Source organism: Lepus europaeus, chromosome 4 (assembly GCF_033115175.1).
Source record: "Lepus europaeus isolate LE1 chromosome 4, mLepTim1.pri, whole genome shotgun sequence".
Lineage (NCBI taxonomy): Eukaryota > Metazoa > Chordata > Mammalia > Lagomorpha > Leporidae > Lepus > Lepus europaeus.
The window spans coordinates 87,414,218-87,558,396 of record NC_084830.1 but is presented as its reverse complement, the minus strand read 5'-3'; the positions used below and the strand labels follow the sequence as shown (position 1 = coordinate 87,558,396).

Genomic DNA, 144,179 nt, shown 5'->3' with positions numbered 1-144,179 from the left:
GGAAAGGCGTCCAGGTTCTTCCCTCAAAGACTTCAGGGCACTTTCTGCTCTTAGTCGGCAGCACGACTGTGAAGATGCCTCACCCTCTGGTACGGAACAGGGTATGTATCAGGACATGGGACAACAGATATCAGAGCGGACGGCCCGTTTAATCCAATTTTTTATCAAAAGGGACCCAGGAACCCTGACTGCTGGCGGGAAGGGCTTTTCCTGGGGCAGCGCGGAAGGCGGCGTGCACAGGGGAGGTCCCCTTCCGCTGGCGGGGTGCGCACGGGGCTCCCGCCTGGGCTGCGCGGCGGCAGCGGCTTTCCCCAGACTCCAGCGAGTCGCGCGGCTGCTGCGGCGGCAAAGCAGCGCGGCCGCCGTGGCCGCCACCCCTGCGCGGCGCTCGGCTCCGCGACGCCTCGCGGCTCGGAGGTCCGTGCGCGCCTGCTGGCACGGCGGCTCCTCGGCCTCGGGCTGCCGGGAAGCACGTGGAAGGCGCCGCCCTCCTCCCACAGCCGGCCCCGGCCGCGCTGCTGCTGCGTACACAGCGGCTTTCCAGGTCCACTCGGGGTCCTCACGTCATCTTCCAGAAGACCTCTTCCAAAGGCCAAGGGCCGGAACGGGCCTCCCAGCCGCGCACAGGGCCCTGCGGCGGCGGCGGCCACGTGTGCGCGTGCGCGCCGGGCGACAGCGGCGCCACGCCGGGGGCTGCTGCGGAGAGCTCCGGTTACGACCCAGATTCTCCCCCAGGAAGGTGGAGGAATGCGGTGCCGCGCGAGGGCGAGCCGGACGGCTAGTTACTAGTGCGGATCCGGGCTCGGGGCTCACTTTTGCCTCTTGGAGAACGAAAAGGGAAGATATGGAACGCTTGGCTTCACTAGGGATCCTAATACCAGGACTGTGGAGTCCACCTTGGAAAAACATGTCATTGAAAGAAAATGCTCTTGCCCAAGTGGAATTGTACGACTCCTGTGTTTCTGAAATAAGATTGTTTTCAACGTCGTCCTTAGCAGTATGACGTGGGCTTGCTGCCATGCCCGGGCAGTGCACAGAGAGCTCGTCTGTGGTCTGCGTTAACAGGGTTGGGGGCAGATGGGTGTGGGTGCCACTGGGCTCTGCGCAGGAAGTCATCTGCGCACGCTACCTGCTGCCTCTGTGCGTTCGCACAGCACTGGGAGTTCGTGTTTTCACTCTGTAAGATACGTAAATATAGTTTTGCTTCTCTTCTAAACACCGTTTAACTGGACAGAATTTTAAGACAAACGTGTCTTTCAAACTGGTTTTAGACACCTTTGAATTTATTGATATCTTGGGATTTTTCTGGTTCTTGAGACCATAAAATGCTCATGGATATTTGAAAATGTGTCTGACTGAAATTTGGCTGTATTGAATGACCTTGTCCAGTTTAACCGTCGCAACTCAGGGGATCAGTCTGTTGGCATCCTCCTTTACGCCAGCAAGTGCTTTCTAACTATGTCTACAGTATTTACTAAAATCTGTATTTTTTTCACCGATAAATGAGTCAAAAATAATAGCATGTTTGGATGAAGGATTCAAAAGTAACATGGTCTGGGCCGGCGCCCTGGCTCACTTGGTTAATCCTCCACCTGCGACGCCGGCATCCCATATGGGCGCCAGGTTCTAGTCCGGGTTGCTCCTCTTCCAGGCCAGCTCTCTGCTGTGGCCCGGGAGTGCAGTGGAGGATGGCCCAAGTGCTTGGGTCCTGCACCCGCATGGGAGACCAGGAGAAGCACCTGGCTTCTGGCTTCGGATTGGCGCAGCTCTGGCCGTGGTGGCAATTTTAGGGGGTGAACCAATGGAAGGAAGACCTTTCTCTCTGCCTCTCTCTCTCACTGTCTAACTCTGTCAAATAAAAAAAAATTAATAAAAAAAGTAACATGGTCTATTCAGCTCACCATCTTTATTCAACTTAACGCAATACAGCAGGTTATCCTAGAGTCATAATGGACCGTGGAATTCAGCCATTTCGCCCATGTATTCTGGAAAGGTGGCATTAACATTTCAGCATTAAGTTGGCAAATTCAGTTAATTCTCTTAAGCCTTTACTCTAATTGATTTTAGCTGACAGAACTGGAAATTTATGCTTTTTTTTCTGTTTAGAAAGCGTGGATTCTTACTGATATTACTAATTCAGTTCTAACATTGTGGCTCCAAATTAAACCATTTTGATTTTATTGCCCCTCCCCCCATAGCTTATATTTAAAAATTCCCCAAACAAAATTAATTAATTATTTGTCATCTGACAAAATTAGTAAAATATATGTGCAGTTATTTTCCTTCTCATACATACTATTTGCATTTAAGGATGTGTAGTCAAACTATTGTAGAATCATTAATAAGAACTCATTCTGTGGAGGCTTCATATTACCTACATCATGTATTATTAATCTGGTTTCCATTCTGAGAGATTAGCAGTATAACTAGCTAGCAGTTTTCTTAGAGGGAAGAAGTTTTCAGTTAAGAGGTTTATTCTTTTGTGATACTCAAAGCCTGGAGGATGGTAGAAAACTGTCCTCAAAGTCTATCTTATGAGATTGACCAGAGAGACGGGGAACGAAGGGAAAATCAAGCAACTTAATTTTTCAGATTCTTTATGAAAATTTCATTTAACCTTTACCTTTTGGTCTGTGTGTACTGAGGAAGTGCAGTAGTACATGCATAGGATTCATATGCACTAGCTCTGGAAGGGCAACCCAATTTTGAATTTTGCTATTCAATTTCTGGTAGTATTAGAATCTACATATTTCATCTATTCATTAGAATTTAATTTAGTAAATATTAAAATATTAAATTTTCAAAGTATCTTCTATTTTATCTTCCTTTTATAATATATATATAATTTTCCCACCAGTATTACCAAAGTTTACAATGTATAAATCCAAATTACTCTCTAAATTGATTTGATCAGAATCCAGTGCCAAATCTTTATTTTCCCTATCTCTATAGAATATATATGTATATTACACTACTTCAAAACATTCATGGAAAATGGAATTTTCAAAGTTTTTTTTGGTGCAAAAATTGTGAGATTCATGTATATTTGGGGGGTCTTCAAGAAATTCATGGGCAATGTGTATTATTGTGGAAAAACTATGCATGAATTTCAAATTTTTTTACTAGAATGAACTTACCTTTTGATTCCATTTCCACAATGTTTCATGAAGTAAAAATGTATCTTATTGATGCCTCTTGTTTCACTAAGATTTTTTGTTTTGAAGTATCAACAATGCCTTTCTCACCTGTGCTTCTGTCATCTGGCTCTATTTATAGCTTTACTTCGTCTATTCTGAAATAGTAACCTATTCTGCCTTGATAGAAAATATTCTAGTTATTTCTAGGGTGTGCCTTCTTAATGGCTTTCAGATCCTAGTGTTAATACTTTGAGGTTAATCCTATTTGAGATTAAGAAGCACTCTAATCTCAAATGAGATTAAGAGGCACTTTAGAGCAAAACTCCTGGCATCTCTGGCTGGCATCTTTGCAAGCGAGACGTCAGGAGACACGTTGGAACTCCACACAAGGTGAGTTTCAGCAACTCTTGAGAGGCAGAGGTGGAAGAGGAACCCAATTATGAGATGGTCGTTAGCTCTTGTTAAGGTGGAGAGTCTGAAATACAGTCTTAGTGCATCATGCCCGGGCAGGAAATGGAGAGAGAACCTTGTGGAGGGCTTCTCCTCAGTGTCCTTGAGGCTTTGGCCATTTTCTCAGCAGCTTGTGTCAGAACTTCACCTTTCCATGTATCCCATGAATCAATCTGATTGGCATGGTGATTCCCCTCGTTTTTGTTTAGATGTTCAGGGTGTTGTTCTTGATCCATAAATGGGAAATTAAAATTTGGTATCATCCCTTGCATTCTCATTGCAAATTTTGCAGACTATTCCCTCTAACTTTCCAGCACAGATGGGTGAACACTGGAAATGCCCTCCTACATTTAGATACAATGGTGCCCATGGTGGATGTTAACATTATAAGGAGGGGATAAAATTCAGTTTAGACAAAAAGATTTAATTTCAGATTCCTATGTGAGACTAGAGTCTTCTGTACTAAACAGAGTTGAATCTAAATGTAGCAACCCAGCACAGCTAAGGGATAGTCAGGAACAGAAGTCAAAAGGAAGACAAGACATTAAGCTCAAACTCTTTCTGCAGCTCTTTTGCTGAGCTCAGTTACCTGTTGCTCCATTCTCTTGGAATTCCTTGCCAAATTCTGTGGAAATAAAGATCATTATTTCAGACTTTCAGACTCTGTTTTGTGCTGCTAATCTGTACCCAGAAAGAAGAAATAAAGAAATGTGCTTGTAACATCCACCAGTGGCTGAACTCTCCAGTCTTCCAGGAATCTTCAAGTTTTATTTACTGTTGTAATGTTCTTTTTTGTGGAACACACATAGGGAACTTAACCACTTCAGCAGCCCATTTACTGGGCAACCCAGAACAGTTCTGGGTATGACTCCTCTGTGTGTACAGGGTGGGAAGGGGCATCTGTGTCCTGGAGGAGAAGTGTGTGCTCCTGAGAAGGATGCGTAGAATCTTCATCAAACCACGGATGTGAGTCCCAGCTCAGGCCACCAGCAGATACTTACTAAGCCATTCCCCTTTATTCGTATGCATGGATTTCAAAACTATCTCTCACCCAAATAAACTCGTCTTTTAATGCTCTTTATCCATGAACTTTCTGAAGTCCCCTCATATTCACAGAAATGGTTTGATTTAGGCTTTTGTATTTATTAGATCACAACAGTGTAATTTTTAACTATTCATAGGACAATTAGCTGGAGGCTGATTTGGAGTTTATTTTCCACAGGTATATCCCAATGATTTACCAGTTTCCAAAACAGAACAATGTGCTCCCTTCTACAATTTAGTATAATCTCATACAACCCAGCTCTTGTCCACAGGAGCGTCTAATTATATTAACAGTTGTTACTAATAACTTGACTTCATATTGGCCCTCACATACAGCCCAACTCTACAATTTTTCCCAGATGACCCCCCAGGAGATAACAGTCATTTTGTAACCTGTATCGTTTTTCCACCAAAAGGTACAGAACGAAGTTAGCAGTACAATAGCAAGACTGTTGAACCAGGTAAAGCAGAACTGTGACTCCAGGTTTGAAGTGCAGCAGGTGTAAGAGGAAACAGGGTCAGGTTTCCTTTGAGAAGATATGAAATTGCTAAAGGCATCATTTTGATGACTTCAGGCTTCAGGTTGTATTGTCTCTTGTTTAATTCTGTTTCCTGTGCTTTAACTTACACTTTCCTACTCCTTGGTTTATTTTTTGCATAACTGGTCTACATCCTGTTCTCCATGTTTGTATCACCTCAAATCAATGTGTTATTAGTTCAATGGGCAATTATAAGATTTGGATGGGGCCGGCGCTGCAGCTCAGTAGGCTAATCCTCCACCTTGCGGCGCCGGCACACCAGGTTCTAGTCCCGGTCGGGGCACCGATCCTGTCCCGGTTGCCCCTCTTCCAGGCCAGCTCTCTGCTGTGGCCTGGGAGTGCAGTGGAGGATGGCCCAAGTGATTGGGCCCTGCACCCCATGGGAGACCAGGAGAAGCACCTGGCTCCTGCCATCGGTACTGAGCGGTGCGCTGGCCGCAGCACGCCTACTGTGGCGGCCATTGGAGGGTGAACCAACGGCAAAAGGAAGACCTTTCTCTCTGTCTGCCTCTACTGTCCACTCTGCCTGTCAAAAAAAAAAAAAAAAAAAAAGATTTGGATGTAGTTTAGGCCGTTAGTTTCAAGTTCCATTGTACTATATTTTGACAGCAAGCTAGGGCATATATACATCAAATTATTATTGATTATCAATGATGTTAACAGAGAGAAAGGGGATTGTATTTTTTTATAAAAAGATTTATTTACTTACTTTGAAAGTCAGAGTTACACAGAGAGAGGAGAGGCAGAGAGAAAGAGAGGTCTTCCATCCGCTGGTTCACTCCCCAATTGGCCGTAACGGCTGGAGCTTTGCTGATCCAAAGCCAGGAGCTTCCTCTGGGTTTCCCATGCAGGTGCAGAGGCCTGAGGGCTTGGGCCATCTTCTGCTTTCCCATGCCATAGCAGAGAGCTGGATCGGAAGTGGAGTATCTAGGTCTCAAACTGGTGTCCATATGGGAAGCCGGCACTGCAGGTGGCAACTTTACCCGCTATGCCACAGTGCTGGCCCCGGGGATTGTATTATCTTGACCTATGAGAGTTTACAAAACCTAGGAGAATTTAGGATAATCCTTAAAAAAAATTTTTTTCCCACTTATTTGAGAGGCAGAGAGACAGCACACTCCCATCTACTGGTTTACACCTCAAATGTCCTCAGTGGCTAGGACTGTGCCAGCCTGAAGCTGGGAGCCAGAAATTCAATCCAGGTCTCCCATGTGGGTGGCAGGAACCCAATTACTTTGGTCATCACTGCCGATTCCCAGGATCTGCATTAGCAGGAAGCTGGAGTCATGATCCATAGGTGGGTATTGAACCGAGGGACTCCAATATGGGATGCAGATATCTCGATTGATTTCACCACTAGACCAAACGCCCTTCCCTAAGATAAACTTTTGATGTGGAAACAAAATAAGGCATAGCATTGGCACAGCAGGAACAGCCTCATTCAGTTTAATCCCCAGCCAACCATTGTATTTGTTAGGATTCTTAGATTCGAAGAAGTTAAGCAAACTTAAGCAACAAGAAATTTACTGGAAAGATTTTGCAGGTTCACAGACTTAAGGGGAAACTGAAGAACCATGCTCAGAAGTGGGTGAGAAGCAAGATGTTTCTAGTGAACCAGGAAGCAGGAACCACTGTATTAGTCCAGGCAGAAAGGTGTGGCCAGGAGAGCCACACTGCACTGAATGTCTCTGGGCCACTTATTTTTTGTCTTAGAAAGAAGCTACCCATGGCCAAATCTGTTTACTTTTGGACCCCTTGGTTGTACCAGAATGGAGAAAAAGAGTACAGGGCTCTTTGGCCTCCCCTGTGAGAGGTAGGCCCTTGGATATACTGTTTCAACAAGAGCATGAACGGTTGAGAAGTAATTTCTCAAATGCAAATAAAAAACTGCACATTGTACAGTCAAAGGTGACAAATGTCTTCTATATTCACCAGGGGATTTTTTTCTGGCAAAGATTAGGGCAACAGGCAGAGTGAAGGCCTAGACTACCCTAGAGTATCATACGTATTCATGAACTCAGCTATGATGCCTTTCAGTCCTACGGGACCCTTGTATTATTTGGGTTGGGGTAAGGGATTCCAGAGACTCAAGTTTTGCACGATCTAGTAACATTCCCCTCCAAAACATGCTCTGCATCCATTCAATGATGTTTTTCTTCCTCAGGATCATCATAAATCAATTCTGATGCTGTTTTGGGGAAAGGGAAAGCTATCACAGGGTAATTCACCAGGCCTGTCTGGCCCACCTGGAGTGTTGGCATAATACAGTCATTTTGGATACTGAATTTTTCCGTACATTCCAGGGGTGAAAGGAGCTCTTTTCATTTATTATTATTATTATTTTTGGACAGGCAGAGTGGACAGTGCGCGAGAGAGACAGAGAGAAAGGTCTTCCTTTGCTGTTGGTTCACCCTCCAATGGCCGCTGCGGCCGGTGCACCGCGCTGATCTGAAGGCAGGAGCCAGGTGCTTCTCCTGGTCTCCCATGGGGTGCAGGGCCCAAGCACTTGGGCCATCCTCCACTGCACTCCCGGGCCACAGCAGAGAGCTGGCCTGGAAGAGGGGCAACCGGGATAGAATCTGGCACCCTAACTGGGACTAGAACCCGGTGTGCCGGCACCGCAGGCGGAGGATTAGCCTATTGAGCCATGTCGCCGGCTCTTTTCATTTATTTGAATCTCCAAACTGGCTAATAATCATATTCTCTTTCTCTTCTCCATAATGATTGTTTCAGTTAGTTTCAGTTGCAGGAATTTTCCACAGCAGTGCGGTCGTAATGAGTAAAGCTGCCACCTGCAGCACCGACATCCCATACGGACACTGGTTTGAGTCCCAATTGCTCTACTTCCAGTCCAGCTCTCTGCTAATGTGCCTGGGAAGACAACTGAAGATAGCCCAACATGGGAGACCTGCACACACATGGGAGACCCAGAATAAGATCCTGACTGCTGACATTGGATCAACCCAACTCTGGCCATTGCAGCCATTTGGGGAGTGAACCAGTGGATAGAAGACCTATCTCTACCTCTCCCTGTCCCTCTCCCTGTCTCTCTGTAACTCTGCCTTTCAAATAAATACATAAATCTTGAATAAAACTTTTAAAAAATTAAAAAAAGAAACAATGCCTCTATTTAGGTGCATGCTTCCTTGAGGGTGATGTGAATGCAGAACAAATCAGAACGATTACATGGTGAGAGATGGAGACTTTTTTTTTTTTTTTTTGGACAGGCAGAGTGGACAGTGAGAGAGAGAGACAGACAGACAGAAAGGTCTTCCTTCCGTTGGTTCACCCCCCCAAATGGCTGCTACAGCCTGTGCTGTGCTAATCCAAAGCCAGGAGCCAGGTGCTTCCTCCTGGTCTCCCTTGCGGGTGCAGGGCCCAAGCACTTGGGCCATCCTCCACTGCACTCCCGGGCCACTTAAATCCGTCTATGGTATCTCATCTAAAGAGAATTTCCTTTTAGGGACATCAACAATCATTTGGAGCTAGCATCACAACAGTAAATGACTACAGTTTTTTCACCTAAAGATTGAGAACAAGGCAAGTATGTTCATTCTCAGCCCTTATACCAACATTATGTAAGTCCTAGGTACTGCAAAATAAGGCAAGAAAAAGAAAAAGAAGCACACAGATTGGAAAGCAGAAAGTAAAAATATTTCAGTTCTTAGACAAAATGATCATGTCTGTAAACAATCCTGAGAAATCTACAAAAAAAAAAAATCTTGGAATAACAAATGAATCTATCCAGGTGTCAGGGTAGGTCAATATATGAGCAATCAAATTTACAACAGCATCAAAATCAAGCAATAGGGATTAGTTTGGCATAATATGCATGCTGACCTAAATAACTGAAGAGATTTACCTTGTTCATTGATTAGAAAATTAAATACTAAGATGTTGTTATTACTTGTCTTTTTATACAGATTCAATGCGGTACTAATCAAATTCCCAGCAGTTGTTTCTAGAAACAGACGATCTGTTTTATCTAAGGAAACGTAAAGGGTCTAGAATAGCCAATATAACTTTGAAAGAGAATGACAAAGTTGGACAACTAATATTATTTAAGACTTATTATAAAGCAAAGTGATCCTGACAGTGTAGAACTGCTGTAAGGATGGACATACAGATTAAGGGAACATAAAAATCAGCTCAGAAAAAGATATCCATATGATTATTTGATTTTTTTTGACAAAGTAGACAATTCAAAGATGAAAAAGTAAATTTAAAAAAAACCCACATTTATTTAATTTGTTCAAAAGGCAGACAGAGAGAAATCCCCCATCCCTAGTGCTCACAACAACTGGGCCTGGGCCAGGCCACACCAGAAACTGGGAGCTCTATCTGGATCTCCTAAGTGGGTGGCAGGCACCCAAATACTTGAACCATTACCTGCTGCCTCCAAGGGGTGCACTGACTGGATTAGAAGTTGAGCTGAGAGTTGAACCAGGCACTCTAATATGGGATGCAGAAATTCCAAGCAGTATATATATTTTTCAAGACTTATGTATTTATTTGAAAGGCAGAGTTACAGAGAGAGGAAAAGGTCTTCCATCTGCTAGTTTACTCCCCAAATGGCCACAAAGGCCAAAGTTGGGCCAACTGGAAGCCAGAAGCCAGGAGTTTCCTCCAGGTCTCCCATGCATGTACAGGGGCCCAAGGACTTGGGTCATCCTCCACTGCTTTCCCAGATTATAGCAGAGAGTGGGATCGGAAGTGGAGCAGCTGGGACTTGAACCGGCGCCCATATGGGATGTTGGCACTGCAGGCAGTGGATTTACCCACTACGCCACAGCTTTGGCCCCCCAGACAGCATCTTAAGTGGTGTGTAAACACCTGCCCCGAGGATGTCTCTTGAAAATGATACTGAAACTACTGAACAGCCACATGGAAAAAAAAATAACTTTGACCCTTTTATTAACCATCCACAAAATCAAATAAAAACTCACTCATTGACTTCAACATACACACTAAAACTATAAAATTTTCCTAAGAAAAACAGGATAAAATCTTCACAGTTTTAGGATAGGCAATGACCTCTGGGATTGGACTTGTCAGGAATCAATTCCAAAGATGTCACTAAAAAATTAAAAAGTAAGAAACAACGTGAAAAAAGACATTTGCAATACATAGTTTGATATCCCTTTAGCTGCAGGAGGTGAATGTCTCTACATATGCAAATGAGGAGGCCCTCTGGTCTTCACATTTAGCTTATTGCTGATCACTTCCAGATTTTCTTCATCTTTTGTCACAGTCTACTGCATTTAGCAATAGCAACCCAATTCCACTATTTAGTTTCTATTTCCCCTATAGTTCTCCAGTGCCTGACAGGATACCTGGAACTATCTTGTCCCAGGTCATCACAGGTGACAGTGTTGATAATTGCTCTGCTACATTGTCCCAGAATGCCTCTGTGCTCCATCTTTTAGCAAGGTCCTCACCATTGGCATTGAGGGCTGACACAGCCCCAGTGGACCATCTCACCACTGGCACAACTGCAGCAGGCTGAATTCCCTCAGAAACAGTTGTGTGGAGAGGATTCTGCAGGGCGTTGACTGGGGAGTGTTGTTGAGATGACACTGTGGAAGGGAAGAGAGGAAAGAAAGGAGGATTGGGCAGACAAGGAAGTTTGGCTGTGAAGCAGTCTTACTCAAGGCCTCTACTGACCCCGTGGAGTGCACTGGAGATGGGATGGCCCTTCCGAAGTGTCCTGAGCTGAGGCCAGGGGAGTGGGAATTTGCTTACTTACGCTGACTTGTCTTTGAACGAGGACTGCCCCTGCAGAAGGAGGTGTGATGTTGGGCAAGGCAGCCCTTCTCTGCTGAAGCTCTCTAAGGAGGCTGATTGCAGGGCAGTGCCTGCCAGCAGGACCCCAGGATCTAGGAAAGAAGTGCTGAGTCTGGGAAAGAGGTCTGGGCAGTGTACTACAGTGTCCCCAGACACCCTGTGTGACACATGTTCTTTCATCCTGGTATCGAGTCATCTCGCCAGGTCTTCTGGAAGCAGAGGGATTCGTGGGCAGCTTTTGGCTGCTGAGTCTCTGAATTCTGATCCTTCATCCATCCAAAGCATTATGGGGGTCCATAGAGTCTTTATAACTAAGCACGTGTCTTGAAGACACTAATTCATTGTATGAAGTTTTTGTCTTCTATCCTTTAACATGTATATTTCCATCATAATTTTTTTCCAGGAGTGGGATGTGTGGGACATATGGTAGGTCTATATCCAGATTTTTGAAGTATCCCCATATTGTCTTCCATAGTGGCTTTACCTGTTTGCATTCCCACCAACAGTGGATCAGGGTACCTTTTTCCTTACATCTTCACCACCATTTGCTGTTTGTTGATTTCTATATGAAAGCCATTCTAACTGGGGTGAGGTTTTGATTTGCATTGTGGTTTTGATTTGCATCTTCCTGAAGACTAGTGATCCTGAACATTTTTTCATGTGTCTGTTGGCCATTTGGATTTCCTCTTTTGAAAAATATCTGTTTAAGTTCTTTACCCATCTTTTAACTGGGTTGTTTTGTTGTTGTAAAGTTTCTCTATCCCTTTATAGATTCTGGTTATTAATCCTTTATCAGTTAATTTGCAAATAATATCTCCCATTCTTTTGGTTGCCTCTTCACTTTCCTGTTTCTTTTGCAGTACAGAAACTTCTCAACTTGATGTAATCCCAGTTGTTAAATTTGGTTTTGACTGCCTGTGCCTCTGGGGTCTTTTCCAAGAATTATTTGCCTGTGCCAATGTCTTGCAGGATTTTCCCCAATGTTCTCTAATAATTTGATGGTGTCGGGTTGTAGATTTAGATCTTTAATCCATATTGAGTGGATTTTCATGTAAGGTGTAAGGTGTAAGTGTAAGGTGTAAGGTGTAAGGTGGGGGTCTTGCTTCATATTTCTGCATGTGGAAATCCAATTCTTCCAGCATCATTTGTTGAAGAGACTGTCCTTGCTCCAAGGATTGGTTTTAGCTCCTTGGTCAAATATAAGTTGGTTGTAGATGATTGCATTGATTTCTGAAGTTTCTATTCTCTTCCATTGGTCTATCCATCTGTTTTTGTACCAGTACTAGGCTGTTTTGATTTTAACTGCCTTGTAGTATGTCTTGATATCTGGTATTGTGATGCCTCTGGCTTTGTTTTTGTTGTATAAGATTGCTTTAGCTATTTGAGATCTCTTGTGTTTCCATATGAATTTCAAGATCATTTTTTCTATATCTGAGAAGAATGTCTGGTATTTTGATTGGTATCACATTGAATCTGTAAATTGCTTTCAGAAGAATGGAGATTTTGATGATATTGATTCTTCCCATCCATGAACATGGAAGATTTTTCCATTTTTTTGTATCTTATTCCATTTGTTTTTTTAATGTTTTGTAACTCTCATCATAGAGATCTTTGACATCCTTGGTTAAATTTATTTCAAGGTATTTGCTATTTTTGGTGGCTATTGTGAATGGAATTGATCTTAGAAGTTCATTTCAGCCATGGCATTGTCTGTGTATACAAAGTCTGTTGCTTTTTGTGTGTTGATTTTATATCCTGCTACTTTACTAAAATCTTCTGTGAGTTCTAATAGTCTCTTGGTGGAATCTTTTGGATCCCCTACATATAGAATCACGTCATCTGCAAATAGGGGTAGTTTTACTTCTTCTTTCCCAATTTGTATCTGTTTGATTTCTTTTTCTTGCCTAGGCTGTTTTCTAATTTCCTCTTATTGTTTTTTGATTGACTATATAATATCCTGTGCTTTGTCTTCTAAGTTGGCTATTCTTTCTTCTGCTTCACTGATTCTGTTGTTAAGGCTTTAACTACATTTTTTATTTGTTCTGTTGAATTCTTCATTTCATTTTGATTTCTCTTTAAAATCTCAATTTCGTGGGAGAAATTTTCTTTCATGTCTTGTACTGATTTCAGTAGTTCATGCATTCACTTCTGACTACTTCTATGTAATCTTATGATCAATTTTTAGAATTCCATTTCTTGCATTTCTTCCATCTCATCATCTTCACAATCTAGTATTGGAGTGTTGTATTCTTTTGGGGGTGTCATGTTGTCTTCCTTCTTCTTGTTTCTTGAATTGGTGTGTTTACTATTAGGCATTTGTGGAGATACTCACTGGTTTCTTTGTTTTTTTCTGCTGTGGCGGCTTTTATCTTTGTACTATTCCTCTGTAGATAAGGGGAGTATCTGCTTTCAGTGAATATCTAGAGCCTTGTAGTGTGTGTGGCCAAGGAGCTCTTCAGTTTTCCAGGGTGAAGGGAGTGGCTAAGGTGACACATCAGGTTTGGCACGGTAAACTTCCTCCTTTTTTTTTTTTTTTTTTATCATAAAGGAGGTTTGTTCTGCTCAGCTGATCTCCTTTCCACAAGAGACCAGTGTCTGATCTCTAGCCCCAGTGGGTATAATATTTGTCCACTCTGCCCCAAGGACCACACAAAGGATCTGTGCAGTCCTCAGTGTAAGCTCATTCCACAGCAGTGTCCCTCACCAGGTGACCAGGAAGCCTTGAGCATGTGGAGTCTCCCATGGAGATTGCCCAAAGTCCCAGCCACATCATGAGTTCTCCCACACAGCCTCAGTGTTTTCATAGTCCAGGCACACAAGCCTCCTACAATCATGAGCACCCAGTCCCCTGTTAGTTCTTTCCACCAGAGTCAGGAGTCTCTGTTCTGCTGGTTGCTGGCACAGCTGTTACTTTGTGTCTAAAATGGCACCTGCTCTATTGGCTTATTACAGGACACCATTGTAAGGTGATTATGGAGAGAGAAATGTGTCCCTCCTTTTTTTTCTCCTCTAGTTTGGCAGGTATACTACCCCCAAGCTGGGTTCCCTCTAGGCTGTTCAGGCAGCTTTGTCACCAGTGGCTTGGGCTGCTGCAGTCTGGTCTCACCTCACTCTCCAACGCTGGTGTGTAGGCTCTAGCTGCTGTGGTCCTGAGTTGTGGTCGTCTATGACCTCCATGTAGGTCCACCATGTCCCTCTAATTTTGGTAGAGTTTCCTTTGCCATTTTCTCCCCGACACTGCACTGTCTCCACTTTTTGTAAACTATCTTCTCCTAGACTAGAGCAGTAAGCTCCCTCCTTACTCCACCATCTTGGAAACTCTCTAAAGATTTATTTTATTTTATTTTTTAAGATTTACTTATTTTTTTTTTAACAGGCAGAGTGGACAGTGAGAGAGAGAGAGAAAGACAGAGAAAGGTCTTCCTTTTCCGTTGGTTCACCCCTCAATGGCCGCTGCGGCCGGTGCACTGTGCTGATCTGAAGCCAGGAGCCAGGTGCTTCTCCTGGTCTCCCATGCAGGTGCAGGGCCCAAGGACTTGGGCCATCCTCCACTGCCTTCCCGGGCCACAGCAGAGAGCTGGCCTGTAAGAGGAGCAACCGGGACAGAATCCGGCACCCCGACCAGGACTAGAACCTGGGGTGCCGGCGCCACAGGCGGAAGATTAGCCTATTGAGCCCTGGCGCCAGCCCGATTGACTTATTTTTTTTGAAAGGCAGAGTTACAGAGAGGGCGAGGAGGGTTGGGGGGGGGCGGTCTTTCATCTGCCGGTTCACTCTCCAAGTGCCTGCAATGGCCACGGCTATGCCAGTCTGAAGCCAGGAATCAGGGTGCAGGGTGCAGGAGCCCAAGGACTTGGGCTATCTTTCACTGCTTTTCCCAGGTGCATTAGCAGGGAAACTGAAAGTGGAGCAGCTGGGCATGAATAGGTGCCCATATGGGATGCTGGTGCTGCAGATGGTGGCTTAACCTGCTTTTCCACAGCGCCAGCCTCAAGATTTATTTTATTTATTTGAAAGCAGAGGTACACAGAGAGAGGAAGAGGCAGAGAGAGAGAGAGAGAGAGAGAGAGAGAAAGAAAGAATCTTCCATCCACTGGTTCACTCCCCAAATGACTGCAGTGGCCAGAGCTGGGCCAGGCCAGAATCAGGAGCCAGGAGCTTCTTCCTGGTCTCCCACGTGGGTTCAGGGGCCCAAGCACTTGAGCCATTCTCTGCTATTTTCCCAGATGCATTAATGAGGAGCTGGACCAGAAATGGAGCAGCCAGGACTCTAACCGTTCCCCATATGGGGTGCTGTCCTAGGAGGTGACAGTTTTACATGCTAGGCCACAAAGCTGGGCCCCATGATATATTTTTTTTAAAGATTTACTTATTTATTTGAAAGGCAGAGCTACAGGGAGGCAGAGAGAGAGAAAGAAAGCTCTTCCATCCACTGGTTCACTTCCCAAATGGCTGCAATGGCCAAATCTGGGCCAATCTTATGCCAGGAGCCAGGAGATTCTTCCGGGTCTCCCATGCAGGTGCAGGGGCACAAGGTCTTGGACCATATTCTTCTTTTCCAGGCCATAGCAGAGAGCTGGGTTGGAAGTGGAGCAGCTGAGACTCTAACTGGTGCCCATATGGGATTCCGGTACTGCAGGCGGTGGCTTTACCAGCTATGCCACAGTGCCAGCCCCCGTGATTTACTTTTAAATATACAAAAAGGTTGACTTGAAATTTGAGGTGGTCTTAAGAATAACAATGAACAGAATTCCAAATTGTTTTTAAAGATTTATTTATTTATTTGAAGGGCAGTGATAGAGAGAGGGAAAGAGATATAGCCCAGGTTAGTCCAGGTAGAAGCCAAGAGCCAGGAACTTCATCCTGGCCTCCCACCCAAGTTAAAAAAAACTCAAGGACTTGGGCCAATTATCTGGTGCTTTCCCAGGTGCATCAGCAAGGAGATGGATTGGAAGTAGAGCAGGAGGGACTCAAACCAGCACTCCGATATGGGATGCCAGTGTCACAAGTGGTGACTTAATCTGCAGCCCAGAACTCCAAAATTTTGCAATAGATGAACTGCTGTTCATAGAGGTTTACATTTATAAAAAATTATATTGCTCTAATAAGATTGGCAAAGTAACTTTATTGTGTACATTTTCAATTGAAAATACAACTAATAATTGAAAAATAAAAATAAAATGCAGCATAATAAAACACATATGTTTCTCACTTAAATGTACTAGATGCATATATATATTTTAAGGAAAGAAACAAGAAAGGAAAATGGTTTATATTTAGGTGCAGACTGGCTGCCTAGACAAAATAAAAAGGACCTTAAATGTCATAAAACTTCCAGTTTTCTATGACTTATATCTGTATGGTTGGACTGTCTTTGCTATGGAAATGATTTTGTTATGTCTGCATATTTTAAGCTTTACTGGTAATTTACATGATGGAATAAAGACTGGATACAAATCATTGGTCCTCTTATATTAAGAAAATGGATAATTTATTGCAAGATTTTCTTACCACAGAAATGCTTCAACCTATAGATTTTAACTTTATAAAACATTGGTTATATTGCCCAACATTTTCTGGATAGGATATTAACAATATATTATTTTGACAAAATTTTTTTAAAAATTTATTTATTTATTTGAGAGAGAGACAGAGTGATCTTCCATCTGCTGGTTCACTCCCTAAATGGCTGCAAAAGCTGGGGCTGGAACAGGCCAAAGCCAGGAACCTTGAGTTCTATCTGGGCTCCCATGTGGGTGGCAGGAGCCTAAGTACTTGGGCTATCCTCTGCTGTTCTCCCAGAGACATTAGCAGGAAGCTGGATCAGAAGTGGAACAGCCAGAACTCGACCCAGTACTTCGATATGGGATGCCAGCACTGCAGGGAGCAGCTTAGCCTGCTGTGCCACAATGCCAGCCACCAAATGAAATCCTAAACATGGCTTTTCAACAGGATTTAAAAGGTGGCTATCCCAAGAGAAATTTACTATTTAAAGGCAATTGCAAGAGATTCAGAAAGGATTATTTCTCAATTATTTTTCTTAAAGATTTATTGACTTATTTATCTGGAAGTGGGGGAAGGAGAGGGAGAGAGAGAGAGGAGAGAGAGAGAGAGAGAGAAAGAGAGAGAGAGAGAGAGAGAGGGAGAAAATGAATATGAATCTTCTTTCTACTAGTTCACTGTAATAGCCATGTCTGGACCAGGATAAAGCCAGGAGTCAGAAATTCCTTCTAGGTCTTGGATCTCCCATATAGGTATCAGGGCCCAAGCACTTAAGCCATCTTTTAGTGCTTTCTCTTGCACATTGGTGAGGAGCTGGATCGGATATGGAACAGCTGGGACTTGGCATTCTGATGGGGGGCTGCTGGCGTTGCAAGTGGTGGTATAATCTGCACTGCACCACTCCCTCCTCACTTGGTTTCATCACACAAAGGCTATGATGCTATGAACACACAGCAGGGCATACTCCCCCAGCCATCTCTGTCCCCATCGTAGTGTCTTGGACCCTTTGGTCTAAAATGGGAAGGGAATTCTGTGGAACCCTCAGAGCACTGTCTTGCGGAGTGTGAACTCCAAATTTAACCCCATTTACCTTTATTATCCATGTCCTTCCACATGGATATTGGCTTTGAGAGGTTCTGCAGGAATTGTTCTCAACTGAGATGGGGAAGGAGAAATCACATTCACCCGATTAGAACAATGAGACTCCTGACTTAGGATTCTTGGCTCTTTAAGGGCCGTTCCTATCACTTCCCAGATGTGTGAGGCTATATGTCAGCGTGGAATGCTCCTATTGTAAATACCAGAACTTCTCACTCACGCTCTTTGGCTGAAGCAGTCAAAGCAATTAATTATTTCTCGTAACAGGAAATACACCAGTCAGTGGTCAGAGCTGTCGATGCTTGATGTCCTTTGAGTGTGCACTTCATGGATGGAAGGTGTCTATGCAGCTTTGGGCAGTATGTCTATATCCAGGGCAGGCAATTGGAAGGTACTGGAAGAACTAGTTTTCCCAGGAACAGCCCAGCAGATTATCCTATGTCTCTCTAATGTGGTGAGGTTCTCTAATTACCATTATCTGTAGGGTAGCAGGGAAAAAAAAAAAAGCTTTTTCAGCTCCTGGGCAAGCAAGCGGATCAGACATGAGTGTGTGGTAATGCAGCACACAGAGCCTGCTTTTGGTGCATTTTCAAGAGTGTACCCACAGCGGATGGCTTTCATGTCTGCACGCAGGGATGTCAAAAACAAGTACAAAGTGGTGACAGCATCAGCAGAGAAACCAAGTATGGCTCACATGCCCATGAGGGCATCCCTGAGACGTGACATTTGAACTGAGAACCCTAGTAAATAGGGAAGACTGGTGAGAGTGCTTTGGGCTGAGCAAATGGGTCTGTGAAGACTCGTACAAGAGGCAGAACATGTCGGTGCCGGGGCCTGACTGAAGAACTCTGTTAGACAAAATTGAAACAGCTGGAGAGAGATGGTGTAGCTGAGACTGAGGACGAGGTAGAGACAGGATTGTGGAGAATCTTTCAGGCCATTTCAAGGAATATGCAGTCATTAAAAAGCTGAGGCTATTAAAAGCCAAAAATTAAGTCCCATGTGAAAAGATTTTAGTGCTGAGCCAGGAATTGTATTCCTTACACTAGTGTCCTCTTATCTGTGGTTTCATGTTCTGTGGTTTCATTTACCCAGAATCAACCAGGGTTCAAAAATATTAAATGGAAAGTTTCAGAAATAAGCAATAGAAAAGTTTTAAATTACAGACCCTTATTAGTAGTGTGATGAAGTCTCATGCCATCCTGCTCTGTCCAGCAGACAGAGGGTTTATTTTCAAAGTTTATTCACTGTTTCACTCCCCAGATGACCATAATGGCCTTGGCGGGGCCAGGTTGAAGCCAGGAGTCAGAACTCCATCTGGATCTCCTACACGGGTGGCAGGTACATTTCCCAGTTGCATGATCAGGGATCTGGATCAGAAGTGGAGCATCAGTGACTGAAATGGTATTCTGATATGGGATGCCAGCATTGTAAGCAGCGGTTAAACTCACTGTGTCATAATGCTTGTGCCTAAACTTAATTTTTTTAATTTCAAAATTTATTTTGTTATTTGAAAAGTAGAGAAAAACAGAAACAGAGACAGAGACAGAAACAGAGAGACAGAGAGAAAGAGTTCCCATGTGATGGTTCATTCCCCAAATGTCCACAATGGCCAGAGCCAGGCCATGTCTGAAGCCAGGAGTGGGGAACTTAATACAGATCTCCCAGGAGAATGGCAGGAGCTCATTTACTTGAGCCATCACCATTGTCTCCATGGTTCTGCATTAGCAGGAAGCAAAATTTAGGAGATGGAGTTGGGAATCAAACCCAGGCACTCCTGATTGTGTGACACAGTGGTCTCAACTTTTAGGCCAGAGACCCACTTCAAATTTATCTTTTAATTCCATTTTCCTTGAACTTTTTGGAGTGCCCTGGTATTTAGTGCTCTGTTCTATTCACAGTTGCAGGCATCCACTGGTGGTCTTGGAACATATTCCAAATGAATAGAGGGGGCTAGTACAGAGTCTCAGCATGAGGTCTGGGGAGGTAAAAGGAGGTAGATCTTCTAAGCCAAAAGACCATGAAGTCCCAGTCCCAGAGAAAGACAGTAGAGCTCAACATGGTGTTGGCTGGTTGGAGAATCTGCTTATGGCTCTGTTAGCAGTAGATGTGAGGGAAATATCTGCCCTGGATTTGAGGTGGCTGCTTTGAGAATTTGGTGCCTACCTGCCTCAGGACAGCCCTGAGTGGGGACAAACTATCAGCCAGGGCCACTCCAGTGTTACAGGCTGGTGCCAACTTAGGACCCATCAGCATTACCTTCAGGAATGGGTGAAGTCATTGAAGCACCATCAAATTTGCATTTTTAAAAAGAGTCTTTTGGTGTAGTTGGGGAATGAATTGAGTGCAATAAAGTCTAGAGGAAGGAAGCCAATGGGAAAGTCATTCTAGGAACCCCAAACTGGCTCTGACAGCTGGAACCCCCACTCAGGGTTGATAGGACCCATAAGCACTTCCAGAGGCTTGCAATCATTTCAGAGCTTTGTCATGCTAGGTCCCACTGGGAGAGCATGGAGATGATGATGGATGTAAATTCTGACATCCCAGGGTTTACCTTAAAACATGGAGTCAGACTTCACACTGAAGAAACACATCAGCACATGGGACAAGCAAAAGGCCTGGAACGAGGTGACAAATAATGCTGAGACAAGCAGCTCAGTGAAAGCCGGGAGACGGGATGGCAGGTCTGATTTTGGAGACCTTTGGATTCCAAGACCCTGACTGATGGGGGATGGGGTGGTTCCCACCAAGTGCAAACTGGAGCCAGGACCTGAGATTTCTGGATTGGTTTGTGCCAGATGGGTCAAGAAAGAGGAAAATTCCTGGGAGGAGGTGGAAAGGAAGGGAGGATGTGGATCCAGGAAGGAAGGTCTGAAACATTGTCCCTATGTTATTTGTGGGTTTCAGGGATTACAAAAGGTGGTACTGTATAAGGGTATATCTGTATAAATGGTCATATTATTTTGCTAGCATTTTGGTTGGCAAATCAGCCCACAGTTTCTTTCTTTCAGGATATCACCATCATGGATGAGAGTTCTCTCATTCCAATATGAATAAAATCTTTTGATTTTGTTATAAAAGATTTGCCAGGGTGTGTTGTACTCTTGGTTCATGAAGTATTTGTGTGTCAATCAATGGTTTTCAAACTTTTGGTGCTCAGGATCTCATTCCATATGTAAAAAAAAAAAAGATTGATATGTGTGGGTTAAACTCATATTTGTCCTATTAGAAATTAAAACTGGGCCGGCGCTGTGGCTTAACAGGCTAATCCTCCGCCTTGCGGCACCGGCACACCGGGTTCTAGTCCTGGTTGGGGCGCCGGATTCTATCCCGGTTGCCCCTCTTCCAGGCCAGCTCTCTGCTATGGCCCGGGAAGGCAGTGGAGGATGGTCCAAGTGCTTGGGCCCTGCACCCGCATGGGAGACCAGGAGAAGTACCTGGCTCCTGGCTTCGGATCAGTGAGATGCGCCGGCCACAGCGGCCATTGGAGGGTGAACCAACGGCAAAAAGGAAGACCTTTCTCTCTGTCTCTCTCCCTCACTGTCCACTCTGCATGTCAAAAAAAAAAAAAAAGAAAGAAATTAAAACTGAAAAAATAAAAAAAATTGCATGCAGCTGCTTCTTGATTTACAATGCAGTTATGTTCCAATAAACCCATCGTAAATTGAAAATATCACAAGTGGATACACTCAATCTACCAACCACTGCAGCTCAGCAGCACAGAGCACTGTAGCTGGTCAATTGCTCCCCTTGTGCCCATGCTGATGGGAGCTGAACTCAGTGCCGCTGCCCAGCATCATCAGAGAGGACTGGATTATAAAGCACCAGGCCACGAGCAGACCCAAATTCAATATTCTAAGTACAGTTTCTACTAAAGGTGTCAGCTTTGTGCCATAAAAACTGTGTTTGGGAGAAAGACTCTTCAGCCAAAGTATCATTCTTATCACATCACAGGGTGAATACTACCAGTCTGATTGATCACTGTTAATGTTGACCTTGATCACCGGGCAGAGGAAACGTTCATCAGATCTCGCCACAGTGAAGATGCTTTTCCCTCCTTTCTGTATTGTGTAATCTCTTCCCAACTCCACATGAGGTCTCATGGTATTGATAGCTTGACATTTTTCATGATGGGAATCAGGAAGTGCTATAATCTAGGGCTTTCTTTCCCCCCTTGGAAGCCAGTAATTACACATCAGCATACCACTGTTACTACCAGCCAAGCAAAAAATAAAGCCACAAGCCAATAAATAAAATGTTTCCAGCTATTCTAGTAACCCCTCCATGTACCCCATCACAGCTCTCTCACTGCAAAAGTAACCACTACCCTGATTTTTATAGTAATCATTTTCATGTGTGTGTAATTAAATGGCTTTATCACCCATGTGTCAATCCCTAGATAATATGGATAAACTTATTTTCATTTTGATGTGTATTGAGCCTTTAATCAACTGACTCCCTCTCTATCCCTTAATTTTCCATAGAATTTATCTGTTGAAGCCTGTGGACCGTGTTATCTGTGGACTTTCCTCAGTTTGGATTTTACTGATTGATATCCATGGTGTAGTTCAACATGTTCTTTTGTTCTCCATTATTCACCACATCATTCTACCTAACAATAGTAGAATAGACTTTTTTTTTTTTTAAAAAGTAACCACAGGATATACCAAGAAAGATCATATCTGTAAAATAAACGCCAAGAATGGAAACTAAACAGTGTGCTCTCTCATCACAATGGGATTAAACTAGAAAAGAACATAAGATAACAAGAGAATCTCCAAACATTTGGCAACAAATTAAAATATTTAAAAACAATCCATGTGCCAAAGCTGAAATCTCAAAAGAAATTTTTTAAAAAATCATTGACCTAAAAATGAGAAGATAGCATATTAAAATTTGTGGGACAGTGCTAAAAATAAGAAATTTGAAACACTAAATTCTCACAGAACAGAAGATAAGTCTCAGATCAATAACCTATATTCCCATCTGAAGAAACTAGAAAAAGAAGGGCAATATAAACTCAAAGGAAGCTTCAAGGAGGAAACAGAACTCAGAAATCAATGAAATTGTATATGGAAATTCAGTGGGACAAAGCTATATCTTTGAAAATATCAACAAACCTGACAGGGCTCCTAGCAAGTCTTCCAAATACAAGATAAGACACAAGTTACAAAAATCAAGAATTAAGCAGGGAACATCATTACAGATCCTACAGGCAACCAAAAAATATAAGGTGATACTACAAACTCTATCCATATAAATTTGGCAAGTTAGATAAAATAGACCAATTCCTCAAAAAGCACAAACTATCACAATTCATCCAATACACCACATATAATTTGAATTACTCTATAAAGTAAGTATAGAGGAAATTTAATTCTTAAATTTAAGAACTCCTCTCCAAAAAATCTTGTTGAGGTCCAGACATTTTCACAGGAGAATTCTTCCAAAGGTTTAAAGAAAATTTGGCACAAATTCTACACAATCTATTCCAGAAAACAGAAGAGAAGGAAACACTCCTCAATTCAGAGCTAGTTATATCTTGAAATCAAAACCAAAGACAGTAGAAGAATAGCAAACTACAGACAAATATCCCTCATAAACATTTATACAAAAATTCTTTAAAAATATTAGCAAATGGAATTCAGAAACATACACTAAAGTTTATACCATGACCGAATGGTATTTATTCAAGGATGCAAAGATAGTTCAACATTTCAAAATCAAACAATGCAATTCACTAAATTAACAGCCTGAATAAGAAGTCATATCTGCATGTCATTCAGAGCAGAAAAAAGATGCACTTAAAAAATTCAACATCTATTCATGATAAACTCTTTAAAAACTGGGGACAAGGGAGAGTTTCCTTAAGTTCATATAGGGCATGTTGAAAAACCTACTTGTAAGAGTATACTTATTGTGTTTACAGAAGTTGGTAAAGGAATAAATCAAGGCCTTAACCAGCCAGATGGGATATAGTTGGCTCCCCACCTGGGAGACAGTGGTTTGAGACACCGCCCCATGCCAGCAGAGAGTACCTCGTCGCCCCATGTCAGTGGGAAGTAGCCCTAAAGACAGATTATCATCCCTCTACCCTCCTGGACTTTTGGGACTAATGTAACCCCATACAACTCTTGCTCTATAAAAAACAAAAAGGAAGAATGTTAGTAAAATGGCACAGTCTTATCTATGGCGCAATCTACACCCTGAACATCATCCTAGGCTCTAGCCCCTGCTACCATGGCTGGAATCCAGGTGACCACATGGCCCAACCACCAGTGTCAGCTCCACCCCCATCCTAATGGGATTCACTGCTCCTACTTCCCTGCCTGCCCCCCCAGGCAAAGTTTTAAGAGGACATGTTCCTGAACACATGGCTCTCTTTCTCTCTGTCTCTCTCTGTCAATCTCTCTCTGTCTCTTGATCTCTCTCTTACACACTCCTTCTCTCTCTTTTCCCTCTTCTCCCCTTCCCTTAAAAAAAAAGAGTATACTTATTGATAAAAGACTTGTGAGTCCCCTGTGACTGGGAATGAAGCAGGTTATCTGCTTTCATGACTCATTCACAAGAGTGTTAGGAGTTGTAGTCAATGTAATAAAGAAAAACAAAAAATCCTTAGATATCAGAAAGGAAAAACTGTTTCTATTTCTTAATGATGTCATTATCTATGCAAAAAATTAAAAATTAAAATGAAAAATAAACCCTGTGGCCCCACAATATAAGATAAACAAACAAAAATCAATTGTACTTCTGTATTCTAGCAATGAACATGTCCACACCAAAATTAAAAATATACTCATGCATCGTTAATAAAAAAAACCTCTGATGTGTAAATCATTAAAAAATGTACAGGATTTGTATGCTGAAAATTACAAAACACTGATTAAAGAAATAAAAGATCTAAGTAAATGGATAGACACACCATGTTTGTGGCTTAGTAGATTCAGCGTAGTAAAGATTTCAATTCTCTCCAAATTTATATTCAAATGTAACATGATTTCTATCTAATTTTAGAAAGAATTCTCTTATAGATATAGACAAGAGTGTTCCAAAATTCATGTGGAACTGCAATGAAATCAGAGGAGCTAAAGCAATTTTGCAAAAGGAGGAAATCTACTGAATTTCAAGACTGATTAAATGGTTATTGTAATTAAGGTCGTGTATATTGATGGAGGGATAAACACATAAATCAATGAAGCAAAATAGAGAACCTAGAAATATGCAAATTGCCCAACTGATATTTTTCTTTGAGATTTTATTTATTTATTTGAGAGAATAATTACAGAGAGAGAAGGAGAGGCAGAGAGAAAGGTCTTCCATTCACTGATTCACTCCCCAAATGGCCACAATGGCTGGAGCTGGGCCAATCCGAAGCCAGGAGCCAGGAGCTTCTACTGGGTCTTCTACACGGGTTAAGGGCCCAAGCACTTGGGCCATCTCCCACTGCCTTCTCCAGCCACCAGCAGAGAGTTGGATTGGAAGAGGAGCAGTCAGGACATGAACTAGCACCCATATAGGATGCCACCGCCACAGATGGAGGCTTAGCATGCTATGCCACAGTGCCTGTTCCCCCAATTGATCTTTGACGTAAATCCAAAAGCAATAACAACAGGAAAGACAATATTTTCACAAATGATTGCTGGAGCCATTGCTGGAGCCATTTTTGCCATAGGCAAAAATAAACAAACTAACAAAAGTAAAAACAAAACAAACCCTGTCCCTAAGTCTCACAGTTTTTACAAAAATTAATTTAAAACCAATCAAGGATTTAAATGTAAAATGTAAAATAATAGAGTTTCTAGGGAAAAACATAGGCAAATCTTCAAGAATGAAGTTATTTCTAAAAGTGCTTAGATTAGATACCAAAAGTATGACCATAAAAAGAAAAATTGATAAATCAGACTTCATAAATATTTTTTAAAAGATGTAGTTATCTATTTATTTGAAAGAATTACACAGAGAAGGAGAGGCAGAGAGAGAGAGAGGGGTCTTCCATTGGCTGGTTCACTCCCCAATTGGCCACAACAGCTGGAGCTGCGCTGACCCAAAGCCAGGAGCCAGGAGCTTCCTCTGGGTCTTCCCAAATGGGTTCATGGGCCCAAGGACTCGGGTCATCTTCTACTGCCTTCCCAGGCCATAGCAGAGAGCTGACTCGAAAATGGAGCAGCCAGGACTCAAACTGGCACCCATACGTGATGCTGGCACTGCAGGTGCTGGCTTTACCCGCCAAGCCACTTTGCTGGTCCCTGGACTTCATAAATATTTAAAACTTTTGCTCTAAAAAACCCTGTTAAGAGGATGAAAGCAGTGAAGTTGCTGGTTGGGATGTGCAAGTACCATATTGGAGCGCCTGCTTCCAATCCTAGTTCCTCTGCATCAGATCTAGCTCCCTGTTGGTGCATGCAGTGGGAGGCAGCTCATAGTGGCTCAAGTCCTGTCATCCCTGCCATCTACTTGGGAGACCCAGATGGAGGTCTTGTGTTTTGGCTTCAGCCTGAGCCAGCCCACCCTGTTTCAGGCATTTGGGGAGTGAACCAGCAGATGGAAGCTCTCCCTTTGTGTGTCTCTCTGTCTTTCAAATAAATACAAATTTTAAGAAGAGGACGAAAATACAAGTTACAAATTAGGAGAACATATTTGCAAACTACATTTCTAAAAAAGGGAACAGTATCTGAACTAGACCAAGAATTCTCAAAACTCAGCAATTGAAACGCCAAACAATGCAATTCAAAATTGACACAGTTTCCTTTCCATTGCTTTTTAAAGGCAGTTTGTGATTTCACAAGGAATATTTGGGATGATGTTTCTTGGTTTTCAAATATTTATGTATTTTGAAGGTCGTATTTTGAGTATTTTCCTAGTTTTTTAAAAGAGAATATAGCCCAGGCCGGCGCCGCGGCTCAATGGGCTAATCCTCCGCCTTGCGGCGCCGGCACACCGGGTTCTAGCCCCGGTCAGGGCGCCGGATTCTGTCCCGGTTGCCCCTCTTCCAGGCCAGCTCTCTGCTGTGGCCCGGGAGTGCAGTGGAGGATGGCCCAAGTGCTTGGGCCCTGCACCCGCATGGGAGACCAGGAGAAGCACCTGGCTCCTGCCTTCGGATCAGCGCGGTGCACTGGCCGCGGTGGCCATTGGAGGGTGAACCAACGGCAAAGGAAGACCTTTCTCTCTCTCTCTCTCTCACTGTCCACTCTGCCTGTCAAAAAAAAAAGTAAATAAAAATAAAACAAAACTAACTGCCACAAGTCCACCTTTGTCAATCTGTCACCCATGTGCATCTCCTTAAACTCTACTCCAAATAAAGATAAGAACAGGGTCACAATTCTCAACATAATACAGTTGTCCTGCATACAATCAGACATAGACTAGCCTCTTTCCCAGAAAAGGAAGTAAAATCCTACAGTAATGCTTCCTATTGTCCTTGATATTCTATAACTTAATCTCTTCCTTGATATTTCATGACTTAATGTAACTATGATTGAAATATTTAATAATATTTTGATCCCAGATATGACGTCCATATATCTTATGTTACAAGATAAGGGGATAACACAATGGTAACACTACACAAGTTTTAGAAAAGAATCTAGGACAAGATAGGCAAGATTCTCAGCTTGATGATGAACTTTTACATGCAACTCCAAAACCAAAATCCATGAAGGAAAAAAAACAAACAAATTGGATTTTAAAAATATTTTGTTCTTTTGTTGTTTATAATACTTTCTAATAGCAAGGGATGTGAAGAGAAATTTTTATTAAAATTGTTATATACTTGGCCAATAAGCATCATCATTTGTCTTTGGGAAATGAAAATGAAAACGACAACGAGACACAAGCTAAAATCTCCAAATTCTACAATATTGAAGAACTGTAAGAATGAGAAACAATAGGAACTGTCCTTCATTGTTCACTGGAATACAAAATTCTTCAGTCATTGTGGAGGATAGAATGGAAGTTCACTGACAGGTTGATCATAGACTCATCCTATGTCTGAGTCATCACACAGAATTTCTCTAGAAATCTAGAAAGATTACACAGAACAAAAGAACAACCCTTTGCTCATACTGTAGCAAAGGCCATAAACAAAACACCAAGGAAACACAGCCATAAAGACTGACAGACCTTTCCTAAGATTTGGCAGATTTCATAGCTTTTTCAGATGTAGGTATTATAAACCAAGGCAAATGAAATTCACTTTGCAAGTTTATTATGCTCCCAGGGGCAACTAAAATGCAGATAAAACCCAGCAGTCTTACTGACTTGAAAAAACAGACGGCAGAGTTTGGAGGAAAAGAAGCAGTTGGAAAGTGAGGGGAGGAAATCCCAGAAAGGAGAGAGCCATAGAACGGAAGCCAAATTCTGTGCAGAAACATTACCCAAATTTCTGACCGACTCCTGAAATGCCCGTATGTTGGGCAGTATCCAAGCAGCCAGATGTAGGCAAAGAGAACCTCTGAATCAGCGGTAGCCCACCATGGGGGAGACGGAAACAAACAGAAACAGCCCAGTCACAGCATTATTAGAAACGCAAAGAAACAGGAACACCTGCGGCCCAGACAAGAGAAGAGGTGATCCACCGAGTCTGGCCCTGAAAGTCACAGTGGCTAGAATGGGCAGAAAAAAATTCTGAAACTATGCTGAAAGAAATAATAGTAAACAAAGCGGAAATCTCAGTAGAGAAAGAAAAGTGATAAATAAGAACCAAATGAGGAGTCCAGAACTTAGATACACACCTGGAATAAAGCATTGCACTGGATAGTCAACTAGTTATGGAAAGCAGTCATACTAAATGCTGAGCAATGCTTGCAAAGTACTTGTATCCTCTGGGTGGTGTGGTGGTGTGAGTGCCAGATGGGGAGGTAAAATAGATCTTAGGTGAAGGATAGGATAGAGCAGGTTAGTAAGGAGGTGTTACTGTGGGAGAAATAGTGTTGGCTGCAAATAAAAGGCCAGTCATGTATGGCTGATGATAAATAAATGCAGGGAAGAGGGTTGTAGTCATCAGTGGAATGACAGCTTGAAAAATGACATCAAATTAAGGGGAAGAGGTAGAGTTACAAAAAACTATCAAACTTGCAAACACACACACACACAGTACAACAGAAACAACGCTTTAACAATAAACATTGAATAAAATAGAGGGATAAAATAAAACATAGTATAAATATGAATGAACTGAATTAACCCATTAAAAGACAAAGATGGTTCTATTAGGTGAAAAATTAAAAAACCAAAAGCTCTCTCTCTCTCTCTCTCTCTCTCACACACACACACACACACACACAGGGGAAGCAAAGGGAGGCCGCATATGAATGATGATGGTTTTTGACCATCAAGTTAGCAAGGCTAGAATAAATGGACAATGGACCTTAAGGGAACTTCCCCGGAGATGAAAAGCATCATAAGGGGTGGGCGTTTGTCTTGGCACTTTAGAAACATTCCCATATCGGAAGACCTGGGTCCAGTTGGGGACCCTGGCTTCTGATTCCAGCTTCCTGCTAATGCAGACACTGGGAGGTACTGCTGACGACTCATGTGGTTGGGTCCCAAGTACCCACGTGGGAGACCTGGATTGAGTTCCTAGAGAAGTGAATCACGGATGGATGCTGCATTTGTCCCCTTGATTCTCAAATAAAATAAAATAAAAACAAAAGCATTTTTTAATCTTTTATTTAATGAATATAAATTTCCAAAGTAGAGCTTATGGATTACAATGGCTTCCCCCTCCCCATAACTTCCCTCCCACCCGCAACCCTCCCCTTTCCCACTCGCTCTCCCCTTCCATTCACATCAAGATTCATTTTCAGTTCTCTTTATATATAGAAAATCAAAAACAAAAGCATTTAAGAACTGCAACCTGCAAATCGTATAGCAGCAAAAGTGAGAATGTATGGGAAATAGTTCATTTCCGGGCAAACCCTACTTCCCAAATCGATCCAAGAACAACTGGAGCATTTGAAGGTGGGAGTAGAGACGGGTGGGTAGGCAGGGACCGCCCAAAGGAAGGGGCCCTCGAATACCACACACTCTTAGGGGGCGACACCAGAATTCAACCCTCATGGCACGGGGAAAAAGATGTCTCCCAGTCTCTTGCAATCTCCCAGTCCCCTTTTCCTAAAACCAGAATAACTTTAAGTTCCAAAAGTTAACAGATTTAGTCAAAATGAAACTATGTGCCCATCTCGTGTATGAAAATGGAGTCCAAAGTTTAAACAAAGCACGAGCAAACTGAATCCAGGATGTTATCAACGACAAGCAGGGATTATTCTAATAGCACACTGTAAGATGAAAAACACTATCAAGAAACTCAAGGAGAAAACCCACACGGACACAGCCACAGATGCTGAAGAGGCATTGCCTACAAGTCAGCAGACAAAATTCTCAGAAAAGACGACCGCCTGCCCTGCTTGGAGGGGGTTCTGTGACAGGAGCGGGCGGAGGCGGACGCCACATCGACGCCGTCCGTCCCCTGCCTCGGCGAGGTCCTCTCCTTCGGCCCCGCCAGTCGGGACCTGGCCGCAGACCTGGCCATCCGGCCCGCCACAGGCCCAGCGCGGGCCGCGTCCTGGGTGCGGAGGCCGCGGCCGGGGGCAGCCGAGATCCGCGCTCCACGGAAGGGCGCGGCGAGCGGCGAAAACAGCACGCGGGCCGTCTCGGGAGCCCGGGAGCCGCCGGGCGCCGCACGCAGCCGTTCCGGGCCCAGCTCCGGCCGGCGGGGAAGGGCCGCGGGGACGCCCGCTCCGCCCCTGGCCCTGCCTCTGGCCACGCCCACGGCCCCGCGGTCCCGGGGGTCCCTGCGCGGGGCGCGGGCCCGACGCCCTGGGCGAGGCGGGTCCCGGCGCCGCCACCGCTAAGCAGTCGGGCCCGGCCGGCGGCGCCCGCTCGTCCCCGCCCTCCGCGCTCGTAAGCCCCGTTATTCTGTGTGCGCGCTATTTACAGAATATATGGTTCTTCAGGAAGCGATCGGTTTATAGGAGAAACACCTAGATTTACCCCACACTACGAAGATCAGCGAAAATCTTAAATATCTTAAATATCTGAACACTGAAGCTATTTGAGTTACCATCTGGAATGAGACACCGATGCCTATCACCAAGTTAATGTTCTCTTAGCGATTTTGGTAAATGTAATGACACAAGAACATGAAATTGCTTGTACGGACGCTAGAAAATATATAAAAGTATCTTTTTTTAATCGATGGTATGAATGCACATTTTAAAAAACCCAAGAGAATAGAGGGGAAAAAACACCCCGCAATTTGAATAATTATGCAAATTTGGTCAAGTAAATAGAACATAAATGTTCAAATAAGTCAACCACATTTTTATGTTGTAGCAATAAAAAAAATCTAGATGTGAAGTGGAAAAACAAACTTTAAATCATATAGGAAATGTTTTAACAAGACTGAGGGCCAATATTAAGATTCTCTGATATTAACAGACATAAAACAAAATCTTTAAAAAATGGAAAAATGAACCATGTTTTTCGATGTAAAGACTTACCTATATTATATAACTTCTTTTAATATGAACATCTAAATAAACTGCATTTTCCAATTAGAATCCAATTAGGAAAAACGACGTGGTTTTTGGGTCATTGACTAAAATATTGTTGAAGTTCTTAGGTTGAACAAATGTCTAAGAAGATAGCTAAGAAAACTATGAGCAAGAACAGAAGAGATGAGATTTGTCATGCTAGTATCAGAACCTACCCTAAAATCCCCTTAGGCAAACCGGTGTAGTATTGGTATACTGATAGGTAAATAGATCAGTGGCACAGAGCAGAGAATTTACAATTAGACTCTGGTTTCCTTAAAAAGTCAGTCTATGACCAGTGTGTAAGTTCATGGGGTTAGAGGGGAGGAGCAAATAGACTAATCAATTGGAGATGCCAGCACAATCATCTACTTTTATGGAGAAAAGTAAAAATTTTTGAGCATAAAAGCATGTATTGAAGTTTAAATATAAAAATTGAAGCAATCAAGATATTTTAAGAAAATACAGAAAGTGAGGGTGTTGCAGGTATTTTTCAACCAAGGAGTTCTATTCCTGGGACTTTATCTTAGATAATAAAACCTGAAAACCTAGAGCCATGAATGAAAATTTAATCATGGATGATTATATGAAAATTAAAAAGCTTCACAACGCTATCTATGTTATTTTTTCATAGCAAACTCATGGAAAAACAGTATCATTGAAAAAAATTATAAAGCAGATGACAAATGGTGATTTTTTAATATTATGCAAAGAAATCTTCAAACTGACCAAAACCAAAAAACTAAGGAAAATGATCAAAGGGCAAATAAATAGAGAAATAAAAGAGAAATCCACATGGCCACCAAGTATATGAAGAGATGTTCAAATTTACTAGTACATCAGGGAAATACAAAGGAAGATAATAATTGAACTATCTCTTCTTTTCCTTCCTTGAGACAGGCAGAAACTAAAAATAAATGTAATGCCTATTACTAGGCGGAGGTGGACGATGGTGTTTTTACACATTGCTATAGGAATGTGAAGTGTTTCAGATGGAAAGTATTACAGCAACTGAACTATAACATACTTGGAAACCAATCTGGCAAAATATCTTAAAATAAAACTTCAAATACCCTTCAACACAGGAATTCCACTTTTCAGAATTTATCCTATGGGATAAATTCAATTAATACGGACCCATGATTTGAAATGCTTACTAATGCATTGTTTACAGTGGAAACAAAAGGACTGCCCATCGCTAGCATTCTTAAATTACATTCAAATATGTTTGTGATCAATGATTAATGTTACTCATTATGTCTCATCGTCCTATACGTAGGATACCTATAACAACTTAAACTGAGTAATAAATATACCACTTATGGTAACTTTGAAATCCATATTGTTTTTAGAGTTATATTCTTTTAGAAAGGTAGTAGGTACATGATTAGAGTTTGAAATATTTTTAAATTCATTGTGAAAATGGCATAAATTTTACTACAAAAGTTACTTGTACTAAATATTCGAATGACCAAAAGATTACATCCGTAACTAATACATAAGAAGCACATTCATGAAGGTGTTTTCTACAACTAGATTGTCATTTTATTTTGAGAAATAATTCACAAATGTGTTGTTTTTCAAATTAGCAATGTTCAAAAATAGCTCTTCTGTAAATAGGACCCTGGGACAATGTGTATTGCATTGTAAAGTGTGGTGCACTACACTGTTGCCTGACAAGCTAATGTGTTCCTGTGTGCTAGTGAGTAAGGTAGTTATTTAAAGCCGTAGAGTGCACAATCACAGTTTTTTTTTTTTTTAAACCATCTGTTCAGTTGTTATGATTTGTTGGTACGCCTTCGAAACAGTGGATTCCACGCTATAGGCACCATGAGAGAAAACAGACTAAACGAGTTTCCTGTGATACCAGCAGCATGTATGAAAAAAAAGCAAGAGGGTCATATGATTACAGATTCGATTCAAATAACGTAGTAATTGTAAAATGGTAGATAATAAATGTGTCATTGTTGGGATGAACTGTAATACAGCGGAACCACTTGTTCGACAATGGAAGAAAGAAATGTGTACAAAGTGCCACAAGCAAAGGTACTGGGTACCTGTGACACGATTGGTTGTTTGATTTACGAAAATTCCACTTCTATTAGAGGGTGAAAAATGACCCTGGCCTTTGTTCAAATGAATGCATGGATAATTCACAAATTTGTGAACAAAGACAAGAAAGATCTCATAAATTTGCTGGATTTCAAAGGAGACACCCACTTAGCAGACCTAAACTGATGCAGAGAAAAACTTATAAGCTCTAGATTATGGTTTCTAGTTTATTTTATTGTACTCACTTCAATTTCATTGTAATTTTTGCATACCTGAGAACTTGGGACTTAATGTGTGACTTCATTATGTATAATCAGTAAGTTTTGGTGCATTGGGTTAATAATGTTTGCTTGGGAAAGTTTGCCTCATGCACTGGCATGGATGTAATGTCTGTGTTCCCTATCCCCCAAATTCATATGTGAAACACTAATCTAATCCCAATATGATAGTATTTGGAGGTGGGCAATTTGGGAGGCAATTAGATCAGCAGGGTGGAACCCTCAATGAATGGGATTAGCTCCTCTTAGAAGAAGGGGCCATTGAGCTATATGCTCTTTTCTCTACCATGTGAGGATGTAACAAGAAGCTGGAGTCTGTTACTCAGAACAGGGCTCTCACAAAAACCCAACTCTCCTGGCATCCAATATCAGATTTCTAGCCTCAAGGATCTTGAGAAATAAATTTATTGTTTATAAGCCACCCAGTCTACAGTATTTCATTATAGCAACAAGAACAGATTAGAGCATGCATTTATACATATAATGTACTTGTATATAGCTGAGAAGTTGCACCAGTTATATGACTTCCTCTTATGTCCCCAAATTCCTTGGATGTTTCAAGATGTTAATAATGAAGAAATTGAAAAAGTGCGATCCATCTAGAAAAATAAACACAGGTCAGTAGCAGTTTGGAGAATAAATGCATATAAAAATGCTCACCTTGCACAATCAGAAGTAAAGTAAAATGAGCACAAATCGGTGCTGCTATTTTGGAAGGTAGCCTGGCAATGTTTAAACAATTTAAGAGGATTTGGAGAATTCAAAATTCTGCCATGTCCACTCAGTTCTCTTACTATTTTTGGGGATTTTTTTTTGAAATCCAATACATGATCAATTTTTATGTCTCATGAATGTTTCAAAAATGCACAGTCAACATTCACAGGTTACTAATCTTCATGCGGGGCAATAGAAGTGACAGTTCCCAGTCAGTCATGTGATCATGAGGGGACACCAATCATACTCTGTAGTGTGCTGTGTTGCTAAGCTATGATGTTCAGTAGGTTGGGTGTATTCAACACTTTTTCCATTTAGAATAATTTCAGTTTAGGGTGGGTTTATTCAGATATAACCCTATTGTCAACTGAGGAGCACTTGCATTTTGGGAACATTATGACCAGGAGCAGGAAACCTGCTCCCACTGCCCCAGAACTCACTCAAACAGAAGGTAATTTCCATGACAAGGGAGAGTATGCCTTGTTCACTGCTGTATTCCCAGAACCTGTAATAATGCCTGGTGCATAACAGGTGCCCAATAAATGTTTGCGGACTGAATGAATGGATTCTGTTGGTCAGGATACTTGGGCAGGGAGTGCTGAGGCATACTTGCCATCAAACTCACTAACCCAAATCTGAATTACTGCTTTGACCCTAAACCTGCAGTTTGATCTAATGCCTAATGGGTAGCTGTTGTTGCCTCCTCCCACTTCTTCCTAACATAGAGAAACTGGCAATCTCTTCATATTTAAAAAGTTGAGCTTCTGGGGCTGGTGTTGTGGTGCAGCAGGTTAACCAATTCTTGTGATATTGGTGCTTGGAAGTCCTGGTTAACCTGCTTCCTATCTAGCTCCCAGCAAGTGCACCTGGGAAAGCAGCAGCAGATGGCCCAAGTACTTAGGCTGCTGCCACTCATGTGGAAGGCCAGGTTGAAGCTCCTTGTTCCCGCCTTCGGCCTGGCCCAAACTTAGCTGTATGATTATTTGGGATGTGAACCAGCAGATGAAAGATCTCTCTATCCCTCTCCCTCTCTCTCTGCCTTTCAAATAAATAAATCTTTTATTTTTTTCTTTTTTTTGTTAACTTTTATTTAATGAATATAAATTTCCAGTGTACAGCTTATGGATTACAATGGCTTCCCCCCCAATAACTTCCCTCCCACCCGCAACCCTCCCCTCTCCCGCTCCCTCTCCCCTTCCATTTGCATCAAGATTCATTTTCAATTCTCTTTATATACAGAAGATCAATTTAGTATAAAGATTTCAACAGTTTGCACCCACATAGAAACACAAAGTGAAACATACTGTTGGAGTACTAGTAATAGCATTAAATCACAATGTACAGCACATTAAGGACAGAGATCCCACATGAGGAGCAAGTGCACAGTGGCTCCGGTTGTTGACCCAACAAATTGACACTCTAGTTTATGGCGCCAGTAACCACCCTAGGCTGTCGTCATAAATTGCCAAGGCTATGGAAGCCTTCCAAGTTTGCCGACTCTGATCATATTTAGACAAGGTCATAAAAGACAGAGTGAGGATAGTAACCAATGATCCTAAGAGTGGCATTTACCAGGTTTGAACAATTATACAGCATTAAGTGGGGAAGAGGACCATCAGTACACACAGGTTGGGAGTAGAACCATTGGTGGTAGAGGTTATGATTACAAAGGAATGAGGCCCAAGTGTGCTAAACAGGGTCTAGAACAAAGGACAGAGTCATTATTAGAGGAGCTAAGAAAGGTGCTGTCTAAGCTACAATTAAGTTTTCTGATTGAGAGGCAAATAGAACCTGATAGAAGGGGCTTGATAATAATCTGGTGGGCTTTAGGCCTTGTAAGTTAAGAGGCCCAGACCTATCTATCTCTTCACATGGGGTATATCGTAAGGGAGGTGTGAACCTCCTAGGGGAAGGCACTCTGTTGACTTTCATTACTTGGCTGGCCTGGGAGGAGAGCTGGCCAGGTAAAGGCAGGGGGCATCTCTAACAAGAAATTTACAGTTCTGCCTGGAATGTTGCTGACCCTACTTGACTGTACCCTCAGCTGCAGTGGTCACTTTGGAAGTTGGGCTGAGTGAAGGGCTTTTCAGCTTAGAGCCAATACGATCTGTGGCTCTGACCTGGGCATCCTTCGACTCCAGGGCAGGTCCATTTCCAGTGATCCAACTCTTGGCAGAGCTGCCAGGGCTCTTCACAAGCTGACTTCTGCTGAAGCCCAGGCTTACCACATTGAAAGCCACTGCAGTGGACTGGCCTGTTGGGTCTCCTTGAGGGCAGATCACTGTACAGATCAGCCATTAATAGGCCTGCCACCCATTGCTTCTGATGCCTAGCTTTCTTTTCCTCCTGGTTTGTGTTAAAGCAGACCAGAGGATGCAAGTCACGGGAGTGCCCATGTCCCATCTCTAATCTTCAGTGGCCTGAACTACAAGTCTATAGTCACAGGCATGTTCTGTAGTAGTTTTTCTAAGGTAGACAATGCCCATGAGGAAAATTATATTCTCACTTTAAAACTTTCTTTCCCTTTGGTCTGAAAGGGAGGTTTTTTTCTACTTACTGCTTACTTCGCTGATGGCGAAGTGAATCTAGCTATGAGATTATTATTTAAGTTCTTATTTTGGCTATGCTATTACAGAAAAATGTTAGCCATCTCTTTTATAAGGTCTAAAGATTAAATTGTGCGTCCTACAGATTCCTTCATAATAGAATTAGTTTCCTACCTTGAAGAGAATAGAGAAATGAAAGAACAAGTTGGGCTTAGAATAGAGAAATGAGGGAGCAAGTCCTAGATCGCTTGCTGACAATAGCAATATCACATGAATACTTAGCAAACAGTTTCAACCATTAGATAACAACTTAAGAAAACATTTACCAGAAGGTCCAATGCCTTCTATAAATTTTAAGAATCATGTATTTGAAAACACCTCTTAAATATCTAACATGGTGTAGTTTGTTTAACCAGTAAACTTAAGCACAACCATATAAAATGTTTTTAGTTTCTTTCTACCAACAAGTTTAAAACATATGATACACAGATTCAGGTCACACAAATTAAAATGTATCTTTGATTGATTTTTAGCAGCTTAAATTTATGGACAATCTTATCTATAAGCCATTTAAAATAAAACTCTTAATAAAATTTCCCCATGTGGACATACAATATGTACACACATATAACATAGCATAATAGACCAATATAGCAATTTTAATAATAGCTTTTAAAATCTTTAACTCTTTTTGTCGATTGCCAATTGATTTGAATTGCTTTTTGTTTTTAGTAACCTCAGTTAACCATACTTTCTCTCAGTTGATACTGTTAATACATTATTGGCTTTATCTGTTTACAGAGCCATACCAATGTAATGAATACAATAGAAGTGGCTGGAAAAAGTCCATAGGAACCTATAGGAGGACAGCTAAACACAGAACCAACAACGCTTTAGTTTTATGAGCAGCAAATCATATATAACTATGGATGACAAAAGACTTTAAGTCACCATGTTTAAAATTATAAACTCATCAACCAACAAGAGGCACTTGCTTACTTCACAGTATTTTTGAAAGCACCTGTATGATTTTACAAGTATTTAACCCTTTAGGCCTCTGGGGCTTTCTCATTAAGATAACTATCATGTCTAGTAACACAAGAGCATTAGACTTTTTAATTCTCAAACATTTGTATTAATAGCATTTTCCATTATAGAGACTTAAAGTCTGGTACCACATCACATCTTGACAGTCCTTCTAATATAATCCAAATAGACTGATTAGTTGGTGTCTCTATAAGATGAGAGACATAGGTCCTTCCATTTTTTCAGTTGGGCCCAAACTGGAAAAACCAAAGTCCAAGATTTACTGGAAATTTTAGAGTCCAGATTGTTTGAAACTTTGATTTTTTGAATGTCTGTCAAGAATGCCAAGAAGGCTCAAAATCCAAAATATCTGGTTGAAATAAGATTCCTTAAAATCATGACATAACATAGACCAAATCTGATCATTGTTACAAGGTGATTATTCAAATCTTTGAAAATAAGCACATATTTAAATAACCCATAGCTCTTAATAAAAATTCAGCTGTTTTTGAACAATTAGAATTTAACAGACATCAAGAGAACATAAGAGATTACTTTAACACATTGCTTTAACAGAGCATCAGAGTTTAATTCTATGTCAAAGAGAAATTGAGCTTCCTGTGATCTTTTGCTGTGAGGTTTCCTTCCTTTACCTTCTTTCATATTGGTGACCATGTTTCTGTGTTTCTGTGTGTAACACATCTTTAAGTATCTTTTGCAGGGCAGGATGAGTGGCAACAAATTCTTTCAGTTTCTGTTTGCTATGAAAAGTCTTAATTTCACCTTCATTCACAAATGAGAGCTTTGCAGGATATAATATTCTGGGCTGGCAGTTTTTCTCTCTTAGTATCTGGGCTATGTCTCGCCATTCCCTTCTAGCTTGTAGGGTTTCTGATGAGAAGTCAGCTGTGAGTCTAATTGGAGATCCTCTGAGAGTAATCTGACCTTTCTCTCTTGCACATTTTAGGATCTTTTCTTTATGTTTCACTGTGGTGAGTTTGATTACAACATGTCGTGGTGAGGATCTCTTTTGGTCATGTTTATTAGGGGTTCTATAAGCTTCCTGTACTAAGATGCCTCTGTCCTTCTCCAAACCTGGGAAATTTTCTGCTAGTATCTCACTGAAAATGCCTTCTAATCCTTTCTCCCTCTCCATGCCTTCAGGAACTCCTAGAACCTGAATGTTGGGTTTTTTAATAGTATCCTGTAGATTCCCGACAATATTGTTTAGATTTCTAATTTCTTCTTCTTTTCTTTGGTTTGCCTGTTTCCTTTCCTGTTCTCTGTCTTCTAAGTCTGATATTCTCTCTTCTGCTTCGCCCATTCTGTTTTTAAGGCTCTCTAATGTGTTTTTCATTTGATCTATTGAATTTTTCATTTCAATATGATTTCTCGTCACTATCACAGTTTCTTTTTCCACTAGTTGTTTCATTTCATTTTGATTCCTCCTTAATATTTCATTTTCACGAGAGAGATTTTCTATCTTGTCCATTAAGGATTTCTGTAGTTCAAGAATTTGTTTTTGAGAACTTCTTAGTGCTCTTATCAATTTTTTGAGATCCACTTCTTGCATTTCTTCAATCTCATCATCTTCATAATCTTGAATTGGGGTGTCTTTTTCATTTGGGGGCGTCATAGTGTCTTCCTTGTTCTTGTTACCTCGGTTTTTGCGTTTGTTGTTTGGCATGTTGCAGATATTTGGTTTCTTCACTGTGGTGTTTTTTCTTGTTACACTATGGCTCTATATTAAGTGGACTGTCTGCTTTCGGTGGAGCCTTAGAGGCTTGAGATGAGTGTGGACTGAGAGCTGTGATTGGTTCCTCAGGGTTGAGGGTGTGTCAAAGATGACACTCCCAGGTTAGGTGTGGTAAATCTCTTTCTTTTTTTGATTCAAAAGGGAATTCTGCACAGCTGAACGTAATTGGTTGTAGTTAGCAGGCGAATGATATACCCACAGGAGCCAGAGATTGGAAGCTCTTTCCCAAGGACCACACAGGGAGTCTGTGCTGCCCTCAGTGTGGGCTCCAATTCTCCTGCAGTCTCCCACTGGGTTGCCAAGTTAGATCCTAATCTCCTGTTATTTCACCCCTCTCCCCAGAGTCAGGTTTTTCTGCTAGGCTCAGGGCTGGTGCAGACCTGAGGTCGCCCTGCTTATGACGTATGTCCAAAATGGCACCTGCTCTTTGTCTTGCTCGCCTTTGAGGGGTGAGTGGAGAGAGAGAAACTTGTGTCCGTATCGGTCACTTTTTTTTTCTCTCTCTCTCTCTTCTAGTTAACCTGGTGAACTTTTTCCCCACGGAGTTTCAAGCCTCGTTCCCTCTAGTCTCCTCTTTCTGCTTGCCCGCTGGTGTCTCGGGCTATTGAGGTTCGGCTCACCTCGTGTTCCAGCGCTGGTGTGTTGAGTCTGCCGCTGGTGTCCCGAACTTGGGCTCCCACGCTCTCCACGCAGGTCCACTGTGAATCACTAGTTCCAGAAGAGTTTCCTCTGCTGTTTCTTCCCCTACTCTTCCTTGACCCTGCAGTATCTCCACTTTTATTAACCTGTCTCTCCCCTGGACTAATAGTGTGCTCCCTTCCTATTCCACCATCTTGCCGCTCTACCTCAAATAAATAAATCTTTTAAAGAAAAATGCTGAGCTGCTCTTACTTTTGACCTCATTTACTCCCCAACCAAACTGGATTTTCCCACTTGAATCCCATAGCACTTTGTTATTTGGCTTCCAGTATATCTCCAGAGGTTTGAGGTCTTTTACACCTCCAATGCTCTGTGGGTGTATGTACCTGTGAGCATGTGTGTGCACGTGTATGTGTTTGAAAAGTTGACGTGTAAACCCTAAGCACTTATGATTACCAAATATCCTTTAGAAAACATTTATTTTATTCATTTAAAAGGCAGAGTTGAAAGGGGGGGGGAGACAGAGAGAGAGAGAGAGAGAGAGATCTTCTATCTGCTGGTTCATTCCCCCTATATTTGCAAGGAACTTCATCCGGGTCTCCCACATGGCCTAATCTGCTATGCCACAATGCTGGCCCCCAAATACTCTTTGGAGAACATTTTCATAACATTAGGATCTCTCTCTTTCAAAAACACATCCACTGGCAAGTTATCCATAATTTATATTGAACCGAGAGTTAGTAGCAATATTGTTCATCACTTCTGCTTCCTGGAGATGTCCATATTGATTCAAGTTTTGCTTCTCTGAGTTATTTATATATATATTTTTTAAATGAGAGCATACATTGAAACCTTCCATGTCAGAACTTACTGCTTGCTTGAGCACCTTTGTGGACAAGTCATTCAGCATTTCAGGTAGGTCTGATGACACTTCTCATTCTCTTTCATATTAGGTAGCTAGTACCTATGGATTTTTCTGCTTTACCCTCATAACGTGGAGCTAAAGACTCCATGCATAGAGCCTTTGAAATACCAAGTTATAAGAATTATAACTTGTAGTGAAAGCATTTGGAATGACTTAATTCTGGAAAAATAGTACACAGTGGTTGAAATTTGCTCACTTCAAGGCAGAAGGCTAGGAAAAAACGGACATTTCAAGAATGCTCATATAACCTTTGGTGCACGCACTTTTTTTTTTTTTTTTAATAAAACGAAGATAACCCAAGTGTGAAAATTGTTAAATTTCCTCTAACTTTCTAGGGTCAGTGCTTTTTAAAAAATGTGCCTAAATATTAAGATGGCTGAGTGTCTGAGGTAAGTGCTTTAGTTGACCTTCATCCAACAAATGTGTTCATCAGCTACATACTTAAAACTATGTGAATAGGCTTTTGCCCTCAGGTGCTTAGGCTCTATGCTATCCTGAGAATATAATAATCTGTAATTACCACTTAGTGGGTGAGACCAGAGGCAGCTGTGTTGAAGAGGTCATTAAGGAGGAGAGGTAAGATTTTGACGTACAGTTCATGAGCAGGAGGAAAAACTCCAACTATCCTGGGAGGATTCAGCACAGGCTCTGTTCAGGTAACTTTACTGAAAATTAGAGACAAAGGAAGAGGAGGAAATGAGCAGATGCTCTTAAGGAAGAAAATGTTCAGGGTCCTTCAGATCACTGACTTGAAGCTCTCTCAATAAAGCTGGCAAATAGTAATAGTAGTGGAATAATATGAATTTATGACAGAAAGTATAATAGCAAGTAGTGCTTTGCCACTGCCAAAGGTAATTTAACAGAGAAAACTGAGGGTGAGTTGAACTCGCCTGTTTGAAGTCTTCAAACCAAATGGTCTTCAACATGCTTAAAGGGTTTATATTTGTTACAGCCACCTATCACCATTAATTCTCAGATGGGAAAAGCTGATATGCCTTAAAATCTTTAATAGGACAGCAAGGCTTAGTTTATTGACCTACTTACACAATGAACATTCCTAGGGCATGAAAATCTGGTTATAGGAACCTGCTTAAGAAATGTCATCTGGTGTCTGTGAATGCTAATAACAGATCAATTATATGTTTATAGAAACAGCAGTTTATCAACATCACTCCCATGAGAATGCCCACTGCACTGGCCACCCTTTGAAAGGTGCCTTACGGAAGACCAAAGTTCTGTACTGACAAAATGGAATAAATCAAAAGGAAAACCTTTCCAAAAATTCTAATACCATAATGCACAAGACATCCATTTTACATGTTAGGAGCCTTTATACTTCTCGCTGTCTTCTACCCCAAAGCGCCCATGGCCTTGACTGAGGCATTATTATAAATGGATTATCTGCCCATTTGCAAAAAAGATTCAATATAGAAATGTCCATCTGTGCATTTATAATAAACACTGGCTTACATTTCATGTATGCTTTACAAGGTAAAGTTTACTCATTTACATTAAACAAGACTTGTTCATTAGAGCAAAACCATTTCATCTGCATTACTGGCAGCTGAAGATAACAGTACAGAAAAGGTGTTTTGAGAACTCCTTCCTGGATCATGGTCTCCATCAAGCACTGTGCCTTTTCCCAACTCCTTTTCTTCTTTAAAGCAAAATATGGGAGTTTATGTGCGCTACTGTGAACAACTTATCAGAGAGAAAAGTGTTTTCATTTCTCTCAGGGTAAAATCAGCTCCTCTAAAGAATGAACTAACTCTATTCATGAGGGTTCCCCAGGGAAGCAGAACAAATAGGATGCACACATAAATACACATACAGAGATCTGTTTTCAGGAATCGGCTCATGTGATCGTAAGGGCTGGCAAATCTGAATCTGCAAGGCAGGCCAGCAGGGTGGCACCCATGGATGAGTCCATGCTGCACCTGAATCCGAAGGCAGAGTTTTTTTCCTCCCGGGATCTGGTTCTTTTCTCTTAAAGCCTTCAACTGATTGGATGACGCCCGTCCGTGTTAGGGAGAGTCATCTGCTTTACTCAAAAGCTACGGATTTAAACGTTAGTCACATCTAAAAAATATGTGCATTGTGACATCAAGACTCGTGTTTTGACTAAAAATTGGGCACTGTGGCCTACTCAAGTTAACAGAAAAAATAAATCCCCACACCAGCTGAGAGTCAATATCTTTAGAAGAGAATGATTATTGATTACTACTTCTTTGTAGGATAGGATGCAGCTGAACTCAAGATATTCTGGATTTTTTTTTTTTTTTGGCTGAAATTGCCAGTATCTTACCATTTATTTGTTTTATTGACCAAAATTACCATTTTTTGATCAACAAAAAAATGGTAATTTAGTAGGGCTGAATGTAGTATTTGGGTGTTCCCCTCTAAGATGCTACTGCCATCTTCATTCAGATGCTTGATTAGGAAACAAACTTCTCTCTCTAAAGCTGACTTCTTTGGAACATCCCTAGGACTTAGCACAAACTAGTGCCCTTTTACTTACAAAATGTTTGTTGAATAGTCAGTTAAGGAATGGTGACAGCAAAACTCAAGCTATTGTCAGACTGAACTTTTTCCTCTTCTTAATGGTTTAAGCCATTAGTGTGGACTTTTAACACTAATGAAGAATTCTCCTAGCTACATTTTGTCTATGATGCAACAAGTAAACTTCATTTCTAATTTTCCATAAAGATTAGACCATAAATGAATTAACCCTAAGCATACTTTTTCCAGAGTAGAATACTCTGGGTACTATAAAAAAGCCAAAGCATTTTCCTTCTGTAAATTATAATTGATAGATTTCATTTGAATGAATTTAAATAAAAACATGTTTAGTGTTAATTCAAAGAATTAACACAGAAATACTTTAAGATTTGCTGGAATTAAGTGAAAAGAGGAAGGAATGGGCAACACTGAAATCTCTGTTGATTTTAATTACCCTTCCTCAAGTAGGAGAGCTAAAGGAAAAAGTCTGCAACAGTTGAGGCTGGGCCAGGTTCAAGCAAGGAGCATGGAACTCATTCTGAGACTCTTAACGTGGGTGGCAGGGCCCAAGTACTTGAAACATCATCACCACTTACCAGGGTGCACATTAGCAGGAAGCTAGAATTCCAAGCAGAGCGAGGACTGGAACCCAAGCATTTAGATAATGGGATGCAGGTGTCCCAAGTGGTGCCTTAACCCCTGGGGCAAACACCTGTCACCCACTGAAAACTTTTTTCATTTATTTGAAAGAGTGATAGAATATTCTTCCATCTGCTAGTTCACTCCCCAGTGCCCACAATAGCCAGGAATAGGCCACATCAAAGCCAGGAGCGAGAAACTACATCCAGGTGGCAGGAACCCAAGTATTTGGGACTTTACGTATTGCCTCCCAGGTACATTAACAGGAAACTGGATTGGAAGTGGAGGTGAACTCTTATCTCAGTCATCCCAAGGGGTGTGTCCCAAGTGGTGGCTCAACTTGCTATGCCACATGCACCCCACCCTAGGGCCCCCAGAGTGGAACTTCTAAAAGGACAATTTATAGTACTGAATATTAAATGCCAATTTTCTTCCATCTGGACAATAAACATTTCAATTGCTTTTTTTATTGAATTCTAAACTCACCTAGATTAAAGTTTTGATATCTTTTGACTTTTTAAAAATATTTCTGTTCTTCTGAAGAAACAAAAATGTTAAAACAAAAAATTCCTAGAACTTTACAATTCAACCAAAGTGCTGCCCTAGAGTCAGCTATTAGCATCTAACATTTATCACATGAGGAAATACTTATAATTAGAAGTGAAGAAAAAAAAAGTCATAAGCAAATAGAAAAGTATCATCTTTGACAATGTCAGGAAGATCTGCATTATCTAAAGCCATTCTATAATTTTATTCATATATTTTTGTGGAATTCACATATCTTTCTTACAGCAAACATAACACTGTAGGCGACAAGAAGCTGCAGTACTATTATTGTTTAATTAGCAGCACAGATTAATATTTTAAATGTGAGTATCTGGACAATAAATAGCCTGCTTCTTTGGATGTGAATGTTTCAAATGTAGTTACCACTGCAGCTTCATAATGTGATTGCTATTTTACAGAGCTTATACACACACACAAAAATATGATCTTTGTCTATATTTTATACAAATACAACAGTAGTTTGTGAATACATTTTAAGTACATGATATACATGATAAGCCACTTGATTTCCCAATATCACAGAATAGCGATTTTAAATGCAATAAAAATATACAAAATTCAGCCTGGAATGCAGATTTTTTTCTTTTCTATTTTGACTCAAAACTTTATCATTAGAACATTTTTATAGTACTAGTCCAAACACTTTTTCATTAGCTAAAAATACAATTTCAGCAGTCCAGCTTATGTTTAGGCATGACGAAATCCATCTCCTAATGGATTCCCAGTCTGTGTTAAATTCAAAGGGCTGTTAGTAACTTACAGCATGTTCTTCACTCCACACCCTATTGTAAAGCCCACTTTCCACTCTGAGTTACAGTCACCTTGTGGACAAAAGCTGGGTTTGTTCTGGTAACATTTGCACGTCCAAGATCTCCTTTTTGCAAGTGCACACAAATACATTGTGGTGGTGTAAGTTTGTTAATGACAAATGAAGTCACAGTATAAAAATATATTGTACACCTTTACACCTAATGCAGTCCTTTTTCTATGGATAAAAAAATACAACTGAATGAGACAGAGAGGTTTGTAGCACCATGGAGAGTTGTATCCCAAGTTACATTAGCAGCATGATCCAATGTAATATTGAAGGAGTGTTTCTGAGAAGATAAACATTCATTCTGGTTCATCTGTACCACGGAAGCTTATACAATGAAGTGTTTTACATGTTAGCAATAGTTCTGTGTCATTGCTAGAGCTAGATAACTTATCAAAAGACACTGCCTTCCATCCTCGAGGGTTGATGATGTTGCAGAAGGGCCTAACGGTGACCTAAGCGTGGCCTTACCGGTACTGGTAACATTACTTTGTCTTGTATGATCCCAGAGGAGTTCTCTACGGGCTTTTAGCACAAAACTACACACAACAACTTATGTAGGGCTAAATAATAAGAACAGAGCATCTGTGTTGTAGACATGGCTATTGACATAGTATGAGAAAAACAAGACAAATTCAACTTAGATGCTCATTTGTCAGAACAGTCTGCCATTGCTAATAACAAATATTCAGCGTTTGAAAGATCTCCTCCAACGTCACATGGATCTCAGTAGGCTAGAAGCAACTTGGGTGAACTGGTATTTTCTTTTAACTTACATACTGGGAAGACAGTGTGCTTTGAGACACGTAAACCTTGTAAAAAAATAAACCATTGTAAAACCTTATGAAAAGACACACACTGATTCTGTGCAATACAGCAAATTGATAAGAAAACACTGTAAAAATGTACCTGTTTAAAATACCATCTACCATTTTTGTACACAAAGCATTATATATCAAAGGCCTACATATATCTCATCTAATGGCACTTGAAACAAATTATAATAAGTCTTAAAATAAAAGGCATAACCTATAAGAAAGTTATCTGTAAAGATTTAGATTCATTTTGAAAGTGCTATATCTTGTAATATGTGTAGTATAGAGGTTGACCAAGCTCTATTTTTTAAAAAAATATTGGCCTATAATATGTGTATTGCTCACTAGATGCATGATCCTGAAAATATGTTCTCTATAACATTCATTATTAGCTTAATAAAGCAATCAGCTCTGGCTCATGTTTCAGTCAGTATATGGTTTTTAAAAACCGCTACTGTCCAAATTAACACAATATATCGCTATATCCCAACAATGACTAAGAAAAATAAAAGCACAAGCAACAAACAAGTAAAAAATACACAGCTTGAAAAGAAACACTAAGTGAAATTAAAAAAGATGCACCAATTGTGATGCATGATCAGCCAGCACACTGATGAACTTGGTAACAGGATTTTAAAGTGAAAGTTCCAACAGTGACAACAATAGATATTAGTACACATCAATGGATAATATTGCTTACAGTGCCAAGATCCTTCCACACCCACACTTCTGTGTTTGCTGACTCTTTACACACATGTGGAAGTCAAACTGAATGAGGTTCAATATCTTGTCTGAGGTCCAAATTCTGAACTAAGATATTTATTTAATGTGAATCCCTTTTTTTTTTAACCAAGCTAAGGCACCCAAAATATCAAGGATGATCTATTCTGGCCACTGGAGATTAAAAACAGCATTGGCAAAAACTATTTTTAATCCCATCCAGTTGATATTAAAAAAAAATTTTTTTTCCCTAGGGAAAACAAAAGAGCCAATTCTCTGTCTCATCCTTGTTAGAACATTGTGCAATTAAAATAAATGAGTCTGCCTCATGTTTAATAGAAATTCTCTCAAAAAGGATTTAGTGACCACTACGGTCAATTTTAAAAACAAATTAGCTGAATTCCCTCTTACTTTGAAATGTTATTCAAGTCTGTGGGGGCAGAAACAGCAAAGAGGAGTACAAAGTGAAAATTAGGACTCCACAATTTTAACACTATGCCCTGAAAGCTGTGCCTCCACATATGTGAATTCCACACAGGGAGAGAATCAGGTTGAAATACACACATCTAGATGTATGTATATATATGGTGCCATTCCCCGGTTCCAAAATGCTTTATTTAATAAATCCTGGTACTCCCTTTTATTGTGTTAAAAGCAAAATACAGCCTATGAAGGCCAATGTCTCAGTTTATTAATTTGATTTCTTCTTAAACACATTTTAGACTGAATAAAGTAGTGCTTCCACACTTGTGATCTGTGGTTTTTATTTAAAAATAGGTTTTTTATTTACTTGTGCTCTGTCACCACATTTTTTTTTCCTTTTTTATGGTGATTAAAGCAATATTGAACACTAATCATTCAACTAGAGATTTAAGTAAGCAATCTGTTTCATAGAAACTAAAGGAAGCAGTAAGGAAGCAGAGCGCAAAGCCTACTTTCAGAGCAAACATTCTCCTAACCAAAAGCTTAGGAGCGGTTTGAAAATTTTAAAAATGTATTTCCTTATTAACATATATAATTTTAATGCCTTTGGAACACACTTTTTTTTTAATAAAATGTAATTTTCCATAATAAAATTTAAATACATACGTATAAAAACTACTGCTCCTAGGATTAAAAAAAAAATAGGAGCATGATAAAATATCAGGAGCCAAAGCTCCTTCGGAGAGCAACTTTGATTCTATGAAGTGCGATAAATGTGTGTGTGTGTGTGTGTATAATATACATAGTGAAACCCCCATTTACATTATTACAATTTACATTCTCCACAAATTATACTACTCCCAAATATTTTAAATAATGTATTATAGTCAGTAATCTGCACTCATTTTTAGAAATTCTTGGTAAACATTTTTTTTTTTTTTTTTGCAATCTGCAGTGATAACTGGCCCTACGAAAGGGAAGGGATCTCCCATATTGGGCCAATGAGTGCTCAGAAATAGTTCTTCTTTTTTAAAAGAGAGATATACACTCTTCCATAAACTTCCCTCTTCCCCCCGACCCCAGCAGATGGGGTCCCCAAATAAGGTGTTAACAAGTGCTTAATAGATATGTTTCTTAGGTTGATGTCCCCATCGACCCTTAGAAAAATACAATAACTGGAACTTCGAGAAGATTGGTGGCTGTGTAACGTAAGGAAAGCCCACCATAACTATTTTATTCAGAGAAGACAATGCTGTTGATTGTTATTTTCACATTAATGAAGATAGTGCTTAGTTACTTAACTGTGTCCTCTATAAACTCAACCGACTTGCAACACTCCTCCCATTTCCTAGAGATGTGTAGAAGTGGGGCTTTACTGTATGTGTAAACACACACAGTGTACACACATACAGTGTACACACATATATATATATATATATTTATTTATTTTAGTCACTTAAAACCTTGTGGTAATTCCTCAAATGGTTTTCCACTAAGGCATTAAACTTCAAATTCTCCATCCGAAAACAGCAAGGAAAGGATTCACGCTGAAGGAGAAAGGTACGATGGGGAGAGGGCCACTGCTTTTGGCTCTCAATAGACCTGACGTAAGTGGTATGCATTTACTTTACTCCTAGAGTCCAAGTTTTCAATCCTGGTGATGGAGGGTGTGATCCCTAGACAAACTTCCAGGATTTAACTGGGGCTTCACATCTGCCTCCCTGCTTAGGAGTCACAGATGCTGAGACCGTCCACTCTGGGATTAACACACCAACTGTTTGGAGCTCCACGACGGCCCTAGATTCCCAACTGACTGCGGACCAACAATCCAAATAAAATTGCTGGTGCACTCGACCCAACCTTTGGCTGTAAAAGGTGGCAAAGATGAAAAGAGATCTATGTATACACTGAAGACTGTGATGCAATATACTAGTATTAAATGGAAAGACAGTAAGCTAAGAAGGATGAAAATGACAAAATATCCCGTGTACTGTAATTAGGGCCAACTACTAAGTAACATGGAAAGCTATGTTACCTTACCAGGAGTCTCTTTTTGCTATAAATATTGGTGCTTTGTGTTTAGGTTTTGTTTTCCTTATATGCTCATAATAAAGACAGTAAATATTTTACCCAGACAATAGCAAGTCTTCAAAATATATTGATCTGAGAGTATGGTATGTCTAAGAATCATCTGTTACCTCCCCCAAACTGGATTCTTAATTCAACCAAAAGTTGATTATGAATCCACTTAGAGGCCAGTAAAAATTTTAAACTCTTGAGTTATTCACATATGTTTTATAAAATTTACATTCTAATGCAGAAAATTTTAGTGAGCCAAATGTCAAAAGGTAGAGCCATTGTTACTGGGCAAACAATGAAAATTTTAAGATCTAAAAGTAATTTGAACATGGGATCTGTAAAACTTTTTAGTTGTAATAATAATGGCTTTCCTATATGAAATAAAACTCATAAAATATGACAATTGGCAGTGAATCAGGACAAGATACCCAGGTAAACATAGCTGAACACAAATGGTTCCAAAGCTCATTTAAAAAGCTAGTTTCTATCTTATACTGGCTTAATGAAAATTGGTATCATACAAAAGCAGAAATTTTTATACTGTCTTAAAGTAGGCACTAAAGTAAAAATGGTCATCTAAGGCAGGGCTACACATCCGTTTCTGTAATAAACCCCCATCTGGGAATCCTACTGAAAAGCTTGATGGAAACGGGGCAGGGTGGTGCTTGTGCTTAAGCTACTGGTGAAAGCTGCGGAGAGTGAGTGTAGAGACCCAAGGCCTATAGTGTTGCCAGGATCCTGAAGATCCTGTGTTTGTGGGGGGAGCTGGGAGACAGAAGAATGTGCTTCATCTTGGGAATAGCTCATTCCAAGGCTCCCCACGGATATGGGATTATACGGAGGACCATTTAATGGTATGAAATTAAACAATTGAGAAAAATCCAAGGCTGGTGTGTTGAGGGGGTCACTGATGGAGACAGAGCTTTTGGACAGGGCGAGGTCCCCTGCACCGTCATCCAGGGACCCGCTCTGAGGCTCCAAGGCTAGCTTGGAGGATGACGATGCTTGGGAATCCTGGGATGAAGAGGGTGCGCCACCTTGGAGCTCCATCAGGTAACTCTCAATTTCCCCCTTTAATGGCTGTTCTTTTTCAGGAATAGAAATTGCATATGAGGTAGAACTGAATGGATATTTGAAAGAAAGGTGGTGAGAGGGATGAACAGCATCCATATCTATGGGGCAGGTCATTCCCAAAGGCAAAGTTGTGATCATTTGGTGGGCAGATCCCGAGCTCTGCATGGACTGAAATGGAGTGTTGTAGAGGTTTAACTGCAAAGTGTTTGTGAATGGCTTTGACAACAGTTCACTGGAAGGTAAGGACATCACCGGAAGGAGCTCATCTTTTATAGGCACAGACACGTTGCAGGTAAACGGATCCAGGAAATCCACTGGTTCCGTTTTCACCTTCAGAAGCTCTTGATTGTGACTCTTCTTCATATGTCGAGTTAGGTGATCCTTCCGTCCAAATCTCTGTGCACAGTACTGACAGAGGAAGTCCTTTCTTCCAGTGTGCACCACCATGTGTCTCCGGACATCCTTGCGGGTGTAGAAGCGGCGATCACAATGCTCGCACTGATGCTTTTTCTCTTTAACCCCACCAGATGACTTGCCTGCATGAGATTTAAGGTGCTCCAGAAGCACTCCCGTGCTTTCGAAAGTCTGCAAACACACCTTACAGGTGAGGTCCCCGCTGGTTGCGGCATGCAAGGCCAAGTGACGTTTAAATCCAAGCTTGGTATTATAGTTCTTGCCACACTCTTCGCACTTAAACGTCTCTTTGTTAGGGTCGTGTGTGTGGAGGTGATTCTTCAGATGGTCTTTCCGGTGAAACATTTTCTCACAATAATTACACTTGTGGGTTTTCTCAGGAGAATGAGTAGCCATGTGCCTTTAAACACAGATATATTCTGTAAGTAATTATCATCACAAAAATGGCATGTATTCACTTTTCACATGGGAAGCTAAACTACTAGGCTAACACAGAATTACCTTAATATGGAAACTGTTTAACTTAATATGTACCACAAGGATAGTTAATATACCTAAATACTGCAAAACTTGAGCCATTTAAATTGCCACTTTAGTTTTTGCTGGTTTTTAGCTATCATTACAAATGCAAATGAGCAATACTGAATATACTCACGTAAATGTCCAAACCCTTTTCTCGTCCTCATTTCTTTCTATACACGGAAATTCTACTCTTTTAAGCATTTCACTTTAAAAAATCCAAAGATACTAACACATAAAAGTATGTGATTTAGAATACTAAAAACTAGCCAATGTCTAACATATTCAACATTTCCTCTTGGCAAATCAGCTGAAAAATGTGTATACAAATACATACGTTTACAGTGGCTTCAAATGGCCAACATAAGAGAAAATATAATCTGAAAGACAAATAGAGTTTAATACCTTTGTAATTTGTACTTAGAAACAAAGGCCTTGGTGCAGTCTTGTTGTATGCACTTGTAGGGCCTCTCTCCTGTGTGAGAGTAGGAGTGAACCTTTAATTTCTCAACACTGTTAAAGGCCTTGTCACACAGTTGGCAAGGAAAGTTTTTTCTTGGTTTGGTTTCACCACGCTTACGTTTCCCTGAAGGGACTTTCTGGGTATCTCTTACTTCTGACAAATCACCAGGAATGACAGTGGCCATCGCAGCCTAAACCAGGCCTTCTTGTTGGACACTTGGGAACTGCCCAACTCCACTAAATGATATAGCTTTAGGTGGCTTCTCAAGTTTCATGTGGTCGTAAAAGAAAGCAAAAAGGGACTGGAAAAAAAAATAAGAAACAACTAGTTTGTAACTAAACTCAATTTTTAAAAGTTTTATTTGCTATGTGATGCTTTTGAATTAAAAAAGAAACCATAAAATGGATTCAGCTGGTCTGATGTAATATCTGTAGGTTTCTTTATATTTGTCAAAAAACATATAAAAGCATTGCTCAGAATGAACAGTTCATACATACCAGGAAATTCCACCTGACAAATGTTGTACTTAGGCATAGCAGTAGTGATTTCAGGAACCCTCAGGAAGCATCGAAACACAAGTCTAGAAGGGGTACTATCAACCCTCACTAGTCACGAGGCATGAGAGCGCATATATCTGACTAAAAACATCAAAGCATGCATACTTTCACTTGGCACGTCCACTCTGGTCACATACTGGCTGGCTTATAGGACAATACAAACAAGCAGCTGGAACCTCTTTTAGGCACTTGTGAACCACTGAGTCCATGGAAGTCCTTGATGCACAGGCACCAGAGGCCTGAAAAAGCTGAATGTCTTGCCCAGCATGAACATGTCCATTCTAGATGGGTGCCCTCACACTCCGAGGGATTTCTGAATAACAGTACAAAATGATTCTTGAAATAGTGAAATCTTTTGATGTTACAGTATTTGAAGAGCATGACTGCATGTTGTTTTGGGAGAAAGTGCATGCTGAAAATAATTTTCCTGAATACTTTTCACATCACAGAAAATGATTTTGTTCACTGGGAGCACTGGGAATCAGTAGATAAGCTGGAGTCACCAGGCCTCCCCAGGAGCTGGTGGGGGGTAGGGCAGATGGGGATCAGCCTGTGCTAGTCAGTAACTGTGTGCAGCAAGCCTGTTTGGACTTCTGACTTAATGCACAAAATCTGTGCAAGAATACAGCCTTACAGAGGTGATTCAGGCTGGTAATGAGGTGTGTTCGAGTTTGAATTCATTATTGGTGCTGTGAGAGAGTGAAACATACAGATTGTACAGCAAAGAGTGTTATCTATCTTTTTAAACAAAAAAACTCTAAACCTGAATTGAAGCCTTTAAAAATCATAAGTGAGAAACTAAGTATTATCAACTGTTTCTCACAGTGGGAAAATCAACCTCCCCAAAAGCCAATCAATGCGAGTGTTAACTGATTCCTCAATGTCTGTGAATACTAATTTAGTGATGTACTTTGAAAAGACCACAGAAGTGATAATACTTGTAACCTCCTTTTAAAAGATCTGACTTTTTAAACTGAAAACATATTATGTGGCTAAATGACTGTATTCAACTACCATTTAGATTGGATTTTTCATCTTATTATGTTTTTAAGAAATGAAAATCAACTTCCTTACCCCTTATGTCTTGGCATCAGCCTGACACCTGCCTTCATAAATTTGGTCTGTTCTACTGACTTTCACAGATTCCAGCTATACTTCTGCATAAGACTCGAAATACCTACTTTTTTTTGTAAAATTAAGTGTATTGTATGCTAAAAATGCAGAGACTGTCCGTAAACGGACAAAATATAGCAAGCATCCATCTATTTGATCGAATCAGTAGTGTTTGCTTCGTGTGTCCTTTCCTCTTTAATAGGTAGATATAGGCAAGATCCTGTGTGCTGTTCAAATAGTCTAAAAGTATCCCTTACACTTTAAAAGGGACATTAACACAACACAACTGACTTTACCCACGCTACCATTAATATGTAGTCTCTGGTTTTAGATTTTCTAAATCTCAAGGACTTGTTCCTTTTCTGTTATAGTCTCATCAAAACACAACTCCTTTGTGGCCCTCAGAAATACCCAGCTGTAACCAATAATGACACTGTAAACTCACATAAGGTATTCTGCCATGACAGGAAAAATTAATTTTCATTATTTGATATACTAATATGATGCTTTTATGTACCTGTTTAGAACACTTTGAGAAACAAGGTGATCATTTTCTAATGGCATAATCAAAATGGAAAACAAGAACCTACATCCTTGTATGTAACTAACATCTGAAGATATTTCAAAGACTGGTCATACGTGCCATTTTGTTACAAGATTCAACCATAATGGGCAGAGAATTCCATTTAAGAAAAACAACTTCAAAGTTATTTTAAAAAGTGTTAACAGCATACCATAAGCCAATATGCAAACATTTTGATTATATTAAAACTGGTGATACTCAATATGGAGTAAGAAATACATTTTGTTGTCTTTGTGTGTACATACTGAGCAATGAAGAATTGCACTGATTTCAAATATTACACTTTTCTAAGACCAGCTGAAATTTTTTCATGGCTGATAATACCTTTTCATCTTAATGCATTACAAAACTTAAATTATTTATCATAGGCACATTTTAAACTCTAAGATAAATATGCAGTTGTGAGCTCCACATCTATACATAATCGAAGACCATATTCATAATATGCATATCAATACTTTAAAAGATGCATGCATAGAATTATAGTGATTTTTGTTCAATGCATACCTGACTGCCGATGGAAAAAGACTCAGATTTTGATCTTAGCCAGTCCCATTAACTCTTCGTGGAAGAGAGTGGAATCCAATCCTTCCCATTTTGGCCAATCTAAGGTGGAAAAAAGAGAATAGACTATACTCTAAATGGAACCAGTGCATAAATGATGGGAAAAAAAGCGCAAGAGAATTGCAACTTTAAGGCACATGCGTACATTCCATTCTCTGCTGATGAGTCATGCATTTTCACTGTTTGCAAATTTTTATTAGTTCTAAGCACATTTACATGACCAAATAAATGCAGAAATAAAAGGTAAAATAGTATTACCTAGATAAATGGCAATTTGTGATGCTGAATGACTCCCCACGTTTCCCAAATTCAATTTAATGTGTTTTCAAAAACTTAACGTGCATATGGAGAGAAATGGATAGTAGGGTTACTGAAGGTAACCAAACTGAACAAAAATTCATTAAGTTTAATACTACCATGGAAAAGACAAACTCAGTTCTGTCTTGGAGAGCGTATCTGGAACCACACCAAAGACAAGACTCCTGATGAAAACACTCACGCCCACGCTGTGCACACTAGTGCAACAGGGGCTTCTCAGAGCTAAATCGTTACCTGCAATACCTGCCAATTTATTATTCAGAATGCTGCAAGGATTGTTGAAATGTAGCAATAGCGTTGTGCTCTTTAGATTTCAAAAACATGCAAAGGAGATTAAATACAGGTTTGATACAAGAGAAAAAGGTGTTAGGAAGGAAGCATCATTTGGTTTATTGGTTTTTGGAGATCACTGTTGAAAATATATTAAAATAGCTTAAAAATGCCTCTTAGCATGATCTTGAGTAGACTGAGAACACTTATAGAAAAAGATCTGTTAATAATTCTTGATTATACAAGTAAACATGAAAAGAACTGTGGTCAAAAGACAGAAAAATTTAGAACCATCTATTGGAGAGTACAAGGCATGAGAGATTAGTAAACTAAGTATTTTTAAGATGAACATTCAGGACTAATGATTCCAAGAATTTGGGGGGATATATGTATAAATCAAATAGTTTTAAAACATATAACAAAAGTATTTGTCAATGACAGGTTAAATAAAAATAATCTTAAAGTCCTAAATACAAATCTAATAATTTCCCCTGAAACAAAATTTTCACAGTTTAAAAATTTGATGATGTATAGTAACTGAAATATTTAATTGAGGACATTCAAGCATCATTACAATTATACCATGGATATATTTGAAAGCGGCATTATTCTCATAGTTTAAAAGACAAGAAAAAATAAAAATTTAGACCAATAAAAGATATTTTAAAAGTTAAAGCAAAAGCTCAATTCTTTTGTAAAGCATAGGACATGCATAAATGGAAGAACTGAATTCTGCACATCAAAATTGCAAAATAATAAAATTAACTTTGTAAATACTTACTTGCCCAGGGCACATATACTGAGTTTTTGGTAGGGTAATTAAGAATATGAAAGACCATTCTGTGTTATGGTGTTATTTTAACAATATAAATACCTTACAAGTGTAGAGTGTTTTCATTATTGCCTCCCTGAAATTCACTGACTCCAGAGGTGGGTGCATTTATCATCACTGCCACTCTAAGGTGAAGCCACAGACGCTGAACAACTCGATAGCATGTGCGTGGTCAAGGAGGGGCTGGTGCCCTCAAACTCCTATTTCACTTTTATTCTACTGTGTTCTATGACAGAGGCAGGTTAGCAAATCAATTTGCAAGTGCGTAAATCCTGTTATTATACAAGGGTACTTTGAAAAGTTCATGGGAAATTTGAATTAAAAGATAACTTGGTTTTGGTGCAAAAAAATTTCTGAAATTGTATACATGAGGGGTCTGCAAAAAGTTCATGGAAAATGTGCAGTTTGAAAAACACTATGCATGGATTTAAATTTTTTTTAATTTCATTTTTTTTGCACTAAAAAAAATATTTTCATTCTACTTTTCCATGAGCCTTCAGAGGTACTCTTACAATCAAAAACCAGAAGAAGGGATGGTGTTTATTTTTCTCTATTAGAGCTGCCAAATAATGATCTCCCAAGGGAAATAAACTTAAGACTTAAAAAGCATAAAAGGCAGTTTACAAAGTAAATTTTAAACAATCTAAGTAATGACTAAAATAATAACTGGTATAGTATAGATCTGAGTAGAAAAAAAATCTAAAACCAAATTTGACTAATAAACAATAGTTACATATTTTTTCTTCTTTAGCCAACATATTGCATACCTCATGCACATTTGTAAGATTTTTATTTGTACTTACTGCTCAATGGCATTTTATTATAAAATACTTGAGCATCTAAGTATTTCAATCCAGTCTAAAATTACGTATCTTGTTTTGAGATACTTTAATAGTCTATAAATTACCTGTTATATAGTTTTCAGTATGTAATAAAATAATAAAGCATCATTTAAATTTTTTATCATAAACAGTCCCAAATTTATGGATAATTTCCTTAAAATCAACTTATTTTTAGTTCTTATGAGCTTTCAAGTAATTTCAAAGGACTGCTAATTATTTCCCCAAACAAAAGAAATTGGGAGCTGGTTAGAATTATTTGGATATCTGATGTGTAACACAAAAAAATACAGTTCAAGTAATCCTAACTAAAATTAACTGTATGCTCTCATTTATACAATTAGGAAAAACTTTTTAAATGTATTAGGACTACTATTCTTAAAAATCTTCAATAAAAGCTGTACCTATATTTTTATTGTCCACTTTAAAAAAAAAAAACCTTATCAAAGATTGGTTACTATGCTCTTCAGGTGAGGAAAATTCTTCTTTGTCTTGGTCTGAAGAATCGTGAAGCAACGTAGAAAACATGAACACCCATTTCAAATTGTTCTAAGATGGGAACAGTAGGTCAGAATACCCTTCCAGTTTTTGTTTGTAACAGGACAGGAATTTTTTTCCAGGGCAACTTTGTTATACATAGAAAGAACAGTTAGAGGGAGTATTGCCTGTAGCTGAGTACACACATACAGCTTCATCTTCCTACATTTTACCTGATTCTGAAACAGTGACTCACACAGAAAAATAGCAAGCAAAAATGAGTCATACAACAGAGGGTCTACAGAACCCAATTCCTATGTGAGCAAAAGAACAAGCTTGTAATGAAAACTCTTTCTGTATTTTAAATTCCATAGTTCTGACAGTCAGTCATTTTCCTAACCATTGTGAATTCTTACAACACTTACCTGCATCAATAATTCTTTCATATTTAAAAGTCAAAACAGATTTTGCTAATTAAGGGCAAATGCCAACAAACATCAAAGCTTTATTCTCCCTCATGCTAATCACAAAATACCATTAGTAAACAATTCAGAAAATGTCAACATTTACTTAAAAGCATGTTTTTTATATAAACAAGTAGGTTGCAAAAGGAAACTTACCAGTTGGGAACGTTTTTATGCATACGAGATAGAGTTTTGAATAATATGAAAGAAACTATTAATGAGATACTATAATTGAAGACAGTCAATTTTGAAGGAAACACAACAGAATACTTAGTACATTTTTATAAACAACTTCAGTGATCCTGTATAACTGAGACATTTTTACAGCAATACATTTCTGTAGGTTTCTAAAATCACTAATTAGTGAAGAATAAAAAACTATTTTGAAATTATGAAACATGAGAGAATGAAAAATCAACTGTAGGCAGTACAGGGGCAAGGGTCATTGCAGTTTTAATCATTGCTGTTTCCCATAAATGGAAGTGAAATAAGTATTGACTGAAGAAAAAAAAGAAAACAGGGCAAATGTTCACCAGCAACACAATGACCTACAGATTTGCTCAAGCACACAACAAACGTAAAGCACAATATACTTATCTATAATCCAGCCAAATATAATGTAGTGTGGATATGGGATGCCCTGGCAAACTGAATATGCATATGGAAAGGTAGTTTTGTAAACCTAGCAGCAATCTGAAAAGTCTTAAGAGTAAAACAATAGCAATGATAGTAACAAAAAGCTGTCTGGAACACTTACTTTGCTTCAGAAAATAAGCCTTTTCTGATTGGCCTTATTACTAAGGAATCAACTAGAACAAGTGGATAACATCAATCTGGCCCCCATTCCTAACAAAGATTTGCAAAGTGAGAACATGCCTGAGGCCTTATATCAGCGGCTGGCAAGAAGCGGGAAGGATGGTGAGCTGCTGGGGGTGGGAGTGGGTGGGGTGCTAGCTGCTCTCTACAGAGAAGAGCAGAAAGGAGCTGCATTTTCACCGTGAAGCAGGAGACACAGCAAAGGCCTGAGCCTAAAACCCGTGCGTTAGAGTAGGGTCCTGAAGAATTCATTCTATGTCGGGGATACGGAAAATTATAGCATTTTTCTATATGAGTTAAGTAGACTTGATAAAAACCAAGGGTGATCTTTTTGAATGCCTGTATTTGATATTTTCAACTTATTTTGAGCAATTCATTAAATATAGTTCTAGGACAATGTTTTTGAAAACTTACCATAAAAATTAGCCTTCCTGCACTTCAGAAAGGTCTTATATTTAATACAGAAATACTAAAAACTATCAGAAAAGTGAAGGAAAAGAGTAGACATATTTGTTTTCGAGAAGCACTGGTGGGGCAGACATTTTGGTGTCACTCAGGACACCCACATCTCATATGAGAGTGCCTGGTCTGAGTCCTGTCTCCTCCTCCACTTCCTGCTAATGAGCACCCTGGGAGGTAGTGGGTGATGGGTCAAGTACTTGGTTCCTGCCACGCACGTGGGAGGGCTGGCTGGAGTTCTAGGTCCCAGGCTTTGGCCTGGCCCAGCTCTGGCTGTTGCTAATATTTGAGAAGTGAATCAGTGGATGGAAGATCCTTGTGTATTAAAGAAAGAAAAAGAAAGAACGAAAAGAAAAAGAAAGAGAGAAAGAAAGGAAGGAAGGAAGGAAGGAAGGAAAAGAAAAGAAGAAAAGAAAAAAAGAAAATAAAAGGAAGAGAAAGAAAAGGAAAGGAAAGGAAAGAAAGAAAAGAACTAACAGGAAAAAGTCAAGGAATTCCAAAGTGGAACCAAGAAATTCCATCACTTTTATCATCTTCACTTTTATCATCTCTACAATTATGATATTGCTTCAGGCCACTAATTTTTCTAGAGTACCCAGACAGAATGAACAGATAACCTGATGAGACGGAATATTCACATAAATGTTTTTCCAGTTCAGAAACATTTTCCTTGGTTATTTATTTTATGGAACAAAATACCATATTAAGTTAAAAAGTTTTTCTTCTCTTTTAAAAGTACTATCTTAAAGATGTATTACTCAGAAGTTAGCATTTAATTTTAACTTCTTGATAGGGGAGTTTCCTGTAATTGTATATTCTTATTAAACTAAGAAAGCTAAGAAATACAAAGGAATGGCTCATTAGGGAATTTTCACTTTCATCACATAGGGAAATTAGTATTTGCAAATAGGAAAGACGAGCAAATTGTACAAAAGAGAAGCAATGATGTCTGAGAGAAAGAGCCACAGGTATATTCAAATACAAAGTAATATTACTTAACCAATACTTGATTCTTAGATGACTTCCTCAGGTTTTTTTTGTTTGCTTGTTTGTTTTTTTGTATAAAACATTTTCAAGCTATTGGTGATTTATTATTATAAAGTAAGTAGTCCACAGGTCAGCTCAATCTGAAAATCATATATATCCCAAAACTGTGATGAGCTATTACCACTCACCCCACTTCCACAGGTCTTAGAAATATGTTTGCTCCTAACTATAAACATGTTCACACTGAAGGAGCCTCAACATTTGGAGGCCATTCCTCCATTCAGGTATGGTTAATTGCCTAATGTGATTAAAATCACAAATAGAGAAGAATCCAAATTCCATGTTTGAACTCCCAGGCATCTATACTGAATCTAACTATGAATTCATTGAGAAAGGCAGAAATCAGATGCAATACGTGAAAAGTGCCAAGGGAAGAAAATTTTTACTCGACTATTAAAGCTCATGCAGAGAAATTAGTTTCAGGCCATCTCAAGGTAATGTGCACTTTAAATAGGGGCTTGTGCTGTTGCATACACAAAGAGGTTTAGTAAGTGCTGAGCTTCCATAGACTCAACAATGTGATGAAAACAGAATTCACTTCAGGTAAGGGTCTGCTTGTACCATCCATCTGCCCCTCCCAAATTATGCCCAGGTTAAAATAATTCTAAAACAACCACTCCCACTTATTCCCACATAGTTAAAGGTAAATAAGATCAGTTATAGGCAAAACTGTCAAGTCAGAAGTTGCCACTCCCTCCTGGGCCTCCAGAGGACCCCACATGCTCTGTTAGCTATTAGAAGAGATTTGATATTTAGATTCCTTGGCCAATTCTACTTGTTTGAGAATGGATTTGAAAACCTTCCTTCTCTGAGACTTCTATCCCTAATATGGACTGGCAAGGTCTTCTTGAAATGAAGACTTGTCTGACCTGCCTTTCCTTCCAAGACAGTAATCTCCTCTGCAGGGGGACCACCACTCACCCTTATATCCCCACATGCAGGCAGTGTCCTAGCACCAAGTGGACATGTGATCATTACTTGTTTAACAGAACTGCAGTCCCTGTAAGGGAATTTCAGGAAGCAAAGCAACCCTGTTTCAAGGCCCTTGAAATCTCAAATTGGTTTTAAAGCAAGTTCAGGAGACAAATCCTGTATAATTATATGGTGAGTTTGTTCTGGCGGAGTAGGAGCCTCGTGGAGCAAGATAACCACCTGGGAGTCTCACTGCTCCTGTGTCCCTGCAGAAACACTCCCTGCTGCTGCTGCGGGCCTCGGAAGTTAGGGGGATTCAGGCTCATGCCGCTCAGGGGCAAGCCCAGGGAGCACTCAGTAGTCCTGCATTTTCAGAACATTTCTGCCTTCAGGTGTTCTGCTCCACAGCACATGTAACCTATGCTAATCAGGATTCATCCTTTAGAAATGGCCAATGAAGTTCTATGGAAGGGAGAAGGGACAATGTAAAATTTAAACTCTTTGGAGAAGATGTGCTTCATGCAAAATTGAAATGTGAGAATGATGACGAAAATATCAGAGCATATTTTGGATTACAGATATGGGAGAATCAAAAAGGGTAAAACATGCATAATTGGAGTTTGGCTCAAAAAAAGTAATTAAAATTTTCTTTTTCCAGCCACTGGAAAAAAAAAGCTTCATTAAAAACAAGAGTAAAAACTACAGTGAAGAAGAAAGAGAAAAAAAATCCATAACCTATAACACACACACAACATTTTTTTTTAAAAAGCTAAAATAGGTGACCAAAAACTCAATGCTAATGGGATTTTAATGTTTCATTTCCAAAGAATGTTGTGCTTCTTAGCAAATTTTAGCCAGTTATTTATATTTATATATATGTATACACACACACACACACACACTTCTAATCTGATTATAAAGCTCTGTTCGTATGCATGATGAAGCCTGCCTTGTCTCACTCCAACTCCTTTCCCAGTTGGGGGCCTGTCTGCCATCAGAGGACAGTTCAAGAGCTTGAGTCAGCACAGCCACTTTTTTTTCCCCCAGTCTCCCCACCCCAGGGCTGGCGATACTGGCCTCTAAACCTCAATCCTGTGTTTGAGGTCCTGCTGACATACTTACCTGGTGCCAAATCCATGTGTGCTTGGATTTCCAAGTATTGCTACACCTTGGCTCTGTGCCACAGAGCTACATCTACAGGCTTGGAAATTGGGATGCTTGTGTGTATCTTTTCCCCAACAATGTTAGCAAATTGCTTTTGTCCCACCAAACCTCTTACTCTAGAATCTTCTCCATCTGCCCATAGTTAATCAGGTCCTTCCTAGCAGACAGAAAAAGAGTGGCAGCATGGAACAGTCTATTACTCTGAGCAAGACTGAGAGAAGGAAGAGTTTCAGAGTTCATCTGAAGGCCATGTGGAGAACGGGAACAGATAAGCTTTACAGCAGCTATGCATTTAGTGTACAGAGTGGGGTGCACTGCTCCTTGCCAGTATTCTAAGCCTTCCACTGGATCCTAACTACTAATGAAGTCCTGCTGATTGCAATATAGGTGGTTGGGTCTTACGACCGTAAGTGGCATGCTTATTATGTGGCATGCTTTTCAAAGCTTGTAATACCATATCTCACATTATTTAGAAATGGGAGTAAATGATCACTTTGAAAGTCATGCCATATAATGATAAAAGCCACCTACCTGAGGCCCTGCTCCAAACTCTAGCAAGGCAACCTTATTAACAGACTGTGATAGAATGAAGCATTCTGGGTGCCAAATACAGCCAAGGCAGCACCAAGAGGCAACCTAAAAAGAAAAGAAGAGTTAGTTTGAAATTCCAAAAGTCAGGCTCAATCTGGTCAATGGCATAGGAACCAAATTGGATTTTATTCGTTATAATTTATTTATAGTTTGTACTTTATAGTTATTGAAAAAATCTATTATAAACCTTATTAGAAACAAATGTGAAACACATAAAATATCAATAGTACATGAAACAATGAAAAGCAAACAAATCAATACCCCTAGATTTACATATCTGCTCCACCCTTCTTGAATCAGTTATCTAGATTATTCATACTTATATTTGGTAAAACAGTATTTCAAGTGCACTGCCAACTCTCAAGGTTTCTGCTTAATTTCATTATTTATATTCTAAAACACATCTATTTTCTTGGTACCATAGTTTTCAGAAAAACCTTCAGTGGTATCTACCATGTTCTAAGCAAAAGCTGAGACAGCAACCCCACACCACAAGTGCTTTTCTCAGCCAGGTACTAGAGCCATCTGCCATGGAGAAGACTGAGGGGCTGAGCGCCCTAACACAGAGGCAGAAAAAAGGGCTGGAACCATTTCTCAGCTCCTGAGCTAGTCTTTATGATGTGACTGTTACTTGTTTCCAAGTGAATTCCCAGGGGCCAGTCTTCCAAAACACACAAAGAAACCCAAAATGTATCCTGAAGCACTCAGTGTTCGGGGTTATCCTCAGCGCTCTTCTGTTTGCACAGATTATGAAGACAGACCTCCAGGAGCGTTAACCAAGACAGGAAAGGGATGCTGTAAGTTTTACACAGAAAAGCACCTACTTTGCTTCCCTAAACCAGAGTCAAGGTTCAATCATATATGGTTGCCACTCTATGAAGATAAATTATCTGTTAGGAAGTACAGTTTTTAGTAAAAAACGTGCCTAAAGTATTTTTTAAATTTTAAGAAAAGTTGCAGAGTTGCAGAGATGGAGATCTCCCATATGTTGGTTCACTCTTCAAATGGTCACAATGGCTGAGGCTGGGCCAAGCTGAAGCAAGGAGCCTGGAACTTCATCTGGGTTTCCCATGTGGGTGCAGGAACCCAAGCACTTGAGCCATCTTCTGATGCTTTCCCAGGTGCATTAGGGAGCTGGTTCAGAGGTGGAGCAGCCAGGACTTGAAATGGTACCCATATGGGATGCTGGCATTGCAGGTGGTGGCTTAACCTGCTACACCATAATACTAGCCCCTCAAAATATTTTTATAGTAACAAATCAATAGTTAGAAACAATATTATATGGTATAAACAAGTATCAAAGAAGGTCAGAAAAGGAAAAAGATGTACAATTAGGAAAGGCGAAAAAAAAAAAAAGAGAGAGGAAGGAAGCAAGCAAGGAAGGAAAAGTGTGTGTGTGGCTGAGGGTGGGCATGGCAGCCAAGAACTCAGGGGTCAGATCTGAAGGTGGTCTGGACTCCAGGATGACTTTCTGGCTACAGTGTGGTTTCTAGACATTATAAAGGATTCAAATGAGAAAATGCACAGAGGCCCAGTGGCTTGGACATCTCACACTCAAGTACTCATGATAAGAAGCGGGTAATCATAAAATACCGACAGGATCAAAAGCGCCCATAAAAGCAAATTCTAAGGGACACAGGATGGGAGAGGGGGAGAGGGAATGCTAATGTGATATGACACAAAAGATGGGTCCAAAGTGAGGTTTCCCAGGAGAAAGGCCACTTCAAGCCTGACAATATTATGGCTGGCGCCGCGGCTCACTAGGCTAATCCTCCGCCTTGCGGCGCCGGCACACCAGGTTCTAGTCCCGGTCGGGGCACCGATCCTGTCCCGGTTGCCCCTCTTCCAGGCCAGCTCTCTGCTGTGGCCAGGGAGTGCAGTGGAGGATGGCCCAAGTGCTTGGGCCCTGCACCCCATGGGAGACCAGGATAAGTACCTGGCTCCTGCCACCGGATCAGCGCGGCCATTGGAGGGTGAACCAACGGCAAATGGAAGACCTTTCTCTCTCTCTCTCTCACTGTACACTCTGCCTGTTTAAAAAAACAAACAAACAAACAAAAACAATATTAACACGAAGAGACAAAAGGAAGAAAGACTAAGACAGTTGTAAGCCCAATGTCCTAGAGAGATTCAAACCCAATGACTGTTTTTATTTATTTATTTATTTATTTATTTATTTTTGACAGGAAGAGTTAGACAGTGAGAGAGAGAGAGAGACAGAGACAAACGTCTTCCTTCCATTAGTTTACGCCCCAAATGGCAGCCACGGACGGCACGCTGCGGCCTATCTGAAGCCAGGAACCAGGTGCTTCATCCTGGTCTCCCAGGCGGGTGCAGGGCCCAAGCACTTGGGCCATCCTCCACTGCCTTCCCGGGCCACAGCAGAGAGCTGGACTGGAAGAGGAGCAACCGGGACAGAATCCAGTGCCCCAACCGGGACTAGAACCCTGGGTGCCGGCACCGCAGGTGGAGGATTAGTCAAGTGAGCCGGGGCACTGGCCCCCAATGACTGTTTACCTCATGTGGGGACCTAATGACCACCACTGCAAGACACAACAAAGTAATTTAGGGAGGAGCAGCAGAGACAGGACTTCGAGGAGGAAGAAAAAGGTCCAAGAAGCATAGAAAAATAAAGCTGCTGCCATCTGTTTGGCACTGGGGCATGGAGACTCCAAACTTGAGCAAGAAAGTGTGTGGGGTGGGTGGGATGGAATGAGATAATGGGAAGAGAAGGAAGAGGGAGAAACATGTAAATGACAACCAGTTGGGTGATAAGAAAAGGACTTCCAAAAAATGGAGGTTTTTTAAAAAACAAAACAAAACAAAACTCTGCATCCAAAGAGAGGAAAAAAAAAGAAGGTAGGGTAGTGGTTAAAGGGGAAGTCAGGATCCTGGGCGGGAAAGGCAATGAAAGTGTTACACAGGGAGCATAAAGAGGCAGAGAAGAGTTCGGGCCATAATCCTGAAAGACACATCCCAAATGCCATAATCATGAGCGTTGAAATTCCCCAAGACCAGAATCTCTAATGTCTAAAATTCCAAAAGATTTGAAAATAGAATTCTAGAGAAAATAATTAAAAAAAAAAAAAGGACCCCTACCTTATACAAAAATCCACTCAAAATGGATCAAGGATCTGAATCTATGACCTGATACCATCAAATTACTAGAGGAGAACATTGGGGAAACTCTTGAAGGAACTGGCACAGGCAAAGACTTCTTGGAAAAGACCCCAGAAGCACAGGTAAATAAAGCAAAAATAGACAAATGGGATTATATCAGACTGAGAAGCTTCTGCATTGCAAAGGAAATACTCAAGAAAGTGAAGAGGCAACTGACAGAATGGGAGAAAATATTTACAAACGTTGAAACTGATAAGGGATTAATATCCAGATTCTATAAAGAGCTCAAGAAACTCAACAACAACAAAACAAATAATCCAGTATAAAATGAGCAAAGGTCTTGAGCAGGCATTTTTCAAAAGACAAAAAAACATTTTAAATATAGGCTCTCTATAAAATAGGTGACAAAATAATTTTGTAAGGATAACATTTGGTATACTAATGACAGCTGCATGTAACAATTATGAGCAGATGAACTGTATTCACAAGGGAATAAGAAACAAAGGAAACAATTAAGTAGACAAACATACCACTACAACTGGTTACTGCACCCAGCTTTATAATGGTGGTCTTTTGAAACATGATGAGGAATGACCAGAACTTTCAGATGGGACTGACCAAAAACTATGAAAAGTCACCAACACATTTTCAGTTGCCCAAAGCGATAAGCTCTTGAGAAATTTTAACATAAATGTGCAGTACAAAAAGGACATCTCTTCATTTACTGAGCAAGTCACCATGTTTTTATGTCTATGCACAGTAACTATACACAAAATCAGTGGGACAATACATTTTCCCATAGTCAGATTTACAAAAAATGAATAACAAACTAGGACTCTCTAAAGATCTTTACACAACTTATATCTCCATGAAAATGCTATGAAGATGAAATACTCATCACAGCAAATTGTAAAAAAAAAATACACTTTAAAATAGTGAGGGAAATAGCTACAAAAAACACCAAAAAGAAAATTAGACTTTCAGAATTTTAACATCAGGATTTTGGACTTCATTTTAGAGTTTAGATATTTTAGCCTTTGAGGATTTCAACACTTGGGATGATATGAGGGCAGCTGGGATGTCTTTCAGGATTATGACTGGCACCAGAGGGAAAACAAGTAAAGCGTTCTTGAGGGACAAGGCCAAATGGAGAGCAGGGCAGAGTGGAAGGTTTTGATCATGGGCAAGTAAAGGGGTCTCTTCAACAACTCTGGGGGATGCATGTTCTTCCTGGCGAGGTTGTCTGGGAGTTGAGCCCAGAAAATGCAATGGCCAGTGCTAAGTGGAAGACTCCTACAGACACAGGTAAGAGTGAAGGAGGAGCAAGGCAGGAAGTACATCAGCAGTTACCTGGGGACAGAAGGTAGGAAAAGGTGGGGTCAATCACACAAGGGCATGAGTGAACTTTTGGGAATGATGGCTATGTTCACTGGGTTGGCTTTGGGATGGCTTCAGGAAGATGGAAATGTATGTTGCAGTTAAGTCAATGGAATGCTTTACACATATTCAGTTTACAGAATACCAATTATACACCAACAGAGCTGTAACAAACATAAAAAATGGCTAAGTTTTCACACTGAAAAAAATTGATGAGAGTGAGAAATATGAATTTACTTAAGTATGAAAAGAAAACTTTCTGTGAACTGAAATACCTCAAAATGGCTAAACTCTCTACTTCTCATTCAGAGGGAAGGAAAAACCAAGATGGGAGGGATACTGCCTTGAATGTGAATCACATTCAATCCTTACTAGGAAGGATACAGAGCTAGTCAGTTTTTAGAGCCACATTCTCAGCTGTCAAACTTGGAGGAAGCCAACACAGTTCACCTGTTGTTCTATGGACTGGCATCTCATACTACATGATTTAAAAGCTCCAGGAATACACTTGAACTGGAACTGAGATGTACAGATAATAAATAGTTCACTGATAAGTTCCATTTATCAAATACCAAGTGCTCACTGAAGTGTTTCAATCCAGTCTCTGTTTAGTTCTTTTAAATATATTCATCAGTAACAGCTTTAAACAGAAAGAATTCCCATGCTAATTGGTAGCTTGCCTTTGATTAACTCAATAAAATAAGTAACAGCAGAGCCATGCATGGGCAGGTGTTTCAGGTAGAGGGAGGTGGGTCTGGGTAACCTCAGATTTGCTATTTGGGAGCAAAGAATGAGTACAACAGACTTGAGCTATGAGACTGCATGGAGATGTATGAAGTCACATTGCCAGGGTCTGAAACTTTTACATTATTCTGATGGCTTACAAATCATTCTCAATGTAGGTACCTGGGCCACACACTCTCCAATTCCACTCCCCTCCCCCAACCTGATTTCACTTTTAGATTATTCTGAAAACCACCGATCTTTATGTTCCTTTGCTGCTTTCTGGGACAGAATTAAGTGGTGAGTCTCCCTTCAATTTCTGTTTAGGTTAATATTTTTAAAAAGAAACCTGACCTTTCTAAATTACAAACTCACTTAGGCCTTTGTAGCATTTACTTACAGGTAATTAACAAAAAGGGGCTCAAATCCATCAGTGCAAAACCCTGGAATCCTTTTACTTTGAAGCTTGAGTACGTCAAAGCACTCAGGCAGCCCCCTCTATACCGAACAACACTCATCATTTGTCCCCACAATCTTGGTCTCCTCCCTACTGTGACACAGAGACATAGTGCAGAGAGTTCTTCCCATAATCTCAGGCAGTACCTTTGCTCAGCTACTTGAAAACTCTGACATAAAGGCAAGCATTTGGCCTAGAGGTTAAGATGCCAATTAGGATGCCCTTGTCCCACATCAGAGTACTTGGGTCCAACTTTCCACTCTGGCTCCTGGTTCCAGCTTCCAGTGAAAGCAGAACTTGGGAGCCAGTGGTGATGACTCAAGTAGTTAGGTTGTTGCCACCCATGTGGGACACTTGGATTGAGTTCCTAGTGCCTGCTTTTGGTCCCAGCCACTTAGGGAGTGAGCCAGTGGATGCGAGCTCTGTCTCTCAAATAAATAATAAAAAATAAACAACAAACTCTAGCTTCGAAATGGCCCCAAAACACAGACCCTTACCTCAGTTCAGAGGTTGTGCTTTTTGGGAATCAGAACTGCATTTGAAACCTGCCCACCAGTGTAACTTTGTACAACTGATTTACTTTCTTTAGAGTTTTCCTCTGTAGGGTAAGAATTCTTATTTCACAGTACTGTGAAGCATGAGACAATGTGATAGGTGTAAAGTCTCTAGCGTGGTCTGAGGGTTCATACTGAACACAAAGCTACAGTACTCAGTGTGTTTCTCAGAAAAAAGTGCTTCCCCAAAATGATCTGATTTGGACTTAAAATACAAGTTTTTGGGTTTTTTTTTTTTTTTATATTAAAAGTGGCATCTGGTGAAGTAGGATACTTTTGATCCTCTCGTGTATACCTTAAATCATAGGCTAGTCATGGTCATAGATAAATCATAGCTAAAATAAAACTGATCAATGTGGTGCTAACATTTTGTGTGTTAAACTGAATGGTAATTTGAGTAATATGTGATTACCTACTATCCAAGGGTGGAGCAGACATCTGCTTGTGGCTTAACTGGTTGGTACAAGATTTTAATGAACCTGTGTGAAAATATTACATTTCCTAACTATCAGAGAAAACAGTGACCACTCAGAAAAAAATCTACTCTACTGACCTATACAGTAACCCAAATCCCACACTGCAAATCCTACGACAGGAGAAATGTCTTGTTCACAGAACCTCACATCAACTTGCTGCACCCCTTCTCTTGGAGCTGAAGCAAGGGCTGGCAAGTGTGCAGCACTGAATCCCATCGTGCAGAGCCAGGCTGGTGGAGGATAATATGGGGATCCAACAATGGAAAAAAAATGAGTAATCTACAACTCACACTACAAAAGAGGGCTGCCTTAGGACGGTCACTTCGCAGAGTTTCAAAGTGAGAAATGTGATGTTTCCAAATGACTGTATGTAGACCATTTTTATGCTCTTGTTAAAATGTAACAAGAAATGTTTCTAAACACTAGACATAATTTTAACTACTTAAATTTACACTAGGTATATCTTTATGCTGTTCATGTCAAATCTATCTATGGTTATCTGCCACAATGATGGACTTTTTTTTTTTTTTTTTTGGCCTTAAATTTCTTACTGGCATTGATCATAAAGGGATGAATGATATATAGACTTGAGTATGTACTTTCCCATCTAGTCACCTGTGTGAAACTGGATATGCTTTTCTACCTTTCTGACTGTTACTATCTTTAATTGTAAAGAGAGGATAGTCAATTCTTACTTAATGGAATACTGGGAAGCAGGGGTGAAGGCCACAGATAAATCACAGCTAAAAGAAAATCAGTCACTATAATAAAATGACAAATGGTCATTTTGTATGTTGAACTGAGACCTGGTTAGTTTATATAAAACTATGGATTGAGTCATGCTGGGGAAAGGGGAAAGATGATCTTAGAAGTAACAAGAAACAGTAAAGAAACCCTCGGTCCTGTTTGCAATGTCTTCTGTTGGGTCTTAGCAAAAAACACAGAAATGCAGGGGTCCTGCCTTCTATGTCCCATTTCTGAATGCCTAACAAATAGGACAGTGGATATACAAAGAAAGCAATCAAATATTTAGTGCACAACTAATAGGAAGAAGAGAAAAAAGAAGGAGGAGAGTTTTCCATTCTGCTGGCCAGATGGAGCAGTGGAAGAAAGCAGTTGCCTTGTCTATTGAGTTACCTCTGCCAATGACTGGGGATTGACAGAATGCTTTAAATTTTAAAATTTTCTTGGATTTCCCTTTGAGTATCCAGCAATCAAGATGACATTGCTTTCTTTTTGACTTGGCCCACTCTCAACAGATACCAGCATGCTGCAGTCACTGTGCCATCTTGTGGTCATGTCTAGAAAGTTCGTCTTCCCTAACAGACTGGTGTAGTCCCTCTACCTGCTCAGAGGCTCTGGGAATTAGTTGTGAGAACAAACTTACAAATAATAAAATCTCTATCATGAATTACCAAAGTATGCTGGAGAAGACAAAGATTAACCAGTCAACAGTTCTACCATCAAGGACCTTGTGGTCTATTAGGGGAGGCTTCTCAAAAGGGTATTTATGATTGTTGAAAACCACAGAATACTCATAGAAGGCAGAGAATGCCACACATGAGTACTGATTAGGTACAATGGGAATGTACAAAAAGCAAAGATACTTCCAAGCTTTGGGGATGAAAGTTGGAGAACAGACAATCAAACGGAGAGTGGAGGGAGGCAAAGATGGGAACCAGTGCCAGGGAGGCTGGAGAAGTTGGAGTGCATCTCAGAAGGGAGAAGCAGCAAGCATGAGGCAAGAATGGTTATGGCTTCCTTAATGGGAGCTGCCAGTGTCTAAAGGGAAAGAGTGGAAGTGAGGCTACAGAGACCAGGTGGGCAACTGAGTGGAGGCTGAGAGGGCTGCTACTTTTGCAATTTGACAGTATAGGGAAAAGGCTATTCTGAGGGCTAGGTCAGACTCAGTTGTGTTGTGGAAGAGCCCTTGTCTGGTGATTACAGAGCCAAGTGAACTACTGTGGCCCTTTTTCAGCTTCTGTTTCCTTAGCCGTAAAATGAGATAATCAAGCCCCTTCAGATTGCTGTGAATAAACGGTGTTGTCGGTAAAGTGTTGTATCCCAGTGAGTAACACTCAGAGAGACTTCTGCTGATGTTGAGCAACACTCAATAACGTGAAGACCCTGAATGGCAGCTTATTTAATGGGTCCTGGAAAACGAACCAGTATTTCAAGAGTTGGGTGAGGACCGGAGGGCAAGGTGGCCTATGGCAGAGACACACAACACCACAGGAGTGTGGAGAGGTGGGAGGAGAACTCTGCCATTCAGAGAATGGACAGAAGAGGCTTACAGTAAAGTGCAAGGAAAGTCAGTGGGCAAGAGGACAAACCAGGAGGTTGTCTTGTCACAGAAGCAAAAGAGAATGTTCTAAGGAGGCAACATAAAAGACAGGCTAAGCCTTATTCCCTTTAGATTTAGCTACACACAAGATTCTAGAAATCTCGAGAACTATTTCAGAATAACCGGAATGGAACCCTGAGGAAGGAGAATCACAGGACACTAAGTCCTCCTCCCTCTTTGGAGAAAGCATCAGCTGAAGGAGAAGGCATGCAAAGGAGAGAGCTTCCTGTCACTGTGTTATTTCTTAAAGATTGCATAAGTCTGGCATGTTTCAATGTTGACAAGATTCTGGTGATGGAAGGCTAAGAGAAAAGGATAATGGATCAAAGTGGATGGGAGTGAGACACAGCACAGGAAAAGAGATGTGAGGACAGGGTGTGTGTGGACCTGAACCAAAGATCAGGGACCACATGGGAGGAGAAGTCCTGAAGTCTGCTTTGAAGAGGAGATGATACCTGAGCACAGCTGTCCAGGAAAAACAGATGCTTGGCCCAGTGCAGAGAAGGAGGGAACAACGTTTCAGCAGAGACAATGGCAGGAACAAGGCAGACATACAGAACATAGGCTGAAGTGCCAGAGGACCTTAGAAGTCTGGAGCCATGAGGTCTACAGGAGGAGGGAGAAGATGTTCCCAAGACAGAGCTGAAGAATAGCCTAGGGCCAAATCACAACAGGCCCTGGACTCACACTCTCAACCCAGACATCTGCAGGTCCCTGCAAAGAAAAGGCAGAGGGAGAAGATTCTTTCAGGGGAGTAGTAAGGTGGATACAGAGGGCGGTAGATGGAGGGGAATATCCCAGAGCAATAGTAACAGTCAGCTATGGTGACAGGACCAAATGGAACCACAGGGAACCCACATACCAAGAGCAAAAGTGGCATTGAAAGCATAAATTATTGTGAGAGAAGCAGAGGTCAGCAGGAGAAAGGGGATAAAGGGAGGCAAAGGATATGAGGCTGTGATTGGCATTTTAGGGTTCAAATTCACAGAGGTGGAGTGGTTCCAAGCAGTGATGGTATGTTGCAAAGCGCTGTGTGGGGTATTTTTAGTATGTACTGTAATTTCAGAGCATCCTGATTATGACTTCCGAATAGCCCTAGTACTTTAGATTTCTCAACTGACATCCTTCAGATAGTTAAGGTGCCAATTTCAATTCCTATTTTTTAAGAAAGGCGAACTGTTGGGTAATACGAGTAATTACTCCCTTCATTTATCTGCTTTGCAGGTTCCAGCTGAATTTGGCAGATGAGTTTCCCTCTCCCCCAAGTTATCATGAACATATATTAATATACGATGATCTTCCACTTATCCAGTAGCACCAATGATCTAAAACATATAGGGTAGAAAACAGAAAGGACAAACTTAGGTTCTGAACAGCAATAGCAGATGTCATAAATCCATACATATGATGCATGCACTTTATCCCCAAGGCATGTAGGTTGGCCTTCAGTGCCATTCTTTTAAGCAAAATAATAATTGGGCTACTAGAACTTTTGGTGCAGGGAAGATGAGCAGCCCCATGGATCAGAGGCAAATGTAATGATGGTAGCCAGAGGCGACTGCTAAGACAGGAAAACAGGAAGAGGTAAATGCATACAAAAGAAATCAAAAGGTGTAGATGCTGGCAGGGATTCGTTAAGTGATCGTGGCCCCCACTGGGAAAGGTTCAAGAAATGGACACATCAAATTGACCATGCATGTGCCAATCCAAAGAAAAAGTGGGCATTTATCTTTTTTCCTCAATGATGTTACACTCAAGAATTTAACTGAAGAACATATCCTGAGATGTGTATAAAGATTTATGCAGATGACTGTTCATCACTGCATTATTTAAAGGTTGGGAACAACATCCACTGCTAACAACTGTGGTGCTCATTCACAAGTAATATGGCTTTTAAAGAAGACACAGAAGTAGCATGTAGATACACAGGAAATAAACCTTTATACAATAACAGGGCTTTAAAGTGATAGGATACAAACCAAAGAAGAGCCAATTTAGTACTACATAGTTTTAAACAGAAAAAAAAAAACTGCCAAAAGAAAATTTCTGTTAGTATTTAACATAGTTTTTAATGACAGCAACAACACTAATACTATAGAAATAAGATACCATACAGCTCTACTTACTTTATTTCTATTGGTGTTATCCTGATTGCTTATGGCACATAATTCAATATTTACTTCTTCCATATTCAACCTTTCAAAAATTTTATTTCTATGAGACAATAATATTTTTGGAGGCAAAAAGAACTCAAGTCTTGTTGAGCAGAGGGGCCAGCAGAGCAAGTCAAAAATACAACAGGGATTCCATCAGCAAAATCCAAATTTGTAGGAAGTGCTACAGGACACCAAAACTAAAAAATCCACATCTTCAACCTCTAAATTTTAAGGAGGTGAAAAAGTGAAAGGTAACATGTATCAAAAAGACTTCAAAGATATTATCAGCTAACTGTAAGTATGGGTCTTACTGGATCTTGAACATATTGTTTTTAAGAAAAAAGACAACTGTCTGGGGCTGGTGCTGTGGTGTAGTGGATTAAAGCCCCAGCCTGCAGTGCTGGCATCCCACATGGGCGCCAGTTCCAGTCCCGGCTGCTCCACTTCCGATCCAGCTCTCTGGTATGGTCTGGGAAAGCAGTGGAAGATGGCCTAGACACTTGGGTCCCTGCACCTGTGTGGGAGACCAAGAAGCAGCTCCTGGCTTTGGATCAACTCAGCTTTGGCTGTTGCAGTCATTTGGCAAATGAACCAACAGAATGGAAGACCTTTACCTCTCTAACTCTTTCAAATAAATAAAAAAAATCTTTAAAAACAAAAAATAAAAAAGACAACTGTGGACATTTGAACTCTTACTAGATATCTGATGACATTAAGGATTAATGTTCTTTTGGGGTGTGATAATTGTTGATTATGCTTTTACAAAGAGTCTGTTCTGGGGCCAGCATTGTGGTGCAGTAGGTTAAGCCACAAATTTGGGATGCCAATATTGGATTCTCTGCTTCTGATCTAGCTCCCTGCTAATGTGCCTAGGAATGAAGCAGTTGATATCCCAAGTACTTGGACCCCTGTCACCCACCCAAGTGAAGACCCAGATGGAGTTCTTGGCTCCTGGCTTCAATGTGGGCTAGTTTGTTGTAGACATTTAGGGAGTGAACCAGTGGATGGAAGATCTCTCTTTCTCTTTATCTCTCCCTCTTCCTCTGATGCTCTGCCTTTCAAATAAATAAAGGAATACACATTTTAAAGATGTGTAAATACATATATACAAATGACATGAAAGTAATTTGTTCACAGGAGAGGGAATGGCTGCGGGTAGGGGGACAGATTAAACAAGACTGGCTGCGGAGTGACAACTGTTCTAACTAGTTATAGGGCTGGCACCGCGGCTCACTAGGCTAATCCTCCGCCTGCGGCGCTGGCACACCGGGTTCTAGTCCCGGTCAGGGCGCTGGATTCTGTCCCGGTTGCCCCTCTTTCAGGCCAGCTCTCTGCTGTGGCCCGGGAAGGCAGTGGAGGATGGCCCAAGTGCTTGGGCCCTGCACCCACATGGGAGACCAGGAGAAGCACCTGGCTCCTGGCTTCAGATCAGTGCGGTGTGCCAGCCGCAGCATGCTGGCTGCAGTGGCCATTGGAGGGTGAACCAACGGTAAAGGAAGACCTTTCTCTCTCTGTCTCTCTCTCTCACTGTCCACTCTGCCTGTCAAATAAATAAATAAATAAATAAAAAGAAACTAGTTATGAATATGATTAAATCACTCTATGGTTCCCTCTACCTTTGTATATCTTTAAAAATTTTTCTATTACAAAGCTTTTAAAAAATTGTAAAGGCAGTAATGCATTTAGTTCTTTGCAGTAAAACCTATATGTAGATATGCTACACAAACTCTATGGGTGCTTAATGAAAACCGGCTGACAATGACAAAAATCAGACACAATTTTCACATATTTTATGATGCTTTTATCATCTGCCAGCTAAGGAATGTACGTGATCATCTTTGAAAACCTGACCATACCTCGAAGCTCACAGGCTGATCAACAGATATTCTCCTCTACTGAAACCAAATAGTGATTTCCTAACATTTGATGCACAAGTATCACAGTAACCAGAGGCTTTAGTAACCATGATCTCAATATATAAGTTTTCTCAGAAAAAGCTTTTAACTTTTTATTAAGCAATCATTTAGTGCCGAATATGGCAGAGGCAATGAATACATTATGGTGGAAGTGACCTGAGAACCAAGGGAAAGCTTCCACTATGCTTGGCAATGTGTGTGTCAATGGGTGAGGTAGGGGCAGCCAATTAGGTCTTTGCCAAAGCCATCTGAGTGCAGCAGTGAGACTGAGGAGTGGAGGTGAAGACATGAAGGCTTGTAGGACAAAGAGGAGGGCCAGATGCAGAAGAAGAGCCAAGCAAAGGTTGTAAACCGTTTTGCTCTGGGGCATCTTGGACATCTCCACTGACTGAAGAGTAGCTGCTGGGGCCTGAACACATTCTTATTCAACAGGACAGGGAAAAGTGATGATGAACTTGAGTAAGGAGAACAGAGCTTCTCAACAGCAAAGAAAAGGAGAGATGAGAAAGCAAGTAAGGCTGTGCCCAGGGAACAGAGTGTTGGAATTGCCTTTCTGGTAGACTCAATTTTCTCAGAGGACCTCAGGTATGGTTACCTGATGACCATTAGAGACTAGTTCTAATACAGAACTACCTATAACATCCTTATCATTATTAGCTAGAATTTCATAGAATAGAGCAGTCAGGGATACTCAGAAAACAATAAACTACTCGAGCATTTAAATAATCAGGTACTATGCTGAGACTGTTTGTTATACATTACTCATTTAATACTTAGTGACTTAAATCTCTGTAAATGACACACATGCCTCATTTTCTTCTGTGAATGAGGAATAAGCACAGCACTGGTTCTGGGGAGCTGCTAGAAATAGAGTAACAGAAGCTGGTGCTGTGGCACAATGGGTTAAGCCACAGCCTGTGGTACCATCATCCCATATGGGCATTGGTTCAAGTCCTGGTTGCTCCACTTCTGATCCAGCTCCCTGCTAATGTGCCTGGGAAAGCAACAGAGGAGCACCCACATCCTTGGGACCATGCACCCACATGGGAGACTTGGAAGAAGCTCCTGGCTCTGGCCTGGCTGAATACCAGTCGTTACGGCCATTTGGGAAGTGAACCAGTGGATGGAAGGTATCTCTGTCTCTCCTCTCTATAACCCTGCCTTTCAAATGAGTAAGTATTTAAAAAAAAAAAAAAAAGAATGACAGCATCACTCTGTGGAGTACTCTGAACAGTGAGCACAGAGAAAGCACTTCTTACAGCAGGTAACACTGTTATTTTAGAGAAAGGAGCTAACTTGCCAGCTTTCTAGGTCAGTAACAGAGGCAGCTGGTCCACCACTTGTATGCTCCACAGAAGCCTACCAGCCTCCTTGGACCAGAGGGAGAAAACATGCAGAAGACATGTGGCTAGTGGAGCTGGTGTAGGGTGGTAGACAGTGTCAAGAGCTGGTGAGGTTGCAGGTGGTGAGAGAGGTGCAGGAGACCAGGGCCCTAGTCCACATCCAGCAGCTTGAGAAAGCACTGAGCAAGGTATTTTACCTAGAGCCATCACAGCCAATTCCAAGCAGGCAGAGGGTCCCGCAGCTTGGAAGCAGAAGACACTGCAAACTAGGAAGCTCTGGGTTGGTAAGAAGACAGGACCCAAGACCACTAAGTCTCTCCTTTGAACTGTTACAGCTCGGGATGCTTAAGTCTCACAAAACATCTTGAGTGCTTGCTGTGTGTAGCTGAGGGGGCATCAAGATAGGTAGGACCCAGTCCTATGAGCACAGGGAGAGATGCATCCAACTGTAAAGCAAGGCAGGCTGCATGATCAGTGCTATCACACAGGAGCTACAAGTCCACAAAACAGGCCATGTGCTCCATGCAAACACAAGACAACTCCAGGAGCACACAAGTGCTACTGAGGTCGTTGGAAAAGATGTGGTCCTAGGAGATGTGGGAAAATAATCCCAAGTACAGTGAGACTGGGAGGGAGCTAAAGGCACAGCAGGTTGAGAGTATTCATGTTCTGGTAATAAGCTATGGTGCTGGTTCAACCACAGGATTCTAAAATCCACTGTGTACTCTTAAGAGGACTGGGACCCCCATGTACATTACATTCAGAAAAAAACCTTACATAGGAAACAAAAGCTGCCTAAGCTGTAAACTGTGAGCATTTTTTAAAAAAAGATTTATTTTATTTATTTGAAAGACAGAGTTACAGAGAGAGGTGGAAACAGAGAGAGAGGTCTTCATCTGCTGGTTCACTCCCCAGATGGCTGCAATGGCTGGAGCTGCGCCCATCCGAAACCAGGAGCCAGGAACCAGGAGGTTCTTCTGGGTCTCCCATGTGGGTGTGGGTACAGTGGCCCAAGGACTTGGTCCATCTTCTACTGCTTTCCCAGGTTATAACACCAGGACTTGAACCGGCACCCATATGGGAGGCCAGCGCTTCAGGCCAGGGCGTTAACCCACTGTGCCACAGCGCCAGCCCCACTGTGAGCATTTTAATTAGGGCAAAAGGAATGTGGTGTGACCTTCTGTCCGGACATGTGTGACTTGAAAAGCACAGGCTGGAGTTCAAGGTGCTTTCAGTGGTCCTGTGCTGAGTGCCACTTATGGCTGTTTACAGGAAAATCCAGGGGGCAGCAGGATGCAGCATGCCCAGGGGTTGCCAGCACTGCCAGCACCTCCCAGCCCCAAGTCACTGGTGCAGTGGTGCAAATCATGATGTTAGAACTGTGTATGCAGGTCTTTTTCACCTCCTCTTGGAGTGGGGGGCTCTCCCCGTGTGACCCTGTCACTGTCTGTGGCTTCCTCCCTGCCTTCTTGTACTTGTCTCTCTTCCCTCCTGGTAGGTGTGCTTGCACGTGCATCTTCCTCCACCCATGTCTGGATCTCTTCTCCACCCCATCTGGAGGTGAGTGAATGTGTGTGCACGTGACAACTCCCTCCCCACTGTGTTGTCCTTCTGGGGGACACGCACATCCCTCTCCTCTCCCAGTGTGTGTGTGTACATGCTGCTCTCCTTCTCTGAGTAGGGGTATGTACCTCCCGGGTGCCATCCGCCTGCTGTGTACTTGTGTTCCTCTTCCCAGGTGGGTGTGTCCTTTTCCCTCTGGGGGGCTCTCCCCAACCTCTGGGTGCTTCTGTGTCTACCCGTTCAGGGTACACGTGTCTCTCCTCCCCATCCTAATGGGCCTAGTGAATCTGCCCATTGAAGTGGGAATGGTATGTCTCCTCTCAGTGGGACTGTATCTCCCCAAACACCTCGGAGTGGTCCCTCACTGCCCCTTGCACATCCTGATATAACGGTGGCTCCCCTCAACCTGGTGTGAATATGTCTCCTCTGATATCCTAGTATGAATGTCTCCCCTCTCATTCTGGTCTCTCCTCACATCCTGGTGTGAACATGCTTCCCCTCACATTCTGGAGTATAAATGCATCTTCCCTTATAATGTGGTGTCTCCCCCAAATATCTTGATGTGACTGTCTCCACCCTTCACATCCTGACATGAGTCTCTCTCCTCACATCCTGGTGTGAACATGCTTCCCCTCACATTCTGGAGTGTTTCTCCCCTTACATCGTAGTGTGAATATGTCTCCCTTAACATCCTGGTCCTGCAGTGAGTATCTCTCCCCACATCCTGGCATGAGTCCATCCCCCTCCTTACATGCTGGCTTGAGTGTGTCTCCCCTCACATCCTGGTGCAACTGTGTCTCCTGCAAGTCTTGCACACACTTCTCCTCATATTGTGGTGTGTCTTCAACACATCCTGGTGTGAATGTCTCTCTCCTTAAATCTCGAGCCTTTCTTCCCACACTTCGTGGTGTGTGTCTCTTGTCACATCCTAGCATGACTGTGGCTCTCCCTCCACCTCCTGGTGTGAGTGTGACTCTGTCTTGCCCACCCTGGAGTCTGCCTGTCACTCCCACTTCCACCTTGTAGATGTGTATCACTATCTCTGTCTCTTGCAGCTGTCAGTCTTTCTCGCAGCCTATCTTGGAGAAGATGTGAGTCTTTTCCCCACTGCTGAGTCTCCCCTTGGGCTGTACACCTCTGCTTCTAATCCCTGGTATGAGCTGGCTATGTGTCTATCTCTGCTTTCCTGCTCTCTCTCTGCTGAAATATAAACATAATTACATATAGCTGCACAGATAGTCTCCCCAGGCATGTGTGCCTTCCATCCCCACTATGTTTAAGTCTCTCTGGGATCTGGGGTCCGCCCTAGCATGTGGTGCTTTGGGTATGTGTACATTCTCTGTCCTCAGGTGGTTGTGTCTGTGTCTGACTTTGGGGCATGTGTACTTGTCTGTGCAGCCCCATGGCAAAGGCTGCTGTGGATGAGGGTCAGCTTGCCTGGTGGCACTCAGAGGTTTGTGGGTGTGTGTTGGGCAGGGCTCAGTTATGAAGGCAGGAAGGCATAGCTGTCCCCTACCTCCATCCCTGCTGACCGGTGTTGCACAATTAACAGGAGGCTGCATGCCTCTAAAGGGCCAAACCCAGGCCTCCTGTTGTGAATGCCATGTGGGGTCCAAAGCTCTCCTGGGACATGCCTTGGGACAGCACACTCTTGTCACACAACCCCTAACTGCCACTCCAGGCTTCCTCTGGCTACCTTTCATTACAATCAACTCTCTGACTGGTCCTGAAAGCAAGGCAGTCCTCCCCAGGTGTCTAGTGAGTACCTGCTGGGAGTACATGGCCCTTGCTCTCCAGGGCTCAGCTTAGAGAGGTAGCTGGAGGCACACAGGATGCAACAGTGTTCCAGGGAAGTTGTGAAGGAGGTGGAACCACAGCAAAGGCAGGCAGACTAGGGCCACCCAGTGACAGGGCTCCCAAGGGGGCCAGGGAGGGAGGCATGTGGAAGAGAACACTAGTCCCAGAGAGTTTCACTTTTAGGGTACTACACCATAAGGGGACGATTTCATAACGTCTGGGCCCTGGGGATACAGGCAGAATACAGCACAGATGAGGCTAAGACTGGAGGTGACAGCCACTCTGCAAGAGGGAGCCACACTCTGCTCAGGAGTTCTGCGCATGACAGGAGCTGCTGCTCCTCTTGTCTCCAGCACCTCTGAATGTAAGAGTCCTGTGTCCTCGTAGCTGGTCCCTTCACATCCCTCACTCCTCTACACAAAGGTTCCTTTATCAAGGTCTCCTCTGATCACTGTCTCTAAGGGTCCTTTTCCCTCCAGTCCCTAAGGCTAGGCCTCTTTTCACGCTTGTGTTCCATGTCACTTCCCTCATACCACCTGCTGCAATATGAGGGTGTCCTGCTTACTGCCGTTTCCCTTACTCGGGGGGTGGGGCGATCTGGCTTAGGGATGCACACAGTACCTAATCCAGGGAGGCGGGCACATTGTCAAGTCCACTGAATGAGTAAGAGATGGGAAGAAAGGTGTCCTGAACATAAACATAGAGACGTTAGTGCAAACCACAAGAGGTATGGAGGTCCTGGAGAGAGGGGGGGGTCTGGCTCACATGAAATTGTGAGCCAAAGGCACAGGAGCAGAGGGAGTTGGTGCTCAGGGAAAGTACACCCTAAGACAAGGGGACCTAGAGAGCCCTGGTGATTAGTGACAGGTGGAAGAACCACAAAAGGAAGTGCTAAAGAAGTGCGAGAGGAGGAGTGGGAGAGGCAGGAAAGTCAGAGGTGAAATTTGCAAAGGGTATGGAACATTGCAGAGGCCACATGGGAACGAAACAGAAAACATGCCACCAGATTTGGCACTTGGGAACTTTCAATATATGTTCTCTTCAAATGCAAGCCCCAAATGATGACACAGGCAGGATGGTTAAAGAGTAAGGACGTGGACTGGTGCTGTGGCATACTGGGTAAAGCTACCCCTGTGCCAGCATCCCATATGCGGATGGGTTTGAGATCCAGCTGCTCCACTTCTGATCCAGCTCTCCGCTATGGCCCGGGGAAAGCAGTAGGAGTCGGCCTAAATCCTTGGGCTCCTGCTCCTGCATGGGAAGACCTGGAGGAAGCTCCTGGCTCCTGGATCAGCGCAGCTCTGGCCATTGTGGCCAACTGGGGAGTGAACCAGGGGATGGAAGATGTCTCTCTCTGCCTCTCTTTCTCTCTCTGTGTAATTCTTTCCAATAAATAAATAAAAAATCTTAAAAAAAAAAAAAGAGTAAGGATGGGGCTGGCACTGTGGCTTAGACGGTCAAGCTACCACCTATAATACCAGCATCCCATATAGATGTTGGTTCGAGTCCTGGCTGCTCCACTTTGGATCCAGCACCCTGCTAACTCATCTGGAAAGCATCAGACGGCCTGAGAGCTTGGGCCCTTGCCACCTATGCAGGAGGCCTGGATGGAATTCTAGGCTCTTGGCTTTGGCCTGGTCCAAACCCTAGCCACTGAGGCCATTTGGGGAGTGAACCAGAAGACAGAAGATCTCTCTCTCTGTCGGTCTCTAGTTCTGCCTTTCAAATAAATAAATAAATCTTTAGAAACAAAAACAAAAAGAGAGTAAGGAGAGAAGAAGGAAGCAGACCACATGCAGATGGCTCTTTCAGGAAGCCTGACACCAACTTGAGTAGAAGGTGGGATGAAGGCAGAGGTCTTCTACGTCAGTTTGGGAAGGAAGAGTTAAGATGGAAGGGAAGCAATGGGAAATTCCTGGGGGGAGGGGCGAGAGATAACACAAGGACCCAAGCAATGCTGGAGTAATGGGCTCCAGCAGTCCTAGTGCAAGATGCTCACAGCCATGGGTCCAGCCTCCCTAGGGAAGCCAAATCCCCCTTGGGCCCCCGCAGGAGGGCTAGGCACCACTACAGAAGGATCCAGAGGCAGAGAAGAGTCAGGTGGAATTTACACCGACCAGGTGTGCCAGTCTTCTCTGGGGAGGCAGGCAGGGAAGGAGGCCCAGGAGAAGGATACATGCTGAGGGACCATGAAGACAGGAATGAGCAAAGGGCCAGAGAACGGAGAAACAGGTACAGACACATCATTAACCACTGTGCTTTGACTCCCAGTGGGTCCCTTTCTCAACAGAATGAAAACTCTTAGGCATGGTACTGGAGAGCTGATACATCCTGGCACCAGCCTCCCCTGCCAGCCTTCTTGGTCATTTCTCTACTCACTATTATGCCCTCTGCTCAGTGCCAGGCAAGAACCTGACTGTGCCACACCTGCTGCCTGCTCATCCCTCCTGTTCACTGCTCTCGGCATCCCCCACCATCCCTCCCACCCTGGAATCGAATCCACTGGGTATTAAGTCTCTTTCCTCTGTCCACTTTGTTAATGTCTCCACAACAGAAGTCTTAAACCTAAAAACTTAAGTTTCAACTGAACGCAGAGAAGTGGATTGGTGACTAGGGGCCTAAAAGAATGGTAGGGCCATTAATAACATTACATCAGGATGAACTGCTTGTTGGAGGGACCTGAGACTCTGAGATGCCTATCATCCATCCAGATCCAAATGGCTACAGCAAAGAGGCACTGGAAAATCCATGTTTAGAACTTTCTAGGGGGAGTGGACCTAGCAATAAAGACCTGAGTCTCCGCCTTGGCAGGGGGACCCCTGCTGCAAGGTCGAGTATGTTCATGTTTCTAGAACTCTGGTCTCACATCCATGGGCTCAATTTACTCCGGATCCCAAATCCACTTCATTTTCCTAACTCATCCTCCCCTGCTCAAACAGCAGCAGTGCCTTCCACAGCACACAGAGTACATTCCCCAGGCTGGTAACTCAAGGTTTTCACAATCAGTCTCAGCATACTTTTCCAGTCTTCCCTTGCACTGTTCCCTTACAAACCCCCCTCTCCAGTCAGACTGGTCTTCTTGGTGGCTGTGGACAAGCACACTTCTGCCTCCCAACCTCCTTCCACCCGAACCTCCCTCCTTCCTGCCTAGTCTTAACTCACGCCCTTTTCAGGGCCCTCTCCCTCCCATGGATACGTATAGATTTTAATGTCTGGGCCATTCATGTCACATTTTAAAATATACCACTTTGTGGTCTCTTTTTTTTCCCATTAATCCAACATCCAAAAGACATTTAAAAAAAAAAAAAAAAGGTAAGGAAAAAGCAGAGGCCATATACCAGTAACCTAAAAGTGGCATGAGGTACTCTTCCCCACTTCTGGCTCCCATTGGGAACAAAGAATAAAGTTTTAATAAATAGGATGTAAAGCAAATGCAAACCACAACCTGTCTCACTGTAGAAGCTATCAATGTCTGATTAAACACCAGTAATTACTCTAGATAGTAGCATCTAGAGTTGGGAACTGGCAAGAAACTTGGTAGTCTATAATTGTATTTTATATTTTAGATCGCTCAAATAATCATTCAGTCAAAAGTCTTGCTATTTTACACAAGTCCAGACAACTCTCATATTGCCTTATCAAAATAAGTTTAGCTGATTCTGACTCATCTTTAAATTGCTTTAAAGAATAAAAATGAGCTAGAGCACAGAATTTTTAAAAAATATTTCCTCTGCTCAAGATGATAATACTTTGATCTTGATTCAATATTTAATCACATTCCCAATTTCAATTAAGGTAAAAAAATTTCCATGGGTATTTATGTGTATTTGGGGGAGACAGAAAGGAAGACACAGGGCCTAAATCCCTCAAACCATGGGGATGGTTACGTGAATATCCAAATGGAGGTCTTGAATTTAATCTGTTATTTTTAATAATTGGGGTAATACTATTTATTGTATTAAATTCTCTCAACTCTTCTGGATGGGAAGATCATCAGTGACAATTTTATCCTGGAAGTCTAACATCTAAAGTTAAACAAATTAAGCAGTATTTTCAATTTTCCCGATACAGAATTATACGGTTTATTGAACTAAAACCATTCAAAAATTCTGGAATAAATGTTGGTTCATTATTCTGAAATTGGATGGCTTTTTTTGTTTTAAAGCAAAAATTAACAAAACTGTGCCTATTAAAGATCCATATTGTAAAGCAAAGCTCATTTATATTTTCAAAAATCTCCTTTAAATTATTAAGTTTATAAATTTCCCCTAGTTCCTTATGTATATTTTAAAAATAAGTAGACACACTATACTTTCTAACTTGAGTTATTTACTCAACATCAACTTTATGCCAGAATCTTTTATTTTTGCACACATTTATTATTTTATAAATACATTAACTTCAATATGGACATAATTTAGGTTTACACCAGCAAACCAATGTACAATAATTAGCTCTTATGGTCTTTTCATTCTAAAGACTTACTTGTAAAAAATAACAGAATCCTGATTTCTGAAGTCCTTATTACTTTTTACACTCACAATATGCTTACACTTCCTATCTCACAGACTGTTGTGAAAATTAAATGTGATAAAATAGATAAGTATTCCATGGCTTAAGCACAGCATTAATATTCAAAGCATTTTAGGTGATATAATTTAAAAGTCATGCTGGCTAATGATTCAGGGCATAATTTAACAAATCAAGTTAAGTTTCTTTTTCTTTTAAACAGAAACAGCCTTTTTCTGCTCATTTTTGGTTTTGTTTTTACTCGAAAGAACTTTTAAGTAACACTTGGCTAAAATATCTTGTAACATCTCTCATCTTTGAAGGATCAGGACTTCTGCTTTATTATTTTGACCAGTTTCAAGCTAAATTTAAAATTTCAGTCCAACTATACTCTAGTTTAGTGAAATGACAGATGAAACTAATACAAGTATTTACCTTTAAAAAGTCCCAAGTTTCATTTCTTGGCAGTTGAATACCACCCCTCTCAAAGTGTAAGTTTTTAACAATCTAGGCTCAGTACAGCATCAAACACAGGAACAGTCTTCTGTGTACACAGTCCCTTCTACACTCATGTTAATATGTATGCTCACTGTCCAGAAGTGGTTTTGGATGTTGTCGCTTGATAATAACAGAACAGAAAATTGGTGCATGTAGTTGAGGCACTGCCACACACAGGGTGGCAGCACTGAGAACAAAACAGACCCAAACAGCAAGAACACTGGCAATGGCCAATGGACGCACACAAGTGTGACTGAAATCTGATTAGGAAAACAGTTCTGAGACCCACGAGTATTTTGGTTTTAATTAAGAAATTCCTTTTAATTCTGGCAGAGGTATCATGCATGGTAGAAAAGCTATTATGAGTCAGCCTCTGAATGTGATCAATGGCACTTCTCACAGAAAACTGCTTTCTCGTCCTCTTTCTGTACTGACCAATAAAAGGTGAACTGAATATGATTAAAATCAAGCACCACATCAGACTCCACGTTTAGGAAGAGCAACTGTATCTTTAGTATGTATTAAAAAAAATAATCCAGGCTATGATTAAAAGTGCTCCAGGACAGGAATTTGTTTTAATAATACAAGCTTGGGAAAAGGAATATTCTTATAAATAAAAGTAGTTACAAAGTTAGAGTTTTAAAATAACTGTTTTAATTAGGCTATCATGTCCCCAAAGAAGGGCTTTTAAAGAAAACAACTGTAACAGTACTTTGAAAAAATTAAAATATCATGAAAAGTATTAAATACTGAATGATTACAAATTTCAAGTCCAACAGACATTCAACAGTTCTAACTTATTCACCACCACTTTTCTATGAAAAAATAGCTAAAGTAACTGAATATACCATGATCTCTGAAGTAATACTGGCTATGTATTTGAAAAAAATGTATTAATTGTCAAAGGATAGATGCTTACAAACTTGTGCAGATGGTCAAACTTCTATATGTATTCACCTTGTTTACAAACTTCTAGGCGTGCGCGCACACACACACACACGAGTTTTGGAGACAAAAATAACTCTTTCAGTTAAAATTCCATATATTGCAGCAGTAAATCAAGTTATGCAGTTAAATAGTTTAAACCTTCATGCTATGTCTAAAGAAATTTACTGCTTGATAACTCGCTTTTGATTTGTGTAAACACTTATGACACTATATTTTACATACAGTATCTTTTAGAATGTGATATGTGCCAAATTATTGCTGAGGAACGTCTGGCTTACACCTTTTACTTCAAAATCAACTGAAGCAGATCACATTACAAGGTACCTGTTCAATTAGCTGTTTGTTTGCAGAATAGTAGCTCTGAGGATGCTCATTTTATGGAGCAAGAAAAAGGAGCATGAAATGTCACAAACTCCTGTTCAGTGTGCCCTGTACTTTCTTTCCAAATAAGAACTGGTAGGACTGTTTCCATCACTTTTGTTATCACTGACTTGTTTTATTGTATGGCCAATTCTATTTTAAAGCTGAGACTCTATGGATTTAAATAGTGATTTTTCAAAAAAATACTAATATTTAGAAGCAAAACATAATGTAGGTTGAAATTGTACTCCATTAAATAACCTCAGTAGCAAGTTTGCAGAACACATAAAAAACACTGTCTCAGTTTTATTTAGAAAACAATTTTAAAGCAAATTCATGTTTGAAATGTAGCTTATAATTAGACAAACTGGTTATATGAATGTTTATTTTAAAGGTTATAATAGGTATTGTCCAAATACATAAATTGACAACTCCCACATAAACTAAAAATCTATAACAAATTTAGTTTTAAAGTAACAGAGCTAATTCCTCTTCTTTGGAATGGAACACTTGCAGAAATTCTATATAGGAGATGCAAAAAAGCAGCTCAGGAAAGGGAATACACTCTCAGATAAAATGGTATTTTCACTTCTCTGCCTAAAGTTGATAAAAATAAAACCTTATTATAACTTTCATAGGATATGATGAGAAGTTCTGTGAGATCTATGTAATTCTAACATAAAGACAATACAAGAAAACAAAATAAAGTTACTGAGAAAATCTAGCAGACTAAAATTCAACTGGTGCTACTGTGAACCTGCACACCTGAATTACATTAAGCTTTCAAGTTCAACTTCTTAAAATTCTCCTGATCAAGAACTATACTGATGTTTACTACTAATATGTTTAAACAAAATTGACTGTAATACTTTCTAATTTTGCCTTTCTGCAAAAGGGCTAAATTCCCCATTTCTAATTGATTTCTAGCTTAATGGTCTCCAAAAATGTATCTTTTAGGCTCTAATTGATTAAAGGGGCATAATTTTTTAAACAGATGCTGCTCTTCAGCTGTAGCATATACTCTGAGAACTAACATTCTCATATGCAGAAACTAAAAGATAGGAAATTATAAATTATCAAGGCATTCATCAGGTGCCATTCCAATACTGGCTGGAGACACTAATTCTGCCATTCAACAACTCAGAGTCAAAATGAGGCTCTCATTCTTGAAAAGGAAGGGTTCAAGACCCTGCAATGGCACCTCAGCTACGATTGGTAAAGGACTCCCATGCCCTTCAAGAGCAGATGCCTCCTCCATTCTCAAAATCTTTTCTGATATTAAGGCAAACTCGACTCCAGAACATAACAGTCACAGATTTAAACTGCCCTCCAGAAAAATCAACTGCTGATTAACAAATAGGAAAGAAAAATTCCTTTAGTCCGCAACAAACACCTAAACACATTCCAGAAGCTAAAAAACGTTGGCAAAATGTTATTATCTCCATCTTGTGAAAAGCTTTTGCAATGTGATTAAGTCTGTAAAAAAAAATTATCCAAATTTCAAAAAAAAAAAAAAAATTGCACAGAGCAAACTATTCTTAACATTTATTTCACTAACTTAAGGAAAATTTAAGTTTCTGATAAGGAATGAAGAAGATAATTTTCAATAGTTTCTAAGGTTCTCAGAACACTTCATGTAGGTACTTATTTAAAATAATCTTTAATATCTTTTCTAAAAACAGCAGAAAATATTTTTTCTTATTTTTTGAAAAAGAATTCCAAATAGCCACTACAAGTTATTCCTAGAATTTAATTTAGTTTGATTCAAATCTAAGAAAATAAGAAGGGGAGGCTTTGTAGATCTGTTTCCAAGTCAATATAAAACTAGCAATTTGTGTTAAAAATATTCCCAGATAATCTTCCCAATTATCATTCCATTTTTAAGTAAATTTGTAATTTTTGCTCAGCAGTTGGTGGTTCTTTAGTCACATAAGTCGAATTTCACATTTTTTATAAATTGCTATTTTATTCTGAAATTCTTATCTCCCTAGTTCTTTACCGTCAATTTTGAATATTTTAGTTCACACTTATGCTGTTGTTTTATATTTTCATTGTTTAAAACTCTTAATTTTTAAAATACATTTTTGCTTTCTAACACCTTTACATTTCTAGGTTTTCAATACTTTTAGTTTAGGAAAAGATCCTACTTAAAAACAAGACCAAGAAATATTTTAAGCAAATTGCTTATCTGTTTAACCTAAGATATAATTGTGTGAGTTCATTCATTCTTCACACACACACATTTCTTGGGTAGTCATCTCCAGTTCCCAACACACACTGTGCTTGGTCTTCATGCACTTCATGCCATGATCCTGCAGTAACACTGTTCACAAGACATCCAGGGACTTTTATATAGTAATAATTTTAATGTAGTATCATACCACTGTGCTTTTTAAAATTAAGATATTTCTGTAGTATGAGAAACATTTTGTATTCTGATAAGCATTTTTTTTAAGGAGCAAAATCCTTAAGACCAAAAAACACCAGTACATACACAAAATCAGAAAACAAAACTGCCCAAGTATCCTTGGCAGTTCCACACCACTTCTCTGTCAGTACCCTGAAAAGAGGAGGCACAGACAGGTGTACACACTAAACAGAATGCAAACCAGTGGGAAGCAGGCCAATCAATTTAAAAGTAAAAATCAAATTATGCCTCTATATTTCTACTAGGCTTTTATACACATGTATTTCTCCTAACTTCAAATGTTAAAAATTCTGAAATAGTAATCTTATAAAAGAGTGTAATTAAAAATTTTCATTTAGTTCTTCAAATTAAATTTAACAATTAAATTTGCAAATAAGATACAAATATTTCCCTGATATAAATAAAATGGAGTAACAGGGTGGATTTCAGATTTGTGTATTTCAAAAAATTTAGGCAATGAAATAAATACAAAAACTAAAAATTAGTTACCTCTAAAATGTTCTTACGGTGAGAGGGAAAAGAATTCCCATACATGAATTCTGAAATCATGGATAACTTTATAGTTCGTCAATCTGATGTACCCTATCCTCACATTTAACTTATTTGTAAATACATTTCCAAGGTTACCTAAACACTTACTAATTGGTTAAATATGCTGCCTATATTAATTCCTGTTAAAATTAAAGAAATCAAAGGTCCACCTTTGTTTTGGAGCAGTAACTAATATACTTTCAAACTATTTAATGCTTCAAAAAAGGTGTTTATCAGAATCTTAAAATATTTTTAAAAATGGCTCAAGGGACAATTTGCAGCCCTTTTACCTTGAACACATTCACTGTCTTGTTTTTTGCTGGACAGTTCAGTTCTCTCCTGCTGAAACTCTGCCCTTACTTAAACAACTAAAACATCTAAGATGTTATCAATAGAAGGGGAACAAATTTATATTTCTTATAAGTTTGGAAACACATCAAAAAGAACACATGCCCAAGCATTCTAGGTAGTTTTTCAGAAAAACTTCCCTTCCTTTTTCTTGGCTCTGTGTGTGTGTGTGTGTGTATGAGAAAGAGAGAGAGAGAGACAGACAGACAGAGAGACAGGTAATATTTCATATATCTTAATTTTCCAAAGAACAAGATTCTAAATGAAAAAATATCAAAACATTCCTAAAAAGGTGATCATTTTGATTACACAGCTCCAGAGGCAAATAATTATTGAAACAAAACTAAAGGATGGCTATAGATAGATGTTTCAGTTATCTACTAGCTTTTCAAATCTGTTAAGACAGGGAAATTATATTAGTTTTAGGAAACAACGATTTAATCCTCAAAAAGGAAAACTTCCAAAATACTAAACTAAAATGTATATAGTAACAAACAGGATTATGTTAAAAATGAAGGAAAAAAACACCATCTTTGTATGATATTAAAACACAAAGAATATCCTTAAAAACTTCAAACTGTACTGATGAAAGCAAACTCACTAATTTATCTAACTGTAAAATATCTATATTAAAATATTTTGGTTATAGTAACTATACAGATACAGAATTTTATCAGTATTACCCCACACTTATAATAAAATCGTCTTCCACAGCAGCTCAATTCTTTATAGAATTTTGAATAGCAATATTAGTAATGTAAATTTCAAGTAAGATTCTCAGTCTATGAAATTTCTCTAATTCTAACTAAAATAAAGATTTTGAGTATATAATATCTTTAGATTATTTCTGTAAGTTGGCATAATTTAATGTTATTTTCAGACAAAGGATATTCAATAGGTAGCATTTCTAAGTCATCAAGAAAGACCAATATAACCAGTTCACATTACTGTGCTGTGCCCTATCTAAGATTGTCTGAGGAATCACAGATTTTATATTTGTGCTCTACGAGCGCATCTTCTAATTCAGACAAGTAGCTAGTTGTATATAATCCAAACACGAAGAAAGTTATACCATCATACGAAAGAGAGAGGGAAAAAAATGACAATACCAGCACTTTTCCTTAGGCTGACAATAAGCTAATCATGACTTGAAGTGTGGGAACAATCTAAATAACCCAATGATTTAGTATAACTGGCAGAAATACTTCTCCTTCACTTTTACAGACACTGAATTGCTATCAGTATCTAGTTTGCCATAGTGGCAACTATTCAAAATCTACAAGTCTCATGTACTTGAAAAGCATAGCATAATAGGGACTACTTAAGAGTCAGTGTCACCATCCTGAGCCAAAATACAAAGAGCATGTAAGATAGACTTCAAAGGTTTTGTTAAGCATCAATGGCATTCTGAAACCTCTGCACAGAACCTTGGTGGTGGGTGGGGGACTCCTCTGCTCCATTGATAGCTTAATCCCTTTCCAATCAGTTTTGGTTTAACAGTGCTTCATGGGGTTAATTTTTCAATGAGTCCTCAGAAAGTTATAATTGCTTCCAAAGTCAGAAACCACAGATGATGTACTCAAACACTACACCAATGCCATACTGTTAAGGAGGTATTTACAGGAAGGTGCGGAGAATAACTCATTTGTGGACACAAGGTCACATACAACACACTAGAAAATGATGCTTTGCTTAAACAGTATGGCAACAGAAAGCATTCTGTATAAGGAGTCTAAAAATTCAGCTCAAATTTTAATTCACGTCTGTAAATCATAAAAACAAAGGAAAATAGGTGCTTATTTTAGAAAACTCCAAATACCTGCGGAAAACAGAACACAAGTAATTTCTATTCCAGATTAACCTAAATTCCCACATACAGTATGTCTAACAACTTAAATATTTTAAATTTGGAAAATGCTGTGGAAATCTAACACGTAAAAGCTGATAGTAGTTCATGATCAGTAAACATTTCCTGTTAAATAACACAAATAAATTCAACTGAAAAGATGCAAACTGAGAGGTCTCAGTGTTTTAAAAAATCTTTTCATTTCAAAGGTTCAAAGTTACAACATTATGTCTAAGATGGGCTTTAAAAATGGATATAGATGTAAACTTTTCCATGGTGCTGGTATGTGTGCTTTTTTCCTCCCAAGGAAATGTCTTACTGCTTACACTGTTAAAGAATCTTCATCACTTTATCTGTAAGTTTCAACCAGAAGTCCTTAATATAGCTTAAGCCAAAGTGAATATTAGGTATTTTACAGCTTTTACAAAATGGCTGTAAAATCACATTATGGGCATACATAGCTTTTTGATCTCACTGCACAGAATTCATAACTGTTCAATAATGCTATACCATTACACCACACACCTTAAACTATTTCCATTTTTCCACAATTCCTTCCAAAATCAGCTTCCAAAGCAAAGCGATGTAACATGAAAAGTTCCTGGGAGGGCATGTTACACAAAAGAGCAGCTTGGATACACACTCTTGTCCACACACACACACACACACACACCTTCCCTGCAGTCTGTTTATCCCCTCTCCCTCCATCACTCCCAAAGGTGGGTGCACTTGAGTAATGGAAAGAGAAGGCTCTTCCCTTACCACACCCTCCCAGCACCTCTGCTGCTGGTCCCTCAAACAGTGATTCTGTGTAGGTGATGAGAACCATCAAAAAAGAGAGGCTGTCCCTTTAAAATGCCCTGCTCTGTCCCATATCCCACGTGGAACCAACATCAGCAGCACTTTCCCACTAACATCAGTGTGATGCAAGAGGCACCATCCTTGTCTATACGTAAAACCAGAAAACCTCAGCTTAACATTCTTTAGGGAGGATGAACAGGTGAAGCAAACGTGTCAGGAAGAGAAAAACCAAGCAGCTCCCCCAGCCCTCCCCAAAAGGTCTGGCAGTCCAGACTCTGGACACCATCACCTCTCTACCCCTCCTCTGGAGAGCCCAGTTTAAAGAAAGGAGGGAGCCACCAACAAAACCTGAAGCATAAATGCGACGAAAATGCAATCTAAAGCCGGAAAGGTTTATTCTTCCAATCACACATATTAACTCTATTAAGAAAATGGCATCACTTCTTTTCCACCAAAAAAAAAAAAAAAAAAAAAAAACCAAACCCCGAAAAGATCATTAAAAGGGAGTTATAAAATAGCAAATATAGTGTTTATCTTATCTCAGATCAGTCCCCATTACCAATAAGTTTAGCAGTTTCTGCACTAACACCTCCCCCCTCCCTCCCCCTGCTTCTCTTGCATCGGATTTTCACGTTTTCTCATTGTCGGTTGAGTTATAAAAGGCTTTTTGCCCTTCGAAAGTTTTAAAAAAATAAATAAATATTAACTCCTTGGTCCCTGCAAAGTCAAAATGGACTTCAGGGGAAAGGCGGTTCGTCCTTTTACCTTTAGCGAGAAAAGGGGGAGCATCCCGGAGTTTTAGGGATTTTTTGCGATTTTTTAAAAATTTTTATTTGGTTATATGCCTGAGTTCTCCCTCCATTTTGGTTGTTTATGATACTGACAACAAGCTGTCCCTGCTGTGTGCCGATCTCCTGCTTTCATTTAGCACCCCCTCCCCCTACCCCCCCCAGCAGCCACACACCCCGGGCTCACACCTCCCCGCAGACCCCGCACCCCGACCCCGGCTCGCCCACCTGAGGAAAGGGCACAAAACAAATGCATTTCTCCAGAAAAGAAAAACCTCTTTTGAAAAAGGGGCAAAGTTACCCCAAGTCACTCAAAGTGCCCCCCAAATATTGCCGACCGCGGGTTTCCGCCAGGCCCTTTGGGAAGCGACCTTCCCCCGGGATGTTTTGGTGGAAAATGCGGAGAGTTTACTCTCAAAACTGAATTTATATTAATTTTTCCCTTATTTTTCGGGTCTCTAATGTCTTCCGCTCTCGCTGCTGCCGCTGCCGCTGTCACAATATTCACAGCACCAGAGAGGAGGAGGAGGAGGAGGAGGAGGAAAACTTTCCAAACTTTCCAGACCCTTTATAAAACGTTTTTTTTTTTTCCCACCGACCTCACCTTCGGGTCCCCAGCCGCATCGCCCCCTGCCCTGTCAGAAGCGCCTTCGGGAGTCCTCGCAGCCCCGCCGAATTATTTTATTTTATTTTTTATTATTATTTTTCTCTCTGGGGTCCTGAGCAGGGGCTGAGAGTAGCACAAACTTTTCCTCCTCCTGCCGCCGCCGCTGCTCCTCTGCCCCCTCGGCTAGTCCCATAATTTAAATAACCCTGATATTTCTCCCGCTAAACGCCTCTCCGCCGCCCCGGACCCCGGGAGAACTCACCGCGGGGCTTTAACATCCTCCCTCCGGCCCGTCCGCCGCCTTTACACCGCCCGCGGAATTTCTAATAATTTTTTTCTCATATTTCGGGCTGGACGCGGCGGGCCTGGAAATTGTTTCCTTACGCCTCTTTCCAGCAGCCATTGTAGTGTATGCGCTGCCCCTGCAGCCCAACTTGCAGCTGCCGCTGCCGCCGCCGCTGCCGCCGCCGCCGCCGCCGCCGCCGACGTCGCGCCCACCGCCGCCTCCCCCGGCCTTCTCGGCCACCGCCCCCGCCTCCCGCCGGCCCGCCCCCAGCCCCCACCCGCCGCTGCGCCCGCCCCCCGCGCGAGCTCCGCCCCGGGGCCGGCCAGTCCGCGCCGGCGCCGCCGCGGGCCGGCAGGCCCATTGGCCGGCTGCGTCGCCCGTCAAGCCGAAGTGTTAAGAAGCAGGCCGCGGCGCGGGGGGCGCGGCGGGGCGGGCGAGGGGGCGGGGTCTCGCGCCCCGTCCCGCCCACTCCTCCCACCTTGGCCCTCCTCCCGCCAGCCGGGGGCGGGGCGAGGCCCGCCCGCCCCCGCCGCTCAGAGTCCTACGCGCCTGTCAGTCTGGCTGCAGCGCGCGCCGATTGGGCGGGCGGCCGCCGGGGAGCGGGGGCAGCATGTTGGGGTGCACGCTACTTAAGGTCCTGCTGCGTGAGCCATTGACGTGTTTGGAGCTGCAGACGGCCTGGGTGGTGGCGAAGCGGCGGCCCGAGGTGAGTGGTTCCCCGCCCCTCCCTCCGCGGCCGCTGCAGGGAAGCGGGAAGAGAAGGGTGCACCTGGGCCGCCCCGTGGACCTCCAGTCTCCTCCTGGCCGGGCCTAGCCGCAGCGCGGACCCCCTTCCCGCGGCTCCTCTCACCACAGGGGTCTGTGCGGCCCGGGCCAGGAAGGTGACCGCTGCCGCGTGCGGGCACCCTCTCCTCCCAGCTCTAACTTCGTCCTGCACCCCAGCCTTGGAAGCACGGTCGCCTGTCTTCACCGTCCACCCCCCCCCCCCCATTCCCGGCGTATTCCTCGCACCCTGACCTTCCCGGCAGCGTCGGGGGGCCAAGCAAGGTGCCTTCACCTGGGCCCGCCGTCCACGACTAGACTGACCGGCAGCCCCGTGGAAGGCGGCGAAGCCTCGGACTGACATCCCTGCGGTTTCTCTTCCGATCTCCCTCCCCCACCCCCCGCTCCGGTTTGCCACCCCCGACCTCGTGCGCTTGACCTCTGCACCCTCGGTGGGGTAACGGCGTGCTGGGTTCCGGCTTCCGGACGCGACCGAGCCGCAGATCCTGCTCCGGGTGCTACTGCCGGCCGGTGGGCCTGGAAGGTGTTCAGTGACGTTCCCTTCCCCCTTGCCTCTGAGGTACTTGGGAGAGTGGGGCCGAGAACGACCGTGTGGGGAACCGGCTGCTTCGAGGAGCAGTTTACCCTGTAGAATGGATTTCAAGTTGTTCCTCCAACGTGCGGAGGTTCTGCGGCCCCTCCCTGAAATCTTTGGTTTTCTCGGTTGCCGTCCTCTGCAGTTGGCAGAGCCGTGTGACGTTTTGGGGAGACTGTGCCTTCCAAAAGGGGTCGATAGGGCCTCCAGTGGAGCCCCGCCGGTCCTCTCTGTAAACTGACATTCCTCTGGGTTTCCAGGTAGTAGGTAAGGAATTCGTGCAGAGGAGGTGACCTTCGGAAACACGAGCCTAGAGTGATTTGTTTTTAAAATCCGGAAGGAAGAAGAAAAGCGCTGTGAATGAACTAACTCATGCAGCAGATCTGACTCGGGGGCATGTGATGGTGCCTCAGTGTTGCTGTTGAAGAATTCTCACTGATGGTGATGATAAAGTATAGAGTAGAACACGTTCATGTAAAACACGAAACTTGAAATCTTTTCCTGCATCTGATGGTGGTTGAGATTATCTTATCCGAAGCGTATAGACTGCTGAGCAGGGTGCTGTGGTCTGGCCTCATAGAAGGCTGTGAAGTTACTTGGTACCAGCATCCCTTCTTAGGAAGAATTCACGCTGCAAAAGGGTCTTGTTCAGGACAGGAGCTTCCAGATACAATTGGACAGCTTCCTTTTTGCCAAGCTGCTCCTGTTGGCTGATTATTTTCATGTATTGTTCAGTGAAAAGCATGAAATGTTTAGTTAGTCGAGGAAAGTTAAAGGACTCCAGAATAGCCAGTCCCATTTCCATCTTTGCAAAGGTTGGTCTCCCTTAGCTTTACCATAACAAGAAATGAGACTGGGTAAATCTTGATTGAGATTGCCTCCAGTTACCAGGAGTTTCCTTGGTTTGATGTTTTTTCCAGAAGTATCCTTTATTTACATTAATATGACTGATTTTTTTGTTTTTTGATGGTCCCATCTTGGCCAAGGAAATTAGGAACTGTTTCATACAAAAATTCTGACCACTAGCTACTTATACTGACCAATGTATTATTTTATTCAGTGGAGTTTGGTGGGTTGCACTACTTTGTTTGCTGGCTTCTCCTTAAAGCTTTAGGTGGAAGAATGATTACACTGAAACAATTTAAAAATATAAATTAAAACAGCTCCTTAACCCAGAACATTTTGAAATATTGTGGATGGTTTGTTAATAGTATATTGAAACAAACAAAAAAAACCACTGAAATAATTGGGGTATTTAGCTATTCTTTTTTTAAAAAAAAGATTTGTTTTATTTATTTGAAAGCGTTACAGAGAGAGGTGGAGACAGAGAGGTCTTCCATCCGCTGGTTCACTCCCCAGATGGCTACAATGGCCAGAGCTGCACCGATCCAAAGCCAGGAGCTTCCTCTGGGTCTCCCATGCGATTGCAGGGGCCCAAGGACTTGGGCCATCTTCTACTGCTTTCCCAGGCCATAGCAGAGAGCTGGATCAGAAGTGGAGCAGCCAGGTATCGAACTGGCACCCATGTGGGATGCCAGTGCTTTAGGCCAGGGCTTTAACAGCGCCGGCCCCGCTATTCTTTTTTGAGTGTTCTCTTTCAGTTTTTTTCTGTAATATTTCTTTGAGATAACAGACATATGTCAATTTCATTTGACTCTTTGGGAGAGGGCGATTTCCCTGGGATATAGTAGACATACATATTACCTGAGTAGAGGACTTGTACTAATTGGCACTCAGAACTGTGATCATCTTAAATCAGTGAATACATTTGCAAAGCTGAATTTCTAAGATTTGAGTTGGAAGATTACTAAACAATGTTACTATTCCTTGACTTCTTTTAACCAAGAGAAATCTGAGGTAGAAGATGGCACTGAAAGTAAAATTTTAACATGTCTTTTCAAAATGTCTGTAGGTGTTAACTTGCCTGTTTGATGTATTGCTACCTTAGAGCTGGTCACACACTGTGATAGGCACTCTGATCCTTTAGTTGATAAAAAGATTTTTTTGTTAAAGCTGAGCACAACTAAATTAAATCTTTACTTTGTATGGTAATCAATGGATATTAGTTTTGTTAGTATTTTAGTTGCTTAAACTTAAGAGCTGAATTACATTTGACTCATCTTACTGGATAGAAGGATTCCAGTGTGGCCTCTATGTTGAGGTACGAGTGACAATATAAACACACACATGCATGTACATATCCAAGTCTTTATTCTTAAAATACAAAGTATATGCAAAGTCTTTTACTAGGTGATCATGATGCCAAAACTAAATTTTCAAGAACTTGTAGGGCTTGAGAGATTTACTGATTGATTTTCTACCATTGATTTCATAATTCTTTTTTTCCCCTAGTCCCTTCAGTAAGAAGACTGTTACGATGCCCTTGGTAACGCGGCGGCTGAGAGATCCTGACGTGAATCCTTGTTTGTTGGTATGGTAGTTTGTTTTTCATTTTCTTGAGTGTTAAGTTGGGAAAGTAGGCTTCTTCTAAATTTGTGGATATCTGTTTTCTGCAGTTGTTGAATCAAGTTATTTCTGTACAAAAAATACTCTGGCTAGCTGTGATTATTTCACCAGAGCATTTTTAGACATTCACAATTTAGCTAACAAATATTCATCTTTTCTTCATTTTTTTATCTGTATAATATGCAAGTATTTAGTCATCACTGTAAAACTAGACAGGCATATGTAACACTGAGGAAAATATCTTTAGTCAAAACCTCAAAAATTGGAGGGAATTACATTTTATTATTATATGGTTTTTTTTTTTTTAAGGATTTACTTATTTATTTGAAAGGCAGAGTTATACAGAGGCAGACGTAGAGAGAGAGAGAGAGAGCTATCTTCCATCTGCTGGTTTACTCCCCAAATGACCACGAAGGCCGGAACTGGCCTGATCCAAAGCTAGGAGCCAGGAGCTTCTTCTGGATCTCCCACGTGGGTGCAGGGGCCCAAAGACTTGGGCCATCTTCTATTACTCTTAACCGGTGCCCATATGGGATCCGGCACTGCAGGCGGTGGCTTTACCTGCTATGCCACAGTGCCAGCCCCAGTTTATGGTTTTAATAGCAGTAATTTCATCTTGTCCTTGAGCCAACCTGGCTAAGAATAATGGACTGGTAATAGAATTAATTAGCCTATTGAAAGTAAAGGTTGGGGCCAGCGTTGTGGCATAATTGGTAAAGCTGCTGCCTTCAGTGCCAGCATCCCATATGGACACCAGTTCGAGTCCCGGATGCTCCATTTCCGATCCAGCTCTCTTCTGTGGCCTGGGAAAACAGTGGAAGATGGCCCAAGTCCTTGAGCCCCTGCACCTGTGTGGGAGACCTGGGAGAAGCTCCTGGCTCTTGGCTTCAGATTGGCACAACTCCAGCCATTGCAGCCAATTGGGGAGTGAACCAGCGAATGGAAGACCTCTCTCTCTCTTATCCTCTCCTTCTCTCTCTGTGTAACTCTGACTTTCAAGTAAATAAATAAATCTTAAAAAAAAAAAGTAAAGGTTTTCACAAAGGTATCTTATAAACAAAAGGTTTGCTGTGATAATACCTTTTCACTGGCATTTATCTGGTATGACCCTCAATACTGACATGTAGCTTTGCCACCCTTGAAAAATAGTCTTCCTATTGGTGCTGTGAAAAATTGTATATCTCCCCAATCCTATGAACATTTTCTAAATAATATACATTCATTAAATATTTGGCATAGAATTTAGCTTTGTTCTGTATATTAGCTCAGTTTTCAAAAGTTGTACTAAGTTTATTTAGATAGAATATGTTTCTTATGCCTGTGAAAGAAATCACCCACCCATTTCATTAAAGTTTTCTTCTAGATGACTTCTCACATTCATACCTTTCCCTTTGAAGTTTGTTCTCCAGTCTACTTCTGGTTGAGACGGCTTTACTCTTAATTCCCAAATGGCAGCTACTCTCCATTGAACTCATATACTGATGTTGCTCACTTTGGTTTTTAAGTGATGTTCATGACATCTATCAAGATGACATACATACATTGTTTATTTACTTGCATACTGGAATGACTAATAGCCCAAAATACATTGAGATGAATGGTGTTAATTTAGGGTAGACCAGTTAATAGTGATTTGCTTGGAATCCCCGTGCCAACATTAAGATCAAAATTCAAGTCAAAGTGAGAATCTGGAAAAGCAAGAGAGTTGATTGTGTGTCGGGAGAGTTCCAGCTCTCTAGAGAAGACATTTTGAGTGTATTGTGCCTTGCTTTAGTTTCTTGCTAAGTAGTTACTGGATTAGATGATCCCAGTTAGTATTTTGGCTCAAATTCCTCTTATTCAGTTATTCAAAAACTGGGCCTGACTATGAAAAAGAGAAATGTCTGCCTGAACAGAAAGTGCTGAGATAATTGACCACATGGTTCAGTTTCTTATTAGTGTCTACTCCACCCGTTAAAATGAACAAAATAAAGCACATAATGTGAAATTGTTCATTAAGGAGGAAGCAGCTTCAGAAGAGTTTGTTTGTTTTGGACCCCATCCCACGTTTTAAGTGATGCCTCTCTTACATACTTAAGGAATCTGATGCATCTACCAGGTGTATGGATGAAAACAACTATGACAAAGAAAGGTGTTCCAGTTACTTCTTGAAGTACAAAAATTGCCGAAGATTCTGGGTAAGTCTCGCTTGGTTAGCTTTACGCTGAAAACCCATCTCTTTGACTTGGAACTGAGACCTGAAATTACTTAGTACCCACAATCCCTTTTTTCTCCAGTGATGGCTTTAGTGAAGCTTAACTTTCCAGTTGTCTTCCCTGTGTTATTTCAGCCCTAAAGAGACCTTGAGTGCCCTTGATACCTCATCCTACTGTAAAGTGTAAGAATGCAGTTTCATTGTGAATCTTACTAAGTATGTATATGTATGCAGCCCTAAAATAATAACTCTGAAATGAACAGAACCTATAACTTACCCCTCCACGAGACATCACAGTACACCTCCGTTTCTGCCTTTTCCCCCACTGCATCCCTGGGAGTTAAAATGATCACGTTTTTCACAAGATGTTGGTGTATAATTTTTGTTTCCCTAAGAGCTGGACTCAGCTATTTATTTTCTCTTTGCTAAATGGACTGTTGGTTTCATTTAGTAATTACTTAGTATCTCTTCTTGGTGAACTATACTAGAGAGTCTTCAAAAAGTTCATGGAAGATATGTTTTATGAAAAAAGTATGCATGGATTTCAAAATTTTCTGTAGCAAAATTTATCCTTTAGCTCTACTTTTCTATGAAGCTTTTGAAGTCCCTTCATATATATATATATATATATATATATATATATATATAAAGATTTATTTATTTATTTGAAAGGCAGAGTTAGAGAGAGAGGTCTTCCATCTGCTGGTTCATTCCCCAAATGGCCACAACAGCTGGAGCTGGACTGATCCGAAGCCAGGAGCATGGATCTTCTTCCAGGTTTATCACGTGGGTTCCGGGGCCCAAGGACTTGGGCCATCTTCTATTGCTTTCCCAGGCCATAGCAAAGAGCTGGATCAGAAGTGGAGCAGCTGGGACTAGAAGCAGTGCCCATATGGGATGCACAGCAAGCCAATGACATGGCAGCACTGCAGGCAGTGGCTTTACCCATTATGCCACAGCGATGGCCCCTCATATATTCTTGTACCCTTGTGCTTACCCAGTATTATCCAGCCACTTGTTGTGAATGTTCCTGTGAGAATAATCCCTTCAATTTAATTGTTAATAATTTGAAGACATTTATTTGGAGTCTTAGAATCAGGGTGTAGGGTTTAACTTTTTTTTTCCACAGGCAGAGTGGACAGTGAGAGAGACAGAGAGTGAAAGGTCTTCCTTTGCCGTTGGTTCACCCTCCAATGGCCACTGCGGCTGGCACACCGCGCTGATCCAAAGCCAGGAGCCAGGTGCTTCTCCTGGTCTCCCATGTGGATGCAGGGCCCAAGCACTTGGGCCATCCTCCACTGCACTCCCGGGCCACAGCAGAGAGCTGGCCTGAAAGAGGGGCAACTGGGACAGAATCGGCACTAGAACCCGGTGTGCTGGCGCTGCAGGTGGAGGATTAGCCTATTGAGCTGCGGCGCCAGCCTTAACTTGGTTTTTAAAACATTCTTCGGCCGGCGCCGTGGCTCAACAGGCTAATCCTCCACCTTGCGGCGCTGGCACACCAGGTTCTAGTCTCGATCGGGACACCGGATTCTGTCCCGGTTGCCCCTCTTCCAGGCCAGCTCTCTGCTATGGCCCAGGAAGGCAGTGGAGGATGGCCCAAGTGCTTGGGCCCTGCACCCCATGGGAGACCAGGAGAAGCACCTGGCTCCTGGCTTCAGATCAGCGCGGCGCGGTGGCCATTGGAGGGTGAACCGATGACAAAAGGAAGACCTTTCTCTCTCTCTCTCACTGTCCACTCTGCCTGTCAAAAAAAAAAAAAAAATTCTTTTTGAGGAATGTTTTAAATAGCAAATTCCTGACAAGTGTATAGCATTTAAAACATGACTGATTATGAATTCTTATTTTATTCCTACACACAGAATTCTGTCATGGTCCAAAGAAGACAGAATGGAGTGAAGCCACCTATGCCGACAGCAGCAGAAAGAGCTGAAATCTTGGGAGCAATGGGAAAGCTGCCCTACTGAATGTTTGCATTAAAATTGTTTGTGTAACTTGGAAGCAGATGAATATTTTATATAAGCGATTGCTGTAATAATGAGACTTTGCCCACCTCACCCAGACAGATCTTAAGTTCTACAAGGGGAGGCCGGCGCCGCGGCTCACTAGGCTAATCCTCCGCCTTGCGGCGCCGGCCCCCCGGGTTCTAGTCCCGGTCGGGGCACCGATCCTGTCCCGGTTGCCTCTCTTCCAGGCCAGCTCTCTGCTGTGGCCAGGGAGTGCAGTGGAGGATGGCCCAAGTGCTTGGGCCCTGCACCCCATGGGAGACCAGGAGAAGCACCTGGCTCCTGCCATTGGATCAGCGCAGTGCGCCGGCCGCAGCACGCCTACCGCGGCGGCCATTGGAGGATGAACCAACGGCAAAAGGAAGACCTTTCTCTCTGTCTCTCTCTCACTGTCCACTCTGCCTGTCAAAAATAAAAAAAATAAAATAAAATAAAAAGAAAAAAGAAAAAAGAAAAAGTTCTACAAGGGGAGACCAAGTAAAGTTGACCTGTGTCTTTGGTGTTTGCTCTCAGTGCCATGATGCTAGCATGTCATTGGCTTGCTATGACACTGAGCTTACATTACTTCTTACAGGGCCAAGAGTGTTAGTACAGGTTATATGAAGAGTTGAGGTTTTCAAGTAAGATGTGAATAAGTAAAGAAGTAATGGGCCTGGAGTGAGGGCAGTGTTTCCAAGGAAATAGGAGATGAATGATGTGGGTAACAATGTGACAGTTGGAATGCCTATGTTTGGAGAACTCTCTGTCGGTGGACCGTTCCCAGTGAGTGGAGCAGGGATGAGGGAAGGCTGGAAAGGTAAGTTGCAGGTAGCTGTGTGCTGGGCCTTGAATCCCTGACCTACTCCTAAAATCTCCTTACTTCACTCATTTACCTTTGATTGGTACATTTACTAGAGGGGAAATGGTCCTGGAAAGGTTATCCTAAAGAAGTGACGTGAAAAAGTTTTTCTCTTTAAGGAAAGACTGAGTTACAAGAGTCTGAGAATAAAATCCATAAACATTGGATAGCCCAACCACAGAAATGGGAAAAAAGAAACTGATTCCCTCTGGAGTAGGATTTCTCTTTGTGGGGTGAGGTGGGCAAGGTAGGATGTGATGGCGGTTGGGGCAGGGCAGAGAGTTCATCAGGGGAATTCAGTACTGGGTTGAGACTAGAGCTTAACCACATTTGATGACACAAAAGGTTCTTCAGTATGGTGACTTGTGGATTATGTGCAGCTCTCCTTAGACCCACTGCCTTTTGAAAATCCAGTTTTTTTCATTTACAGAATAATTTGAATATAAAGAAGGTGTTTAATATATAATGGAAAATGAGTGAAATCAAATTGCTTGTCTCTCTTCATTGGATCCTGCATCAACAGCATTGTTATTTTTAAAATATTTATTTATTTTAAAGGCAAAGTGATAGAGGGAAAGACAGAGAGCAATCCTCCATCTGCCGGTGCATTCCCCAAATGGCTGCAAAAGCCAGATCTGGACCAGGCCGAAACTAGGAGCCAGGACCTCCATCCTGCTCTCCTACTTGGGTGGCAGGGGCCCAAATACCTGGTTCATCTGCTGCTGCCTTCTAGGCATATTAGCAGCAAGAATCAACATTCCCATGTGAGATGCTAGTGTCGCAAGCAAAGAGCATTATTTTAACGGCTGCTGGCAGTGAACTATCCATTCGAGTCCGTAGCCCAGCTCAGACATTTTTAAGACATGTGACCTTCATTATTAAATAGGATCCTATTTGAATAAAAATGATTGTTAGAAAAATTGTTTTGATTTGTATTGGCTGTTATAAAAACGATGGATTAAAATAGCAGCTGAAAAGAATTACTACCTATTTGTGTGACACTCATTTTAGCCCTGCTTGCTTAAGAGTTTAAAATTTTAATGGCATCTCTTTGTACATACCAGTATCAGCATTCGGCTTGTAGCTATTTGTCCTGACATAGCTCTTCAGTTTTCAAATTGTTTCCCACTTTTGCTTTATTACTAAGCACTTCCTAGACATGGACGTCTGCCTTATCACCAATGCCCTCCTTGTGTGAGCATTTATTTCTCTTTGGAAGTGTATCTAGGACTTGATTTGCTGGGTCGTATGGTAACTAAGCTTAACATTTTGAGGAACTGCCAAACTTTTCCAAAGTGGCTATACCCTTATACTCTCAGGAGTACCATATAAGGGTTCTAATTTCTCCACATCTTTAATATTTGTTATCTGACTTTGGTTATAGCTAACCAAGTGGATATGAACAGGAATCTGCTTGTGGTTTTCCCCTGCGTGTTCCTGATGACTAACAATGTTGAGCATCTTTTAATATGCATGTTATTGGTTGTTTGTGTACTGTTAGATAAATGTCTATTCAAGTTCTTTACCCATTTTTAAATTTGGTTTTGTTGAGTTGTAAAAGTTCTTATATATATTAGATACAAATACAAGTCCCTTATAACATGATTTGTGAAAATTTCCTCCCATTCTTTGAGTTATAATTTCACTTTCTGGTGTCCTTTGAAGCACAAAAGTTTTTAATTTTTATGAAATCCAATTTATCTTTCCTTTTGTTGCTTTTGGTGTCATCTGTGAAAGCATTGTCTAATTCATGGGCATGAAGATTTACACCTGTTTGAAGAGTTTTATGGTTTTAGCTCTTACATTTAGGTCTGTAATCCACTTTAATTTTTGCATATGGTATGAGTTAGGAGTCTAACTTCACTCTTGCTATCCAATTGCCCCAACACTATTTATTGAAAAAACTATTTCCTCCATTGAATTGTCTCAGCACCCTTGTTGCAAATAAACTGGTGGTGTGTGAGAGTTTATTTCTGGAGTTTCAGTTGTATTCCACTGATCTGTGTGAATATGTCTGTCTGTCTGTCAGCACCACACTCTTGATTTCTGTGGCTTTGTAGTAATGGCTTTGATTGGTTTCTGTGTTTTCTGTGAAGTACTTTGAATGACAAAATGATTAATTGTTTTGGAGTTTTTTTGATTAGCAATCCCTTAACGCATATGTAATGACTGCCCTGGCAGAACTGTTCAATTCTAAATCTTCATGATCCCCTGATTCCTTGTTTGCTTCTTCATACTGATCCTGATAAATTGAGTATACTTTGCTTTCATTATACTGCTTTTGAGGGGCAGAATCTCAGTGGTATTCCTTATCATAACTGTTAAATTTGATGTATTTTTCTGTCCAGGATTCCAGTTTACAAGGAATGACAGTAATTAATTTGATAAATTGTGTTGGGCTATAAGTGGGTGCTGCGAGAAACGCTGGCATCAGGCAAGCCTTTGATATCAACTAACAAAATGTGTATATCAGGTGTTTTACTGCATCATGTGCTTCTCATGGGGGGCATCCCTATACGGATTCCCAAGGGGTGGAGGATGGTGTGCTTGCTATCTTAGTACAAGCAATTGTTTTTTGAGTCACCCTATCTGGTTGTGAGCTCATGGGGGGCATAATCAATATCATTCATGGTTATTTCTATGATGCCTGGACTGTGTCTAATATAAAATGAACAAGTGTGTGTGTTTGGGGAGATGATGGCTTTTAAAATGGAATATATTGAAAAACATGCTGGTTCTAAAAATTAAAAATGGTTTATGATACCTCTAGTAAATCTGCCACTCATGCAGCCATTGTGAAGGGCTTTCAGGATTTTCCATGTGCCATGACACGGTGGCAAAAACAACCTAAATGAAAGATCCTGGTGAACAAGACCCCAGCAGAAGGAACAGGCCATCAAGGATGGAGGTGCCTTTCTCTGAAGGGAGGAAGGAACCTCCACTGTGATATGGCCTTGACTAAACAAGTTCAGAGTTGGTGAACTCGAGGGGCTTCCATAGCCTAGATAGCTCATGGCAAGAGCCTCTGGTGATTGCTGACGTCATAAATAAGAGTGCCAATTGTTAAATCAACAACGGGAGTCACTGGGTACATGCTCCCCACGTAGGATCTCTGTCCTTAATGTGTTTTACTATGAAACTTAAAGACAACACTACTAGTCGAACAATACCCTATATCTTGTGCGGTTGTGTGAATGCAGCCTGTTGAAATCCTTGCTTAGTATATACTAAGTTGATCTTCTGTATATGAAGGTAATTGAAAATGAAACTCGATGAAGGGTGTAATGGGAGAGGGGAGGGCCACGGGAGGGAGGGAGGTTGGGGGGGAGCCACAACAATACAAAAGTTGCACTTTGTAAATTCACATTTATTAAATAAAAAAGATTTTCCATGCATGTATACCCATATCTGCATACTGGAGGTCTTGAAAAGTTTTGTGGAAAATGTGCATTATCTTTTAATGCCATTTTCTATGAACTTTTTCTCATGTTTTTCACAAAGGAAACTTAATAGTATGTGAGCTGTAGGGTACTTGCTGTTTTCTCTTAAATATATACTTCGGAATAATTTTCCATTGACAATTACAGATTTACTGCGTTTCTCCCAGTGGCTGCAGTTTTCATTGTGTGGTATACTATTATTGAACCAATTTCATGTTGATGGTATGCTATTTTAACAAGGTTGCATCAGTCATGTCTGTACATGTGTTTATCTGCATTATAAATTTCTAAGAATGAATTGAATTTCCTAGGTTGTAGGTTTTTAGATTTGAAATTTTTATGTAATTCCTGATATGAACACACACCCATGATCACTCCCACAAACAAAAACTGTAGGTTTTTCCTTTTTTTTTTTTTTTTTTTGGTAGATTTATTTTTGTTTTATTTGAAAGGTAGAGAGACAGAACAATCTTCCTTCTACTAGTTCACTCTCCAAATGGCCACAATGGCCCTGGCTGAGCCAGGCTGAAGTCTGGAGCCAGGAACTCCATCCAGGTCTCCCATGTGGGTGGCAGGGGCACAAACACTTGGGTCATCTTTTGCTGCCTTGCCAGGCACAGTGGAGGGCGCTGAATTGGAACCAGAGCTGCCAGGACTTGAGTAGGTGCTCCAATATTGTATGCCACCATAGCAAGCAGCAGCTTAACCCACTGTACCACAATGCAAACTCCAAAATATTTCTTTCTGGACATTCTTAGTCCCCTGGACAATTTAAAATTAATTATTATCCATGTGATGGATGAAAACAATGGGATAAGCATATTCATTTTATTTTCCTATTTTTTTAAAAGATAACTTGGGTTACTTTTGGTATATTAAGGGAATTACCTGTTTGTCATGTCTTTCCCCAATTTGCCCTGATCTCTTAGTAACATTTCCCCCAATTCCTCTTTTAACTTTGTTTTTAACTTTTCAAAAATTCCTATGCAGTGTTGTACATTTTATTTTATTTTTAAGGTGTATTTTATTTATTTGAAAGAGTTACAGAGAGGCAGAGGCAAAGGGAGAGAGGTCTTCCCTCCACTGGTTGACTCCCCAAATGGCCGCAACGGCACTGAGTCGATCTGGAACCAGGAGCCAGGAGCTTCTTCCGGGTCTCCCACATGGATGCAGGGGCCCAAGGACTAGGGCTGCTTTCCCAGGCTGCTTCCCTCTGCTGCTTTCCCTGGCCATAGCAGAGAGCTGAATCAGAAGTGGAGCAGCTGAGACTTGAACTGGCACCCATATGGGATGCTGGTGCTGCAGGTCAGGGCATTACACTGTGCCATAGTGCCAGCCGTGTTGTACATTTTAATGAGGTTACACAGATCAAGCTTTTTGTTCATAATTTCTGGAGCTCGATGAATAGTACATGAATTCAGGTACAAGTGCTACAGTTAGAATTCAGTACTACTCATGAAGTGGTTGCCAAGTCTAATGTGTAAAATACGAGGCTACGATGTGGAGGCGTAGAGATGAGTAAGTCACCAGCATGGCCCTCAGAGAACTTCACTGTGACGTAAGGCAGCATGAAATCACGCCGTAGCAACACAAGCGACTTCTGAGAGGGCATAGGAACCTTAGTAAACACAACTGGGCACATACCTGTAGCAGATTTAAGAAATCCTCACTCCCTGGAGCCAGAGTATAGGAAAGGAAGTAGCAAGAGGAAAAACTAGAAAGGTAGAATGGATTCCAATTCTGAAAGACCTTGATGGCTGTGCTTGGTGCTTTGGAACTCATTCTGTGCACAACAGAGCACCATGGAAGGTTTGGAAATGGAGGCTGTGAAATTGGGAAAATAATTCTGGCAGAGAGGTTGTTATAATGATCACGATCACTGTAACTGCCTTAGCTGTTTCCCCTCCATCCTTGCCCCACTTCAATTCTTTCTCTGTACTAAAGCTAAATAAGGTAAATGCAATAATTCTGCTTAACTTCCCAAGACTGCCCACCATCTCAGAGTAACGCCCATATTCCTTCCCTTGGTTTACAAAGTCCTTGGCGATCCAGTACATTTGTGAAGGGCTTAGATTTTATGAAGTTGGGGAGTGATTTGACTTTGGATCAACAAGACCAGCCTCTGTTCTCCACTTAGATCTCAGAGAGGAAGACAGACATGAAAACATCATACCATGTCTTTTAGATGCACAGCAGTATCTTCCTGCTACCCTCACCATTTCTGAACATACCCCATTTTCTGAACTTGAATGGCCATGCTCCGACTGCCTTGGTGAAGATTCATCCATTCAGTCTCAGCTGATGTGCACTTTCTGAAGTCTTGCTAGGGTCCCCAGTCAGAATCCATGTCACCACCTCTTCTGACCATCTGGTCTCTACTGTGGTGTTCCCTTTATACATCTGGGTAGCTGGGTATATGACTAGAAGTGATCAAATCGGGCAAATTGAGTCACCTGAGTGTACTCTTAATTTCTCACCTTGTGTTATTTTGCAGAGGAAGAATAGAAGAATAAAATGCATCTTCAGTGTCCATTGCTTACCCCAAAAATGTTAAAAGACGTGAATTTGTTTTGCTTTTTGATTAAAAATGAATGATTTTCTTTCTTTTTCTTTTTCTTTTTTTTTTTTTTTTTGACAGGCAGAGTTAGACAGTGAGAGAGAGACAGAAAGGTCTTCCTTCTGTTGGTTCACCCTGCAAATGGCTGCTATGGCCGGCGCGCTGCGCCTATCCGAAGCCAGGAGTCAGGTGTTTCCTCCTGGTCTCCCATGTGGGTGCAGGGCCCAAGCACTTGGGCCATCCTCCACTGCCATCCCGGGCCACAGCAGAGAGCTGGACTGGAAGAGGAGCAACCGGGACTAGAACCTGGAGTGCCGGTGCCGCAGGCGGAGGATTTAGCCAAGTGAGCCATGGTGCCGGCCAAAAACGAATGATTTTCGTTGACAGTTCTCAATGTTAACAGGGGATTCTGTGTTTCTGTGTAGACAGCAGGCTGCTGGCTGTATTCAGACCCTGGAGGCCTGGTGGAATTCTTTGCTGTAGCTGGTCTTTCTGACAACTGGATGGTGCAATTGCACAATGAAATGCAAAATCTCAGAACACGTGCTTTCTACTAGTAAAACTCTCAAATTATATTTGAATGTGTATTCACCTGCCAAAGCTTTCACCAGTCCACAAAAGTCACCTAGGTCTGTACATTCAATCTGATTCTTTAATCACTGTGTGGTGACAACAAATAAGTAGGCTTGGGACTGACATGGATTCCTCCCATCAGACCTGGTAGTCCTCATAGAGAAACTGTAAGAATGTGAGGGTCATTTCAGAGCGTTGCACTTGGGTATTGGAAGGAAAGGACAATTGACCCAGGAGGCTAAGCAAGGAGGAGAGAGAGGAAGTGAGAGCCTGATGAGAGGCAGGGGGAGAAGAGTATGATTGGACAGGTTTAGGGTGCTGGCTGTGGAACTCAATGATCCACAAAGCCCAACAATCATTCACATTGAAAATAAACATCCTGAGGTCAGAGTAGAAGCCAAAACACCTTAATCCACGGAATAAAGACATGCAGGATACAGAAAGAGCATTGCATTTCGAGTCCAAATAGGTGAGGGTTCTGGCCCTTCCTCTTGTTATCTGAATGGTTGCAAATGGATTGCTTTGTCTCTTAGTACCCTTCCTTTTGTGAAATGTGTTTTTAAAAATAAAAACCTGGGGGACTGGCCTTGCAATGTAGTGACATTCCATACAAGTTCGAGTCCATACGAGTTCTGATACAGCTCCCTGCTAATGGCCTGAGAAAAGCAGCAAAAAGATGGTCCAAATAACTGGACCCCTGCCACCCACATGAGGGACTCTGATAAAGCTCCTGGCTCTTAGATTTGGCCTGTCCAAGTCCCTTCTGTTGTGGCCATCTGGGGACTGGATCAGCAGTTGGAACATCTTTGTCTCTTTCTCTCTGTAACTCTGATTTTCAAATAGATAAGTGAATCTTAAACACACACACACACACACACAACCAAAAAGCTAAGGATGTTGTGAAATCCAAAGGTTTCCCATGTGTTCTGCAAGTAGATTTTATTAATATTTGAAATGCATTTATATACATACTAGTTTATTTGTAAGTAATAAATATATATTTTCACTTATAGTAAGTTAAAGCCTTTGCTAATTCTTTTTTTTTTTTGACAGGCAGAGTGGATAGTGAGAGAGAGACAGAGAGAAAGGTCTTCCTTTTTGCCGTTGGTTCACCCTCCAATGGCCGCTTCGGCTGGCGCATCGCACTGATCCGAAGCTAGGAGCCAGGTGTGGGTGCAGGGCCCAAGGACTTGGACCATCCTCCACTGCCTTCCCGGGCCATAGCAGAGAGCTGGCCTGGAAGAGGGGCAACAGGGATAGAATCTGGCGCCCCAACCGTGACTAGAACCTGGTGTGCCAGCGCCTCAAGGTGGAGGATTAGCCTGTTAAGCCACGGCACCAGCCTAATTCTTTTTTTTTTTTTTTTTAAAGGATTATTTATTTTGCTTTGGGGGAGGGGAGAGTCTTCCATCTTCTGGTTCACTCCCCAGAGAGAGGGAGAGACACAAAGAATCTTCCTTCCTTCTGCTGGTTCACTTCCAAAATTTAGAGAAAATGGGATTAGCAGATAAGCTTATGGACAGGCATTGTGGTGCAGGAAGTTAGTAACCACTTGGGACGCTCACAACCCATATGGGAGGGCCTGGGATGGAGTCCTGGCTCCTCCCCTTCCAATTGAACTTCCTGCTAATGAACATCTGGGAGGCAGCAGGTTATGGCCTAAGTGCTTGGGTCCTTGCAATCCATGTGGGAGACCCAGATGGAGTTCCAAGCTCCTGGCTTTGGCCTGACCCAGCCCTGGTTGTTGCAGTCACTTGAGGAGTGAACCAGCAAGTGGAAGATCTCTATCTCTCCCCTCCCCCAAGACCCCGTCCCTCTATCACTCTGCCTTTGAAATTAAATAAATAGGGCCGGCGCCATGGCTCACTTAGTTAATCCTCCACCTGCAGTACCCATGTGGGCGCCGGGTTCTAGTCCCCATTGCTCCTCTTTCAGTCCAGCTCTCTGCTGTGGCCTGGGAGGGCAGTGGAGGATGGCCCAAGTGCTTGGGCCCCTGCACCCGCGTGCGAGATCAGAAAGAAGCACCTGGCTCCTGGCTTTGGATCGGCGCAGTGCCAGCCGTTGTGGCCATTTGGGGAGTGAATCAACAGAGGGCAGACCTCTCTCTCTCTCTCTCTCTCTCTCTGTCTATAACTCTACCTGTCAAATAAATAAATAAATAAATAAATAAAAAGAAATTAAATAAATAAATGTTTTAACTAATTTTTTTAAAAGAGGTAAAACATTATTTTCGGAGACTCACAGACCTGGCTCAGATCATAATCCCACTATTGATATATTCCATGACCTTAATCAAACACTTCTAGTCCCAATTTCCTCATCTGAAAAACAAGAAGAGATAAATTTATTTGATGCAAACGAATCTGAAATCCATGTATAGGGTTTCCATGCTGTGTACCTTTCATGAACTGTTTGAAGACCCCTCGCAATGGTGCTTATCTTTCTGATCCTGCATCATATACAGAGGTTCTCTCACATCTTGCACTAAACCACGAAAGCAGAGACTATCCTGGCACTTCATTTTTCACAGCATTTTGCAATTTATAAAGTATTGTCTGAAACACAATCAGATTTAAAACTCACTTGAACCCTATGAAGTCGGTGTTCTTCCTGCTTTGCAGGTGCAAGGCTGAGATCCATGTCTACTGAACGTGGTGCCTGGTTGCCTCCCACTTGTCTTGAGGTGGAGTCTACCTTCTCTTTCATTTCCTTTGCAGCTCCTGACTGTGACTTCGATTCCAAGAACTCTTCATTGCCATATAGTATTACTGAATTTGTACAGCAGAAAAGTAGGTGATCTGGAAGTGAGTACTGAATGTTTCTGCTCTAGAAGGAATTTAAGTTAACCAGTGTCACTGACTGGATGATTCTCTACCAAATTTTTTCATAGACTCTAAAATATCTCTCAAGATGTTTCATACAGTGTGCTCCATCAACCTTGCCTATCCTTTTCCCATTCAAATAATTGTGAGAGGTGCCATCAGTGAGAAATGATAAAAAGCTCTTTGTCATGAAATATCAAGAAGGAAAAAATAAGCAGGTTTTTTTTTTTTTTTGGTCATTTTTCTCATACTAACGTGTTGCCTGACACGTACCCAGGCTTCCTAAGGACCTGGGGAGGTGTGGACCCACATGAGGGTGTTTTCAGTTTATAGAACATAAACTTGGCAAACAGGGAGTCATCTCGCCCTCCTGTTTCTTTCACTTCAAATGCATATGTCACCTTGTAGAACAGCATTCCAAACCCCTGACAGCTTCTGTATGTAATACCCAATTCTGAAGAATGTGTTTTACAACCATGAGACTACATTTCTGTATCTCTTGGGCAAACCAAATCCAACCACCAACATTAAAACCCGGGCTGGTTCATTCTTCTGTAGTCTTGCTAACTATAGATTGTACATCTTCAGACCCGCATATCTATATGACACCCCACACCTAGTACAAGAGTGCATAGACTAATGTTTCAGTCAATTACCTATCCTTCTCTTAAAAATTTTTTCATTTATTTGAAACAAGGCAATGGAGGCAGAGACAAACAGACACACAGAGAAAGCTTCCATTCAGGTCTCCCAAGTGGGTGGCAGGAACCTAATTACTTGAGTCATCTCCGCTGCCTCTCAGGGTCTGCATGGGCAGGAAGCTGGAGACAGGAACCAAAGCCAGGAGATGAAGCCAGGTAGTGCAGTGTGAAAGGTGAATGTCCCAACTGCTATATCAAATGCCTGCTTCCCTGTATCTCTTATCCTATTTTAGAAATTTTTTATTTTCCATTAGTGTGTAGGGTGGAAGATGTTGGTGCTTGGGGAGTGGTCTGCTGTTGCACTGGCTAGACTTATAATCCTGCTTTTCTAACTGTGGGCTGTGGATAAATTCCTGAGACTTAACTGTGAAATGCCAACCTCAGAGACTGGTAGTAGGCATGGGGTAAGGTGATGTCTATAAAAAAGTTTAGCACAGTGACTGGACCACCATAGACACCAAGAACTATTAGCTGTTGTTCCCTATCCGTACCTTTGGGGGAATGGGAAAAGGAAAAAGCTCATGAAAGTACCATTCAAGGATTAAAGTTTAAATATGCAAAACTAGGTCTGGGGTCATCGTTGTGGCATAGCAGGTGAAGGCACTGCCTTTGATGCTGGCATCCCCTAAGGATGCCGGTTTGTTTCCTGGTGGCTTCACTTCCCATCCAGCTCTCTGCTAATGGCCTAGGAAAAGCAGTGAAAGCTGACCCAAATATTTGGGCCCCTGCACCCACAGGGAGACTTGGAAGGAACTCCTGGCTCCTCGCTTCAGCCTGCCCAGCCCTGGCCTTTGCAGCCATCTGGGGAGTGAATCAGTGCATCAAAGCTCTCTGTCTCTCCCTCTCTCTGTAACTCTGACTTTCAAATAAATAAATAAACCTTTAATAAACAAAACAAATTAAACAAACCTGGGCTCTTACATTTTGTTTTTATTTGCTGGAATAGTATAACAATACTACCTACCTCCATGTGATTGAGTTCATCATTTTCTCAAAGTAGGATCCTAGACTTAAGTAAGAATTCTTTAGTGCAGAGTGATTTACAAAAGTAGTTATAGCTATTTTAGTATCTGGAGATCCCTAAGGGAGAGGGCTAGCTGGATAAGATTGTAGGGTTTAGTGACTCAGTTGTCTTCAACCACATATTCACAAAAATAAACATTATAGTAAATAACATGAAGAGACTTTGCTCCTGAACCATTTACAGCTATGAGGCTCATAACACCTCTTTAAGCAATAAAATAAATCATGAGATGGATTTACCTGGTGACCCAAAGAGAGAATTCAATATAGATTAATTTTAGGAAATTTTGTGGAAAAAAATGACACCAAGATATGTTAAAATCAAAATAGTTCACAATATTCTACCCAAGTTAAAACAATGGAGACTCTGGAAAGTGGGATAGGAATGATAAACAACCAAAGGAAGAGTCTGTACATACTTTAATACTGACAGGCAAATAAATGAATAAATCTACAAAAAATGGGCCCTTGGCTTTTTTTTGCATATTTTTGCAAGTTTGAGAGATTCTGCTGCAGCAGATTTTCTGGGCACCAGAAGGGAGATTACAGGAAATGGAAGAAGCAAGTGTAAGACAGCAAGAAGCAGACAGAGGCAGGGACATGGGAAGCACATTTACTTTTAATTTAAATCCAAACATTTCTACAGAGACCGTCAGGGTTTGTGGGCTTGGCTATGCAACTCTGCTGCGAGTCGCACTTGTTCCATAAAGCAGAAATGAGGAAATGTTTTATGGTATTGTGTTCTTCCCCTTTGGTTTTCCTTGCTTCCGTGCAAAATTTTCAAAAGAAGAAGTTCACTCTGGTTTATCCTAAACAAATTCAACTCAGCATCCAGGTAGTATTGCTCGCATGGCCACCTTAAGTACTTGTTTTTGAAAGTGTGTTTTTGACTGTAGACACTTAAATTCATTGTGGTTTATCATGTCAATATATGCTTTGGCGAGTGCCCAGTGCTGAGAAGGCCTGTTAAAATTCCTTAAGCAGTCTGTGAAGACTGAAGCCTCAGGGGCACAGCTCCCATCTTTTCAGAGAATAGAGGACCCACAACCCAAACATCTTAAGGCATCTTCTGACACCAACTGTCCCTCCAAAAGGGGAGCTGAATTCATGCCTAATGAGGGTCATAGACCAACCGACCAAATAAGCTGCTCTTCGGTGAGGACAAACAGAATCCAAGACCCTGTGTGGGTGGGTGGTGAGATTACATTTTGGAATAAGAATTAATTAAATTTGTACAACGATTTCAATTTCAATTCCTTCCAAGTTTTTGCCATCTGATCTTCCATAGCAGCTTTGGAAGACAGGCAAGGCAGATACTCAGGTCTCTATTTTCACAGATGAAGAAAACTGAAATTTAAAAATATTCAGTGATGATCTGGGACCTCAAAATTCCATACAAGATAGTACATGAGAGACCGTTCAACCATTCATTATATATATATATTTTTTTACTTCAAAGCCAGAGTACTTCTATTATATTATATTAAAAAGTTGAGAGTAGTTTGACTTCAGGTAAAGATTTGAAAGCTCATAATATGAAGCCAGTGAAGAATTTTGTATCAGAAATACTGGTGGGAAGTGTTGCTGTTTTATTATTCCAAGTATTAAAACAGCACAAAAAAGATTTTTTAATAAATCTAATGGAGCAGTTCTTGAGGGAAAAGCTGTTTGTCTACTTAGAATATTACTAACTGATGTGTGCTCCCAGTTCATCCAGAACATTCCTTCAATAGTCTTTGCTCTGCTCAGAGATGGGTACTTGTAATGACCTCCGGTCAGGGATGGGGACATTGGTTCTGCCAAGAACATTTTTCAGGGCTATTCCACAGTTAATAATTACAAGTTGTCTCCCAAATAGAGCAACATGTCTACCATGACTGCTGCTACTATTACATTACTATTAATAATAACAATAATATTTTCAAATGCTTGGTATGCATCAAGCACTATGCCACACACTTTGTTCACAGAAGCCATTGCTCTGCTTTCTCACTGAATTCATCCTCATTAGTGGAGAAGAAAAAGCCATAACTTAACATTAAATAACAGCCACAGTCATGTAATTAATATGGGATAGAGTTAGGATTTAAACTCTAGCGTTATAATTCCAGAACCCACAAGCCCAAACGTTTTGTGACACTGCCTTCTGTCTCAGTTTGTTTTGTGCTGCTATAACAGAACACCATACATGGGAAAACTCATTTGTCTCATTGTTCTGGAGCTTGCCAGTCAAGAGATTGAGGGATCTATCTGGTGGGGAAAGGCTTTCTTGCTGCCTCATCCCAGGATGGAAGACATCACACGAGCAAGAGAGGGAGAGAGAAGGGGACCAAAGTCATCTTTTTTATCAGAATCCAGCTCCTGTGATAACTCATTCACTTCCAACAGAACAGCATCAATCAAGTCATGAAAGCAGAGTCCTCATGACCTGATAACCCCAGAAGGCCCCACCTCTCAACACTGTTGAGTTAGGGGTTGAGATTCTAACACACGACTTCGGGGACACATGTTCAAACCATAGTACTTTCCCAGCAGAACTTATAACGATGACAGCCATAGAAGTGTATTGATTGTTTATTATCACACTAGTTATCAAACTTGTTTTTCACAAATGAACTAAAGGAGATTTGAAGAGGTGAAGTGACTTGCCCAGGTTCACATGGTTAGTGAGTTAAACAATACAGATCTGGATTCAGTATGATTCTCAAAAAAAGGGAAATTGAACTCCAGTGTTTTACTGCCTTCTTTTCCTGTGAATGGTCTTAAAAATTAATTATAGGTTTTGATTTTCTAGCAGGGGTGAGGAATGTCTAGCCCACAGGATGTATAAGACCCATGAAATCATTCAGTCTGACCCTGCTAAGGCAACCACATGTGGAACTTAACATTCAATAAATCTACAGCATGCTAATTTTTAAGTTGATAATTTTGTGTGGCCCACAAATGATCTTATAAATACCCAAATGGCCCTTAGCAGAAAAAAATTTCTCTGCCCCTGCTTAAAAAAAAAAAATAGCCTCAGACCTCACACCCCTGTAAGTCCAAATTTTCAGAACTTGATAAGGGGAGTCGGTGCTGTGTCATAAGTAGGCTAAGCCTCTGCCTGTGGTGCCAGCATCCCATATGGGTGCTGGTTTGTGTCCCGGCTGCTCCTCTTCTGATCCAGCTCCCTGCTTATGGCCTGGGAAAGCAGGGGAAGATGGCCCAAATGCTTGGGCCCCTACACCCATGAGGGAGACCTGGAAGAAGCTCCTGGCTTCAGCCTGGCCCAGCCCTGGCCATTCAGCCACTTGGGGAGTGAACCAGTTGTTGGAAGACCTCTCTCTCTGTCTTTCCCTCCCTCTCTGTAACTCTGCCTTTCAAATAAATAAATCTTAAGAGAAAAGAAAACTTAGCCTTCCTCCAGCTTTTAAAGTCTGGGGATTAACCCATGAAGTGCTGAAGATGGTTCACTGCAACATGAGCACAGGTACACTAAAATGTTCATTGTGTTCCATCACACAATACAATGGAAACCACCATTGTCATATGACGTAACAATGGTTACCTTTACTATTCTCAGCAGCCATACTGAAGGGAGCTGTCTTTTTTCATGGGAGAACCCCTTCACTCTATGCTACGGTTTCTTTCTTTTATTTTTTTTTAAAAGATTTATTTTATTTATTTGAAAGACAGAGTTACAGAGAGAAGTAGAGACAGAGAGAGGTCTTCCATCTGCTGGTTCACTCCCCAGATGGCCGCATGGCTGGAGCTGCTCCAATCCAAAGCTAGGATCCAGGAGCTTCTTCCAGGTCTCCCACGTGGGTACAGGGGTTCAGGGACTTGGGCCATCCCCTACTGCTTCCCCAGGCCATAGCAGAGAGCTGGATTGGAAGAGGAGCATCCGGGACTAGAATTGGCACCCATATGGGATGCTGGTGCTTCAGGCCAGGGCTTTAACCTGCTGCACCATAGTGCCAGCCCCTATGCTATGGTTTCAATGTGGTTTGTCCTCCAAAGGTTTATGTGCTAGAAGCTTGGACCTCAGAGTTATAACGTCCAGAAGTAATGAGATCTTTAGTGGGAGATGATTCCGTGATGGGGTCTGGACTACCTTGGTGAAGGAATTAATGTAGACCTCCCACGTGTGTATTAATTTCCAGTAAGAATGATTTGTTGTGAAAAAGATAGCCCGTGCCCTCCTTGGTCTCCTGCTTCCTCTCTCATTTTGTGTTCTGTCTCTCTGGGATGTGTTTTCACCTAGGGATGCCATCTGCCATGAGACCCTCACCAGAAGCCAATACTTGGTACCATGTACTTATATCTCTAAAGCGGTGAACCAAATTAACCTGTTTTCTTTATAAAGCACTCAGCTTCGGTATATTGTCATAGCAATAGGAATATGACTAAGACACTCTATCTTCTTCACCTGGGCGAATGCAGAGAAGGATGTGTCATTGAATGTTTGTATAGGAGGATGGACATTTTACATTTGAATTCAGAACATGTACAAGGTGCTGTAAGGCAATGGTTTGCTTACTTTCCAAATTTGCAGAGGATACTTTGTTGGAGATATAAGCCCCTGGAGGAATATGTAGCCTGGTTTCTTCCTACAATTGCAATAAAAGAGAATGGTAGTATGTGAAGAGTTGCCTGTGATTATATGCACTGGGCACACTCCAGAGAGGCAGGGGATATCCACCTGGCCCCATCCCAAAGTGGTGAAGTGACTCCAGTACTGCACAGGTTCTCATTGTGCATGACCTATGTAAGCTGACAGGCAGTCCAGAGGCATGAACAGGGATGACAAGTGTGATTTAGTGCCAGAAGTGGATTATGTAATGGTTTAAATAAAATCATTGGGGGCCGGCATTGTGGCATAGTAGGTTCAAACCTCCACTTGTGGCACTGGCACCCCATATGGGCACCGGTTTGTATCTTGGCTACTCCTCTTCTGATCCAGCTCTCTGCTATGGCCTGGGAAAGCAGTAGAAGAGGGCCCAAGTACTTGGGTCCCTGCACCTGCATGGGAGAACTGGAAGGAGCTCTTGGCTCCTGGCTTTGGATTGGCCCAGCTCTGGCCATTGTAGCCATTTGGGGAGTGAACCAGCAGATAGAAGATCTCTCTCTGACTTTCCCTCTCTGTCTGTAGCTCTACCACTCAAATAAATACATAAAATCTTAAAAAAAAAAAAAAAGACAAAACACCGGAGACCTGCGAATTAGTGATGGGCACAAATGTTTTAAGGCCTAGCAGTTAAGATCCACAGGTCTCTTATAAGGATGCATGAATTCAATCCTTGGTTCTGGCTCCTAATTCCAGTTTTGTAGCAATGAAGTCTCTGGGAGGAAGCAGTAAGGACTCAAGTGATTGGGTTTCTGCTGCACACAGGAGACCTGGGTTGAAAACTTGGCTCCTGGATTTGATCTGGCCAAACCCTGGCCATCACAGGCATTTGGGAAGTGAACCAGCAGATGGGAGCTCTCTCTGACAGTCTGACTCTCTTTTGCTCTCAAATAAATAAGTGATTTAAACAGGTTTTTTATGTATAAGCAACATGGCGGTGAGATACTCAATCAGATGTCCTGAGAATGAGCCCACTGTGCCGTGTATGCTTTGTCACCCTTGACAAGCCACCCAACCAGCCTGGCCCGTCCTTTTCTTGTGTTGGACTTGTTGTTCCCTTCTGACTCTGAAATACTCTGATCTCTGGTCTAGACTTGTATATTATGCTCTGAGAACCATTGATCTGGTAACCTAAAAAACTGAGTGTACTTTACTTCCCAAGCCATTGAAAGTATAAAGGAAGGAAAGCTTACTCACTGCTGGAAATCAGACTCAGAGGCATTTAATTACAGTTTTTGGAGATGTGTCATTCAACCACAGTTGGTAAGAGTCATGTCCAAGTGCTTTATTAAGTCATTTATCATCTTATACAGCTACCAATCAGTAATTACCTAATTCAGTATCACCAGCTTGTGTGAGGAGTGTTTGACTTTTCTGTCCTGTGCATTGAAACAAACATAAAAGTACACCCATGACAATCATGACCATCCTACCTACTCACATTTCAAAATTTTTCTGCTCCTGATTTTCTATTACCTGATTATTTCTATTTTTACTGCCTATAGAATCATACTCTTTTGCAACTAAATGTAATTTTAGAAATTATTTAATCCCCTCTCCTGTGCTACTCAGTTGAACCTTGAAGACAGGAAAGACTGTATAATTTGCCAAAGACCTGCAGCAGGTTGATGGCAGAGTCATGCTCAGTATCCCTTGTCTAACACTCACCCTTCCGATTTCCAAAACCTCATGTTTCAGTGAGACCTAAGGAAGTTCTGGTGCAACCAGAAGGCAAGACATAGTGTGTTCTGATTTGAGAGGTTTAGATAAAGCCCCCTGGGCTCAGAAATGCCCAGGTAGGGAACCACAGTGTAAGATAAAATTTGGGCAGCCAGCTGAAGACAGGTGTGGAAAGAGAAGAACAAAGATAGGGTTGGGGGCACTCAGTTCCTTTTTCAATTTGTCATAAGGTGAACTCTATAGAGATGAACCAGAATAGAAAGGATTTAAATTGAGATTTAACAGCATTTGGGTATTTTCAAGTGTTGAAATATCCAATCAGACAATTCATAGTGTATTGTGCTAAGATCTCTATTTCTATGACTTTTGAAAGATTTATTTATTTGAGAGGTAGAGGGGGTGGAAAGAGAGAAAGAGAATGCATGAAAGAGTGAGAGAGTTTCCATTCATTGATTCGCTCCCCAAATGCCCCAAAATTAGAACCAAAGTCAGGAGTGCAATGTAAATTTTCCACATGGGTTGCAGGAACTCAATCACTTGGGCCATCATTTGCCTCCTCAGGTCAGCACTGGCAGGGAGCTGGAGTCAAGAGCTGGAGCTGCGAGTTGAAACCAGGTACTCTGACAAGGGATAAGGATGTCTTTCTTTCTCTTCCTTCCTTCCTTCCTTCCTTCCTTCCTTCCTTCCTTCCTTCCTTCCTTCCTTCCTTTTCTCTCTTTCTCTCTTTTCCTCTTTCTTTTTCTCTTTCTTTCTTTCTCTTTCAGATTTATTTATTTGAAAGGTAGCATTATATAGTGAAAGAAAGGGAGAGAAAGGGAGAGAAAGAGAGAGAGAGAGAGAGAGAGAGAGAGAGAGAGAGAGAGAGAAATATCTTTCATCTGCTGGTTTACTCCCTAAATGGCTACAAAGGCCAGTGCTGGACCAGGCCAAATTCAGTAGTCTGGAATCTCATCGGGGTCTCCCATGCAGGTGGCAGGGACCCAAGAACTCAGGTAATTTTCGACTACTTTCCCAGGTGCATTAGCAGGGGGCTGGACCAGAAGTGGAACAACTGGAGCTGGAACAAGCACCCATAGGGGATGCCAGCATCATACGTGGTGGATCTACTGGCTACACTGCAGCAGAGCTGGCCTCTTTTGTGATATTTTCCAAAGATGAATGTATATATCATTAAAATTCTATTTACATCATTGAAATTTGGCATTTTGGTGTAGCAGGTAAAGCTTCTGCCTACAATGCTGGCATCCCATATGAGTACCTTTTCATGTCCTTGCTGCTCGTTTCTGATCCAGCTCCCCAATAATGGTCCTGGGAAAAGCAGTGGAAGATGGCCCAAGTACTTCTGGCTTCAGATGGGCCCAGCCCTGGCTGTTGCAGCCATCTGGGGAGTGAACAAGTGATGAGGGTTTTCTCTGAATTTCCCTCTTTATAATTCTGACTTTCCAATAAAAAATAATGATCTTTTTTAAAAAATCATACAAAACTGATTGCCAAGTACGTGTGAAAAATTTGCTTTACCTAACAGCAAATGACGGAATGGCATTTTCACTATGATTCATTCATTCATCTCATTCTTGCACTCAGCAAACTTTTGCTGAGGCCTTACTAAGTGCCAAGTACAAAAGGCAGACACAAGATCAGATGGAGAGGAGACAGGTAGAAAAAGGGAGTTCAATATCCAGTCAGGAGATGTTGAGGCTTGGGAAAGAGGACAGCTACCCATAGTAGGTTCAAGGACATAGGACACAAAATAAGGAGACGAGACCTGGACACATGTGGCACCTGCACAGCAGGGAGGCAGATTCTATTTCATTTTCTTTTTTTTAATTTTTATTATTATTATTATTTTTTATTTTTTTGACAGGCAGAGTGGATAGTGAGAGAGAGAGACAGAGAGAAAGGTCTTCCTTTTGCCGTTGGTTCACCCTCCAATGGCCGCTGCGGCCGGCGCATCGCGCTGATCTGAAACCAGGAGCCAGGTGCTTCTCCTGGTCTCCCATGCGGGTGCAGGGCCCAAGGACTTGGGCCATCCTCCACTGCCTTCCCGGGCCATAGCAGAGAGCTGGCCTGGAAGAGGGGCAACCGGGATAGAATCCAGCGCCCCGACCAGGACTAGAACCCGGTGTGCCGGCGCCGCAAGGTGGAGGATTAGCCTGTTAAGCCACGGCGCCGGCCTCATTTTCTTTTTAAAAATTTTCTCTTTTTCCTCTGCACAATGTTGTTTTGTTAATAAAACAATAAACAAAAATTGCATTATGGGATCTTAGACTGGAATGACTGTTTGGCTATAATTTTCTAAAGAGTAATATTTTTATTTTGAAATAACTTAGAATTTACAGAAATAGTGCAGAGGGCTTTCAGATACTCTTCATTCTGACTCACAGGTTACTCATGTTTTGCTTCATTTGCGCATTCTCTCTATTTCTCTTTCCCACACATGGAATTATATATTTTTCTGTGCCACTTGAGAGTGCTTTGCTTTTTACTCCTCATGAAGTGGATATTTCCACCAAGAATAAGGACATTCGCTTGTATGATGGGACTTCCAAAAGTTTGTACACAGATAGAATTCAATGACTAAGTTTATTTTGATGCAAAAAAACCACTTGAGATCCATGCATGGAGTTTTACAAGGCACATTTTCTGTGAACCTTTTGAATAGTGGATTTCAAAATTTCTGAAAGACAAGAAATTTGGCAGTGATGCATGACTATTGTCTATCAGACAAACCTGCGAATCTCACCAATTGTCTCACAAATGTCTTGTGCCCTTGGTCAAAGAGCCAGCCCAAGATCACGTGTAGCATTCAGTTTTCATGTTTCTAGTTTCCTTTAATCTGGATCCATTTCTTATTCTTTTGCCTTTAATGACTCACTTTAAAAAATTACTCATTTGAGAGATAGAGTGAGATGGACAGAGAGAGAAAGAGAGGAGGGAGGGAGGGAGAGAGAGAGACTGTGTGTGTGTGTGTGCGCCCATACCCTTGATTCACTGGTTCACTCCTAGCTCCTGCAACAGCCAGGGGGCTAAAGCTGGGAGCTGGGAACTCTGTCTGCACATGTGTAGCAAGAAACCAATCACTTGAGCCATCATCTGTTGTCTCCCAGGGTTTACGTTAGCAGGAGGCTGGAATTGGGAGCTGGACTGTACATCAAACTCAGACATTCTGATACTGAATATGCACATTCTAATTGGCAGCTCAACATGGGTGTCTGAGCTAGCAGCTAGATGCCTAACTCATGACTGGTATTTTTTTTTAAGATATTTATTTGAAAGTCAGAGTTATACAGAGAGAGAGAAAGAGAGAGAGAGAAAGAGAGAGGTCTCCCATCCACTGGTTCACTCCCCAGTTGGCTGCAATGGCTGGAGCTGGGAGCTTCTGTCGGATCTCCCACATGGATGCAGGGGCCCAAGGACTTGGCCCATCTTCTACTGCTTTCCCAGGCCATAGCAGAGAGCTGGATAGGAAGTGGAGCGTTCGGGACTCGAACTGGCACCCATGTGGGATGCTGGCACTGCAGGCTTTACCTGCTACGTCACAGAGCTGGCCTCCATGACTAGTATTTTTGAAAAATACTGGCTACTTGTAGAATTCCTCTGCATTTGGGTTTAACGGCAATTTCCTTGTAATGGATTCAGGCAGCACAATCTAAGTACTTTTGTGTCCTCAGCGCATCATATCTGGAGGCATATGATGTAGGATCAAGAGTTGGAGCCAGGAATCAAACCCAGGCATTTTGCTATGGGATGCTTAACTGCTGGGCCAAAAGCCCACCCCAGACTCTATATTGAAAATTTTGTTTTCTTCAGCTCAAAATAGTGTCTTATGAATAATTTAAAAAGATATTTAAATTAACACAATCTCATATTCAATCCATATTAAAGTTAGGTGCAACTCTGGAGGGTTGTACATACCTGCAACATCAGCCAGGTTATATTGTAATACAAATGCAGACCAAAGGAAGCTCACGTGTAAGTCAATGCTGATACGAGCAGAAGTGATTTGTTTTCAACTTCTGCATATACATACTTTCTAGAGAGTTATTTGGATTCATACATTTTTCCTATCTGTTGACTAAAGACTATGACTCAAATGTAAATTATGGCATTTGGGGGACACTATGTGTATGTTTGAGCTTCTCATTGGAATAACTTAGTGAGTCCTCAATTAAAAATGAATGTGGGGGCCCGGCGTTGTGGTAAAGCCGCTGCTTGCAGTGCTGGCATCCATATGGGTGTTGGTTCCTGCCCGCCTGAACCACTTCTGATCCAGCTCTCTGCTATGGCTTGGGAAAGCAGTGGGAGATGGCCCAAGTTGTTGGGCCCCTGCACCTGCATGGGAGACCTGGAAGAAGCTCCTGGCTTCAGATTGGTGCAGCTCTGGCTTTTGTGGCCAGTTGGGGAGTGAACCAGTAGATAGAAGATTTTCTCTCTGTTTCTGTCTCTCTGCGCTTCTTCTCTGTGTAACTGTGGCTTTCAAATAAATAAATGAATTAAAAAAAAATGAATGTGGGCAGGCTACAGTGCTTGGCAGCATACCATATCAGAGTCTTGGCTACTCCACTTCCAATCTATTTTCCCGCTAATCCTCACTGGGGAGGAAGCAGGTAAAATTTCAAGTACTTGGGCCCCTGCCACCCACATGGAACATGCAGATGGAGTTCCTGGCTCCTGGCTTTGACCTAGCTCATCCCTGGCTGTTGCAGGCATTTGAGGATTATATCAGCAGGCTGAAGTTTTCTCTGTTTGTCTCACTCTCTGTTGCTCTGCTTTTCAAGTAGATGAAAATAAATAAATAAGCATTTAAAAATTTCTCTACTTTAAAAATGAATGAATGAATTTGGGTAATGGACATTTGACTTAGCTTTTGAGACTCCACATCAGAGTGCCTGGGTTCCATGCCAGGCCCTGGCTCCCAATTCCACCTTATTGCAATGAAGACCCTGGAGGCAGCCGGTGATGGCTCAAGTAGTTGGGTCCTTGTGATCCATGTGGGAGATTTAGATTGCCTTCCCAGCTCCTGGCTCCAGCTTCAGCCCAGCCCCAACTCTTGCAGGTATTTGGGAAGGGAACTAGCAGTTGGAGCGCTCCATCTGTCTGTCTTTGCCTCTCAAATAGAAAGAATGGATGTATACTATTTTTTTTTTTTTGACAGGCAGAGTGGACAGTGAGAGAGAGAGACAGAGAGAAAGGTCTTCCTTTTTCCATTGGTTCACTCCCCAGTTGCCACTGTGAATGGCGCGCTGCGGCCGGCGTACCGTGCTGATCCGAAGCCAGGAGCCAGGTGCTTCTCCCGGTCTCCCATTTGGGTGCAGGGCCCAAGCACTTGGGCCATCCTCCACTGCACTCCCGGGCCACACAAAGAGCTGGACTGGAAGAAGAGCAACCGGGACAGAATCCGGTGCCCTGACCAGGACTAGAACCTGGGGTGCCGGCGCTGCAGGCGGAGGATTAGCCTATTGAGCCGCGGTGCCAGCCATATACTATTTTTTTTAAAAGATTTATTTATTTATTTGAAAGGCAGAGTTACAGAGAGAGAGGGACAGACAGAGAGATATTTTCCAGCCAATGTTTTACTCCTCAGATGGCTGTAACAGCTGGAGCTGGGCCAGGCTGAAGCCAGGAGCCTGGAGCTTCTTCTGGGTTTCCCATGTGGGTACAGGGACCCAAATAGTTGAATCATCTTCTGCTGTTTTTCCTAGCCATTAGCAGAGGGTTGGATGAGAAATGAAGCAGCCATGGGCCAGCGCCGTGGCATAGTGGGTGGAACTGCTGCCTGTGATGCTGACTGGAGACTGGATGCTCCTCCACTTCCTATATAGCTCCCTGCTAATGCACCTGGGAAAGCAGTGGAAGATGGCCCAAGTTCTTGGGCCCCTACACTCAATTGGGAGACCCAGAAGAAACTCCTGGCTCCTGGCTTCAACCTGGCCCAGTTCCAGCTGTTGCAGTCATCTGAGGAGTGAACCAGCGGATGAATCTCTTTCTGTAACTGCATTTCAAATAAATAAATAAATCTTAAAATAAGAAGTGGAGCAGCTGGGGCTCCAACAGGCGGCCATATGGGATGCTGGCATTGCAATGGACAGCTTTATCCACTACACTACAATGCTGGCGCCAATCCTATATTATTTTAATCTGTGATGGATCACTTTAGTGTTATTCCTATTCACAGCTATAAAGTAAAATGATTTGTTTCTTAAGAACAACAATGAAATTTTGTTAAGACTTGGGAGTTTTTGAATAAAATATGATTTATTTTTAAGGATGCAGTTATAAGATATTCAGTATCTTTAAACTGATTTAAAAAATTATTTATTTATTTGAAAGTCAGAATTACTCAGAGAGGCAGAGAGAGAGATATCTTCCATCTGCTGGTTCACTCCCCAACTGGCCACAATGGCTGGAGCTGTGCCAATCCGAAGCCAGGAGCCAGGAGCTTCCTCCAGGTCTCCCATGTGAGTGCAGGGGTCCAAGGACATGGGCCATCTTCTACTGCTATCCCAGGCCATAGCAGAGAGCTGGATTGGAAGTGGAGCAGCCGGGACTTGAACCAGCACCCATATGGGTTGCTGGCACTGCAGGCCAGGGCGTTAACCTGCTGTGCCACAGGGCTGGCCCCTCTAAACTGATTTTTTTTTTTTGGACAGGCAGAGTGGACAGTGAGAGAGAGAGAGACAGAGAGAAAGGTCTTCCTTTACCGTTGGTTCACCCTCCAATGGCTATTGCAGCGGGCCCGCTGCGGCTGGCGCACCGCACTGATCTGAAGCCAGGAGCACTTGGGCCATCCTCCACTGCACTCCCGGGCCACAGCAGAGAGCTGGACTGATAGAGGGGCAACTGGGACAGAATCTGGTGCCCCAACTGGGACTAGAACCCAGTGTGCTGGCGCTGCAGGTGGAGGATTAGCCTGTTGAGCCACAGCGCTGGCCTAAACTGATCTTAAAAGATGTTAATGGGCTAGTGTTTGACTTTCTGCAAAACAAAAAAACAACAAACAAACAAACAAACAAAAAAAAAACCCCACCTCATTGTATTTCTGTCACATCTTCACTTTTGAACTAATCTTGCAAAAATATTTATCTATAAGCATGGCAAAGAGTGTTTTATTTTAACAACACTTTAAGTCATAGTAAGCCACTATGAGTTTAGAAAGAATAACTAAAATGCTTGCTGCAGAATGGATCTGCGAATTCTTTCCTTTGGGTGTAAAATGATTCACTTTTTTGGAGAAATCTGTAGTAAATCAGATTTATTAGTCATTCTGCGTTCCCAAGAACAGGAAGATGGAGTAGGGTTTCAAGAACACCAATGTAGAGGGCTTTGGTGGTAGTCTGGCTGGAATAATTCTTTTTTGCACTGTTAAGAACCAATTCTTTGAAACTTCATGGAGTTCAGTATGAAAAAACTGCAAAGCTGGCCAAGGGTGAACATGGCAGTGGCTCCATGCTGCCATCTGGTGGTTTATTTCTGCACTGCCTCTTCCAGTGAGCCCTGGGCTCCTGTCCATGAGCTTTGGCTGGCCCTGTGGGCCGATGAGAAAAATGGAAAGTTTGGGCTGTTCGTTATGTTCATGTGGAACTTTTCTGTTGGTATTTGTTTCATTCATTCTCTGTTGAATATGTGTCCCCTTCCCTTAAGATAACTTGGTACCCTTTGTATTGCCCCCTTTCCCTATTGGTGCTACAACAAAAACAAAACAAGCATTTCCTGAGTCCTTCCTAGCTGCCGAAGTTCTCTGTAATATATGGTTTTCTGTAAGACTGAGAAACAACACATGGGACAAAATATGATTATTATTCCATTTTACAGGTGAGAGAACATAGTAAGTAGCAGTTGAGTGCAAAACGGATCACTGGCTCAGCTGTGTAGAGCCAACTGCCAATGACAGCATTTGGGACATTGTTATCACACCTCTGCATGAAATCAAATAATACATCACCTGTCCCATTTTGGGGGGTCTTGTTTCTGATTTTTCTGATTGTGAAATGAAAGTTTTCTTTTTAAAAAAGACTTATTTTATTTATTTGAAAGGCAGAGTTGGAAAGAGAGAGAGAGAGAATCTTCCATCTGCTGGCTCACTCCCCTAAAGGCTTAAATGGCCAGGGCTGGGTCAGGCCTAAGCCAGGAACCAGGAGCTTCTTCCAGGTCTCCCATGTGGGTACAGGGGCCCAAGGGCTTGGGCCATCCTCTGCTGCTTTTCCAGTCACATTAGCAGGGAGATGGATAGGAAGTGGAGTAGGTAGGACTCAAACTGGCACCCCACTATACCACAATGTCAGACTCAAAAGATTTATTTTTTTATTGAAAGATGCCAAGCTCTAGTTTGCTATTTGTAAAAATATTGTAAAAATATTAACCAGTGCCATTAAAATCTGCCTATCAGTAAGAGATCCACATTTCTGCAGCTCTAGAGAAAATAGAGTGATTTACTAACTGTGAGTGTCAGTGAGATAATGCATAGGAATTGAACTTAGATATCCCACACTCAAATTAATTATTGTATGGTAAACTGTTGGATCAATTTCTGGTTAATGTTCACACATGACCAATGCAATGTACTCAGTAGAGGGTAAATATTATTTGCTGATGCATTTGAGTTTAGTACAACCTCTTCTGATTTGGAGAATGTAGAGCTCCAATTGATTTGAAAGCATGGTAATTTTTTAGTATACTCAATAAACACTTTGTATCTTGTATTAATTCTTAATATATACCTTAATCAAAAGTAATAACCAACCAACCAACCAACCAACCAAATAACCATTTATTCAATCATGCAAGTACTGATTCTTATTAAACTTATAAACATGATGCTGTCCTATGTTCTCTCATCATATTTCCAAGAATTTCTTTCTGGTCTGTTCTATAAAGAGAAATGGTATTTATAATTACAAGGCAGACTTTAAAAATGTGACACATGGTAGGTGTTGCATCGGTGCTCCCTCCCATGGTCCCACTTAAGCCCTGGCATTGCTGAAATTTCATTGTCATCCACTTTCTTTTCCTTCATCTTTTTCATTTGTGAGGACTTCACAGTGGGCTTGCACGCTGTATACAACTTACAGATTCTGCCACGACTGCAGATTCATGGAAGACTTCTAGAGATGAACTAATGTGAGATGCTGGGAAGGGCAATGGGAAGAGTTTACATTAAGGGAACTGGTGCACTTACAAACTATTTTCGATGACAAACTTTAGAATATGTTAAGAGAGAGATGGTGGTAAAGTTCACAGGTAAGGGGGCATTGCTTTAAGTGCTCCATAGTATTCTACCCTCCCTTTGCTCCCCCCACCCAACACATCCACCCAAAGAAGGAGGTTTGACACTCCCAAAAATTGCACATCTTTGTGAGAATACCAACATCAAGGACTGGGGACTGCTCACATCCAAGTGCGGCACTGTTGAGGTTTGGGTAGAGTTTGGCCTCACTAGAACTCTTGTTGGAAATTGGTCCCCAATGTAACTTCATTGAGAGGTGTTCAGACCTTTAAGAAGTATTAATGCTTTTCTGATGAGAGTGAGTTCTCACTCTCAAAGGATTGGTTTGGCTGCCCCAGAGCAGACTTTCTTGTCTCCTTCATGCAACCACTATATTGCAGTGCTATCTGTGCCCTGAGGTCTTTGCAAGAAGTTGATGTTAATGCCAAGCCCTTGGGCATCCTAAATTATGAACTCAATAAAGTTCTTTATAAAGTCTTTTAGCAACACAAATCAGATGAAGACAGGTACCCAAAAGAGTGGAGAGCATTTATCTTCATTTGTTCAAATCATGGTGAGAACCCAATGGAGAATGGAATAAAGCAAGGGCACAGAGTCAGCTGCTGTAGTTCAGCCACTGCCAAAGCCATTCCCCAGGTCTTTTCACCTCCTCTAGCAGGGGAGCTGGGGAGCTCACACACTCACTTACCTTTCCAGATTCCCTTGTAGCTAGGTGAAAGCAGGAGCCACCAGTTTCAGCTAGCAGTAACATTTTTGGAAAAAGAACAATCTGGGCTGCTGGAATGCTTCCTTTAATCTCTTTTTCTTCTCTCTTTTTAATCCTTCCTGTTGAGAAACAGCCCTGGGCACCTGCTGCTAGGTTTCTTTTTGACTAGATACACAAACACCTGTTTTGTTTAAGACTCTGTAGTAGGAATTTCTACTATTTGCCTCTGAATGCTTTCCTACTTGGTAAAAGCTCCATGAAATGTGTTTGCTGATGAGCACCAGTGTGCTGTGGGTAGCTGGATCAGCCTACTTTGGAAAGTGGGAGGCAGGGACGTGGGAGACACTGTCAGGAGCGGTAGGGGAAGATCTGAAAGATGCCGAGTGTATTCCACCAAGAGGGCCATGATATAAATTTTGGAAGGTATGATCTAGGGATAGAGTCCCTACATTTCTGCAGGTGCAGTGGGAGTCTGAACCAGAAAGTGATGCTCTGGGTTTCTTTGTTGTGATTCTTTTGTGTTCTTCAGCTGGTGTAAACTCAGGAAACATAGATTGCAAATTTATTGGTGCTCATATTCATGGATTGCAATGTCAATTTGCACATTTTTTAAAAAAAATAGGCACCTACTGTATGTTTAACTGTTCATTAGATCAGAGTTTAACATTGTTTTTTCTTTTTTCTGTAAAAGGCCAAAGAGGAAATGGTTTAGGCTCTGTGAGCCATTCAATTTCTGTCTCAACTACTCAGTGCTGCTATTGTTGCATGAATGTAAACATAGACAAAATATAAAGCAATGAGCATTGGCTGTGTTCCAATAAAACTTTATTTATAAAAAAAAACAATGGTTTGGATTCAGCCACACAGCTACAGTTTGACAAACTTTTGCTTTAGACCTTATAATGGCACTAAAGAAGAAGTTAGACTTTACTTTTTTGTACATTATAAATCTCTTTTAAAAAGATTTGTTTATTTGAAAGGCAGAGTTACAGAGTTACAGAGATATAGAGGCAAAGAGAGAGAGAGAGACAGAGAGAGAGAGAGACAGAGAGAGAGAGAGGTCTTCCATCTGCTGGTTCACTCCCCAAATGGCCACAATGGCTAAAGTTGGGCCCTCTGAAGCCAGGAGCCAGGAGCTTCTTCTGGGTCTGTCATGCAGGTGCAGGGGCCCAAGGGCTTGAGCCATCTTCCACTGTTTTCACAGGCCATAGCAGAGAGCTAGATCAGGAATGGAGCAGCTGGACTCAAGCCAGCACCCATATAAGATGCCGGCACTGCAGGAGGCGGCTTTACCCCCTACACCATGGTGCCAGCCCCTATCTCTCTCTTTAAATCATCTTGAAACTGTTAATTTGCATGGTAAAATTCACTTGTCTCCATGACATTTTTCTTAGGATTTTCTCCGTAGATGTTGGACGATGGCATGTGGATTCTCTGAGCCAGTTTCCCTTCTGATGTGTGGTAATTCCACAGTAACGTTTCCTAAAGTGTGCTCTATGGAACATCAATTTCAAGGGCTATTCCAGAAAAAACTAGGAGGTGTTTGAACTCCATCAGTGACTCCTCAGTGGCCAGAGCAGCATTTTCTCCCTTGTGCTCTCTGGGAATGTAGATATGCCACAAGAAAATTCTCCATGAAACCTTGGGTAACCAATTTCACCTCTCAGTGCAGTTACCATACTCATGTACATTTTGACTCTTTAAGAGGGGATACTGGACGCCCCATTTCCCAAGCCCAACCAAACATACTGTGCCACTTTTTCATGGGGCTCCATGAGGGAATAGCATGTCATTGCACACCCTTGGATAAATGCTACCTCACTGGCATTGCAGAGAGTTCCAATCAATGGGAATCCAGTCATTTTTACATTCCCAATCTAAGAATAAGGGTTTTTCTTTTGATGCTGCCCACAAGTATTTTTCTTGGCAAGATTGCCTATGTTTTCCTTGCAAAGAGACCTGGGCAAATGGGAAAGAAATCAGGTTTCAAAGTTGAAGAGATTGGTCTTGGAATTTCAACTATTTACTAGATGTGTGAACTTGGAGAAGTTTCTTCAGTTTCTGTGGGTTTCTTTTTCCTCATTGCTAAACTCAGTATAAAACCTACTCCATATGATTAATTGATTGCACAAGATACCACATATAATGTAAAAAACTCAGTGAGTGGCACATAGAAAATGCTCAGTAAGTACAGTTTCTGCGTAGGCTTGGAATTTCAGGGGATCTCAGTAGGAATGCCAGGGAACCAACTATGTGTTTAGTTCAGCCTCTTCTCTGAATAATAACTAAATCTCTTGTGTGCAAGGAGGGATTTTGAGGCAATTATCTCATGCAGCTTGCAGAGTAGCGTTCAGAGTATGCCCACAGGAATTAAAGAATGGGTTTTTGGGGCCACTCTCTTTATTTGTGTGTCTAGACTGACAACCCATTGGTTTGACCTGGCCATTGCATCTGCTTTACTGCATCTAGTGCAGTGCTAGCAGTGCCTTGTTGCCACAGGCTCCAACTCTCCATATAATTGCATATTATTCACATTTTGTCTTAAACCACGTGAACATATATGACCCTCACTTGCTGTCAAAATTCTTCTAGTCCCTGTATTTATTAACAAAGCAATTCATTGTTTTGTTAGTGAATAACCATCTGGACTTTGGAGTTGTGTTACCCCTAATTTTTAAAATTTTAATCAGATATTTTAAAAACCTACAAATTTTAGGAAGCAAAAAGTGAAGTTTTTTTTTTTAAAGATTTATTTATTTATTTGAAAGAGTTACACAGAAAGAAAAGAGGGAAGGAGGGAGGGGGAGAGAGAGAGAGAGAGGTCTTTCATCCAATGGTTCACTCCCCAATTGGCCACAATGACCGGAGATGCACCAATCCGAAGCTAGGAGCCAGGAGCTTCCTCCAAGTCTCCCAAGTGGGTGCAGGGGCCCAAGGACTTGGGCCATCTTCTACTGCTTTTCCCAGGCCATAGCAGAGAGCTGGATTGGAAGTGGAGCAGCCAGGTCTCGAATTGGCGCCTGGTATGTGATGCTGGTGCTTCAGGTCAGGGCATTAACCCGCTGCGCCACAGCACCAGCACCAAATAATGAAGTATTTACAAATGAACATGAAATATTTATTGAGGAGATAGAAACTTTTCTTAAATAATAGTATTTTATTTTTATTTTTTTTAAAAGATTTTGTTTATTTATTTGAGAAGTAGTGTTACAGACTGTGAGAGGCAGATACAAAGAGAAAGGTCTTCCTTCTGTTGGTTCATGCCTCAAATTGGCCGCAATGGCCGAAGCTATGCGGATCCGAAGCCAGGAGCCAAGTGCCTCTTCCTGATCTCCCATGCGGGTGCAGGGGTCCAAGCACTTGGGCCATCTTCTACTGCTTTCCTAGGCCACAGCAGAGAGCTGGATTGGAAGAGGAGCAGCTGGGACTAGAATTGGCACCCATATGGGATGCCCGCACCGCAGGTGGAGGATTAACCCACTGCACCACGGTGCCAGCTCCTTTATTTTTATTTTTAAAAATTTATTTTGAAAGTCAAAGTTCCAGAGAGAAAAGGAGAGATGGAGAGATCGTCCATCGGCTGGCTCACTCCTCAGATAGCCAAAACAGGCAGAAGCCAGGAGCCAGGCGCTTCACCTGGGTCTCCCATATGGGTGGCATGGGTCTAAGCACTTGGGCCATCTTGTGCTGCTATTCCTAAGCCATTAGCAGGGAGCCAGATAGGGAGTGGAGCCTCTGTGACACAAACTGGTGCCCTATGGGATGCAGGCATCGCAGGTGGAAACTTAATCCACTAAGTCACAATGCCAGCCCCTGGGCTATCTTTAAAACATTGATATTTAAGGGGCAAGCACTGTGGCAAAGTGGGTAAAGCCACTGCCTGCAGTGCTGGTGTCCCATATGGGTGCTTATTCCAGTCCTGGCTGCTCCACTTCTGATCCAGCTCTGCTTTTGGCTGGGGAAAGCAGTGGAAGATGGCCCAAATGTTGGGGCCCTTGCACCCATGTGGGACACTCAGACACAGCTCCTGGCTCTTGGTTTCAGCCTGGTCCAGCCTTGACTATCACGGCCACCTGGGGAGTGAACCAGCAGATGGAAGATTCTCTCTCTCTGTAACTCTTTCAAAATAAATAAGTAAATCTTAAAAAAAAATAACCTAGAAAAACTGCTTGAGTTTTTTGGAGATAGAGCAAGAAATAGGACAACTCCTAGGAACAATTTTAAAACTGGAAATCTCTTTGTGTTCACTATTCTGTTATGCTCCATTTCGTCAGTAGATGGCACCCTTCTCCTACCTTTAAAGCTTTCGTTTACACTAAGGTGTAAAGGGCTGATAATTCATTCCAACAGTTATTCAATCCACATTGGGTCTTAGTCAATTAATTACAATTACAGCCCTATAGGATATCTGGTGCAAAGAACAGGTGGCATGATTATGCCAATATTTAACTACTGTCAAGAAATATATTCATGTAGTTCATTTTAACATGTTTTAAAGATTCAGTTCTCTCATCTCTTGGTGATTTGCTGTCTCCGTCCTGAATATTTTTCTCTATCATGGTAATGTTATCCTAGACTTCTTGCTCTAGGCAGGTGACCTATCTAATTTTTCAAGATCAAGCTGTTCATTTCTTTCTTCTTTCAATCAGCAATTATCTATTCATTACCTAATATATGACAGACTGCTAAACTCAAAGAATACAATCATACCTGAGTTATAGTCTTTGCCTTTAAGGAGCCCAAAACCTATATGGAGGGGACAGGGAAAAGTATAATTATATTATGCACACAAGGATAAGCATTAGTAGGATATGCAATGGGTATCATGGGAGCCAAAGAAGTGGATCAGACCCAGTCCATAGGTGGGAGCATGGGAGAGCTCCCTGGAACTAAAACTTCCTAAGCCGATTCTTATCAGAAAATGAGAGATTAGTCCAGCAAACCTCAGGGCAGAGTTACACTCCAGGGAAGGGATACTATGGGCATGGGAATGCAGGTGAACCATGTCATAGATGATCTATAGGGGCTTTTAAGAAGGGCTCGGCCTTAAATACTCAATCCTGGCTGCACAGTAGATTCACCTGAGGAGTGTCTAAACAACACAAATCATTGGACTTATTGTTGGATTTATTTATGTATTTAGTCTGGAGATGCCTGGGCACTGGTGTTTTAAAAAAATTCCTAAGTGATTTTCTTAAGTGTTCAGGGTTAGGAGACCTTGCGCTTGCTGGTGAGGGCTGGCCAATACACCCTGGAAAGTGGGCATTTTATTATGTATTAGATACTTTGGGAAGCTGGTTGAAGACACGGACTCTGGACCCCTCTCCCAGCAATTCTGATGCAGTAGATTTCAGGGGGACTCCAGGCATGTGAATTACTGACAGTTGTGACGTGTATTTGTTAGAAGTGGTTAGAAAGTCACATTTGGGAAAAACCAGACACCATCAGGGAATGGCTTGAGAATCATGGTAAGTTGCTGGGACTTCATCCTGCTGTTGGGGTGATCCCACACAAGAGGTTTTGTTGGTTTCGGCAAGGCAATGGGCTTAGAATGGTTCTTGAGAGTAGCCACACCAATGAGACTGTGAACAGGAGTCAGGGGGTAACTGGAGAAGCACTGTAAAATTCCAGGTGAGAGGACAGGAGAGAAGTTAGGACCAGGGTGTGGGGAGAGTGGGGATTCCAGAAATATTTAGAATGTCAAATTGCCAGGACTTGGTTGTATTGACAACTTCGGGGTCACTAACTATGAAAAATGATGATGTTATCTCACTGTAAGTATTTTTTAAAAAACAATACTAGACCATATAATGAGTGCAAGAAAATCCAGCAAAGATTTTCTCATTTTTTCCTGTACAATATTTTTCAATTTTGAATATTTAATATTTCTCAAATGATTTTTTCTTATGTATCTCTCATTTTCTGATCCCCTAAACACATGTCAAATCTGACTGTTGAGAGCTTCAATGCTACAGAGGGGGAAAGAAAGGACAATCCTTGCTTTAATGATGGTGCAATGGTTTGACTTAGGATTTTTCAACTTAATGTTGGTGCAAAGACAACACGTTGCATTGACAGTAGATTTCAGATTTTGAGTTTTGTCCTCTTGCTAGCCCAGCATTGTGGAGTCTGATCCTCTCTGGTGATGCTGGACAGCAGCAGTGAGCGCAGCTCCCAGACAGTCCTGTGGTCACCTGGGAAACCAGGTGCGGCCAAGAGGGTGGTAACATGTGTGTGTGTGTATGTGTGTGCGAGTGTGTGTAGCCATGTACTAGGGAACCAGGTTCAAATTCTTCTATGAATGGGACAAAAATTGAGGGAATTGGTAGATGTCAGCGTGACAGGATTATATAAAAAGAGGATATTACATGAATGGGAAAGCATTTTCTTTCACCAAAAGATGGGGTTGTGATAGTCTAAAACCTTGTTAACTAATGTTTGTTCAGCGCTTACTATATGCTAGTCCTTATTTTAAGCTGTATTATATACATGTTGCTGTGTATATATATATATATATATATACATATACATATACATATATACACAGCAACGTTATGTCATCTCTATATTGTGATATGAAATGAAAAAGTAATTATTTTCAATGTATTTGAGAAGCAAAGAGAGCGTGAAAGAGAGCGTTCTCCCCATCCACTGGTCTGTTCCCCACAAAGACTGAGCTGAGACCAAAGTCAGGAGCTGAGACCTCAACCCAGGTCTCTCACATGGGCGGCAGGGAGCCAGTAGCTTGGTTTGCTTTTGCAGGAAACTAGAGTCAGGAGCCTGAGACATTAAGAAAATCCAGGCACACTGATGCAGGATGCAAACGTTTTAACTGCCAGGCCAGATGCCTGTTGCTCTCACTTTTTTAGGTGATATAATCTGTGTAAGTTCTCACTGCTGTTTTTTGTTGTTTAATTTATTTTATTTATCTGAAAGTGCAGAGGTGGCATCAGGGAGAGAGAGAGAGAGAGATCTTCCATCTGCTGATTCACTCCCCAAATGGCTGCTATGGCCAGGGCTGCGCCAGACCAAAACCAGGAACCAGGAGCGTCTTGTGGGTCTCCTACATGGGTGCAGGGGCCCAAGGACTTGGACTATCTTCTGCTGCTTTCCCAGGTGCTTTAGTAGGGAGCTGGATTGGATATGGATCAGCCAGGGCTTGAACCAGAACCCACAGGGGATGCTAGCATTGCAGGCTGTGGCTTCATGCACTACACCACAACATTGACCCTTCACTGTTGGGTTTTTGTGGCCATGCTTTGCCCACTTTCCTGTGTACAAAGGTACCTGCTCTGAAGATTGTCCTTTTCTTTTTCTCCAATTCAACATTTCCAGTTCTTCTTGTTCCTTTTCCATAGTTGTGTGCTAAATGCTTTTTTGTAGGTTCCATTTATTTGGTTAAGAATATTCCATTCTGTTCAGTTTGCTGCATTTTTGTCTTTTTTTCATTTTATTTATTTGACAGGTAGAGTTATAGACAGTGATAGAGAGAGACAGAGAGAAAGGTCTTCCTTCCATTGGTTCACCCCCCAAATGGCCTGAACTGCTGGCGCTGTGCCAATCTGAAGCCAGGAGCCAGGTGCTTCTTCCCGGTCTCCCATGCGGGTGCAGGAGCCGAAGAACTTGGGCCCTCCTCCACTGCCCTCCCGGGCCACAGCAGAGAGCTGGCCTGGAAGAGGAGCAACTGGGACTAGAACCCGGCGCCCGTATGGAATGCCGGCGTGGTAGGCGGAGGATTAACCAAGTGAGTCATGGCACTGGCCCCGTTTTGTCTTTTATTGTTGTTAAAATGCTTTTCCTGCAAATGCTGAGATAATCATAGGGTTTCTCTCCTTTAAATTGAATTTCCTTTCTTTTATGTTACTTTTTTTGTAGGTTGCTGAGTGCAGTTTGCCATAATTTTTGGGATTTTTTATCATCTGTGCCAATCAGTGATTGTAGCCTGTAATTTTTCTTTTTCAAACTCCCTTTGTTGGTTTTTGCATCAAAATTATAATAGCTTCAAAAAATGAGTTGTGGAATTTTTTTCTTTTAGATTCCTTGAATGATTAGTAGAACTCACTTGTAAAAAATTAACAGAAAATGGAATTCAAATATCATACAACCTTTCTATGAATTTTTAAATTTGCCTCATGCATGTTCCTAGAAATACATAAACTACTGAGACTGAATCAAGAGAAAATAGAAGATATGAATAGATATGAGCAAAAAATTTGAATTGGTAATGAAGGTCTCCTATTAAAAAAACTATAGGCCCAGAGGATTTTACTGGAGGATTTCAAAAACATTCAAAGGATAATTAATATCAATTATTCAAATTTTCTTCCAAAAATAAGAGGGAACACTTTCCATGTTATTCTATGAGACTGCAGTTATCTGATATCAAATTCAAAGGCATTGCAAGAAAATTATACATCTATATATATTATGATTATAGATGGAAAAATATTCAATAAAAACTAGTGAACTAAATACAGAAAAATATCAAGAGAATTATGTACAGTGACCAAATGGGATTCATCCTAGGAAGACAAGGTGAGTTAAGCATATGAAAATCAGTTAGTACAATTCAATGTATGATTAGAATAAACAATATGAGCATCTCACTGGATGATGAAAAGAAAATATTTAATAACTTTTTAGGAAGAAAAACATAGAACAAACTAGAAGTAGAGGGAATTTTCTTAATCTGATAAAGGATATCTACAAAAATTTACAATTTACCATTGTTAAAGTTATAATTAACAGTGAAGGAATAGAGAGTTTCCCTTAAGATTAGGGATAACAGAAAGATGCCTTGCCTTATAATTTCTACTCAATATTGCACTGGAAGTTCTAGTTAGGAAAGTTAGGGGATAAAATGAAATAAAAGTCATCAAGATTGAAAAAGAAGTAAAACTATCCTTTATTCTTAGCTGATATAACTTTGTCTATAGAAATTCAAAAACTATCAGAATAAATTAGTTCAGTAAAATTGCAGAAGATTAATTTAAAAGAAGATGATTTTTTTTCAATAAATCAGCAAAGAATAGTCCAGAAAATGAATTTAAGAAAACATTTGCACTCACATAAAAATTAAAATGTTTAAGATTAAAGTTAACAAAAGTACAAAACTTGTACTGAAACAGCTTCAAAATATTGTTGAAGAAATTAAAGAGCATCTAAATAGATGGAAAAGTATCTTCTTTTAATGGATAAAAAAAACTCAATATGATTAAGTTGGAAATACATTCCAAAATGATCTATACATTTAGTGCAATTCCTGTGAAAATCCCAGTTGTATTCTTTGACAAGATAATCCTGAAATGCAAGGAAATTCAAGGAGCCTATAACTGCTAAGGTAGAACAAAGTTGGAGGATTAATATCTTCCAAGTTCAAAACTTAGTAAAAAAAAAAAAAACTCTGCTAGTCAATGCAGTATGGTATTGGTACATGGTAGATATATTTTTTTAAAGATTTATTTATTTGAAAGGCAGAGTGACAAAGATTCAGAGTTCACTTCCAAGATGACTGCAACAGCCAGGTCAGGGCCCGGCCAAAGTCAGGAGCCAAGAATTCCATCCTGGTCTTCCACATGGCTGGCTGGGGCCCATAGATTTGGACCATCCTTTACTGCCTTCCCAGCACACTATCAGGCTCTGGATGGAAAGCAGAGCAGCCAGGATTCAAAGTGGAGGTTTAACCCACTGCAACACAATACCAGTCCTCAGGGTAGAAATTTTGATTAATAGAATCAAATTGAGAGTCCAGAAAAGAAACCATCTATTTATGATCAATTTTTGGGTAAGGGTCCTGAGACCATTCAATGGGAGAAGACTCATTTCAAAAAAATGTGATACCTCCATATGCAAAATGTATCAAAATCCCAAATATAACAGCTGAAACTACAGAATTCTTAAAAGGAAACAGAAGAGCAAATCTTTATAAACTTTGGTTAGGCAAAGGATTCCTAGAATACCAAAAGCACAAACAACAAATAAAAAAAAGTTAGATTTCATCAAAGTTAAAGACTTTTGTGCTTCAAAGGACACTGTTAATAAAATAATAAAACAACCCACAGAACAGGAGAAAATATTTTCAACTTGTATGTGTAATAAGGGACTTCTATAGATAATATGTAAAGAACAATTACAACTCAAAAAGAGAAAGAAAAACAGCTGAAAAGCATGTGAAAAAGTGCTCAAGATCTGGGACTGATGTTTGTGGCTTAGTGACCTGGCATCCCAAATGGGTGTCAGTTCTTGTTGCGTCCCCTTTTCCAATCCATCTCACTACTAATGGCCTGAGAAAAATCAGTGGAGGATGGTCCAATTATTTGGGCCCCTGCCATCCACATAGGAGACCTGGATGAAGTTCCTGGCTCCTGGCTTTGGCCTGGCCCAGCCCTGGCTATTGAGGCCATCTGGGAAGTGAACAAAAGGATGGAAAAATCTCTCTTTCTCTCTGTCTCTCCCTCTCTCTCTGTATCTCTGACTTTTAAATGAATAAATTCAAAAAATGCTCAAGATCATTAATCATCATGAAAGTTAAAAAAAAAAAAACAAACAAACCCACAATCAGCATACCAACTCACACCCACCCAGGATAGTTGTAATAAAAAAGGCAGAAACCTGTTGGTTAGATTGTTGAGATTAATGCACTGATGGTGAGAATGTAAAATGGGAGAGCTGCTTTGGAAAACAAGATGGCACTTCCTCAAATGACCAAACATAGAGTTACCATTTGACCCAGAAATTCTGTTGGAAGTGCCTACCCAAGAGAAGTAACAACAGATACCCACATAGAAACTTGCACATGGATATCCACAGTAGCATTATACATAACTAAAAGGTGGAAATGAGCCCAAGTCCATAAGCCTATGAATAGATAAACAAAATGCAGACTATTATTCGACCTTAAAAAGGAACAAAGTATTGACACACATTACAACATACTTGAACCTTGAAACATTATGCTGCGTGAAAGATGACAAATGACCATACATTGTATGGAATCATACATATAAGACATGTCCAGGGTAGGTAAGCTACAGAGATATGAAGTAGATTATTATCCAGGAATAGGGCAGAGAGGTGAGATAATTAGGGGGTGTATATGTTTTTGGGGTAATGAACATGGTCTAACATTGATTGCAATGATGGTTGGAAAATTGTGTGCTTAGTGAATGCACTGAAACCCATTAGATTGTGCATTTCATATGTGTGATTTGTATGGTATGTGAGTTAGTATATAAATGAAACTATTCCCCTCCCCAAAGAAGAAAGAAGAAAAGTTTTGGCCTTCACCTTGGGTGCTTTCATTTGCTCTCTCTCTCTTTCTCAAGGGACAGCATGCTGGTAGATGATGAGATGCGGGTGGTGAAGAACTGGTCCTTGGCATATAGCCAGTGAGAAACTATGTGCTTCTAGTAGCCATGTGGATGAGCAGATTCTCTCCCTTGAGCCTTCAGATGAGACTACAACCTGACCAACAGCTTGCTTGCACCTTCATGAGAGATCTTAAGTCAGAATCATTCTGCTGAGATGCTACTGAATTCTTTACCCATTGAAACTGAGATAATGAATGTTTATTTTAAGCTGCTGAGTTTTGGGGTAATTGTTGTACAGTAACAGATAAATAATACTGCATAACTAATATAGATAACTAACAGCACTTGTTGGTTGCAGTGTCCTTTGGATGAAGCTTGTTTATTTGCTGTTCTGGGCTGTTATATTTTCATAATTTGCCTAGGCATAGCTTGTATATTTTCATGCAATCAGCTCCAAGAAAGTCGTTTCTTTCAGTGGTAAATGGAATTTCAAGATGACATATTGAGAACTTGGAAGAGTCATTGCTACTGAATTGGTTACCATATGGTATGAGATGCCTAGGAAACACACACACACATACACACACACACTCAAATTAAGACTGCAAAGCATTTTTAGTAATTTCTTCTGTTACATCTGTATTTTCCTCACATTAAAAATTCTAATTCTAAGGGACAAGGAGATTATGTAGTTAGAATGTCTAATAATCACTCTTACCACGTTTATTAAGATTTTAATTAATTAATTTATTTTCATTTTATTTGAAAGGGAGGAAGGAAGGAAAAGAGAAGGAGAGAAGGATAAGGAGAGAGACGTCTGACATCTGTTGGTTTACTCCCCAAATGCCAACAAGAATCAGGGCTGGGTCAGGCAAAAGCCACGAGCTCAGAACTCTCAGTTCAGAGCTCCACGTGAGTGGCAAGATCCCAGGCACCGGAGCCATCGGGTGCTGCCTACCAGGATGCATGTTAGCAGGAAGCTGGACTGGAAGCAGAGCAGCTGGGACTCTTCAATATGGGATATGGGTGTCCCAAATAGCAACTTAAACTGCAGTGCCACGTCCCCATCTTCACACACGTTTTAGAATAGTAATACCATCATCAATATTTTTCTTGCAAAGAGGGAACATGTTTATATGCATGATCTTCCTTTTTCCTTTCATTTTTGTAACAGTACAATATCTAAATACAGCAAATAGATAATCTGTTAGACTTTCCTTCTTTCATTATTACCCTTGAACCTCAGTTATATGTATAATGCTTGCTGTTGACTACAAGGATTTGGCCAATTACAAATGTTAGAGGGTACACACTCCACACACCACACCGATGTTGAAGAATTTGTTATAAAGCTCATAGAATTCACCCAAAGCTGTTATGTTCATGGTGAATTGTTATGATAGGGAAACAGTACAGATTGCAATCAGCTAAGAGAAGAATCAGTGGGTGCAGAGTGGGACAGCAAACATTTACAGAACTCCCACTGGTCTCTCTTAAGGAGTCAGTGCGCACTGCTTTCCTGTCATGGATGTGTGTCAATTAACATGGAGCTTTGCCAAGCAGGAAGGCTCACTGGAGTCTTGGTGTCCACAGTTCTTTCTGGGGCTCTATTGCATAGGCATGACCATTTGATTTTCCTTGTGGTTGATCTTTAGGTCAACCGATAGCCTGTGACTCAAATTCCTCACCTTATCATTTGTTCTTTCTGGTACAGCCAGGTCTCATCCTATGTTGCATTGTTTGACTATCCAGTACGACCTGAGGTTCCCAGGCATGTCAGCCACAACAGCCCTAGTGACTAGAGATTGCTTTCTAGATGTTCTTTACTACAAGGGTTCCCAATAGTCA

General features: G+C 41.4%; 2 protein-coding genes across 5 annotated transcripts; one reads left to right on the top strand and one right to left on the bottom strand.

The window, feature by feature from the left end:
* Positions 1-49,950: 49,950 nt before the first annotated feature.
* Positions 49,951-94,953, bottom strand: PLAG1 (PLAG1 zinc finger). 3 transcript variants are annotated; one of them, XM_062189578.1, is made up of 5 exons: positions 94,807-94,953; positions 62,995-63,099; positions 54,809-54,907; positions 51,991-52,349; positions 49,951-51,466 (listed from the first exon to the last, which is right to left on the bottom strand). In XM_062189578.1, exons 4-5 carry the CDS (start codon positions 52,230-52,232, stop codon positions 50,206-50,208), a joined length of 1,503 nt encoding a protein of 500 aa, XP_062045562.1. In that variant the 5' UTR covers positions 52,233-52,349; positions 54,809-54,907; positions 62,995-63,099; positions 94,807-94,953; the 3' UTR covers positions 49,951-50,205. The 3 variants fall into 3 exon arrangements, with proteins under 3 accessions (XP_062045562.1, XP_062045564.1, XP_062045563.1); XM_062189580.1 differs by lacking the exon at positions 51,991-52,349; XM_062189579.1 differs by lacking the exon at positions 62,995-63,099.
* A 476-nt stretch (positions 94,954-95,429) lies between these two features.
* On the top strand, positions 95,430-104,674 carry CHCHD7 (coiled-coil-helix-coiled-coil-helix domain containing 7). 2 transcript variants are annotated; one of them, XM_062188479.1, is made up of 4 exons: positions 95,430-95,536; positions 98,540-98,618; positions 100,732-100,830; positions 102,710-104,674. In XM_062188479.1, the coding sequence occupies exons 2-4, from the start codon at positions 98,565-98,567 to the stop codon at positions 102,812-102,814; spliced, it is 258 nt and encodes an 85-aa protein (XP_062044463.1). In that variant the 5' UTR covers positions 95,430-95,536; positions 98,540-98,564; the 3' UTR covers positions 102,815-104,674. The 2 variants fall into 2 exon arrangements, with proteins under 2 accessions (XP_062044463.1, XP_062044464.1); XM_062188480.1 differs by lacking the exon at positions 95,430-95,536 and adding an exon at positions 95,608-96,172.
* Positions 104,675-144,179: the final 39,505 nt, after the last annotated feature.

Bases quoted from the DNA above. Each gene is read 5' to 3' on its own strand.
- PLAG1 (XM_062189578.1), bottom strand. From the start codon at position 52,232: ATGGCCACTGTCATTCCTGGTGATTTGTCAGAAGTAAGAGATACCCAG. The intron at 51,467-51,990 runs GTATTAAACTCT...CTGTGTTTAAAG, and splicing joins TCTAAGTACAAATTACAAAG to GCACATGGCTACTCATTCTC.
- CHCHD7 (XM_062188479.1), top strand. From the start codon at position 98,565: ATGCCCTTGGTAACGCGGCGGCTGAGAGATCCTGACGTGAATCCTTGT. The intron at 98,619-100,731 runs GTATGGTAGTTT...TACATACTTAAG, and splicing joins ACGTGAATCCTTGTTTGTTG to GAATCTGATGCATCTACCAG. The intron at 100,831-102,709 runs GTAAGTCTCGCT...TCCTACACACAG, and splicing joins AAAATTGCCGAAGATTCTGG to AATTCTGTCATGGTCCAAAG.